We start from the raw sequence: 144,179 nt of genomic DNA, 5'->3' as shown, positions 1-144,179 counted from the left end.
CATGGTTGACACGCCTTTTCAACATTGCGTGGCGGTCGGGGACAGTGCCTCTGGACTGGCAGACAGGTGGATCACACACCTCAGCCTCCCTGGTAAGGCCTACGCCAGGGTATTGGAAAGGAGAGTCTGGCCGATAGTCGAACCTCGGCTTCAGGAGGAGCAGTGTGGTTTTCGTCGCGGCTGTGTAACACTGGACCAGCTCTATACCCTCTACAGGGTACTCGAGGGTTCATGGGAGTTTGCCCAACCAGTGCACATGTGTTTTGTGGACCTGGAGAAGGCATTCGACTGTGTCCCTCGTGATGCCCCGTGGGGGGTGCTCCAGGAGTATGGAATCGGGGGCCCTTTATTAGGGGCCATCTGGTCCCTGTACGAGCGGAGCAGGAGTTTGGTCCGCATTGCTGCCACTAAGTCGGACCTGTTCCCAGTGCATGTTGGACTCCGGCAGGGCTGCCCTTTGTCACCGGTCCTGTTCATAACTTTTATTGACAGTATTTCTAGACGCTACAAGGGCCAGAGGGGTCTGGTTTGGGGACCAGTGGATTTCGTCTCTTCTTTTTGCAGATGACGTGGTCCTGCTGGCCCCCTCTAGCCAAGATCTACAGCATGCGCTGGGGCGGTCCGCAGCCAAGTTTGAAGCAGCTGGGATGAGGATCAGCTCCTCCAAGTCTGAGGCCATGGTTCTCGACCAGAAAAGGGCGGCTTGTCCTCTTCAGGTTGGAGGGGAGTTCCTGCCTCAAGTGGAGGAGTTTAAGTATCTCGGGACCTTGTTCACGAATGAGGCAAGAATGGAGCGGGAGATTGACAGACGGATCGGTGCGGCTGCCGCAGTAATGCAGGTGCTGTGCCGGCTCGTTGTGGTGAAGAGAGAGCTGAACCAAAAAGCGAAGCTCTCGATTTACCAGTCAGTCTACGATCCTACCTTCACCTATGGCCATGAACTTTGGGTCATGACCAAAAGAACGAGATCCCAGATACAAGCGGCTGAAATGAGCTTCCTCCGTAGGGTGCCCGGGCACTCCCTTAGAGATAGGGTGAGGAGCTCGGACATCCGGGAGGGGCTCGGGGTAGAGCCACTGCTCCTCCACATTGAGAGGAGCCAGTTGAGGTGGCTTGGGCATCTATACTAGATGCCTCCTGGACGCATTCCTTGGAAGGTGTTCCAGGCACGTCCTTCCGGGAGGAGGCCCAGGTGACGACCCAGGACACGCTGGATGGACTATGTGTCTCGGCTTGCCTGGGAGTGCCTTGGGGTCCCCCCGGAGAAGCTGGAGGAGGTGTCTGGGGAGAGGGATGTCTGGGTGTCTCTGCTGAGCCTGCTGCCCCGCGACCTGGTCCCTGATAAGCGGAAGACGACGAGTACGAGTATGAGTAGAATGAGTGTTCTGCTGAGGCTTGTTTTGTCAGATCAGGATAATCTTTTTTTGGAAACAAACTACTTTTAATCATCCATAAAGCATAGCTACCTAAGTTTGTATTTAGTTACTCTCTCTAATCTGTCAATGGGCTAGGTTACTGAAATACATGAACTGTTCAACAATATTCTGATTTATTGAATGGCTCTGCATATGGTAATGGATACAAGAGAAGGAGAGGGTGATAGAGGAGAAACAGTTCACAAGCAATGGATAAAACAGCAATCCCTAAAACCCTCTTTGTTAGACATCACACAGAAAATGTCACATACCTCGTGAAAAAAAACAGATTTAAGGCACAAGAATTGTATTTGAGAAGCAGTTCACAATCAAGGGTGAGAGAGGAATACATAAAACCTTTGCGCTACAAAACACACCAAAGACGCAACTCTGTTGTCTCCGTTTCTTTGGACCCTGGAGCTCAAAATATGTGTCTCAGACAAAGTCTGGAGTTTTCGTATTCCATAGGATGCATGCAGAAATAGACAAAGAAGTGTACCCCGCAGGAAAACTCAAAGTCCATCAACTCACATATTCCCAAGTCAATCTTGTGCGGGAATCTGTACCTCAACATATCCGCTCGCAAGCTGTTGCCGTGCTAGAAAGCAACGCTTTAAAAAAAAAAAAAACATACATAATGTGAATAAAATAAATGAAAAAAAAAAACATGTAACACGGTCTCTTCTCACACTTTCAATACTCCATAACCCGACAGAGCCTGCAGCTTTTGAAAATTCTGTTAAAAAGAGGATTGATCAGGCTAGATGTCATCTCTATGTGATTGTGAGCAAATATTCCCATCCTGCTGATCCTAGGGGCTAGCCTGTCCACGAGGGCTTCGGCTCTGCCGTCTTCCACTCGCAATAGTCTCTTGTCAGACGTGAATCCTATTCCGTACATGCCGCAAAAAACCACCCCTAGCGTGGAACGCATCACGTCCATGATGGGCTTATCCCTGTTTACCCCATCCACAGTATCCTTGAACATGTCCTGAATGGGGCCAAGTTCGCCCCTCTCGAATTCGACAATGTGCAGAAGAGCCTGTGATTGCTCTCCTCCTCGCCTCTCTTGCGCTTCACGGTTCTGCTTCCGTGTCTCCAAGCGAAACTAAATGGGTACAGCAGTGTGGACAGGCAAGTGTAGGCGTCGCGACGAATGAGCGGATTGCGAGACATGACCCTGTTGAATCTCTCCAGGCGTCTGTGGGGGAAGATGTACAGCCTGCGGAAGCCGCATGCGCTGCGGAAGCTGCATGTTGAAGTGTATGCGTCAACAAAGTGCTGTAATGTATGCCCATCAACACCTTGGCCACATGGTCCCAGACCTCCGTCAGTTTAGACACTCTGATTGCCCACATGTAAGTGACGATGGACCTGTCATCGAACCCGGTCTGGAGGCATCTGCCTTGCGCGAATGAAGTGGGTCCAAACAGCTCGCTGACGCCCGTCCATCCGCTTGTAGCGCTTTTCGCACATGCACATGTCCCGTTCAGGAGAGCGACTGTGAGACAGGTGGCGTTGTCTTGCTGCAGCTCTCGTGTCTGGTCGTATTCCCCGTCATCTTATCGGACGACGTGCACACTAATGGCTTCTCCGTCGAGCCTGGTCTCCTTGTGATAAATTCTGGTGCCTAGGATCGGAAGTACGAACCAATACATGAGATTGCAGTAGTCCACCTCATCCGGGGTGAAAGCCGTTGGAAATTCCTACGACATGGTCGGCTCGACTTCTTCTCTGTTGCCCTGGCTCCGGAAGAAAAATGTCTGCATCAAGGTCAGCACAGAGTTTCGTCTCTCTCCGACGATTCGAACAAAGACTTCCGACAAGGTGCGTATCATCTTTTCAGGCTCCAACAGCACCACATGCTCCTTTTTGTGTATCCTCGCCCTGTTCTCCTTGTCCGCGATCAGTCTGTGTGTTTGTACCTTGCAGATAGGGTCGGTCAAACAGTGCCAGTAGGCTCTTTGTTCTACCCATGTGTGGTCAGTGCTTCTTTGTTCTCTTTGGGTCTCTGCTCTGTTCTCTCTAACCCCCAGCCGGTCATGGCAGATGGCCACTCACACTGAGCCTGGTTCTGTTGGAAGTTTCTTCCTATTAAAAGGGAGTTTTTCCTCTCCGCTGTCACTACATGCATGCTCAGTATGAGGGATTGTTGCAAAGTCAACGCCAGTGACTGTCCACTGTCTCTACATGCTCATCTGGGAGGTGTGAATGCTGCAAGTCACTGACTGGATGCAATCAGCTGGGTTTCCTTAGACAGAATTTCTTTTTTATCTAATTTGAATAAATAACTATCTCTGACTTCACTATTCAATGGTTACGATTAGTTGGAATGTATGTACCTGACTGTTGTGGAGTGCCTTGAGACGACATGTGTTGTGAATTGGCGCTATATAAATAAAACTGAATTGAATTGAAGTGTAGCAGTCAAACGCTTCGACTTGGCGAGTGTTCAGGACGCTCGTTCTATTGGCCACCATTGTCTCGAGGCCTTTTCCGCACACTTGCCGTCTTCGACTTGCGTGAGTAGCTCACTGCCGATCTGAGCTATCTCATTCTCTATGCTGTTCATAAAAGAGGAGTTGAAAAGGGGCCCCCACTGGCTTCACCACCCATCGTGTCAGAGTGTCGTACGCCACGTCCCCTGCTGGATTTGTGACGGGGAAAACCATTTCCCGAGCATCGAAATCCAACACGCATGCGGGGTTTTTGATCTTCCTGTACCAGTCTCTGGTGTTGGCGAGCGAATTACACGTGTTCTACTGAGATCGCACCTGGCTCGCCTCTGAGCAGTGTTATCACATCCATCTGCAGCTATCCCCTGCGAGCCGAGCAGAACAGGTCCTCAGCGTTAACCATGGGTTGCAGTTCGCGGAGAGTCACCGGCACCACCGAGCCATCATACTGGTTGAGGTAGGACACACGGGGTGATCAGCGGACGAGCTGCTTGTACGTGATCTCGTAGTCTGAGCGGGACAGCACGTGAGAAGGATCCCCTTGCCCAGTGCCTTGCAGCCCACGGTCACGTATTCCCACTTGAACCGCGAAAGCCTTGAGCTCCGTGGAAGTGTCTTGGTCCGAGCCGTGCTCCATTTGAACCACGTCCATGTGTAGTATAGGGATCTAGTCCAGGGGTCCTCCGCCTAGGTTGAGGTAGTGTACATTCATGTCCACCGTCTCATCGACGAAGCGCGAGTCATCGATGAAGCGCAAGTCATTGACGAAGCACAGCTTCTCTGAGCTTATGGACTCACGCAAGAGCAGTTGCATGGTGAATTCCTAGGCGCCTGCACCCTTACCGTTCTCGTTGACCATTGTGTACACGGAGAACTCCGGCACCAGTCTGGCATATTTGCTCAATATCTGCGATGAGACGCCGTTCCCGCCACCCTTCTGCGACAACACTCGGAAAAGCGTGTCACCCATCACCAAGACGTTGGGTCTTTCGCTGCCCAGCACTCGCCTCACATTCCCAAGGATGCACCACACAGAATTGGATTGCAGGTTTACCATTTTGCACATGAGTTCGGCTATGACCAGGACCCTCGAGAACATCTTACACCTGTGTACCACGCTGTCTTTGAGGGTGGGTTGAGCTGTGCAGTATTTGAGAATATCGATTGTCCTGGTCAGCTCCTGCGAGGTGTACACCCTCTCTTATGCAGGTGTGCAGTTCTCTTGTGATCAGGTCTTTGGCGATGGAGGGTACTGTGATGCTGAGCAGACACCCAAACGGCATGGTGACAACCTTGGCCGTGTGCTGAAACAGCTGGCTATACTTTCTGGTCTGGACTCCGTTTCCCACAGTGTTGTACGTGCCTTCCCAAGCCTCTCGTTGGTCTGTGATCCAGAAGTGTTTGCAAAATCATGTTTCCTTAGGCACCATGACATGCGGGACCAGTGTCTTGTAGACGAATCCAGCCAGCAGGTGACTGGTGTCTCTCTGCTGTTTGTACAGGCCCACGTCCATGTGAGCCAGTGGTCGATTCAGACACAACAGAACTGTTGGTGGCAGACGCTTTTACTATGCCGAAGTACAGGAACTTTACGAATTTGATATGCGGATCTGTAAGAAACCCGGGCGCTCTCACCAACCGGGTGATCGTCTCCAGAGGTTTCAGTTCCACGAACATGTTCGACTTCACCTTTAATACGCTCATGATGCCGGTGGCTGGTGGTGATGAGAGGTCTGTTGCTGGACAAAGACGTGGTGAGCAAGCCACAGACCTGACACGAGAGCTCGCAACCGAAGTGGGGTCCGATGTCAGATGTGTAGCTACCCCTCGTCGGTGAGCATCGCTCACCTAGAAGAAACCCTGAGCATGTGGACAGACCATTGAAGAAGCGAGCTCTCCGGCTTCAGTCAGTTCAACAGGCTGCACAACGCCATTCGATATAACAGCCAGGACACCGTGAGGGACTTGGTGTCCGGTTCGCCCGTGCACATCTTTCACTGCATGCTGATGTCCCTCTTGAACACCTCGGGTGTGCTGTTCACGTACAACCTCTTGGGGCGAAGACCCGATGCATCCCTTGCGGTCAGCGGGATAATGCTGACACAAGACTCTCTGTGACCGAGAGCCTACGGTGTGTTATAGGCCAACAAGCTCAGTCTCTGGCCTTCCGACATTAAGGCACAAGATGACACCAAACATGAGTATGAGGCCGCCGGTGGTGCATCCTTGGCTATGACACCCGGCACTTTAGGGAGGTCCGAGCTTGGCTCTCGTGACGCAGCGGCTCCTGTCCCTCAGGTCAAAGGGTTTGCCGAGATTGAGGGAGAACGCCGGCAAGGATCTCCATGCTCACAGGCGAAGGATGCCCGTCGTCAGACGCCTTGCCCGTCGACGTAGAAGGGTCTAGACTCTCCAACTCCTGCTGTGGCACACAGGTCGACGCCGTCGAGGAGAATGACCTCTTACCAGGGACAGGGTTCGGGTGTCCAACTTCGCCGCCTGTGGTCGGCACACTCAGGGTGCATCGCCTCGTCTGTCTCTTGAAGCGGAGCCCGCTCTGCCGACAACTGTAGCGAGCGAGACTTTTAGCCACGGGCAACCTTTTAGCCGTTGAGCAACCTCTTCTTTTCTACACACATACGAGAGCCCTTTGTCTCAAAATGTCTCTTTCCTTAGGAGAACCCGAGGCTCTTGCGGCTGCATGCCACTCATCGTGAACCACCATCTCCTTGGCACTCGCAGTCATGACCGCATATATCTCTTGATCTTTTCATTACTAGTTAAATGGAACAGTGTAACTCATAAAGAGATATTCTTTCTATCTCAAATTGGGGCATATCATTGGATTCTGTAGACTATGACCTTTCCAAATAGCTAAGATGCTCCCTGATTGGACAAACGTTTGCCGAGATACGTCCGTGCATACACACATAGACATTAATATGTAGACGCCTCTTGACTGGATTGGCCCACTGCTGAGACGTAACCGTGTGTCCGCCATATTGCTGGAGTGAAGGCTGCAATGTGAACTAATACAAATAAAGGGACTTTTTTTCATAATGCACATTTTAACAGATTTACGTTAATGCCTCACCTTATTTATTCACACACACACTTATGTCCATAGGTATGACGGAGAATTATGGCCAGGCTAGGAGAATTTTTTTTTTTTTTTTATTATTACAAGAATAAAGTCAGAATTTTATGAGAACTCTTACAAAAAAAGCACAGCTTGCCATGATTTGGTTTGGACACCTAAATGGTTTGAACAATTCCATGCTGCAAACGTAAGAGGCATTTGGGCTCTCCGACTTGACAAGGAACACATTTTATTTAGTTTGCAATTGATTCTGAAGAGACTTCCACAGAAACATTTAACCCTTGCATGCCCCTCTATTGTGCCAACACAATCCCAAAGTAATGCAGAAGGTGCTTTGAGGCAGGGAACAAGCGTGTAAAAATGTCAGGATAATGCAGGAAGTGTCCAGTTCCTCTTTGTCTGACCCCCAAAAAGAACTGTTTTGTAGTGTGGCATGATTCATAGTGAACTGTTTTTCATTTTCCATATTCACCCTTTTTAATTACAGTTTGTTTGTATATATAGTTTGAAATTAGAGTATGAAAATAAAGAGTGTTGAAAAAAAATGCATGCAAGGGTAAGAGGTTTTGTATGTAAACGTGTTATTTTTAGGCATTTTAGGGCATTTAAACCTCATTTACTGAGGCCCAGAATAGTTTACTCTCAAATGTTCACATGCACATCATCCTCCAGGACCTTTCTGTTAGCTAATACCAAGATTAGCAGTTTAGGCGCTTAAAAGTTGAGAATTGCCTTATATAGTTTGAATATGCATTTTTTGGAGAATAGACCCTCGGGCTTAAGAGGTTAACTGATTTAGTGTTAAATACTGATAAGTCAAGTCAACTTTATTATCCCCAAGGGGCAAGTTGTAGTGCAGAATGCAGTGAAAACATAAAAAAAAAAAAAAAAAACACACATACATTGAACAAAGTCCTTACAATGTGAGCCTGGAATTGACTGGGCTAATAGCAGTGGCGATAAAGGATTTTTTCAGTCTGTCTTACAATATGGCACTTTGTATCTGTATCCTGATGAGAGAGAGAATTCTGCCCACAGAGGATGGCTAGGATCAGCCAAAAATGATCATAGTGTTCATTAAGAACTTTTATTAAGAAGAATTATTCATTTTAATTAATTCAGTTTAATAGTTTTTATTTATATAACACCAATTTACAACAAGTAATTTCAAGGCACTTTACAAAGTTGATTCAATCGAATCATACAAATGCCCATTCCAGAGCAACGCCATGACAAATTATGAAGGTCGCTTAAATCATTAAGAGAAATGCTAGCAATTTTACTTCAAACCTTGACAATACTTTGCAGGTGATTCTTGTTTTTGATTGAAAGTGACCTGTACTACCTGCGTCTCAAAACTCATGTTTTCATCAATGAGTACTCCCAGGTATTTATACTGTGGCACCAGCTCCTCTATTTGGTCATTGATCACAAGTGGAGAGATCAGTGTGGGGATTTTCCCAGTCTATGTAATTTCTTTTGTTTTATTGACATTAATATTTAAAAATTATTCTTCACACTTCAATTTTATAGAAGGGAAAATTAAAGTGAACAACACAAGACACAAAACATACATAGAACCAAACAATAAATACAATATGTATATACACAGTACTGCAGTAAATCTTCCATATTAATGTGCACAAAAATCCTAAATTTCCCCTCCGGTCAGCACAATGTCTGACACACATTTAAATAGTTCATGGTCTGATTATCCAGATATTTAAGATGAAAATGTCCAAGCGCAATTTGTTCCCAATGAAGAAGAGATGAATAATGGATTGTGTGTCAGTATAGTGAGAAGGAGGGGGAAATACTACGGACCATCAGCCTTCTACCAGACCAGTATAGAGTGAATTTCAAGTTCTCCTGGCCCAGCCAGTTGTCAGAAGCTCGCCATCCTTTAACCCTAAAAAGGTTAATCTGGCCTGTATTGAAATAAACAGGACCAGTAAATTACCAGCCTGCTAGTTATTAACTAGACGTTTTTCCAATTATATACAGAAATAAATGCAATCATGTCCACAATCAAATCTTTAAGCCAAAATAAAGATATCACCATTTATCTCATTATCTTAAACACATATATTGAATTTAAGAAGTTAGATCATGTAACAATTAGCATTGGCTACCACCACCAACATGCTAAACAAACAAAACAACATTTTGTTCACTACTCACCAATTCCATATGTAGTTCAGCACATGACAGTTTCATGGCTCCAAGCTCACTGGGTCTTCAGATCTACATGATTTTTATATTGTGAGTTTAAAAGTGCATAATAAACAAGGAGATGAACTAATTGTTTGGAAGCACAAACCTGTAGCTCATTTGTCTCCAGCTCTCCCCCTCACACCTGATTGGGAAAGCTGGGGCAGGCCCAGTGTTGCCAGGTGAGAAATGTAGGATTATCGTACTAGAGACATCAAATTATTGTATTTTGAGGGAAATTATCGTACACTCGTCATAACCAAAATAACTAGTCTGAACAGCGTCTAACAGGCACTCGCAGCTTTGTGGCGTCAGTACGGAATGGATTTATCAACAGCTGCAGCCCCACAGTGCTGGGCTCTGCTTCTTCTTCTTTTCTTTTTTTCTATTCCTCAATCATGGGCGGGCACAGTGGACTGTTCAGCCAATCATGGCCGTTGTTCTGACGCCAACGCATCATGTCACAAGTAGGTCACATTTAGAAAAGCACGATTGGCTGGAATTTCCGGCATTTGTTTCCGAATCCGGACACAGATGCCTTCAAGATTCACAAAAAAACTCCTACAGACTTTGGCGATAGGCTGATGATGACTGATTACAACCACACATTCATGGAATGGTCAAATTATCGTACATTTGGCCTTTTTTAGGAATATTGATCATACATCGTACAGAGAGCAAAATTATCGTACTAATACGATAATTATCGTACACCTGACAACACTGGGCAGGCCTGAATAACCACTTCAGGTGCAGTGATTGGCTGAATGCACTGTGTGACTAACTGTCACTCCAACCAATGGAGCAGGAAAGGCAGGATTAAGGGCAGTTTTTTCTGAGTTTCTTTCTGGGTTACATTTAGCAAATGTAATAATGTAGTGTCCGCTCTGATGGCTCTGGCAAGTTAAAAAGTGTCCATAGTGATAATGCATCCTCTATACCTCTTGTTTGGCCTTTAAGCAAACTGAAGGGGGTGGGGGGGTGGGGGGGTGGGGGGGGGGGGGGGTGTAATTTGTTCTGCACCATATCCAACAACATCTCCTTTAACAATTTCTCAAATACCTTCATAACAAGAGATGTCGAAGCCACTGGTCTGAAATCATTAAGTGGTTTTGAAACCTTTTGGGGATTTTGGGATCGCTACAATTAATGAGTCTGTCCACAAACTAGGGACCTTCTGCAATTTTAAGGACATCTAGAAAATAAAGCAGAACATGTCTGCAAGTTGAAAAGCACAGCTTTTAAAAATCACGCCTCCAATACAATCAGATCCAGAATCTTTCTTTTCTTTGACCCCCCAAAAGAGCTTTAAGACTCTGTCTCTGTCAACGCTAAAATTATTTTGTATAGAATTGAGAAGAGAATCTCCAAAACCAGACACCTCCTCACTAAAATCATGAACGTTAAAACAGTTATAAAAAAAACCCCATTCAGTTCATTAGAGAGCTCCAGGTTGGTTTGGCCATTTAAGGAGATTGCACATTTTTTGTTCTGCATCCCGATCATGTTTTAAACTCCCTTCCATACAGGTCGTGAGCTACCCATTCCCAAAAAAACTCTCCACTTTATCTTTATATGGCTGCTTGGCCAATTTAATTTCCTTCTTCATATGTCTGTTGCGGTTCCCCACACTTCTGTGATTAAAACTGACTTTCCTATGTATAATGACCCCCTTATTTGGTCATCCATGGCTTAGTATTTGGATAAATAATATATTTTTTAGGAATAAGTGCTTCCTCACAAAAGGAACTAAAGGAAACACTGTTTCCATCAGTTTATCTAAATCCACACAGGGATTCCCAAAACCATCTCAATCCATGGAAAAAAAAGCTGTGTTGAAGCTAATAGACTCCTCTGACCAGATAGGAATCTATTTGCGTTCTGGCTTTCCTCTCTTTAGGACCGATTTATAAGTCAGAACGAGGTAATCAAGACTGTGGTCTGACCCAGTGGTGCTCTGTGGAGGAATAACAAGTTCGACAAGTAACATGGCTTACATTGATTAAAATCACCCATTACCAGTATCGGAGAATCCTGTGCAATTCCCTGTAGCCATTGTACCGCTTTGGCCAAGGTTTGGGTTGCCATATCAGCCATAGCTTTGGGGTTAATGTAAACAAGGGATACAAATATTTGGGGAAATTCCTTGGGGAGATAAAATGGGTGAAGAGACACTGAAAGTTCAATATTTGGTGTATAAGGTTGTTCTCTAACAACCACCTTGTTACATCTGCTTTTATATAAATTAAGGCATGTGCTTAGATGTTACACTGCAATTCAGAGTGAGTTCTCCTCAATCATTCTACTCGGAGTTTACATCCCTCCATCCTGTACTTCAGAGGGAGAAAGAGAGCTTACTGACTGACCAGATAACAAGCGTGGTGAAAAAACATCCAGACTCCAGGTGATTTTAACAGTGCAAATTTTTTTAATGAAATACCTAGATACAGACAGCATGTTAATTGCCCGATCAGAGACAAAAACACACCAGGCCACCGTAACACAGCTTTAAATATGTAACAGAAATACATACAGTGACGTCCGTCGTGCTGGCTTAAGACTCTATGACCACTTCATCTCATACCAACTTACAGGCAGAAACTAAAGACCTCTAAGCTGTAGTTCGGACTGTTAAAACATTACCTGACGAGTCAAAGCTGATGCTATATAACTACTTTACAGTGAGAAAATAAAAAACAGCTTCCCAGCTAATGACAGTGCTTCAGTGGCCAAGAGCCAGCAGTCTATAATCAACTACAGCAGCCCTACCCCCGACATTGGGACCACGCCCTGTCAAGCTGGGGATAGGAGGTGCTTCTTCTCTAGGCCATTCACACCTCACTCCCCACCAAGAATTCTGCTAACGGCTCATCTCCCCCCTGCCTGCAATAAAGATCAAAGAGGAAGACGTTCCCTCCTGCTATAAACACTCCACCATCATCTTGGTCCCCAAGAAATGCACCATCAGAGGATTAAATGACTACAGGCCTGTTGCTCTGTCTGTGGTTATGAAATCCTTTGAGTGTCTGGTGCTGAAATATCTGCAGGACATCACAGCCCTCCTGCTGGAGCCCCTTGCAGTTTGCTTACTATGCAAACAGGTCAGCAGAGAATGCAGTCTAGTTGGGTTGATATACAGGTCCTTCTCAAAAAATTAGCATATTGTGATAAAGTCCATTATTTTCCATAATGTCATGATGAAAATTTAACATTCATATATTTTAGATTCATTGCACACTAACTGAAATATTTCAGGTCTTTTATTGTCTTAATACGGATGATTTTGGCATACAGCTCAGGAAAACCCAAAATTCCTATCTCACAAAATTAACATATCATTAAAAGGGTCTCTAAACCAGCTATGAACCTAATCATCTGAATCAACGAGTTAACTCTAAACACCTGCAAAAGATTCCCGAGGCCTTTAAAACTCCCAGCCTGGTTCATCACTCAAAACCTCAATCATGGGTAAGACTGCCGAACCGACTGCTGTCCAGAAGGCCACTATTGACACCCTCAAGCAAGAGGGTAAGACACAGAAAGAAATTTCTGAACGAATAGGGTGTTCCCAGAGTGCTGTATCAAGGCACCTCAGTAGGAAGTCTGTGGGAAGGAAAAAGTGTGGCAGAAAACGCTGCACAACGAGAAGAGGTGACCGGACCCTGAGGAAGATCGTGGAGAAGGGCCGATTCCAGACCTTGGGGGACCTGCGGAAGCAGTGGACTGAGTTTGGAGTAGAAACATCCAGAGCCACCGTGCACAGGCGTGTGCAGGAAATGGGCTACAGGTGCCGCATTCCCCAGGTCAAGCTACTTTTGAACCAGAAACAGCGGCAGAAGCGCCTGACCTGGGCTACAGAGAAGCAGCACTGGACTGTTGCTCAGTGGTCCAAAGTACTTTTTTCGGATGAAAGCAAATTCTGCATGTCATTCGGAAATCAAGGTGCCAGAGTCTGGAGGAAGACTGGGGAGAAGGAAATGCCAAAATGCCAAGAAGTCCAGTGTCAAGTACCCACAGTCAGTGATGGTCTGGGGTGCCGTGTCAGCTGCTGGTGTTGGTCCACTGTGTTTTATCAAGGGCAGGGTCAATGCAGCTAGCTATCAGGAGATTTTGGAGCACTTCATGCTTCCATCTGCTGAAAAGCTTTATGGAGATGAAGATTTCATTTTTCAGCATGACCTGGCACCTGCTCACAGTGCCAAAACCACTGGTAAATGGTTTATTGACCATGGTATCACTGAGCTCAATTGGCCTGCCAACTCTCCTGACCTGAACCCCATAGAGAATCTGTGGGATATTGTGAAGAGAACGTTGAGAGACTCAAGACCCAACACTCTGGATGAGCTAAAGGCCGCTATTGAAGCATCGTGCGCCTCCTTAAGACCTCAGCAGTGCCACAGGCTGATTGCCTCCATGCCACGCTGCATTGAAGCAGTCATTTCTGCAAAAGGATTCCCAACCAAGTATTGAGTGCATAACTGTACATGGTTATTTGAAGGTTGACGTTTTTTGTATTAAAAACACTTTTCTTTTATTGGTCGGATGAAATATGCTAATTTTGTGAGATAGGAATTTTGGGTTTTCATGAGCTGTATGCCAAAATCATCCGTATTAAGACAATAAAAGACCTGAAATATTTCAGTTAGTGTGCAACGAATCTAAAATATATGAATGTTAAATTTTCATCATGACATTATGGAAAATAATGAACTTTATCACAATATGCTAATTTTTTGAGAAGGACCTGTATTATCCTGCGCCACCTCAAGGGTTGTACGCCAGGATCCTGTTTGTAGGCTTCAGCTCAGCCTTCAACACCATTAACCCGGACATCCTCCACCAGAACCTCATCCATAATCACAGTGCCAGCCTCCACCTGTCAGTGAATCACCAGCTTCCTAACTGACTGTGTCCGAGCTACCGCACCTTGTTGGTGGTCAGACGCCTCGGAGTTCCTCCGGTTCTTGAACCCCAGAAGCGATCACACACTATATCTAACACTGACTCTTAAAGGAACGACCCTCAAAGAGTTTCTAACTTTTATCTCTTTTAATCTAAATTAAGGCAGAGGAATGATTACAGAGATCAGCGCTGAGGCTCCCGTCTCGGATCGTCGCAGTCTGTTAGAGCATGACGAAGAGCCTCGATAGAAGATCACATATAGTTTTTATATCTGTCACTCCAATGCAATGGATGTGCCCTCCCTCAGTGATTATCAGTAGACTATGTGTCACCATTGTGGTGTCTATCTGTTAGATTGTGTAGTAGGCCTCCCCTCTTAAAGAAGTTTGGGCGGCCAAATCTTTTACCATCAAATTATTCAATCAGAACCCTATGGCAGAATGACAGGTCCAATTTGGTTGTGTTCCCATCCCAAAGAGAATTTAGATCGAATTTCACCTCACGAAAATTCATGAGAAATTTAAGTTTTCACCCTCTGAAACTAAAACCCAGAAAATTGTTCCAACTTGCGAGCATCTTAACACATATAGGGAACACCGACATTAGAGAAAAACTAATGAAAAACAAAAGTTGGTGCACTCTAAAACGTTCATTAGTTGTCGGAACACAACTATGAATCAAAACCCAAAACAAAAATGAGCTCACAGAAACTAAAACATACCATTCGATTCATGAACCTTTCACTCATGTGGCCCACATCATTCATCATTCATACCTTGGGCCTTCATTCATTATGGTCACACTCATCTCAACCACACGTTTTCAACCCTCAAACACAATCTTTCGATTCCTATTGTTCCTGAACACCAGAGATCTCATGTTCTAAGTAATAATGTGTCAATGGACGCATGTGTCAGGCTGGTCCCAGCCACCTTTTCAGGCCTTCTTCACCTAGGAGAAAAATATATGTTTAGGGGTATCGCTCACATCATCGGGCAATATAGTGGGATGACTCTTCGTTAACCTTTCCAGAGCATTGTGACCAGCAATGCCTGAAAATAATCAATTTGATCATACAGTCATCCCAGTACAACAAATTAACATTAACAACAAATCACAAACTTGGGTAGTGAAATCAGCATTTTTCTTTCTTTCACCATCTTCATTCCCCGGATGCTTAGCCTGGCTCTAGGGACGTGGAATGTCACATCGCTGGGTGGCAAGGAGCCTGAGCTGGTGCGGGAGGTCGAGAGATATCGACTAGAAATAGTCGGGCTCGCCTCCACGCACAGCGTGGGCTCTGGAACCCATCTCCTCGAGAGGGGCTGGACTCTCTTCTACTCTGGAGTGGCCCACAGGGAGAGGCGGCGGGCTGGGGCGGGTTTGCTTGTCGCCCCCCAGCTCAGCCATCTCGTGTTGGGGTTTACCCCAGTGGATGAGAGGGTCGCATCCCTGCGCCTTCGGGTTGGGGAGAGGTCTCTGACTATCATATCATCCTACGGGCCGAGTGGTAGTGCGGAGTACCCGGCCTTCTTGGCGTCCCTGTCGGGGGTGCTGGATAGTGCCCCTCCTGGGGACTCCAATATTCTGCTGGGGGACTTCAACGCCCACGTGGGAAATGACAGTGACACCTGGAGAGGCGTGATCGGGAGGAATGGCCTCCCCGATCTGAATCCGAGTGGTGTTTTGTTATTGGACTTCTGTGCTAGTCACGGATTGTCCATAATGAACACCATGTTCAAACATAAGGGTGTCCATCAGTGCACTTGGCACAAGGATACCCTAGGCAGGAGGTCAATGATCGACTTTGTTGTTGTATCATCAGACCTTCGGCCGCATGTTTTGGACACTCGGGTGAAGAGAGGGGCTGAGCTGTCCACTGATCACCACCTGGTGGTGAGTTGGATCCGCTGGGGGAGGAGAAAGCCGGACAGACTTGGCAGGCTCAAGCGCATAGTGAGGGTCTGCTGGGAACATCTGGCGGCCCGGCCGGTGGCAGAGGCAAAAACTCGGACCTGGGAGGAGTTCGGTGAGGCCATGGAGAAGGACTACCGGTTGGCCTCGAAACGATTCTGGCAAACCGTCCGGCACCTCAGGAGGGGGAAACAGTGCTTCGCCAGCACTGTTTACAGTGGGGGTGGGGAGCTGCTGACCTCGACTGGGGACGTTATTGGCCGGTGGAAGGAGTACTTCGAGGATCTCCTCAATCCTGCCATCACGCATTCCCTGGTGGAAACAGAGGCTGGGGACTCGGGGTTGGACTCTTTCATCACCCAGGCTGAAGTCACCGAGGTGGTTAAAAAGCTCCGTGGTGACAGGGCTTCGGGGTTGGATGAGATCCGCCCTGAGTACCTCAAGTCTTTGGATGTTGTGGGGCTGTCATGGTTGACAGTGCCTTTGGATTGGCAGACTGGGGTGGTGGTCCCCCTACATAAGAAGGGTTACCGGAGGGTGTGTTCCAACGACAGGGGGATCACACTCCTCAGCCTCCCTGGTAAGGCCTACGCCAGGGTATTGGAGAGGAGAGTCCGGCCGATAGTCGAACCCCGGCTTCAGGAGGAGCAGTGTGGTTTTCGTCCCGGCCGTGGAACACTGGACCAGCTCTATACCCTCTACAGGGTGCTCGAGGGTTCATGGGAGTTTGCCCAACCGGTTCACATGTGTTTTGTGGACCTGGAGAAAGCATTCGACTGTGTCCCTCGTGATGCCCTGTGGGGGGTGCTCCAGGAGTATGGAATCGGGGGCCCTTTACTAGGGGCCATCCGATCTCTGCACAAGCGGAGCAGGAGTTTGGTTCGCATTGCCGGCACTAAGTCGGACCTGTTTCCGGGATGCATGTTGGACTCCGGCAGGGCTGGCCTTTGTCACCGGTCCTGTTCATAAAAGTTATGAACAGGATTTCTAGGTGCAGCCAAGGGCCGGAGGGGGTCTGGTTTGGAGACCAGAGGATTTCGTCTCTTCTTTTTGCAGATGACGTGGTCCTGCTGACCCCTCTACCCAAGATCTACAGCATGCACTGGGGCGGTTCGCAGCCGAGTGTGAAGCGGCTGGGATGAAGATCAGCTCCTCCAAGTCCGAGGCCATGGTTCTCGACCGGAAAAGGGTGGCTTGTCCTCTTCAGGTTGGAGGGGAGTTCCTGCCTCAAGTGGAGGAGTTTAAGTATCTCGGGGTCTTGTTCACGAGTGAGGGAAGAATGGAGCGGGAGATCGACAGACGGATCGGTGCGGCTACCACAGTAATGGGGGCGCTGTGCCGGTCCGTTGTGGTGAAGAGAGAGCTGAGTCGAAAAGCGAAGCTCTCGATTTACAGGTCGGTCTACGTTCCTACCCTCACCTATGGCCATGAACTTTGGGTCATGACCGAAAGAACGAGATCCCGGATACAAGCGGCGGAAATGAGCTTCCTCCGTAGGGTGGCCGGGCACTCCCTTAGAGATATTGTGAGGAGCTCGCCATCCGGGAGGGGCTCGGAGTAGAGCCGCTACTCCTCCACATTGAGAGGAGCCAGTTGAGGTGGCTCGGGCATCTATACCGGATGCCTCCTGGACACCTTCCTCGGGAGATGTTCCAGGCACGTCCCACCGGGAGGAGGCCCAGGGGACGGCCCCGGACACGCTGGAGGGACTATGTCTCTCGGCTTGCCTGGGAACGCCTTGGGCTCCCCCTGGAGGAGCTGGAGGAGTTGTCTGGGGAGAGGGACGTCTGGGCGTCTCTGCTGAGTCTGCTGCCCCCGCGACCTGGTCCCGGATAAAGCGGAAGACGACGAGTACGACGAGTACGAGTATTTCCATTATTATTTTATACAAAGAAGACAAAAATAAACGACATTGCAGTCGTGCTGTGTAACAGCTTAAGGAGTAAAAGAAGATAAAAAGCAAATAGATTAGTTATAAACAGAATCATTTCACTCAGAAAAAGGAAAGTATAGCCTACCTTTGTTGCACCTGGTGGTCTGACACAAAAACTATGGATACTTGGCCTCTTGTTACCCTTTTTGCAGCATTAAGTAGTGAAAGTTAAAAATTAATTTGTACTTCTGCCTACCACAATGAACGTATTTATGCATAAATAATGGCTGTGCCATGTAAACATTATTAGTTAAGTTTTCAGTCTAACTTTCCTTTCATTTTCTTATCCTTCATTCTATTCTTACCTCTGTTATTTGATTTTCCGTACCATTGCAATGCCCCTCCTTATGTACAGCGTCCTGAGTGCCTTGTTGCTGAAAAGCGCTATATAAATAAACTTGACTTGACATAAATCGGTATGTATAATCCGCCAGGGATTTTATTGTTTGTAATTAAATCAACTCTATCATTTAATGCAACTACCACTTTTGGTGAAAACCAAGTTTTAATATATGACATTAATTTTAATCTTGTCAGAAGGCGATGGCAGATTTATTCTTTTCAAATTATATAAAGTAAACAGCCTTTTTCCTCCTGCTGTAAGTCTTAAATGAGTCAAAGTTTTTCCAAGTTAAATCACTGCAATTAATTGTTGTAAAGTTTTCGACAAATCATCCTTTGGAGTCAGATAAAATCTGAGTCTAACTGGTCGAGGTAAAATCCTAAATTTAATATTGTTTGAAAGCCTGTTGCCTTAAAATTGTCATATTATCGTTCTAAGAATGTTTTTCCCTTCCAGCTCGTAAAAGAGTTTTTACACAACTGGTGCTGCCAATCCTAGAAGACGCTGATGTTATTTATGGCCGTGGCACACACACTAATCTTCATCCCCTCAAACGTTTACTTACTTTATTGTATAACATCTTGCTCTTGCTTTCAGTAAGAATAAAGGTTAATTTATTCTGGACTCAATCCTCACAGAGATATGCACAGGAACTCTGCATCTGTATGTGTTGTCTTATTTTGTGTCTTGATGTTAAGTGTATGTGCCATGCAGATGCTATGGTGGTGGTTGTGAGAGTGTGTGTGACTATGGGGTTGTGAGAGTGCGTGTTTGTGGGTCCTTGAGAATGTTGTGGGTATTTTTATGTGATTTTTTCACATTTGTTTGATACGTATTACTGTGGTTTTATCTTCTGTTCTGCAAGGACCCTGTCAAAAATGAGATGGTGCATTTGAAATAATCAGTTGTCAGTGCTGCCAATTATACTTTTTATGTCTTTCCATACATAATATGTGTCATGATAGGGTTAAAAAAAGTCAAAATCAGGTCAAAGGACATTTGATCTTCCCTGCAAATGTTTCTGTTTGGTCATGATAAAGCTGCTCTCTTGTAATCATCTGGTTCCATAACAATTTTTGTGGTATTCATCAGCAAGATTGTAACGACTCTGAATGTTCTATTCTAATCTAGCTTTATTTAGATCTATCTATATTTTCTAATGCAGTAAGTCCTTATTATATTTAAGAATGGGGTCACTACTTTTTATTAGTTGCTATTATTTTAATAATGCGAAGTGTTAATTTCATTAGTTCTAGTGCTTATTTTAATCTCTTTTCCATACCTCGACATACCTGTTGACATCAAAAAGGGTTAGAGTATTGTGTTCATTTAATTGTGAAAGTAAGTATTAAATTTGGACCATAGATGCCATTTTTTAAAATCTGGTTCAATTACATTTAACTGTAACTGAGTCCTGTGGAAGAACTTGTCTGTTTAGAATTCTTAATGAAATTGATGAACACAAAAATGAAGGGCGTGTTACGTCTTATAATCTTAATTTGTTTTACCCAGTTTTATGAACAAACTGTACAGTTTCAGTTAGCTATAAATTACACCTTATATTTATTTCAAGTAACTAAAGTTTGTTTCAATTAACTCAAGTTTTCTCCATTTCAGTCCAGTCCTGTAATTCTGTTAAGGTGCATTTCATCTTGTGTTAAATTTGAGTCTAATTTGAGCATTCTGAACCAGACTGGAAAAAGTCAAGCCATCTGTTAAAATTGTGTTTTGAGGGGATAGGTTGTCCCTTTCTGGCACTTTCTTTCATGTTATCATAAAGAACTGACCTAATTATTATGGTACTGCTGAGGATCAGAGCATCAGATAGTTTAAAATGTTTTTACCTTTCAAGCAGGCGCCATGGTCAGGACTGCTTCTCCGGACATAAAAACTCAAAATTCCAATTAGTTTCACATTAGAAAACAATTTAAATTAAATGTATCCTGCCACGTATACCCTAATTTATTACATAACATGAAACAGACATTCATATCACAATAACAGACAGACAAAATGGACAAACACTGGCCACATTAAAAGTCCGATTACCCTGTAAATACGGCATTTTAGAGTGGAACAACTTTGTGTCACTTAATGGTTAAAATTACTTCTTACCCTTTTCTGGGGAGTCGACAATTCTTTCCAGGACCCAAACAAGCCCCATCAAACTGTTGTTTTAACTTGTTAAAGCGTCTTTGTGGGTGAAACTTGCTAATATATTTCTCCTCCCTGTCTCCAAGCCTGCTTCTACAGAACAAGAAGGGAGCTCATTTTCTAGTGACGTCTCAGTCATTCTCTCACTTCACACACACATTCACACACTCTGGCCAACCAGGCCGTACAGCACCATTACCTGGTCCACATGAGAGCTTATTCAGTTATCTCTCAGACACCAAACCTTATTCACAGCAAAGTTTATTCAGTGAGCTAGGGTCTGTTAGCTTAGCTTGTTAGCTTAGCATGTAGCAGTCGGTCAGTGTCCATCAGTGTAATATGTCCCTCGTCACTTCCGTCTGCTCACTTCCGACTCACACACATTCATACTGGCCGTTTGATGTTACACCTACATATTTATAAGCTGTTTATTCAAAAAAGGAGCCAGCCGCTTTTAAATTTTTCTTACGGAAAAATTAAGAGAGTTATTGAAACTCAAGACACCCTCTCGGCGGCGCTTTTGTGTCGATGAGCATTCTTATCTTTTGTGTCGATGAGCATTCTTATCCTATTCTAGCAAAAGGGAAACATTAGAACTTCTACTTTATTTCACTACGGTATGAATGGGAAAAACAGCTATGAGTCATATTAATAAAGGTTATTCCTAACACTGACTGACTGGCAGCAGCAGTTGAGGCTACGGAGCATCTTTGCTCAAGATCCTTAAAGCCGGTGCCCCACAGGGTGTGTGTTTTCTCCCCACTTCATTCTCTCTGTACACAAATGACTGCACCTCAGCATACCTGTCTGTGAAACTCCTGAAGTTTGCAGATGGCACCACTGTTATTGGTCTGACAGTGATGAGGACAGTGAGGAGTCGGCATACAGACAGGAGGTGGACAGGCTGGTCTACTGGTGCGTTCAAAACTACTTAAAGCTATTTATTCCATGTAAGACACAACGGAAATGACGGTGAAGTTCCATGTAAATGATAAATCTTCAAACTCCATTATTAGTTAATTATAGAGTACTACAGGGTTCAGTGCTTGGGCCAACTCTCTTTACTATATACAGCATATGCTTCCAATAGGTAAAATTATCAGGCAGCATGGGATAAATTTCTCCGTAAATCTTGAAGAACCCAACCAGTTAAATAGACTACAAGCATGTCTTGAAGACACTTGGATGACTTTAAATTTTCGGCTTCTAAATTCAGACAAGACAGAAGTGGTCCTCTTTGGATCGGAGTCTTTAAAAAAGAAATTGCTTAGTCAATCAATTCATGTGAATGGTTTGGAAATGGCCTCTGGTGATAACAAAAAAACTGTTATTTCAGACCAGGATATATCATTTAAATACCAAATCAAACAGATTTCTAGGATTGCCTTTTTCCACTTCTAGAATATTTTCAAAATTAGAAATATCCTATCCAGGAGTGACGCTGAAAAACTAGTTCATGCTTTCGTTACTTAAAGGCTGGCATATTGTAATTCTTTACAATCAGGATGTCCACAAAAACCTTCAGCTGATCCAAAACACTGCAGCAAGAGTTCTGATGAAAATTAAAAAGATAGATCACATTTCTTCTATTTTAGCTTCCGTTCACTGGCTCCCTGTTAAATCCAGAATAAAGTTTAAAATTGTCCTTCTCACATACAAAGCCCTTATTAATCAAGCCCCATACATCACTGATTGGATTGTTCCACATGTTCCTAACAGGGAACTTTGTTCTCAGAATGCAAGTTTACTGGTTGTTCCTAGAGTTTCTAAACGTTGAAAGGGATGTAGATCTTTTAGCTATCAGGCTCCTCTCCTGTGGAACTAGCTCCCAGTTTTAGTCTGTGAGGCAGACACCCTGTCTACTTTTAAAACTAGGCTTAAAACTTTCCTTTTTGATAAAGCTTATATGTAAAAGTGGCTTAGGTTATTCTGAGCTATCTCTGTAGTTATGCTGCTTTAGGTTTAGGCTATTGGAGGCTATAACCAATTTCCCTCACACGGTTTCTCTCTTTGAAATAGCTACTGACTGTGCATATACTATGTGCTCTCTTTTATACTCTAAACTTGAAAAACAGGTTCAGAGCTTATCTGCTTAGCCAATGCCTACTGTCGCTACATGCTCATCCAGGAGTCAACGCTACAAGTCCCTGACTTGATGCAAGCTGGTAGAATTCGTTAAATATAAAACTAGGATCAACTGGAATGTATGCAGATGACTTGAAATTGTATTTTATTGAATTGACTTTGTAAATGCCTTCAGACGTGTTGTGAACTGACGCTACAAAATAATTTAACTGAACGACCAGCCAGTCTGACTATATATCCGGAACAATCTGGATATATTGGAACTGAATCTGGAGTGGATTGTATTTATTAATAGTTAAGCTGATTTTTAGCCTGTTTGCTTTGCAAAGGACCTTCCAATAAAACTAATTATTTGTATCCCCCACCTCTCAAAACAGACAGACACACAATAACTCGTAAGAATAGTACCAAAAACGTTTGATAAAAACTTTGGTTCAACTTTTCAAGCAAATTGATATTTTGGTTGAGATTAGACACTTTACACTGACAACTTTGAAAATTAGACCACCACTATCAGAAAACTAAAGACAGCTTGACAAAAGCAGAAAGTAAAAACTTGTAGGGAAGTGCACAGTCTGATGATTTTATTGTCTCAGTCTAAAACATACATGATGTTAAATCTCTAAAACAGCTGGAAAGAGCAAGTACACTTTGTTTTTGTGGATTGGGTGGACAAAACAAGACAACCAAAATCCTTTTAACAAAAGAGCAATATGTTTGTCTTTTGAATGCCACAATCCTGCATCAGAGTCACTTTACTTCATGTCTTTTTAGTCTCTCATACAATAGGATTAGAAAATAAACACAGAAAGAGCACAAAGAAAACAACTTGCACATTTGAAAAGTGTCCCAATATGTACACCTAAACAAGCTGCAATCTTCTAACATGTAAGGTAGGTGGCTCTGTTGCCATGGAAGTAGTGAGCCTCAAGTAGGGTGAAGTTCTCTTACTGGAACTCCTCAGTTGGACTGGCAGGTTTGGGCCCAGGAAGCAGTGGCACAGGGGATGTGGCCTCGATCAAAGCGGGGTTTAAGATGATTGGGAGAGGCATGGGCGGGACGCCCACCTGCAGTGGAGAAGCTAATGGCTGCAGGATAAGGGGGGGCTGACTTGGAGGTGATGGAGAGTGAGCGGGAGACATGCTTGTTGATGCAGATGTTGGAGATTTTGAGGCAGGAGCTGTAGATGAGCGATCTGGTCCTACAAGACAAAACAGATAGTTTGGAGTCTAAATGCTTTTGTTTTTTGACAGTAGTTGTCTTAAAGCTTTTGTACACTAGGGACCCTTTGTAAAGGAATGTGTTTACCATTGGCACTAGCTGCCTGAGGCTCTTGAGTTGATTCCTGACTGCTGGACGATGGAGTCTCTGTTGGGGTTACAGGCATCAGGACCGAGGATGGGGGCTGGACAAGGGTTGGGGACACCTTAGGGGATGAAGGTCGTTCAGCTGTGGATATTGACTGCACTGGCTCACCTTGAGGACTGGGAGCTTGATCTAAAACAACATAAGTGATAAACAGCTCATCCCAGCATGATATCATTTATTTAACCAGGAATGTCCTGATAATGATAAAGTTCCTAGAACTAAGTACCTGGTATGACTGTCTGTTTGAAGAGTTCTTCCCTCAGGTTGGGAAGAAAGCACACAATACGTTCCCATGTTATTTCCCACAGGTCCGAGTATCCAGTCCTAGAGTCAGAGCTGCGGAAAATCCCCGCAGTGTCCATCACCAGCAACATGTTCTTTAGAGACTCTGGAATTGCCTCCAGCTACACAAATACAAAAACAGTGCAAAAAAGTAATGGTACTGTTGTACTTTACTATTTAGTACTAGATCATCAGAAATATAGTTCTTTTCAGGTGAGACTAAATGGTAAATGGCCTTCACTTGTAAAGCACTTTATCAAGTTCCCAGAGACCCCAAAGCACTTTACACTACAAATACTCTTTCACCCATTCATACACACATTCACACACTGACAGTGGACATTGTAGCCACAGCTGCCTTGGGGCAGACTGACAGAGGTGAGGCTGCCAAACACAGGCACCACCCAGCCCGCTGACCACCATCAGCAGGCAAGGAGAGTGAAGTGTCTTGCCCAAGGACAGAACTACTGAGAGAGACAGAGCAATGGTTCAATCCGGCACCCACCGGTTACAGGACGAACCTCTGTCTAATTGACTTAAAATTGAATTAAATGTAAAAAAGGAAAACTGTGTTTTTGTGTTGTTACTATCCTCACCAGTAAGTCACTGGATCCTGCATGCATATACTTGTCCATGAAATCCAGAATTGTAAGCCAGAGGGCAGCAAAGGTGGGCAGGGAGAGTAGAGGAGAGAGGTGCTGCAGGAACACCTTAAAAAACACAAACACAATGGAACTTAAAATACATAGGAAACAGGATCTCAAATCTTACATCACGTTGATATCTTACATCATTCCTGTATTTAAAGGTATGATGTTCCTTTAAATACAGAAAACTTCTATGGTCTTCTATTTTTGTCTTAGATTTTTTGTCATCACATTAGAAAACAGTGCTAACCCGCTAAAATCTGTCAAGTGTCCTTTGTAAAATATAGAACCAAGCCATAATGTCACACGAGATTAAACTCAGAAGTATGTCAAGGGCTTAAGAAAATAATCACTGTAGCATTAAATGTACAAAAATTATAAAAAAGAGCCATTTAATTTTAGATCTATAAAATGTGGTATAAATTTTAATATTTATTTTAACTCCTAACTTGCAGCTGATCTTAATGTTAACATGTGTAAATAGTTAACCTTTGATTGTCAGTGATGTTTTTTTTAACTTATTTCTTCTTTTTTTCCTTTTACTCATGTAGTTTTTCTATATTATTTCCTTTCTCCTTTCCACATTATTTTTACTACAATTAAGCTTTTACCTGACAGTCACTCTACAACAACCATCAGAATTGATTTACTGTACTTTTATTATTTAAATGTTAATGTTTTTAACACTGGTAGTAATAACACCCTGTTATGGCAATTAGAGCTCATTAAATTAACATTGCTTTGGTTTGTAAGTTTGCCAAAACAATGTTAGATCCCAAAAAAATCTCTGCTCCCCATCCTGATTTCACCAGTGAAGACATGTTTATCCACAGGTTTTTTGTTTTTTTTTGGGACACCCTAGTCTGGGACGGCATCCATCCCTCGCTTTGGAGAGAAAACCTCTTCCTTTTAGTAATCTGACTAAATGTATTAGTCCTCCAAAACAGTGACAACCCATAGTCCAGACTAGAAAGCAGTGTTATAGTTTAACATACTTCTCTGCAGCTTCTGTACTGTACTGGACTGAAACAAATAATCGGATTAATCGATTATTGAAATAATCTACCAACTAGTTTAGTAATCGAATTGTCATTAACGGGAGTATACAGACTCTAAAGCATGCTATTTGCTGAAAGAACAATCCACTCACAGCAGTAATTAGGCAAAAACTGTATAAAAAATGTATATACATTTTGCATTTAAAATAAATAACCGTCTGTATGCTCTATCCAGAACTCCACAAGTGGCATAGCTTTAGCTTCTCCTGATTCATATTCTGTAAAATAGTCTCCTATTAAGCACCATCTGCTATCTGATTATTAATCGGAAAAATAGTTGACAGATTAATTGATTAGCAAAATAATCGTTGGTTGCCGTCCTAACTGCGACCCAACCATTACCCCATTAAGACACGGTTTTGCTCATGGCTCAAATTAATTGATTAAAAACCAACCTAAAAAAAGACGGCAATCAAAAAAATAAATACAATTTTTTTTAACACAAAAAATAAAAAAATATATAAATATGTTTTTTGTGATAATCATATTGATTTATTTTGTGCAACAGAAAACTGGCTACAAGAGTACAAGGAGCTGCTGCTGGAAGCTTTAAACTGTTCTACCATGGTGAATACATCTAGAAAAACAAACTAACAAAAACAACAACATATGCGCCTTTCTTTAGTCAACAAGGCAAACACAAAATCCTTGTTCGGAGATACTTAACCTATTAGGCTATCGGACAGGAAAAAACGAAATGCCTAAGGATGCCACCTGCTAGGCACGCTAATGCTACAAGCTAACAACATGACACAGATGTTTCAGAGAAACTTAAAAGGTTAGTAAAGCTCCTGTATCTACAACAGTGAAGTAGAAAACCTCCCGGACAGAAAAAGCTAAGGCTATCTCTTTAAATATTAGCTTCACGGACACAGTTGATGGTGTTCTGTTAGTCTGAGCTCCTGCATTGCAGTTCAGCACTACGCAATGCTCCGTTCTACTGTAGTACGAATTTACAAATGAAAATGTTAATAAACTGATGGCTCAGTCTGCTACAAAATAGCAAAGCAACAAAACAAACCAGTGCACCCCACTCCATTACTCTGTTTAGTTGTAAAGACATTGGAGGCTAATGTGGCAAAAAGTAACAGGCCAGGGTGGACCCAGACTGAAGCTGGGCCAGATTCTGGATTAAACTGTGAAAAATCTGTTTTATAAGCACCAGATCTGTTTGTTTTGAAACACAATTTTTTTTAGTATAGAATGATCCTTTATTTCTCCATTAGGAAAATGTATTTGTATCAACATCAAATTGACAGGCAAATGGAAGCACACAGTGGCAGACTGTAGAAAAGCAATTATAATAAAATAAAATAATTGTAAAACTGGATCAAAAGGTACATCCTTCCATAAATATTTATACTGTTGTCTAGTCTGTTGTTTTGCAAAACAGATAACAGTTTTACATTATATATTTTTCATAATTAGGGCTGAATTTTCATCTACTTGGTTTTGCCCTAATTTCTACACACATTTGCAAAACAATGGGTCGCTCCTAGGAGCTCAGTGAATTCCAGTGTGGAACTGTGATAGGATGCCACCAATGCAACAAGTCCAGTCGTGAAATTTCCTCACTACTAAATATTCCACAGTCAACTGTCAGTGGGATTATAACAAAGTGGAAGTAATTGGGAACGACAGCAACTCAGCCACGAAGTGGTAGGCTACAGAAAACTGATTGACCGGGGGCAGTGGATGCTGACGTACACAATGCCTAGAGGTTGCCAACTTCCTGCATAGTCAGTTGCTACAGTCCTCTAATTTTAAGGTGGTCTTCAGGTCAGCTCAAGGACAGTGTGTAGAAAGTTTGATGGAATGGGTTTCCATAGCTGAGCAGCTGCATCCAAGCTATACATCACCAGGTGCAATGCAAAGTGTTGGATGCAGCGGTGTAAAGAATGCAGACACTGGACTCTTGAGCAGCGGAAGTGCCTTCTCTGAAGTGACGAATCGTGCTTCACCACTTGGCTATCTGATAAACGAGTCTGGGTTTCTGACCTCAACCCAATATAACACCTTCGGAATGAAGTAGAGTGGAGACTAAGAGCTATGCCTTCTCGTCCAACATCAATGTATAAATGTGCTTCTGGAGGAATGGTCAAAAAGTTCCGTGAACACACTCCTAAACCTTGTGGACAGCATTCGCAAGAGAGTTGTTATAGTTGCCAAAGGTGGACCAATATCATATTAAAGCCTATGGATTTAGAATGGGATGTTACTTAAGTTTATATGTGAGCTGAGACGGGTGAGTAAATACTTCTGACAATATAGTGCAAGTTAAACACTGCTGATTTTTTCCTAATGACTAATGGCTTATAACGAATCCACCAACATAATACACTAAGTTTGGACTTAGTGTATTGGACTTAGAATTGAGGCACTGGGGTAGGACTTAATAAATGTATATTTCTTCCTACTCCATTTCAAGCAAACATGAAAATACGGTACTGCAAATAGTATGAAATCTCTCTTTTTTTATATTTAATTTTAATTTTCACTTCTTTCATTTTCCAGTCAGGCTGGAATTAAAGTAATAAAGAATCACATACACCATCCACGATATAGGCAAACTTGATGGTTAAAACATGGTGGTTGCTAAAAATCTCACTTTTTACTTTTGTTCAGTCCATTCAGTAATGGTGCAAGAATAACAGTGATCAAAGTGAGAAAATGTTATTCATACATTATTTATAATCTTTGACATTTAGCAGAAATGCATTGGTTTTGTTTTCTCAAGCTTCTGGTATTTTCTTATTAAATTTGGCAAACAAAAATCTATAAACCATGTTACAACTTTGTTTATGCTGCACAGGCAGCATAAATATCCCAATTAAACAATTCAGAAAATGGAGAACCAAAGCAGAGTCGGGTCTAGAAATGGGGGGAAATAATCCAACAGCATTCTTGAGTCTTTTGATTAGGATGTGTTTCTCTAGAATACTCTTTTAATTCCCAATGTAGCTGAGACTGCAGACTTGTTGCAGAAAGTGCAACAACTTTCTGTCTTTTTTAGCACTACTTGCATGCCTCATTATATTCCATGAAAGACTGACAAATGTGTTAAACAAAGACAGAAAGTCAGGTGAAGCAGACCAGACAAGTTCCCTGGATTCAATTCAATTCAATTCAAAAATACTTTATTAATCCCAAAGGGAAATTAAATGTTGTTGTAACTCATATTATGAAGGTTTCCTCAAAGAGTCGTTGTAGATGCTGATGGCTGTGGGCAGGAAGGATCTCCTGTAGCGCTCCGTCTTACAGCAGATCTGAAGAAGCCTCTGACTGAAGACACTGTTGTTGTAGGACAGTCTCATGAAGAGGATGCTCAGGGTTCTCCATAATGTTCTTCATTTTATGAAGAATCCTTCTTTGCACAATGATCTCAAGATGTTCCAGAGGAGTCCCCAGAACAGAACCAGCCTTTTTTATCAGCTTGTTGAGCTTTTTTAACTCTGATGTTGCTTCCCCAGCAGATGACGGTAGAAAAGATCACACTCTCCACAATAGACTTATAGAAGATATGCAGCATCTTGCTGCAAACACCAAAGGACCTAAGCTTCCTCAAGAAGTACAATCTGCTCTGTTCCTTCTTGTAGATGGCTTCACAGTTGCATCTCCACTCTAGTCTGTTGTCCAGGTGAACACCGAGGTATTTATACTCCTCCACCACCTCCACTTCTTCTCCCATGATATAAATAGTTTTTGACTTATTCCTGTTTCTCTTAAAATCTACAATCATCTCCTTTGTTTTAGTCACGTTCAAAATGAGATGATTGTTTCCACACCATGAGATGATTGTTTCCACACCATGCCACAACAACATTTAATTTCCCTTTGGGATTAATAAAGTATTAATGCCACCACCTTCCTGTACTCAGCTTCTTCTCTGATCCACCCCAAGACTGCAGAATCATCCGAGTATTTCTGCAGATGACAGGAGTCTGTCTTGTACTGGAAGTCTGAAGTGTACAGAGTGAAAAGGAATGGTGAGAGTACAGTCCCCTGTGGTGCTCCTGTGCTGCTGACTACCTGGTTAGACTCACAACCCTTCAGTCTCACAAACTGTGGTCTGTTTGTCAGGTAGTCTTTGATCCAGGAGATTATTGAGGCCTCCACCTGAGTCTTCTGGAGTTTCTGACAAAGCAAATCAGGTTGGATTGTATTAAATGCACTGGAGAAATCAAAGAACATGATCCTCACAGTGCTGCTGGCTTTGTCCAGATGACAGTGGGTTTGTTGAAGCAGGTGTATGATGGCATCTTCAACTCCAACTCCACAGCGATAAGCAAACTGAAGGGGCTCCTGATGGTTTACTGTTTGCTTACTCAGGTGGGCCAACAGGAGTCTCTCTAGGACCTTCATGATGTGAGATGTCAGGGCAACAGGTCTATAGTCATTGAGGACTGATGGGTGAGTTTTCTTTGGTACTGGAACAAGACAGGAGGTCTTCCACAACACCGGAACCTTCTTCTGGGCCAGGCTAAGGTTGAAGAGTAATGAAGAATCCCACAGAGCTGCTCTGCACAGGCCTTCAGGACTCTAGGGCTGACATGATCTGGACCTGCAGCCTTATTCCTATTCAGTCTCTCCAGTTGTCTCTTCACCTGACTTCTTGAGACACACAGGTGGAAGGGGGAAGCAAAGGAAGTATCAGCATCTTCTGATATGGTTGAAGGAAAACATGTAGAAGCAGAAGGGTCTAGGGCTGAGGTGGAAGATAAAAAATGTGAGGTGTTACTGGACAGCTGTGGGTCCTGTGGGTCAAAGGAAGGTGGAATGTCTGTTTGGATGTGAGCAGGAGAGGAGGATGCGAAGCTTGTTTCTGAACTGAACCTATTGAAGAATGTGTTCAGTTCATTGGCTCTGTCCAGACCTCCATCGGTCTGATCATCCTTCTGCTTGAAGCCTGTGATCTTCATCCCTGTCCACACATCTCTGATATTGTTTTGCTGGAGCTTGCTCTCCAGCTTCTTCTTGTACACCTCCTTGCTGTCTCTTATTTTGACTTTAAGTTGCTTCTGTATACTCCTCAATAATTCTCCGTCTCCCTCTCTGAGAGGTTCTTTTTTTCTTGTTAAGCAGGTCCTTCAGGTCACTGGTGATCCAAGGTTTGTTATTGGGGAAGCATCTCACGGTTCTGGTGGGGATGATGTTATCCACACAGAAGTTTATATAGTCGGTTACACACTCAGTCATGGCATTGATGTCCTCTGTCCAGACCTCCATCGGTCTGATCATCCTTCTGCTTGAAGCCTGTGATCTTCATCCCTGTCCACACATCTCTGATATTGTTTTGCTGGAGCTTGCTCTCCAGCTTCTTCTTGTACACCTCCTTGCTGTCTCTTATTTTGACTTTAAGTTGCTTCTGTATACTCCTCAATAATTCTCCGTCTCCCTCTCTGAGAGGTTCTTTTTTTCTTGTTAAGCAGGTCCTTCAGGTCACTGGTGATCCAAGGTTTGTTATTGGGGAAGCATCTCACGGTTCTGGTGGGGATGATGTTATCCACACAGAAGTTTATATAGTCGGTTACACACTCAGTCATGGCATTGATGTCCTCTCCATGTGGCTGGCACAGTGCGTCCCAGTCTGTAGCCTCAAAGCAACCTTGCAGAGCTTCTTCAGCTTCCTGTGACCATTTTCTCACAGTCCTCTTTATTACAGGTTGCCTCTGAACAAGGGGCTTATATTTCGAGCAGAGAAAAACAAGATTGTGATCTGATTTGCCTAGAGGAGGTCTTGCTGTAGAGATGTATGAGTCCTTGACATTTGCATAAAACAAATCCAATGTTTTGTTTTCTCTGGTAGAGCAGCTGACAAACTGTTGAAACGTTGGAAGTGTAGCAGAGAGTGAAGCATGGTTAAAATCACCAGAAATTGCCACAAAAGCATTGGGGTTTTGTGTCTGTAGCTTAGCAACAACTGAGCTGATGGCATCACATGCAGTGTCGGCAACAGCGGAAGGTGGAACGTAAACTGTTGCCAAAATAACACTGGTGAACTCTCTGGGTAAATAATATGGACGAAAACTTACTGCCAACAGTTCAATATCTGGACTGCAGAGATGACACTTCACAGTAACATGTCCTGGATTACACCATCTGTTGTTCACAAGTACTGCCAGTCCACCTCCTTTACATTTGCCGCTCCTCCTTAAATCTCTGTCTGCTCGTATGGTTAAAAAGCCCGGCAGAGAAACACTGGAGTCAGGGATATGATCCTGCAGCCATGTCTCAGTAAAACACATGATACTGCATGCCCGGTACTCTGGCTGGGTCCTTTGTAGGGCTTGGAGTTCATCCAACTTGTTTCCCAACGATCTCACATTGCCCATCAAAATCGACGGAAGAGATGGTTTGAACTTCCTCCTTCTCTCTCTTCTCTTAGCTCCTGCTCTGCATCCACGGCGTCTCCTTTTCAACTCATCAGGGATTTGGGGTTGTAGCTGAGGTATTATTTGAGCTTTTGAGATATTAATCAGCTGCTCCCGGTTGTAAGAAACAACCCCGTTGCCATGGCAATGCATCATAACAAATGTCCAAAAATAGAAAGTATTAAGAAAAATCCTCCAAGCTGCACAGCATCCGACACTGGAGTGGACAGTCATCCAAAAAAAATCAACTGTATCCACCACAAGAGGAATAGTTCCCAAAAAAGAATAAATCAGAATCAAAAGTAACAGAGCTACTCCAACCTGCTGCCACCTTGAGCGGTGCAATTCTAGAAAAATTCAAGTAAAATTATTAAATAAGTATTTTCATGATGATGATTTTTTTAAGACTGACTTCAAATTTGAAATGAACTCATGACCTGTCATTAACCGGTAAGATGTGTTGTGAAGGCTGGTAATAGAGAGTGCTGCAGGATGTGTGGCTTCAAACCTTTGACAGAAGTGTGCAGGCTCTCATTCTGGTCTCCTCCATACCACCCACATCTGCTGGACTAATGTTGTCCAGTAGTTTAGTTAGCAGTGGAAAAAGCACCTGCAAACACACATCGATTCAGCTCTTAAACATTAGTCTCAACTGTGTAAGAAAAGGTTGCATGGTTTATACCATCTCACCCTATGATGCAACATTGCTGCCTGTTATGAGAAATTCTTGATTTTCACCTTGTTGAAGCAGGACTCCCACTCAGCTGCATCAAGTGTCTGCAGATCATGGACAAGCAGTGCTCTTTGGAGATAAGTGAGGGCCTGCATGCGGACCTGACGCCTGGCATCGCAGCATAGCCAAGCAATGCCTGGAGAGCGCAACCAATGATAGATATAAGGGTTGTCTGTTATCATCCAAAAAAGGTCAAAATATATAATTAAGATTCCCTTTCCTTTCTTAAATCACAAGGAGCCATTTGTAATGCTGGTTACAATAAGCTGTTCAATGAATTTCTTTGACATTGTTATACACCAAAGTTTCATCTCTGAAATTAAAGAAAACCAACATATTTTGGTCTTGTTAGTTTGAACAGAGTCAAATATTGGGAGTGACCCTAAATCTGGAGACACTCTTCACAATTTCTGTTACCCAATTTTACCCCGATTTTTCAGTCGGGAAAAGTCGGCATTTGTGTGCAGTAGTTGGGGACGGTCAGCAGGGCATGTCGGCCCAAAAATCTGTAAGTTTAAGAGAGGGTGAAGACAGAGTCTGCAAGTGCGTGAAGGGAACCGAGATGACCAAAGTCCAGTCAAACAATGTTCAAATTATTTGAATTCGTCTGCCAGACGTTTGCTTTAAACTGTATTTGGAACTATACATTACTACAGTTGTACATATAAAAAATAATCTAAAGATGAGCATTTCTGATTAAAATATTTTACAATTCCATAGTTTTGTCATTGTTATTAATTGTTGTTTGTTAGCATATGTAGAGAAGCTTTTCAACTACCTTGAGTCTAGAACTTTCTAATAAACAACTCTATTGCAGGGTTTTTAAACCGCTCCTGTGAATCAATATCATTATCATTGATGTCTGTTTAAAAAATAGCAAAATTAAATAAAACTTATTTTTGTCCAACATAGGATAATGTAATGGTGGCCCACCCTGCAGCAGGGGGCACCAGCAGCTGGTCCACAGAGTCTGGGAATCTGCTTCAATCTTCTTGCCAGACGCCTCTAGATGGCGCTGCTCCTCTGCCCAGGAGCTGTAGATGCTTGCTGCCCTGGTGTGTAGGGTGTGCATCAGGTCCAAAAGCTGCTTGGACACAGACAGTAGAATTACCAATACATCACAAATGCTTCCAGGCATCATGAACTTTATGTATATGCAAATCTGTCTAAATCTGTGATAGTGAGCACTTCTTTGCATCGATAATCCAGGTTTGGCATATAAAGATGCTGAATAGACAACATATTCAGCCACTGATTTAAACCAACTTAATGAAGTGATGGCATCATACATCATTTTCTTTGAGGACATGTGTGTGCAGACTAAGACCTTCTGCACATACAATAACAACAAACCTTGGTTCACTTCTCATCTGAGGCAGCTGCACAGAAATAAGGAAGAGGCCTACAGCAGTGGGGACCAGGCCCTGTATAAGCAGGCCAGGAACAAACTGACCGAGGAGATCAAAGCTGCGAAGAGAAGCTACAGTGAGAGACTAAAGAAAAGCTTCTCACATGGAGATTCTGCTGTTTTGAACGGTTTGAAAAACCTGACTGCCTACAGGAGACCTTCCCCCAACCCTGAGCAGAATCCTCGCCTGGCAAATCAGTTGAATGGCTTCTACTGCAGGTATGAAAAGCAGCAGTTCACACCTCAACCCAACTACTCCACATCCCATTCAGACACAAATTTGTGCCATACACTAACCGCCCCCCTACCTTCAGACCCCCAGCCTACACTAAGGATCTCAGAGGAAGATGTAAATTGGATCTTTCAGTGCCTGAAAACAAAGAAGGCCTCAGGACCTGATAATGTCGCAGCATCATGCCTGAGAGCTTGCGCCGACCAACTGGCTCCCATCTTCACTGAGATTCAAATGCTCCACCATCATCCCAGTACCCAAGACACCCACCATCACAGGATTAAATGACATCAGGCCTGTCGCCCTGACATCTGTGGTCATGGAATCCTTTGAGCGACTGATGTTGAAGTACCTGAAGGACAACACAGGCCCCCTGCTGAACCCCCCACAGTTTGTCTACCAGGCAAACAGGTCAGCAGATGATGCTGTCAACTTGGGACTACACTTCATTCTGCAACACCTCGACCACCCAGGGATGTACGCCAGGATCCTGTTATGGGTGTATGATTCTGTGGCCTTTTCTAATCATCTCTTTGTTGCCTTAATTAAATATGTCTGCCCTTGTTGCTTAGTGCCGCACCGCTCACTGCTACAGCTTACAAAACAGGAGAGACAGCTGAAGGCTGTGTAAACAGGATGTTGAAATAATTTCTTGTCAAAATAGAATAGCTTTGGATATGATCCTAGCAAAAGAGGAAGGTTGTGTGGTGTTTTTGGAGAGGCTTGTTGTTCTTTTATTGCCAACGATTACAGCACCTGATGGAACTTTAACGAAGGCCTTAAAAGGATTGCAATCATTGTCCATCGAATTAAAATCACACTCAGGAATCAATGAACAATTCACAAAAAATTTTTGAGATGTGGTTTAGAGAATGGAGAAACCTACTGGTGAGTATATTCATGTCATTGACTGTTGTGGTGATCGCAGGTTGTGTTTGCTGTTGTGCAACGTGTATTCCAGCTCTCATCCTCAGGTGTATTGATCGTGCGATTGGTTCTAGTGATACCGGAGGTTTGAGATTACCAGAATATCAAATGGATGTGGTGCCACAGCACACACTGATGTTGTCCACTTAATAATTGAGCACAAGTGATGATGTGGATCCCATGGAACCAAACCAAAGTGTTGGAGAAATTATGATACTGTGCTATGAGGAGGAGGTCAAAACCCATTGTTCAGAGCCAGCCTGAAAATGGGAGCAAAATCAAATCACAGCCATAAACCGAGGATGCAACACCAGGCCTTGCCCAAGGCCAACCAGGAATGGGGAGACAAGGATGCCACACCAGGAGGATGACCAACCCTTTCCTGCAGCCTGGAGGGGGACCGGACCAGACGACTGCAATAGATAATTGAACAGGGTCTATGATTCAGGGTCTACAATATACTGACACACATTGTGCTGCTCATTTTCACTGTGTTTCTAGGTTTTTATCATTTTTGTTGTTTTTAATTTTTCAACAGGGCATTATTATCTATTTGCGATGTTTTAATCATTTAAATTTCAGACACACATCAGCACAGGTCTGTTCTATGGGAAACAGAGGGGTGCAGACACTGAGGGCTGCAGGCAGTTACCAGAGAGATGGTACTCCGTTTGGGGGGGCGGAGTTACACGACAGCCAGAAGGAACTGCCTCCCATATTCTAGCTTAGGTCCATATGCACTAGACACATTGATTGATGTGAGGTGGGTTCTTCCCACCTCAACAGGGGGATTGTTATGGATGTATGATTCTGTGGCCTTTTCTAATTATCTCTTTGTTGCCTTAATTAAATATATCTGCCCTTGTTGCTTATCTTCTGCACCGCTCACTGCTACAGCTTACACAACATAACTGTTGATATCACATAAGATGCAACACATAGTCAAGGATAAACTGATACAAGAGGATGACCTTTAGGAGGGTTATGAACCGGCAAAGATAAAGCAGGACTCGCGTTCCATTCTTTGCTCCTCTTGGTTCATCCCTAAGATGGGCTCGGGGGGGGCCCGGTACCGAAGGTGAATGTCACTCTGTATCTGTTCAACTGTATACTCTGTTCACTGATCATTTTGGCATTAAATCTTGATTTTATATTTAACCATTTCTCATTATTTCACAAGGTAAATACTTTGCTGGTTTTACTGGTTGGGTCTTGGAACTGGAGAGAAACGGACCCGGTGGTGCACAGGGAGGAGAGAGAGTAAAAACTCCCATTTTACAACAATCCTGTTTGTGGACTTCAGCTTGGCCTGCAACACACCAGAAGCTCATCCAGCTCCAAGTCCCGGCTTATACATGCACCAATAACATGTTTCACGGGGGATGCCTTTCTTTGCTACACCGTGATGGAGAAAGAAAATACAGCAAAATAAGTTTTTGCAGATGTATCAGTTAAAGGTGATAGCGAAAAAGAACTTGTGCCATGAAGAGGGGCGGTTTCATTTGTGTTGAAGTATTTTGGCTATAAAAGCTCAGTCAAACAAGAGGCATATGCAAGCTCTGTCGAAGTAAAGCTGTCGCCCCTGGAGGTAACACCAGCAATTGAAACACTAGCTCAGCTGCAAACACATCTTAGAATACGAAGACATTATACAATTAAAAGCAGGATCCTCTACATCCTATCCAGGAAGAACCTCAGGAGAACACTCAAGTCAAACATCCCTTGCAGACGCTTCTGGCCAACGTACTCCCTGCAGCAAAGCAAGCAAGCGGTGGGTGAAAATAAACGCCATCACTTTTTACGTGGTTAAAGACTTGGTTCCTTTAAGCACTGTGGAAAAAGAAGGCTTTAGAGCTATGTATCTAGCTAAATAGTGCAGAGGAAAGCTACAATCTAATTCTAATTTGACTAAGGTATAATGTATGTTCTGTCTAAGACGTATTCAGTACACTAGAAAAAGCACCTCAGAAAACTTTTGGCTTACATATTTTATGCATTCTCATTCTCTTTGTTTTTAAGATACGTTTCAAATATCACTGCAATAAAAGTTTTTGAAAAACAAGATCAATAAAAGGTTCGATATTTACAATACAACAGTCATGCCATGTGATTTCTTAATTAGCGACAATGCCCTTAAAACTGCATTACTTCTAGAAACCCTGTAATAACTTTATTATGTACGTGACAGTGTACTAGCCACTTTACTGCCATTAGGCCTTTAAGTACATGCACACATCATTTAATGCTAATTTTCCTCTCAGTCTGTATAAAATGTGATTAACACACACGGGTATCCATGAAAAAAAAAAAAATATCGTTAAATACCATGATAATTGTTGAAAATAAACATCATATAAAATTTTGGTCATACGGTCCAGCTCTAACATTCACTGCCTGGCCAAAAAAACAAGTTGCCAGCTGGATTTAACTAAGCAAACAGGTACAAGCCTCCCATTGGGTAATTACTGCTTGGGCAAATATGTTTCAGCTGGCAACAAGTTATTTAGCCCCAACTGGTGCAATGAGTTGCTCATTTTAAACAACCGTGTCGAAAGACACATCCCGTGGTTGTGGAAAAGCAGAGAAAACATCTAAGCAGATTGCAGAAACTACCAACAGTGGGTTAAGAACTGTCCAAAGCATTATTCAAAATTGTAAGGATAGTGGGGACCCATCATCTTCAAGGAAGAACTGTGGCCTGAATAAAATCCTGAAGGATCACGATCGGAGATCACTTAAACGTTTGGTGAAATCAAATCGAAGAAAAACCACAGTAGAACTCTGGGCTATGTTTGATAGTGAAAGTAAGAGCAATTCAACACGCACAATGCAAAGGGAACTCAAGGGACTGGGACTGAAAGCTGTGTAGCCTTAAGGAAACCACTAATCAGTGAGGCTAACTGGAAAAAAAAAGTTTCAGTTTGCTAGGGAGCATAAAGATTGGATTCTGGAGCAATGGAAGAAGGTCATATGGTCTGATGAGTCCAGATTCACCCTGTTCCAGAGTGATCAGGGTAAGAGAGCCAGGTGAAGTGATGCACCCATCATGCCTAGTGCCTACTGTACAAGCCTGTGGGGGCAGTGCTATGATCTGGGGTTGCTGCAGGTGGACAGGTCTGGGTTCAGCAACAGTATGTGTTCAAAGAACGAGGTCAGCTGACTATCTGAATATACTGAATGACCAGGTTTATCCATCAATGGATTTTTTCTTCTCTGATGGCACGGCATATTCCAAGATGACAATGCCAGGATTCATCAGGCTCGAATTGTGAAAGAGTGGTTCAGGGAGCATGAGACATCATTCTCACACATGGATTGGCCACCAGAGTCCAGACATTAACCCCATTTAAAATCTTTGGGATATGCAGGAGAAGGCTTTGCGCACACATATACAGGGGTTGGACAATGAAACTGAAACACCTGTCATTTTAGTGTGGGAGGTTTCATGGCTAAATTGGACCAGCCTGGTAGCCAGTCTTCATTGATTGCACATTGCACCAGTAAGAGCAGAGTGGGAAGGTTCAATTAGCAGGGTAAGAGCACAGTTTTGCTCAAAATATTGAAATGCACACAACATTATGGGTGACATACCAGAGTTCAAAAGAGGACAAATTGTTGGTGCACGTCTTGCTGGCGCATCTGTGACCAAGACAGCAAGTCTTTGTGATGTATCAAGAGCCACGGTATCCAGGGTAATGTCAGTATACCACCAAGAAGGACGAACCACATCCAACAGGATTAACAGTGGACGCAAGAGGAAGCTCTCTGAAAGGGATGTTCGGGTGCTAACCCGGATTGTATCCAAAAAACAAAACCACGGCTGACCAAATCACGGCAGAATTAAATGTGCATCTCAACTCTCCTGTTTCCACCAAAACTGTCCATCAGGAGCTCCACAGGGTCAATATACACGGCCGGGCTGCTATAGCCAAACCTTTGGTCACTCATGCCAATGCCAAACGTCGGTTTCAATGGTGCAAGGAGTGCAAATCTTGGGCTGTGGACAATATGAAACATGTATTGTTCTCTGATGAGTCCACCTTTACTGTTTTCCCCACATCCGGGAGAGTTACGGTGTGGAGAAGCCCCAAAGAAGCGTACCACCCAGACTGTTGCATGACCAGAGTGAAACATGGGGGTGGATCAGTGATGGTTTGGGCTGATATATCACGGCATTCCCTTGGCCCAATACTTGTGCTAGATGGGCGCGTCACTGCCAAGGACTACCGAACCATTCTTGTGGACCATGTGCATCCAATCGTTCAAACATTGTATCCTGAAGGCGGTGCCGTGTATCAGGATGACAATGCACCAATACACACAGCAAGACTGGTGAAAGATTGGTTTGATGAACATGAAAGTGAAGTTGAACATCTCCCATGGCCTGCACAGTCACCAGATCTAAATATTATTGAGCCACTTTGGGGTGTTTTGGAGGAACGAGTCAGGAAACGTTTTCCTCCACCAGTATCACGTAGTGACCTGGCCACTATCCTGCAAGAAGAATGGCTTAAAATCCCTCTGACCACTGTGCAGGACTTGTATATGTCATTCCCAAGACGAATTGATGCTGTATTGGCCGCAAAAGGAGGCCCTACACCATACTAATAAATTATTGTGGTCTAAAACCAGGTGTTTCAGTTTCATTGTCCAACCCCTGTATATATATATATATATATATATATATATACATATATATACACACGCACACAACTAACACACTGGCACACTTGAAGAGTGTTTTTTCTTTTTGAAATGTTGACCATGTCATTGAACATAATACAACTGTTTTGGATAAATAAATTGAAAAAAAGATTTTAAAAGTTAAATCTTCAAGCATTACAGGAGAACAGAAAAAAACATCTTTTTTGTTTTAAAAAAGATATATAGGCATTGAGATAAATTATAAAGTTACAAATATGAAATATGGATTTTATCATAAGGCATTTTTCCTTAGCTTAGCACTTGCTCTCACTTGGGACTGTGTTTCTACATTTTTACAAAATATAGAAACGTTTGTAAAGACGTAGGTTGTTTTTTAAGATACAAGGGGAACAATTTAGACACCAAACTATACAATATTATAACATTTTCTGAGTAAACTAAAATAATACTCTTATCTCTGGAATAATAGGACTACTCCATAATGGCTAGATATAAAGCAATGCACAAACATCAGAATAAAGTGCAAATAAAGCCCCTTTAGTTAAGAGAGAGAAACTGCAAGGTTTACAGAGAACAGGTGTGTCAAACAAGAAGGCTGTGAGAATTTAAAGAAATATACACAATACAAATATAAACAAAGAGGGCTAGAGTACTTACATCTTGACTAACCTGTAATGACACTGTGTGATAGCTGGCTGGGACACCCTCATCCTCCTCATCATCGCTGTGAGAATGTAATGGACGCTGGCTTGCTACTCGACTTCCAACCCGTCTTGTGCTGCCTCCCATGTCTCTCTCCCTACCCACTGGCTTCTTCCTCGTCCGGAACTTGGAGTCATATTTGTGGTTTTTCTTCTTGTCATGGTTCCGATAACCTGGAGAACAGATTTACCAAGGAATTTCAAACAACCTTTTGGATGAAAAACTAGACTGAGAACTAACTGTGATTAAAATTTTGGCTGATTTGTAAACTGCCAAGAAAGTTAAAATATAAATACAGTACTATAAGAATTAGTCTGAGCAGATTTAAAATACTGGTTGGATAATGAGTGTACAAGTGGGAGGGTGGAGGGGCTGCTCACTCTATTTTTGGACCAAAAGAAAAGCTGCTCTCCGCATCCCAGTTCAAAGTCTGTGCACACAACTGGCAAAGCAGTATTGGAAATGTATCCTTGGAAGTTCAAACTAATAGCCAGCTCAATCAGGCATAACTATGCTAGGCAAATGCCTTTTTCTTTTTTTTTTTTTACACTTTTGTTTTGAGGATTACAGATAAACTGACTCACATTGACAAAAAGAGAAACACCCTGAAATCTGTAGTTTGGTCAGTTGGTGAACACCAGCTTTTCTTTATAATTCCAATTTTTTGCCATCTTTCCCCTTACAAATTTGTGCCACAATCTGCTTGAAAAAGTTTATCCCAACATATGCTATTAATGAAGAAATGTTTAAATGCAACTGTTAATTCCTATTATGAACAAACTATACATAAACATTTGTTAAATATGGCCTAACATCCAGTTGCAAATTGGTGTATAAAGAAAGTGGCGCAGACATTCCAGATTTTATGTGCTCTCTTACAGCTTACATATTATTTCAATAACAAAGCAGTATCTGCTCACTGCTCCCGTAAATAGGGATCATGTACTCCAACAAATACTGTCAATTTAAAATGTATCTCCTGTGGAGATATATTATGTGTGTGCATCATTATTATTACTATGTTCATAACCAGTGTGGGAAATAAAATGTGTAACATGTGTTAGTATAAGACATTGTGTATTGTGTGGTGTGCAAAAGTATTTCTCTCAGGAGAGGTGAAGGGGAAAATTTCTGAAGAACTGCAGGAGTGTGTGAAAAATAGAGATAGTACAACTGACTGACTTACTCTCTTCTCATATCAGTAGAAAACATGGTGCAGGTGCAGGACAATGACTGTCTAAATATGGTAAGCCAGAAAAGTGTGTACGTGACTACATGTGAGAAAAAAACTGTAAACAGGGCGCTGCCCATTTTCATGTGTGTTTTAATAAAAGCAATGAGCCCAGTGAGAAGCTCAGAAGAAATCTCGGTGTGTCCTGATCACATGAGCTATCTTCTCCCTGGGCCCAGGTAATTAACTTAAATACAACGGTGTCTGAGTGTGTTATTCTAATGTGTTGTGAATTCCTCCAGGTTACGTGAATAAACGAACGCGCAGAAGGCCCCGGCAAAGGGGTACTTCAACACTCCTTATTTCCATAAACATATTCCCAACTTGAAAAAGTGGCTTTCGGTGTCACAACGTTTGCTTGTTACTAAGTTTGATAGGTTTGTTAAGGTGCATGTGCGAAACATACTGGGCTCAGTGTATAAAAAAACTGGTTAATATTTGGGAAGAGATCAGAGTAGGTTCACATTTAATTTACGAAACTAGCCAATCCAAGCATACAAACTGTTGGATGTTACAAAATCTGGCAGCCATAAATATTCATTTAACTCAATTAAAAAGCTGCTGGACCGGATTCTGTCTCACCAGCCAGCCTGAAGCACTGCGCTGATCAGCTGTCTCCAGTCTTCACAGACATTTTTAACACCTCACTGGAGACATGTCATGTGCCAGCCTGCTTCAAGTCCTCCAACATCGTGCCTGTTCCCAAGAAGCCAAGGACCACAGGGCTTAATGACTTCAGACCCGTCGCCCTGACCTCTGTGGTGATGAAGTCCTTTGAGCGCCTTGTGCTCTCACACCTAAAAGACATCACCGACCCCCTCCTGGACCCCCTGCTGTTTGCCTACAGAGCCAACAGGTCTGTAGATGATGCAGTCAACTTAGCCCTTCACTTCATCCTCCGGCACCTGGACTCCACAGGAACCTACGCCAGGATCCTGTTTGTGGATTTCAGCTCTGCCTTCAACACCATCGTCCCAGATCTGCTACAGGAGAAGCTCTCCCAGCTGAGTGTGCCCGACTCCACCTGCAGGTGGATCACTGACTTCCTGTCTGACAGGAAGCAGCGCGTGAGGCTGGGGAAGCACGTCTCTGACTCCCTGACCATCAGCACCGGTTCCCCCCAAGGCTGTGTTCTCTCTCCTCTGCTCTCCTCCCTGTACACCAACAGCTGCACCTCCAGTCACCAGTCTGTCAATCTTCCGAAGTTTGCGGACGACACCACTCTGATCGGACTCATCTCTGATGGTGACGAGTCCGCGTACAGATGGGAGGTGGACCATCTGTTGGACTGGTGCAGCCAGAACAACCTTGAGCTCAACGCTCTAAAGACAGTGGAGATGGTTGTGGACTTCAGGTAGAACCCAGCCCCACCTGCCCCCATCACCCTCTGTGAGTCCACAATTGACACTGTGGAATCTTTCCGCTTCCTGGGAACCATCATCTCCCAGGATCTCAAGTGGGAGCCAAACATCAGCTCCCTCATCAAGAAAGCCCAGCAGAGGATGTTCTTCCTGCGGCAGCTGAAGAAATTCAACCTGCCAAAGACTATGATGGTGCACTTCTACACAGCCATCATTGAGTCCATCCTCACCTCCTCCATCACCATCTGGTACGCCGCTGCTTCAGCCAAGGATAAGGGCAGGCTGCAGCGTGTCATTCGGTCTGCTGAGAAGGTGATTGGCTGCAGTCTACTGTCGCTCCAGGAACTGTACACCTCCAGGACCCTGAAGCGGGCAGGGAAGATTCTGGCTGATCCTTCCCACCCTGGTCACAGACTCTTTGAGACTCTTCCTTCTGGCAGGAGGCTGCGGTTCATCTGGACCAAAACCTCACGCCACAAGAACAGTTTTTTCCCATCTGCCACCAGCCTTGTTAACAAAGCCCGGAAACCACCTTGACATTCTCCCTTTCCCCCTCACCCCCCCTTTTTTGCTGACAGGACACCTGTAACTTGTAACTCTATGCGTTACATTAACGTTCAGCATAGACTCCTGCTTTACTTGCACTGCCATACTTGCACAATGATCACCTGCACTGTTGTATTGCTCTGACATCCAATAATGCTCTATATTTACTCTCACTCACTTAAAACTGTGCACATATATTTATATTATATTGTAGATATGTTTATACTGTTTAATTTGTATTGTATTGCACTGACTACGCCAAAACAAATTCCTTGTATGTCCAAAAACGTACTTGGCAATAAAGCTTTTCTGATTCTGATTTAGTTTTTATATATGTGTATACACTGCTAAAAAAATAAAGGGAACACTTAAACAACACAATATAACTCCAAGTAAATCAAACGTCTGTGAAATCAAACTGTCCACTTAGGAAGCACAATCTTAGGATGTGACAATCAATTTCACATCCTGTTGTGCAAATGGAATAGACAACAGGGGGAAATCTTTGGCAATTAGCAAGACACACTCAATAAAGGAGTGGTTCTGCAGGTGGGGACCACAGACCTTTTCAGTACCTTTGCTTTCTGGCTGATGTTTTGGTCACTATTGAATGTTGGTGGTGCTTTCACATTTGTGGTAGCATGAGACGGACTCTACAACCCACACAAGTGGCTCAGGTAGTGCAGCTCATCCAGGATGGCACATCAATGCGAGCTGTGGCAAGAAGGTTTGCTGTGTCTGTCAGCATAGAGTCCAGAGCCTGGAGGTGCAACCAGGAGACAGGCCAGTACACCAGGAGACGTGGATGAGGCCGTAGGAGGGCAACAACCCAGCAGCAGGACCACTACCTCCGCCTTTGTGCAAGGAGGAATAGGAGGAGCACTGCCAGAGATCTGCAAAATGACCTCCAGCAGGCCACAAATGTGCATGTGTCTGCACAAAGGGTTAGAAACCAACTCCATGAGGATGGTATGAGGGCCTGACGTCCACAAATGGGGGTTGTGCTCACAGCCCAACACCGTGCAGGATGCTTGGCATTTGCCAGAAAACACCAGGATTGGCAAATTCGCCACTGGCGCCCTGTGCTCTTCACAGATGAAAGCAGGTTCACACTGAGCACATGTGACAGACGTGACAGAGTCTGGAGACACCGTGGAGAGCGATCTGCTGCCTGCAACATCCTTCAGCATGACCGGTTTGGCAGTGGGTCAGTAATGATGTGGGGTGGCATTTCTTTCCATGTGCTCGCCAGAGATAGCCTGACTGCCATTTGGTACCGAGATAAGATCCTCAGACCCCTTGTGAGACCATATGCTGGTGCGGTTGGCCCTGGGTGCAAGACAATGCTAGACCTCATGTGGCTGGAGTGTGTCAGCAGTTCCTGCAAGATGAAGATATTGAAACTATGGACTGGCCCGCCCGTTCCCCAGACCTGAATCCGATTGAGCACATCTGGGACATCATGTCTCGCTCCATCCACCAACATCACGTTGCACCACAGACTGTTCAGGAGTTGGCGGATGCTTTAGTCCAGGTCTGGGAGGAGATCCCTCAGGAGACCATCCGCCGTCTCATCAGGAGCATGCCCAGGCGTGGTAGGGAAGTCATACAGGCACGTGGAGGCCACACACAATACTGAACCTCATTTTGACTTGCTTTAAGGACATTACATCAAAGTTGGATCAGCCTGTGGTGTGTTTTTCCACTTAAATTTTGTTTGTTACTCCAAATCCAGGACCCCCTTCAGTTTGCTTATCGCTGTGGAGTTGGAGTTGAAGATGCCATCATACATCTGCTTCAACAAACCCACTGTCATCTGGGCAAAGCCAGCAGCACTGTGATGATCACATTTTTTGATTTCTCCAGTGCATTTAACACAATTCAATCTGATTTGCTTTGTCAGAAACTCCAGAAGACCCAGGTGGAGGCCTCAACAACCTCCTGGATCAAAGACTACCTGACAAACAGACCACAGTTTGTGAGACTGAAGGGTTGTGAGTCTAACCAGGTAGTCAGCAGCACAGGAGCACCACAGGGGACTGTACTCTCACCATTCCTTTTCACTCTGTACACCTCTGACTTCTAGTACAAGACAGAATCCTGTCTTAGCCCCGGAATGATGTCAGGGGCAGTGGCAGGTGAAGCAGAGAGAAGCAGAAAGGAGAGACGTTGCTGTCTGGACTGGTAAAGTTCTAAAGTTTACCTTAAGGAGTTACAATTTTGGGCTTTCTGAGGAGGTTTTTGTTTCAGCCAAGGCAATAACGCGGACAAGGACTTTAGAGGATAAAACAGCAGACTTCTGACCGCGGTGAAGTTAGTTTTAGGTTGAATACTAGATATTCGTGCTTTATGGATTCAGTGGGTCTTCCTCCTGGTTGATCCGACATTGGTGGTCTGATTATGGGCAGCTGCTCTCTGCCTGCTTCCTCCTCCTGCAGACACTGGTTTGCTTAAGGACCAAACACGCTGTTTTATTGGGGTATTGTTTTGTATGTTTTAGGGGAAATGTTTGTGCATCTAAACAGCCAACTTCATGTGTGATCAGCAAGATTTAGTATCTAATTAAATACAGTGCCCCCTACCTGCGTGTAAATCAGAACGCTGACGTGTCCTCTTTCCTTTCTTTCAGCCTTCAGGCATGATTTATGATTTATAAATAGTAAAATTATATTTCAGTTTGACCCACTTCAGCCATTGGGTATTGTTAACCTTTTTCTGTACTACCTCATTCTAATTTCTCCTGGTTGTACATCAGGAGCAGGGTACAGAAAATACAGTAATGGAAATGCTCACGAAGCAAGCCAATTCAAGTTGAGAAGGGCCAAATCAAACCAGTGGAAAAGGGGCATTAGTCCTGGCAACGCAAACCAAACTCCTGCTCAGCTTGTACAGAGGCCGCAAGGCCCCTAATAAAGGGCCCCGCTTCCATATTCCTGGAGAGTCCCCCACAGGACACCATGAGGGACACGGTCAAATACCTTCTCCAGGTCCACAAAACACATGATAACCAGTTGGATAAACTCCCATGAACCTCCATGGACCCTGTAAAGCAGTGATCCCCAACCTTTATATTACCGCGGACCCGTCAACGTTTGGCAATTTTACTGCGACCCGGGGTGTGGGGGGTTAAACCATCATGTTGGTGTGCCCGCTGAGACTCATAAACTGGGGGGGCTAAGTTTAATTATTTCTTGTGCGCCCGGTACCAATTGATCCACGGACCGGTACCGGTCCACGGCCTGGGGAATGGAGACCACTGCTGTAGAGGGCATAGAGCTGGTCCAGTGTTCCACGGCCGTGTTACACTGCTCCTCCTGATTCTACTATTACCCGGACTCCTCTCCACCACCTTGGCAAAGGCCTTACCAGGGAGGCTGCGGAATGTGATTCCCTTGTAGTTGCAACACACCACCAACCTGGTCTGCCAGTCCAGAGGCACTGTCCTGCCACATAATGTTGAAGATGTGTGTCAGTCATGACAGCCACACATCAGAGACTTGAGGTATTCAGGGCAGATCTCATCCACCGAAGACTTGCAATCGTGGAGCTTTTTGACCCCTTGGTGACTTCAGGCTGGGTGATGAATCAGTCCAACTCCGAGCCCCCAGTCTCTGCTTCCACCAGGGAAGGCTTGACAGCACAATTGAGGAGATCCTCGAAGTACTTCTTTCACCACCCGATAATGTCCCCTGTCGAGGTCAGCAGCACCCACCCCCACTGTAAACAGTGTTGGCAAAGAACTGCTTCCCTCTCCTGATGCATTGTACAGTTTGCCAGAATCGCTTTGAGGCCAACCGGCAGTCCTTCTCCATGGTCCCACCAAACTCCTCCCAGGCCTAAGTTTCTCCTCTGCTACTGCCCAGGCCACGGCACGCTTAGCCTCACTGTACCGCTCAGCTGCCACAGGAGTACCACAAGCCAACCAGAGACAATAGGACTCCTTCTTCAGCTTGACAGCATTCCTTACTGCCGGTGTCCACCACCAGGTTTGGGTAATGCCGCCGTGACAGGCACCACAGACCTTATGGCCACAACTAAGGGCAGCAGCATTGACAATAGAGGTGGAGAACAGAGTCCACTCTCCCAGAGGTGGGAGTTAGATACATCCCTGGCTGAGGGCTCTGCCAGACATTCCCAGCAGACCCTCACTATACGCTTGGGCGTGCCAAGTCTGCCCAGTTTTCTCCTCTTCCAGCAAATCCAACTCACCACCAGGTGGTGATCAGTGGACCACTCAGGCCCTCTCTTCACCCGGTTGTCCAAGGCATGTGGGTAAAGGTCCGAAGACACAACAACAAAGTTGATCATTGAACTCCTGCCTAGAGTGTTGTGGTGCCAAGTGCACTGATACACACCCTAATGTTTGAACATGGTGTTCATTATGGACAATCCATGACTGGCACAAAAGTCCAATAACAAAACCACTCCGGTTCAGATCGGGGAAACCATTCCGCCCAATCCCCCAGCAGAATGATGGAATCCCCAAGAGGGGCACTGTCCAGCACCCCCGACAGGGACGCCAAGAAGGCTGGGTACTCCGCACCGCTGCTCTGCCTGTAGGCTGAAACCAAAAGGATCTCTCCTAACATAAAGTCACACCAAAGCAGTAATGCAAATAACCCTAAAATTACAGCAAACCTTTTTAAAACATGAGTTTATTACATGTTGATATGATGTCCTGGCCATTGATTTGATAGCAGTAGCATTGTGCCTCCTGCTTATGTTAGTGCTGTGTGTTCCTTTTTAGCTCCTTGAAGACATAAGCATACTGCGTGTTTAGAACAGTATTATTGCATAAACAGTTTTGCATTGTTTTTGCCGCTTTTGTCCTGTTTCGGCCATCAAACTACAAATATACTTGAATGTTTTGATGGTATGCACAGGGGAAACTACAGGAGCACAACTTGCATAGCCCTTAATGGTGATTTACAAAACATTTAGCTGGATGGTCTTGCTTTTCTGTTTAAATGGTCACCAACGCATCAGATTTATTTGAATGCCATCATGTAACAAAATGTCTGATTACACTCAGCAAAACAGCCAAGACAATATGATGAATTGTTCCTCTGTTTATAGTGTCAATATGGTAAACCTTCACATCCAGCTTTAAAGCAGTCTGAACTTCAAGTTAATTATAACACAACTGGGTGCGATGCGTGTTCAGGCTGGAGACAGTAATTTTTCTCTGACATTGAATTTAATTTTATGCAGAAGTCATTCTTAGTGTGTCGGTGTGATGAAATGCTGAAAAATAATATTGCTACTACTCCTACCAATAGGAATGGTAACATTAAAGCTGAAGGCAAGGTGATGGATTTTCACACAAATACCCTTGACGAATATTAAATATGTTTAAGGTGGCAAGTGTTTTATTTTGAGGTTAAAATTGAAATTAAAATTGAGTTAGAGTCCAGTTCTTGTTCTCCTTAGCACGGGTAACACACACTTGTCCGCGTAAAGGATTTGTTTTTGCGTAGTAGCTCTTGATGCACTCACTTGCCTCAGTTCACTTCTTGTGAACTCCCCTAAGTACTTCAATGTATTTTGCTTGACAATCCTCTCAGGACTACGGTTATCCCTGTTGCCCCTTTTTCTACCACACTTTTTCCTTCCACTCAGCACTCTGAATGGCCAGGTTCTTTGCCAATGACCTTTTGTGGCTTACCCTCATTGTTGAGGGTGTCAATAACTTCTGGACATCTATTCAGTCAGCCGTTGTCCCCATGATTGTGTAGCCTCCTGACCCAGACTGAGAGACCATTTAGGGGTTCAGAAAACATTGGCAGGGTGTGACACCATAAGATTCAAATATTTTACTTTTCACAATATTCCAATTTTCTGAAACTGAATTTTGTGTCATTTGTAAGCCATAATCATTCAAATTACACTAAATAAAGGCTTGAAATATTTCGCTCCATGTGTAATAAATCTATATATGAGTTTCATATTCTGAAATGAGAGACAGAAATACTTTTTGAGACTATAACTGTATTAAAGTCTTGGGGTCCTATATCTCATTTTGCACTAGCATGGACTATTAATTATCAGACAATACACTCACAACCACATTAAAACATTGCAAAATGACCATGCACCCATTTTTCTGCAGAACACATTGTAAGCTATGTCCAAAAGAGGTAGAAAGTAATTAACGACTCTTGAAGAAACATGCAGACTGCTAAATGACGCCGCAAGCATTTTGGAGATAAGCGTTTTTTCAGACAACCTTTGACAAAACATTGCCCAAATGTGAGTTTGTACACAATACAATATAAAAACACTATCCAACTGCACATACCAAAGCTTGGGTCTGTATGCATTAAAATCATTCAGAAGATTATTTTAGTATTTGAATATAGAAACATTAATCTGACTTCAAATTTATGTAAAGGGTGGTATGCATTCCTGGCTTGAGAATCAATTTTTCAAGGTAAACAGGATTTTTAATCTGATATTTGGAGTTATATTGTCGAATCAGTTTTTGCTATTGTGATCACACATCCCGGGGATAGAGTCCCAGACATCTCACCTGCTAAGCAAGGAGAGGACCTCTCTTCAAAGAGGACATCTACTCAAAGACATAAGATCTACCAGATCCACCGTCTTGTAGCTCATTCCTCTGTTGTAATCTCAGTACCCACGTAGTTACAAGACCAGACTGCTCACATGGTAACAACAACCATTTGGAAAATGCTAGGATGTTTTCTTGTTCTTGTTTCACCCCTAGACACAGACATTAACTCACACACTAACATGCTTACATTAATGATCAGTTGCAACAGAATATTAAGTAAATAGAATGGTAATTAGTAGTCAACAGTGTTTAAGTTTAGTACCATAGAACTTCAATCCTGTTACCTAACTGGAATAAATTCTATTGTACCTGTAAAAGTGGTGTGTCAAAATTTCTGTTTGCATTTTAGCGGCTGGCTGTGAAGCCTCTGAATTTATGGCTTCAAGTGTCTGGGCTGACAACAAGCTGACATGATTTTTCCTTTTATATTATTTGTGAAACCAGACTAATAAAACCAATAAAATAGGTTGGTAGAAACCAGAGCATTTTAGGGAACGAACCCCAGACTGTTACACAACAATGTTAGTGAGCATTTCTGACAACCCCTCTAGAGTATTCCATGGTTTTACCTCCATTGAGGCTGGCCTCCACAAACACACGTATGGTTCGAACACAAAGCTCAAAGTTGTCAGGGGTGACATGGGCAGCATCGCGGACAATGAAAGAGAGTGTTTCCACACACTTGATGAGAGACTTGGTGTCATGCTGGCCGAGGTCCTGACCCAATGTCAGACTGTATTGGTTCACCAATGGGTGATTCAGCTGAGCTTTGGAGCTTGCTTGGGTGGGCTTACTTGTCTCCAAATCATCTTTTCCAACCTAGTGAGTGAAAAAGAAAGATATTACAACATTTACAGTTTTGTTCATACTTTAGTAAGAAATTATGTTCTTTTCATCTGCATTATATTCTTCAAAAGGATTGGATAAATTGATATTTAAGAAGGGCCTTAAATGTACCTTCAAACTGAAAACATATCCTCTTGGATTTTTAGTTTTGCTTTTAACCTAAATTCCTTACTGAAGATAAAGTACTAAGAAAAGAAAAAGAGACCTCAAGCCATTGAGGTGTGATGTTAAATCATCCAACAAGATATATCTGTATGACCTCCTTCTGCAGGAAATCTTAATTTTAGCTGCTTTTAGGTTAAAAATCATATTTATGATTTGAGTGTAATAGCAGACAACCAAATGCACTATGTCTTTATTAAGTTTATATCAGTTGAGTTTAATGAAAAAATTCCAAAACTCTTTTTGTGAAATTGACAGAAATATTTTTGGCTTTCCAGAAATTGAGCTATAGATTGTTTCATCTCCGTAGCCAAACACTGTAGATGTTGAACACATTGGAAACTAGAGTGTTATTAGTGAAACTATGCGAGAGCAATTCAATGGTTCACATATTTGTTTTTACCAGATGTAACAGATATTCATTTACTACCTTGAAAACAGTGCATCAGTGTAAACTACTTAGTTAGATATATATTAGTTGTTAATTTCCAAGTGTGTGAACTTACCATGAGCCATCCACTGCTTGATTCATCCACATCAGTAGTGGAGCGTGGTATCCTGGTCTTACTGTGCTCTGTATAAACCTCTGAGTCAGATGTGTAGCCACGGTCTAATGTCACTTCACTGGAATGATGGGATGACAGCTCGCTGTCTGACTGTGCACCTGCAGGCATGAGGAAAATAAATGGACTCTTCTACAACAGGCTGTTTGTAAAAAGTTTTAACAACACAATTTGAACAATGCAAGCATCAGAGCATCATCTGAGCTTCTTATAAGATGGAGGGAACAGCAAACAAAATGGAGTATCTTCATTTATTAACTTTTTCCAATGTTTGGGTTCAGTGCATATTTATAGAGAAAGGCCTCCTGTCATGACAGTTATTCACATTAAGAACAGAGCTGACTTTACACTTGTAAAAGCACATTTAATTCAGCCAATTTGTCCAGCTTTTCTGTTAAGATCTGCAACATTGAGACCTACGTAATACAGCTGCACTGTTTATGTTCTATATATGCTTTAAAAGAATGATATGGACTTAAACAAATTAACTGTCAGGAAATACTAAACCTGTTTCATTGTCAGCAGTAGAGGAGGTGAGTTGGAAGGAAGCATGAGGTCTAACTCCCGCTCCAATGCACTCCAGCAGGGAGAAGAGTGTGTACCAGTCATCTGTACAGTGGATGTTAGCTGCATTTGTCTTCAGCAGCTCATGAAGGCCATAAGCAATTTCCCTACTGATGCGGGACAATACATGTGGCTTCATTATGAGTAGCAGGCGTAGAGAGAGAAGGACCTGTGGATGAACAGGAAGAGTGATAATGCTATGATTCATGTGGAATCTTTAAATGTTAAAAGTGTTCCTTCTGCAATTATGACAAGCAGAAAAATAAAATGCTTACACATAAATAGGCAGCATCAGCAGAGCATGTCTTAATTATTATGGCAACTTGCTTCATACCACATTTAGCACCATTACCTAACAAATACATCTCTACAAGAGGGACAGTAGCTACGAGCTTAACTGTTTAATGAATAGCTATCAATGCTGCAGCACAACAAACATTGTCAAAATAATCTCAAATCTCGAAGTTTCTTATAATTTCATTCTCATTTTAACAAGCAAGACTAAAGCCTGTGTTCAAAATATACAACATAGCTGATGGCTAATCTTCTGTTTTGATGTCCAATAAAATGTTGACATATACATATTTCTATACCACCTTTTATTCTGCCCACTGGTCCAAGTACACTTCAAGCTGTGTTTTTTGTGTTTTACCTTTGCCAATGATATTTGTTGTTTACTTGTTAGAAATGATTTCATTCATTCAAAACCTGCAGCAATAGCCTCTGCTCACTTTCTTATAAAATGAATCTCTGCTCTGTATCAATTGTAAGTTATGAACAACACATTTAGAGAAAATAGGAATCTTGACAGAAGATGGGCTTTTGTATGTTGGTGACACCTTTACCGTAAGTCGGTAAAATAGTCTGACATGGTTACTTCAGACATGTTTATTATTTGTTGTTTGCTTCTGTACCTGAGAGCTGATCTCTTCTCTGCGTAGCAGGCGAATTGCAAGACGAAGAAGACCCACCACAGCTCTCTCCACCAGGAAGCAGCTCTCAGTGGCATGAACACATAGGTGATAGAGATGGTCCCGGACTGTTTGCCAAACACACGACACACGATCCCTTTAAATGCAAAAACAAATTCAATTAAAACTGCTAAAAACATTTAATAAAAGTACTACTGCATTTCAGATCAGTTTGCTCACACCTATTCTCCAGAACAATGCGCAGCAGCATCTCCAAACAGAAGGCAGCATCCTCTTCATCATAGGTCTCTTCATCAGGGCTCACAGATATCAGTGCCTTGTGAGGACAAATGGACAGGAGGGATTTTTTTTAAATGACACATTTATCAAAACTGGCCAACAAGGAGCTCCTGTTAAAGAATTGTGCAGAAAAAAGGCTTGACTGGAAATACAAGACACCCAGGTAGAAAGATGAAAAACCTTCATAAGATCCTGCAGAGACTCCAGCTGGAGGAATTTACTCTCAGTTATCAACTTCTCTGGGTCACATTGCTAAAAGAAAATAAAAGATAATGGGTGATAAGCAACCACATTTTCTGGTTATCAGCCATAACAGCAATAATTATATCAAAACGGGCCCAAATTTTCATATCGGTGCATCCCTAGATCATATCTAAAAAATACTGTAGGAAAAAAAAGTCACCAGACAGAGAGTATTATTCAACTCATATTGACTTCTAAGAAGTTGGATGGAATTAACATGTGTTGCTTTAGAATTCTTAGTGATGAAAAAATACAATGACTACTTAACCAGCAGACATTTTTACATAGATGTAAACATCATGATGTGTGATAAGTACCTTAATGCAGAGGATGGCAGCTTGTTTGGCTTCCTGATTTTCTGTGGATGGCCCTCTGAGTCCTGACTGCTCAGCTCCACTTGGTGTCAGCCAGTTGATAAAGCTCAAGACTGCTGATTCACCACTTTTATGGAATCGATGAGAGAAACTCTTGTTTTTGTCATGTTCTAGTCATGTATTATTGTTTTGTAATTAAAACGTATTAAACAAAAGTAGCAGCATAGCATCACTCTTGACAGTTAACAAATTTCAGACATACACAAGCAAACATACACATACATATTATATATATATATATATATATACATATATATATATATATACAGTTCAGACCAAAAGTTTGGATACACCTTCTCATTCAAAGAGTTTTTTTTATTTTCATGACTATGAATATTGTAGCTTCACACTGAAGGCATCAAAACTATGAATTAATACATTTGGAATTATATACTGAACAAAAAAATGTGAAACAACTGAAAATATGTCTTATATTCTAGGTTCTAAAAAGTAGCCACCTTTTGCTTTGATTACTGCTACGCATACTCTTGGCATTCTGTTGATGAACTTCAAGAGGTAGTCACCTGAAATGGTTTTCCAACAGTCTTGAATGAGTTCCCAGAGATGCTTAGCACTTGTTGGCCCTTTTGCCTTCACTCTGCGGTCCAGCTCACCCCAAACCATCTCGATTGGGTTCAGGTCTGGTGACTGTGGAGGCCAGGTCATCTGGCGCAGCACCCCATCACTTTCCTTCTTGGTCAAATAGCCCTTACACAGCCTGGAGGTGTGTTTGTGGTCATTGTCCTGTTGGAAAATAAATGATGGTCCAACTAAACGCAAAGCGGATGGAGCAGCATACCGCTGAAAGATGCTGTGGTAGCCATGCTGGTTCAGTATGCCTTCAATTTTGAATAAATCCCCAACACTGTCACCAGCAAAGCACCCCCACACCATCACACCTCCTCCTCCATGCTTCACGGTGGGAACCAGGCATGTAGAGTCCATCCGTTCACCTCTTCTGCGCCGCACAAAGACACGGTTGTTGGAACCAAAGATCTCAAACTTGGACTCATCAGACCAAAGCACAGATTTCCACTGGTCTAATGTCCATTCCTTGTGTTCTTTATCCCAAAAAAGTCTCTTCTGCTTGTTGCCTGTCCTCAACAGTGGTTCCTAGCAGCTATTTTACCATGAAGGCCTGATTCACACAGTCTCCTCTTAATAGTGGTTCTAGAGATGTGTCTGCTGCTAGAACTCTGTGTGGCATTGACCTGTTCTCTAATCTGAGCAGCTGTTAACCTGCGATTTCTGAGGCTGGTGACTCGGATGAACTTATCATCCGCAGCAGATGTGACTCTTGGTCTTCCTTTCCTGGGGCGGTCCTCATGCGAGCCAGTTTCTTTGTAGCGCTTGATGGTTTTTGCGACTGCACTTGGGGACACTTTCAAAGTTTTCCCAATTGTTCGGACTGACTGACCTTCATTTATTAAAGTAATGATGGGCACTCGTTTTTCTTTACTTAGCTGCTTTTTTCTTGCCATAATACAAATTCTAACAGTCTATTCAGTAGGACTATCAGCTGTGTACTGTATCCACCTCCTGCACAACACAACTGATGGTCCCAACCCCATTTATAAGGCTTGAAATCCCACTTATTAAACCTGACAGGGCACACCTGTGAAGTGAAAACCATTTCAGGTGACTACCTCTTGAAGTTCATCAACAGAATGCCAAGAGTGTGCGGAGCAGTAATCAAAACAAAACGTGGCTACTTTGAAGAACCTAGAATATAAGACATATTTTCAGTTGTTTCACACTTTTTTGTTCAGTATATAATTTCACATGTGTTAATTCATAGTTTTGATGCCTTTAGTGTGAAGCTACAATATTCATAGTCATGAAAATAGAGAAAACTCTTTGAATGAGAAGGTGTGTCCAAACTTTTGGTCTGTACTGTACATATATATATACACATACATATATATATATATATATATATATATATATATATATATATATATATACATATATACACACACAGAGCTATCCTGGATGAGTTTACCGATTTGAAGGCATCTCCTCTCTCTGAAGAGAAATTTTTCCATTAGGCTCCACAAAGTCCTCCATCTGAGGAAACATTACTGAGTTTCAGCACTGAACAGTAGGTGGCAGCAGAGTATGTAAAACAACATTTCATTTTTTTTATTCTTTATCAGATTTAAACTATAAATGAGACAGAGATGGGATGGTACAAGTTTTAGAGTTTACAGATGAAGTCCTAACCTCAACCATGACCTTTGGTAGAAGCTGGGCTCTGAAGAGCTGCAGCATGGATTCCATGATGTTCTTCCAGCCCTCCCTTAGAATGTTACCATGGCAATGAGCCAAATCAAACACAGTTTTGGCAGCGGTCTGTGCCTTAGTGTTGCTACCGAACACTGTAGGAAGGTTTTCCACGGACTGCCAGGGGAGAACACACTCAGATAGAGTAACTGTATTTACAATTAATCCTCTAAGGAATTCTGGCTGTTTAGAGGCATTTATTGTATAAACTTAGAAAGTTTATACAATAAATGAATAAAATACAATTATTGTCTCTGTTTAATGTCTCTTAGTCAGGTTTTCTGCAACTGGATGGTTGTTTTAGCCAAGAAGTTCTGAATTAATTCTAGTGGAACATGGACATAATGAGGTGCTGAGCATAATGCATCCAAACACAAATCAGAAATGGTTTCGGAAAGGATAAAGCAAGATAATAACAACATTCCGGAAAGCTTCCTTCACTTTAGATAATAAAAATGTGAACCATTACTACAGTAAACTGAAACATCATAGTCGTATTTAACTTGCAGTCCTTTTATCATTTACTCATTTGTCTTTTCTTTCTTTACCTACTGACCTTAAGCAGGGGAAGCTAAAGGGTCACATTTTATGGGGTTGAAAATACTGTGATCAGCCATAGTGGATGGTGACCACTGGCATCAATGTCAACAGTAAGAAGAAAATTAGATTTCAGCAACAGCAGGATACTGTGGTTTCCTCTAACAGTAACTCACCTCACTGGTCAATGTTGTAAACTTGCAGAGGGAGATAATTAAGTTGTCAAAAACATCACTGCAGCCATAGTGAGCGGCTATCATTGCACATTTTCTGCAAAGACAGAAATCTAAATTATTGTACATGCTAAATCAGCCAACAGATCCAAAACTACACTGTCTGTCCAAAAAAAAAGTCGCCACCTGGATTTAACTAAGCAAACAGGTACAAGCCTCCCATTGGATAATTACTGGATGGGTGATAATGTTTCAGCTGGCAACAAGTTATATAACCCCAACTGGTGCAATGAGTGGCTTCTCATTTCTCAAACAACCATGTCGAAAGACACATCCCGTGGTCGTGGAAAAGATGTCAGTCTGTTTCAGAAGGGTCAAATCATTGGAATGCATGAAGCAGAGAAAACATCGAAGGAGATTGCAGAAACTACCAAAATTGGGTTTGGAACTGTCAATTCAATTCAATAATACTTTATTAATCCCAAAGGGAAATCAAATGTTGTTGTAGCTCATATTATGAAGGTTTCTTCAAAGAGCCGTTGTAGATGCTGATGGCTGTGGGCAGGAAGGATCTCCTGTAGCGCTCCGTCTTACAGCAGATCTGAAGAAGCCTCTGACTGAAGAAACTCTGTTGTTGTACAACAGTCTCATGAAGAGGATGCTCAGGGTTCTCCATAATGTTCTTCATTTTATGAAGAATCCTTCTTTGCACAATGATCTCCAGAGGTTCCAGAGGAATCCCCAGAACTGATGCTGCTTCCCCAGCAGATGATGGCAGAAGAGATCACACTCTCCACCACAGACTTATAGAAGATATGCAGCATCTTGCTGCAAACACCAACGCTTCATTAAAAACTGGAAGGATAGTGGGGACCCATCGTCTTTTAGGAAGAAATGTGTCCGGAATAAAATCCTGAATGATCACGATCGGAGATCACTTGAACGTTTGGTGAAATCAAATCGAAGAAAAACCACAGTAGAACTCTGGGCTATGTTTGATAGTGAAAGTAAGAGCAATTCAACACGCAAAATGCAAAGGGAACTCAAGGGACTGGGACTGAAAGCTGTGTAGCCTTAAGGAAACCACTAATCAGTGAGGCTAACTGGAAAAAAAGGCTTCAATTTGCTAGGGAGCATAAAGATTGGATTCCGGAGCAATGGAAGAAGGTCATATGGTCTGATGAGTCCAGATTCACCCTGTTCCAGAGTGATGGGTGCATCAGGGTAAGAGAGCCAGGTGAAGTGATGCACCCATCATGCCTAGTGCCTACTGTACAAGCCTGTGGGGGCAGTGCTATGATCTGAGGTTGCTGCAGGTGGTCAGGTCTGGGTTCAGCAACAGTATGTGTTCAAAGAATGAGCTGACTACCTGAATATACTGAATGACCAGGTTTATCCATCAATGGATTTTTTCTTCTCTGATGGCACGGCATATTCCAAGATGACTATGCCAGGATTCATCGGGCTCGAACTGTGAAAGAGTGGTTCAGGGAGCATGAGACATCATTCTCACACATGGATTGGCCACCACAGAGTCCAGACCTTAACCCCATTGAAAATCTTTGGGATGTGTGGGAGAAGGCTTTGCACACCGGTCACACTCTACCACCATCAATGCAAGATCTTGGTGAAAAATGAATGCAAAACTGGGTGGAAATAAATCTTGTGGCATTGCAGAAGGTTATCGAAACAATGCCACAGTGAATGCGTGCTGTAATCAAAGCTAAAGGCGGTCCAACGAAATATTAGAATGTGTGGCCCTTTTGTTTTGGTGGCGACTTTTTTTTGGCCAGGCAGGATATATTATTCTTGACACTATTATTTTTTCACACTATTAATTTGGATAAAACATAAATTTTGTTCCCCACTGAGCTCACTGTAAATATAAAATGAGATTTATCAGAAACACAAAAAACATTACCAACAAGTGAAGATTTTCTTCCAGAGAATAAATACTAGGCTAACAACCGACTGTTGAGATGGGGATTTTTGGATCGTCATTAGTAAGTCCCTGTTTCATCACCTTACTATCTGACAGTTCTAAACTCATGTACCTGAACCCAGTGATGGCCTTCTGGATGATGTTTTCATCAAGGCTCTTGTCAAAGACATAAGACAAAGCAGCGATGGTAGGACCCCAAGTCATGGTGAACAAGTCGTAGTCATAGCTGCCTGGTGGTAGGTGGAGAAAAATCCCCTCAGGAGTTGCACCACGGTGTAGCAACACGCTCCATACATAGTTCTCCTTTACTAAACCAGTTTGCTCATCTGGCATCACAATCTCTTCGCTCCTAAGCATTAAAATATCAGTGAAAGAGGGTCAGAAATTGACTAAGGAAACACAAAATAAAAACTAATGCAACCTAAAACGTCTACTGAAAAGAAGCTAATTTAAATTAATAAAAGTCTAGATAAGGAAAAATACAAATAATTATTATTTGCACAACATAATGGAGCAACACAAGTTAAACAGTTAGCACTTGAATGAAATTATCATACGATTAATGTATTTGTACAAAAAACATGCTGCTCATCCATGAGGGGGTATTGAGGAGTGGAATATTCATCTTCAAATACTTTGCATTAATGTGTAAAGTGGGAGCTTGCTATATGTAAATTAGTAGAAGAATGTAACAAATGGATCCCAACAGAGATAACAGCAGAGATGTATTTTGCTGCCATATTGCGGTCAGAGTTATGCCCTTTTATGACCAATTTAGCTATGTTTCATTATAAATACGTCATTTATATTTATATATTCAAATTAACAACTCAACGTAATATAGAATCGGTTTAACAGCAAAACCACATATTAAGGTGTTAACTTACAATCAATGTCCTGATAGATGCATGCTTTAAAACTAACCATCATTGAAATTATATTGATAGAGCTTAACCACCACTAGGTGTTTTAAAAATGTATCAATGTCATTTATGGCCGTTGTTCTATACATCTCATATGTGCAGTGCAGGGTCCAGTAAATTTGTAATGAAGGCACCAGAAACACTGCAGTCCATTGACTAGACCCTGGTGTATTTTTGCCCTTTACTAGTGATGTTGATGGTAGGCTGTTAGATTGATAAAAACATTGCAAGAAGTACAAGTCCTTCTCAAAATATTAGCATGTTGTGATAAAGTTCATTATTTTCCATAATGTCATGAGGGAAATTTAACATTCATATATTTTAGATTCATTGCACACTAACTGAAATATTTCAGGTCTTTTATTGTCTTAATACGGATGATTTTGGCATACAGCTCATGAAAACCCAAAATTCCTATCTCACAAAATTAGCATATCATTAAAAGGGTCTCTAAACGAGCTATGAACCTAATCATCTGAAAAGTCTGTGGGAAGGAAAAAGTGTGGCAAAAAACGCTGCACAACAAGAAGAGGTGACCGGACCCTGAGGAAGATTGTGGAGAAGGGCCGATTCCAGACCTTGGGGGACCTGCGGAAGCAGTGGACTGAGTGTGGAGTAGAAACATCCAGAGCCACCGTGCACAGGCGTGTGCAGGAAATGGGCTACAGGTGCCACATTCCCCAGGTCAAGCCACTTTTGAACCAGAAACAGCGGCGGAAGCGCCTGACCTGGGCTACAGAGAAGCAGCACTGGACTGTTGCTCAGTGGTACAAAGTACTTTTTTCGGATGAAAGCAAATTCTGCATGTCATTCAGAAATCAAGGTGCCAGAGTCTGGAGGAAGACTGGGGAGAAGGAAATGCCAAAATGCCAGAAGTCCAGTGTCAAGTACCCACAGTCAGTGATGGTCTGGGGTGCCGTGTCAGCTGCTGGTGTTGGTCCACTGTGTTTTATCAAGGGCAGGGTCAATGCAGCTAGCTATCAGGAGATTTTGGAGCACTTCATGCACTTCATCTGCTGAAAAGCTTTATGGAGATGAAGATTTCATTTTTCAGCACGACCTGGCACCTGCTCACAGTGCCAAAACCACTGGTAAATGATTTACTGACCATGGTATCACTGTGCTCAATTGGCCTGCCAACTCTCCTGACCTGAACCCCATAGAGAATCTGTGGGATATTGTGAAGAGAACGTTGAGAGACTCAAGACCCAACACTCTGGATGAGCTAAAGGCCGCTATCGAAGCATCCTGGGCCTCCATAAGACCTCAGCAGTGCCACAGGCTGATTGCCTCCATGCCACGCCGCATTGAAGCAGTCATTTCTGCAAAAGGATTCCCGACCAAGTATTGAGTGCATAACTGTACATGATTATTTGAAGGTTGACGTTTTTTGTATTAAAAACACTTTTTTTTATTGGTCGGATGAAATATGCTAATTTTGTGAGATAGGAATTTTGGGTTTTCATGAGCTGTATGCCACAATCATCCGTATTAAGACAATAAAATACCTGAAATATTTCAGTTAGTGTGCAATGAATCTAAAATATATGAATGTTAAATTTTCATCATGACATTGTGGAAAATAATTAACTTCATCACAATATGCTAATATTTTGAGAAGGACCTGTATGCTTAGTGATAAATAAGGATATGCTGATTCCAAGACCCAAGACTGAAGCCATCATTCAAACTTGCATATCAACATAAACACGGTCAACAGTCCTGTGTTCCAACTGCAGTTTGTTCACACCTAGCACTGTTGAGGCCTACATGTACTCAGCAAGAACAAAGAGACATGTTCTCTTTCCCAGGGCCACAAGAACAAAATGACTTCATTCTGGTCTTGCAGCTTGTTCTTGGTACTTGATCTGGGCAGAACTTTTTCTTGTGTTGTGTCTGACAACTATCAGTGCTGCGGTGAGAGGGGCCTTTGAGGATTTTCTAGGAGTTTACTTTGTTCTTATGTTAAAGTTAGCACTTTAGTTCCTGTGAAGTTATGAAATGTTCTGTCCAGAAAGAACTTTGTTCTTGTTGGTGCCACCTGGAGTAAAAGATCAAATTTCTCTGTTCCTGTGGAGGTTGTAATGGGCTTTAGTCCAGTGTGAACAGTGAGCCCTTCGTGTTCGGACAGCGCTAAATAATGGTGTAAACGTACTTAAGAAACATTGAGGATAGTTTCCCCTGAGACCTCCTTCAGAGGTGGCTATCTGAATACATTCCATCCTGGACACAGACTCCTGCTTCAAGTAGCGGTTTTAAAAAAATGAGTGAATTATCATTGTTAACATTATTGTTAGGCTGGTCTACTTACAATCAGATCAGCCATGCTAATATCAGGTGAATATTAGGTCTGTAGAGGGCCTTACTGTCTTGGAAAACATTATTTTTTGTAAATCTATGCAAGTGATAACATCAGCAAGGCAACAGGTTTGTATTTAGAGTACTATTATCCTTAGCTGACATGTCATAGACTAAGCAGACAGTAACATTAGGCTAAGGTAAGAAGGCTGAAAGCTGAAGATAACAACGATTTGTTAAGCCTTATTCAAGACTAATTAGAGTAGGAGAGCTCTGTTTTGTCCTAGTTTCTTACTTGATGGCATTGTAGATGTCCTCCAGCATGTCCTGGTCAAAGTCCTTGCTTCCATTCACACCCTTGAGATTTTTCTTGAATTGCTGTTGGGAAAAACAAGATCAAGAAAACAAGAAAAGCTAAGTAATGCGGCAGAATACTTAGGCTTTATTTCCTGAGACAAGCCTAACTTTAACTTTATGTGTTTCTACAGACAAGCATATCTCAGACAAAGAAGCATTCTGGCCCTTTGCTAAATCAAACCAACATTTGAAGAGCCAAAGGTGGAAACACTTCTCTGTCACTTAACATGCTTAAGTTCCATGGTTAGGAAAACAAGGCTTAAACCAAATAGGTTTCTGTAAATAAACATAACCACCTAGTGATGACTGATAGCCTCAAGCCTCAGTTCCACATTCATTCATTTGGAATGGTATGTGATAGCTGGGGGCCTGAAGAGAGAAAATAACAGCTACTCTGCAGAGTCACAGAGAAATAAACAAGGGACAGAGAGCACTAAAGGATGCTGGGTATCAAACCTTTTAAGTTAAATGTTCCTTTGAGGAACACACCACCTTAAAACACGCATCCTCGCTCATCAATTCCAGATCTAGGATCACCTGCTAGCATCAATGTATCGAACCACAAACATCAGAAAACAGACCTCACCTTTACCTTATTTAACACAGCTCAAAGACAAAATCTGATGCATTTATTAATAATAATGCCACTGGCCGCAGATGCTGTGGTGCATGTTATGCACAGCAAACAGACAGTGAGACAATGTGCCCTGCAAAGGGGCCATTTCACTACACAACACATGCACACATAAGAGGCCGAGAAAGCCAAAAAGGGAAATCTGCCTGCTGTTGTTTGTCAGTGAAAGCAGCCCACCCAAAAACTGTTCACCAGAGACTATGTTTAGTCTTCAGCAGATGTCAATCAAAGACAGAAAAAACAAGAACAGCAGAAAAACAGACATCAAGCCCACCCCATTCTCTGCTCTGTTTAAGAACAGTTCCCCTCCAAAAGGACCACCACTTGCTGTAACTGTTGGCAGGGAGGTTCTGACCTGCCAAACTGAATTTGGGCAAATGCTAGCATAGACAGAGGAATGTCACACCATGAAACCGTGGCCATAAAGACGTAGGTATGAACCAGAGCGTGGGTTTTGCAAGCATTTCAAACAGAGTTAGTTTCACAGTGACTGGAGAGTAACTTACCTCCACAGTCATGGGGATGTTCTGCTTTCGGACATTGTTGTTATGCTGATCCGTGTTTAGCATTATCACAGCATAGGCCAAAGCAAAGCCTGCATCATTATTCATGAAAGGAGAGCCATTGACCTTCTGCAAATATACATACAAACAAAGCATTAAAACACTTTACACAAACCTGCATATTTCTTAGGAAAAATGTACAGGTGTCTTTGGCCTTCTCTGGTGTTGAGCATGTTCAACTCCACCTAGAATGATTGTTATTCAGAGTAATGTAGTCCTCAAAAATAAGTGTAAAATCGTTACCATTAATTTATTTAATTTCAAACTATTTCATTATGGCCAATCAGACGTTAGACATGACATGCACAATGGATAAAACTACATTTCTTCTTACATTAGTTTCACCAACATCATCAAGACAGTGATAAAGGTTCAGAAAAGGTCTGTTCTAAACAACACTTAACTTATAGTTAAAATGAGTTCAGTCTCCAGAGAACTTTAAAAAAAAACTACACAGAGACCCCAAATCGCTTTACACTACAATCAGTCATCCATCCATTCATTCACACACTGACGGTGGTGAGCTAGAGCCTCAGCTGCCCGGGGTAGACTGACAGAAGTTAGGCTGCCATACATTCGGCGCCACCTGGCCCACTGACCACCATCAAGTGGCAAGGTGATTGAAGTGTCTTGCTCAAGGACACAACGACTGAGACAGACAGAGCGTGGTTTGGAACCTGCAACCCACCGGTTACGGGACGAACCCCTACTACGGGCTTTCCACTTCTGTCCTTTTGTTTTATTTTAACCCTTGTTAAACTTATACCTCTTTGTAGCTTAATGCTACTAAACAAGTTGGAGTTGTCTAAATTGACAGACAGGGCCAGGTATCCAGGTTGTAAAACAATTTTATATCAAGGGGTCAGACCGGCTTTTCCCAGTAATGATGTCATCTTAGGAATGATTAGCCTTTTCTCAACTTGAAAAACAAAAAAAACGTAAAATAGCACATTTGTGTTTAAAAGTTTTTTTTTTCTTTTGACTTCATTTGCATGCATATGGGTTAGGGTTAGAGTTAGGGTTAGGGTTTGACTCTGTAAATGTCTGTCATGCTGTTATGTGATCACAACTGAACTGAATGAAGATCAAATGTGAGGGCTCATGTTTTTCAGCCCTTTAAAAAGGCTTCATCTCACCACTTTAAATCTTTTGTTAATTTTTTTACAATTCTGACATTTAGGGCACTGGTTAAAAATAAAAAATTAAATAAAAAACAGGGTCCCCAGGCACGTTCCTGGTATGTATCTCTAGTTTAAACCCGAAGAAGCCGATCTGAGGATCTATCAGGACATCAGCACAACACAAATCAAGAGCTGTGTTCAAAATGCATAACAGAGCATTTTGTATGCTAGTATCCCAAAGAATTTACAACTTTATAGGATTTAATAAAGATGGCATTTTCCCTCCCTTCTTTTGGAAAATCTAAAGCTCAGGGGAGAGATCATCTCATACTCTGCTAAAACATAAAAGATAAATAGAACTAAACAAGAGGAACTTCTGAAATTGGAGAATAATCTGTATTCATTTAAAGCATTTTGAATTGTCTTGTTATGCCACTTTTCCACTGGATTAATATGGCCCTACTCGACTCCACTCTGCCCCTTCTGCAACCGTTTCCATTAACGTTTTTCCATTTCGGTACCTAGTTTTGTGGTCCCTGCGCCTGAGCAGGTATGATCAGGTAATGCAGGGAATAGTTAATAAAGATCAAAACGACTACAATAGTATTTGAGACCACAATGGCCGGAGATGGTCAAAGCGAAATATAATTTTACTATTAACAAATCATAAACCACGAAGGCTGAAAGAATAAAAGGACACATTCTGAATTATATGGAGGTAAGGGGCTCCGTATTTAATTACATCCTAAACCAGCTGATCACACATAAAATCAGCTGTTCAGATGCACAAACATTTCCTTCAAAACACACAAAACAATACCACCATGAAACAGCGTGTTTGATTCAGAGATTTTATTGACAGTCCTTAAGAAAACCAGCATCTGCAGGAGGAGGGAGCAGGCAGAGAGCAGCTGCCTGTAATCAGACTGCCTGCATTGGGTCAACCAAGAGGAAGACCCGCTGTATCCGCAAAGCACAAATATCCAATATCCAACCTAAAACTAACTTCACCACAGTCAAAAGTCTGTGGTTTGCGTTTTAATGTCCTTGTCCTCATTATTGCCATGGCTGAGAAATACATTTCCTCATAAATCCCAAAACTTCTTCAGGCAAAATTTTGGCGCTTCACCAGTCCAGGCAGCAGCGTCTCTCCTGTCTGCTTCGCCTAACCCGAACTCGTCGTCTACTGCTTCATCCGTGACCGGGCCACGGGCCAGCAGACTCAGTAGAGACACCCAGACGTCCCTCTCCGTAAACACCTCCTCCAGCTCCTCTGGGGGTAGACCAAGGCGTTCCCAGGCGAGCCAAGAGACATAGTCCCTCCAGCGTGTCCTGGACTTTCCCCCCTCCCAGTGGGACATGCCTGGAACACCTCCCGAAGAAGGCGTTCAGGAGGCTTCCGGTATAGATGCCCGAGCCATGTGGAGGAGCAGAGGCTCTACTCCAAGCTCCTCCTGGATGGCCAAGCTCCTCTCCCTATCTCTAAGGGAGTGCCCAGCCACCCTAAGGAGGAAGCTCATTTCAGCCGCTTGTAACCGGGATCTTGTTCTTTCGGTCATGACCCAAAGTTCATGGCCATAGGTGAGGGTAGGAACGTAGACCGACCGGTAAATCGAGAGGTTCGCTTTTTGATTCACCTCTCTCTTCACGAGAAACGGACCGGCATAGTGTCCCCATTACTGCGGCAGCCGCACAGATCCGTCTGTCGGTCTCCCGCTCGATACTGCCCTCACTCGTGAACAAGACCCCAAGATATTTCAACTCCTCCACTTGAGGCAGGAACTACCCTCCAACCTGAAGAGGACAAGCCACCCTTTTCTGGTCGAGAACCATATATCTCACAGTAATGTTAATAGCAGCACAACGCACTGTACTGAAGGTGGGGCTTCAAGCCATAGCTCAGTGGGTCAGTGGAAACACATCTGGTAACGTACCGAGTAGACCAAAACTGAGTGGAGGGGACCCGCGCCGCCTAAAACTAGCCAGTGGAAAAAGGGTAATACTGAAATGTGCTATACAAATTAAACTTGTCCTGCATATTCTTCTTCTTTTCCACCCCTGAGCAATATAAAAAGAAACTAGACCTTCAAATGCAGTACAATTTGTTATCAACCAAGAAGACACAACAACTACTTTTAAAATCGTGAGGATACATCTATGAACATGGCGGTGTTGTGGACTGTCTCTTAGCACAGCAGCTTAAGGACCGCTCAGTTGCTCAATAACTCCCACAAATAAAAATTAGTACTGGAGAACTGTCAGAAATTAATGAAATGTTTGCCTTGTTCTGGTCAAATTTACATGAGTGAATTTTATCCAGAAAATAAAAACAAGTTACACTTACATGCCAATTGTCAGTAAACATTTCCAGTAGCCTATGAATTACAGGAGCCTCTCCAGGGAGTCTAAAGGCCTCTAAGTAGAGCCGCAAGGCCTCATCAATACGAAGTCCCTGGAAGGTAAATGTGCTACAAAAAAGGTTTATGTTAGACTGAACATTTAACGATACATAAAATGACAACAGATTGACATTTTATAGTACTTCACAAAGCTGTCCAGAAGTTCCATGTTCTTGCGATCACTGATGTACTCCCCAATCATCTTTTTGTCCAGACGGGGGTTTTCTCTGAGCCACTGTGCCACCTGTTTTGTGTCCAAGGGGTCACTAAGCAGGCCCTTCTCTTGAAGGAACTGGATTCCCTTTTTAGGCTTCTGGTTAAACTGCTCTGTGCCTGTGTTAAGAAGCTGAACACAAGGGGGTCTCATACAGTTGTATACAAAGTCTCGTTGTAATGTAAAAATTAAACTAATTCAAATCCCTTACTTTTTTCTTGGTTCGAATTTCCATCAGCTCTAGTGACTCAGGTAAACATGCAGAGAAACGATGGGGCTTTTTTGGTCCTTTGTTCGCTGCTGCAGAAAACAAAACTGTGATCAACCACCCATTGAAACTTCCACAAAATGTTTTAAAGGTAGTTTTTGGTTGTCAAGAAGTCTCACCAATATCATTGTCTCCTTGATCCTCCCTACCCAGTCTCATCTTTTCAGCCATTAAGAATCCACTGGTAGGTGGATACCCTGAAGCAGTCACAGCTTGCAGGGAATTATTGGAACTACCCAAGCAGTGAAGGTCTAAAAAAGAAAATGTTTTGCATCTTATGTTACATGAATGTTTATTTATACAAAAAAGTATTTTTATCATTAAGAATAAATAAAACAATGGAATATAATAAAAGCAAATTGTGGACTGATACCAGTTATTAAGTCTGTTCCATTTGAGGCGTATTCTTCACCATCTGCTGGCAGTGTGTCAGACTGGTCCTGCTGAGTTGTGTTGTTTACCACCTTGGACTGGCAGTGGGCCTCAATGCTGTCAATGACTGTGAGCAGGGCCTCCAGAGACAGCAGGTGAGTGGTGTAGAGTTGTCCTGACACAGGAAACGCATTCTAAAAAGGTGACAACAACAAAAGGAAGAGTGTGAAAGAGGACAAGCACTCAGACAAATATAGGAGGTAAATAGGTGAGAGAGAGAGAGAGAGAGCGCATCGTATGAGATAAGACAATCCATCTAAGAGGATAAGTTGTTAATTGTAATATATTTGACTCCCAGAAGAAGGCTAGAACAGCTTCGACCTTCAAATTCAGCCTTTCCAATCAAAAGAGCACCTTGTTTTTTGTTTAAATCAAAACAGAATCCTGGAAACACTTAAACAAATGATCTTCAGCCCTAGAAATACTTGGACTTAAAATAGTTAAGAACTCATACCTAAACAATTCAAATTTGCTCTTGCGGAACAAAATTAATGAAAAGGCCATTTGCTCCCACAGAAACACAAATAACGTAAAGATGTTTCCTTTTCTTGTAGAAGTCAAAGGTGTAGTACCTTGCAGACGTCTCTGTGTTTGGTCAATCTTAAATTATCCATAATCTGAGAATAAGATGATTTCTACAGTTTTTAGTCATGAAGCCATTTACAAACAAAGTCAAATGCAAAATAGTGAATGAATGAAAAAAAGGCAGGATTAATTTATTAGTAAAATTACCCATTCAAATAAATGAGCCACAATTGATGTTACCTTGGAGAGTAGCTTAGTGAGGTCTTCAAACAGATTTGAGCAGTAGAAGTCACAGTCATAGTTAATGTACAGCTCAGTGACAAAGCTGGGGATCCTCCAGAGCTGGACCAAAGCCTCCAGACCCATTTCCTTCATCTCATAGGGCATCTTAGTGCTCTCTGATGTGATAATGTCCATCACTTTCTTCAAGTACATCTGCCATGTCAGAACACAGTGTTAGTTTCTTGAGCAAAGGTCAACAAAAGAATGCCAATGGTACGTACATGATGTTGAACTAACAGCATACAGTAAAACAAATTGCAGTGAATACTGTTACCTCCAGCTGAAACTTTAAATGTTCTCTCATGCTTTCAAAAAGCAAGAAGCAAACTCGCATGGAGGACGCGTAGAGGTTCATGCGCTCCACACTCAGCAGCTACAACACAGATCACATGTATCATTACACTCTTGTATTAATTCCAATTCACTAATCTCAAAATAAAATAGCTATACTTAACAATTATTAACACTAATAAATGTATTAAAAAGATAGCAAAAAGTGAAAGTAGTAAAGTTTCAAACTATTAGCAAAGTTTTAGTTTAACAGACATTATTACTTTCTGTACAGAATAAAATATGCCAACAACAGGAACAGGAAAAAAAACACCCTCAATATTCTTTTTTACCTGAAACAGATGCCTGCATAGCTCATCTTTAACAAGGACTAGTAAAGACTGATAATTCACAATGTATGAAGACTCCAGGGCTACAGTCAGAAGCTGCAGGCCCATATGTATCATAGCATCAGTATTGTGGCGGTCATGAGGATTGGTCAGTGAAATCAAAAAACGGAAAAGTTCTCTTAGACATGGCAGGCCATAAGGAATGAGGGCGACTCCTAAACGAAACAGGGAATAAGAAAATAAGCCATTAAAAGAACTGAAAAAGAGATTAAAATTAACAAATGTTATTGGTGACTAAACAAGAAAATACTAACAGTACAGCTGAACACTTGGAGTGATTACAGACACATTTAAGGTCCAACATTTACAAAAAGCTACTGTTTTAAGCATAATGGCACGGCCGAGTCACTCATCTCCCTACCGTCTCTCTGTGTGGACTGTGTGAATCGGACTCCACGGGGGTTAACATAGTCCATGTCATGAACAGAGGGGGTCTCTGACTGCTCAGTAACAGAGTCTTTGTCATCCAGAACTTCAGGGATGGACTCTACAGATGCGGCCGGAGCTGCTTCAATCTGCCGACTCTCAAACTGCACAACACATGAAGATTAAAAAAGTCACATGCCAGTCCCACAAAAAAAACAACACAACATGTTTTATGGTTTAGAATATATCGCCAATAGAGGTAAATAATCTACCTGTGTGTGTGAAGAGCCAGACTCAGTACCAGTTAGTGAGGTAGCAGTGCAAGGGGTGTTTGCAGATGTGATAGATTGTTCCAGGTCAGAAAGGTCTTCCCTGGAGGTGGCTTTGGAACATGCATCCAGGCCACTGTCTGTGGCTGTGGGGCTGGATATGGAAGAGCCAGCACTGTCTGAGGTGACGAGGCTAGAGTTAGAAAAGCCTTGTTCAATAAATGGAACACCACCTGGAAAAACAGAGATAAAGTCATGCAAGAAATCAGTTCACCACCGCAAACACGAAAATCAGAAGTAAAATGTCCACAATCCATCTTTCGCAAATTCATTTACCTTTTCTAATTTCAGTAAGAGTGCATTGGTAATCTTGCATACTGACCTGATCTATGTTAACTCCGCTGGCATTTTTTACAAGAAGATGACAGACAGCTATAGCATTTGACATGATTTCATTTTGTAAATACGCCTAAAAGCACTGACGACTGGGACTTTGTTTACCTGAGAGGTTGTTGCTGAGGGTGCTGGGATTGCTTGGATCTGAAGGACTTTGGACCATGTGGCGAAGGGGCCTTGGAGAGCGTTTCTGCTTCTTCCATTTGGATGACTCGCCTATTCCTCCAGCACGCATCTTCAACTAAACAAAATGGAATCGAAATGAGTGAAGCCTTTTCAAGCATGGCAGTGGGTTGATTACTAGAAATTTCAGATACTTCGTCTCTCTTAAATGTATCCAGAAACCAACAGAAACAAGTCTGAGTAATAAAGGAATGAGCTCCAAACCTAACCGGATGTGAAACAGCTTAAATGAAACCTTATTAGCAGTTTAAGCTGAAGCTATGAGGAAATTCATTTAAAAGGATCAAATTCAAGTTTGGTAAAGTAGTACAGACTATTAGTGCCAGAAAATTAATATTAATATCTGGTCAAATTAAAATATTGTCTTACATGTTTAAAGTCTGACCATAATCATAGGAGAAACTGCATCACATTTATTGAGTCAGAACAAAATGCAATATTAGTACAAGATTCATTTGTGAGTAGGTAGATTAATATAATTGTTAGGGAGCCACAGCATTCAGCAGATATTCTCTAATCATTTGCACTGCATTTCTACAGCATTATGTTTGGTTACACTGCTCTTTCTAGTTTTAGGATACAGAGGTGGGAAGATAAAGTTATAGTAAAAAGGAAGTAAACCCTCTTTCAGTTTTAGGGTTTTAAATTTCAGGACATATAAAAAATTACCATCTATTTTGCAGGTTCTAAAATGACCTTAAATAATTCAAATAATCAAACCTTAAGTGTACAAAAATAAACAGAATCCACATCCACATGTCACTTTTATCAAACAAAGAAAGCCAAAATGGAAAAGCTATGTGGAAAATACGAAATGGACTGTTGCTGCTTCCATAAGTTTTAGGAGGAAAAATAGCAGAAATTATTACCACCCAAATATATAAAAATTTATTTTTTTTTTCTGTTTAAGGAGGATGAAAAAATATATCATCCATCCATCCATTTTCTATACCTGCTTCTTCCGTACAGGCGAGAAGCAGGGTACACCCTGGACAGGTTGCCAGGGCAACACAGCGACACACAGGACAAACAACCATGCACACACCCTTTCACACCTAATGACGATTTAGAGAGACCAATTAATCAAACAGGCATGTTTTTGGACTGTGGGAGGAAGCTGGAGTACTCGGAGAGAACCTACGCATGCACAGGGAGAACATGCAAACTCCATGCAGAAAGAGTCAAACCGAGGAACTTCTGTCTGTAAGGCAACAGTGCTACCAAATGCGCCACGGTACTCCTTAAATGCACTTATCAGCATAGGAGACATTTTCAAAAAAAACATTACTTTTGGGAGTTTCTTGAGTGTGCTGGTGTGTGTTAACACAATTCCAAGAAAGAAAGACATAAGCAGTAACTTAAGATAAGAAGTTGTTTATTTCTATCTATCTGTGAAGGGTTATAAGTCTACTTCCAAAATATTCTAAGTCCATCATTCTACAGTAAGAACAATTATTCGAAAAAAAAATAAAATAAAAAATTTAAACATTTAACCCTTTGTAGGAGTTACGCTCCTATACATCCAAGGTTGCGTATTTATACCACTACCGCCTTTTGATGCATACTTCACACATGCCAAGACTTTTATTGGAAGCAGTGAGAGTTATGCCCAAATGTGCCTAATTTCATAAGTCTATATACTAAATACCTAAAATTATATCTATTGTATATGCTATATTCAAATTAACAATCTGTATGCAATTTAGAATCTGCTTGACAGCAAAAAACACAGCCTGTTTTTATATAATTGTAAATAAACTTCAGTAAGTGGTGAAGAAGGAAGAAATTTATCTTGAGGTCTGACTGGCATCAGTTAGCCTGTTAAATATTACAATAATCTCTGCGGTAGGTCTTCAATTATTTATCTTTGCTGTAGTTTGTTAGACTAATTGGTAACCTGGTGTGTATTTTTTTATTATACATAATAAATCATTTGAATAATTTGAGTAATTTGAGGTTTAGCATGTAATTTGTTTTTGAAATGTAATTTATTTGTTCCAGAAGGGGGCGCCTAGGGCTCATTTAAGAACTATGAAAGTAGGTAGGCAGGGAAAATGTTGATGCTTTTAAAATAAATTGATGCTGAAGATTGTGGCTGTATTGCAAATTGAAACTTTGATATATGTGGGTACAATCTACATTTTTCTTCTCACAGAAAGCTCTGAGAGCTCAATGCTTGTGTTTATTTCTTTGTTTCTTTCCTATTTGAAGCCATTGACAGAGCTTTTGCTGCCATTAAATAATTTTAGAACATAGTCAACTAGAAAAATTTTATTTTGTCTTGATACATAATTGAAAGAGGGTTAGATTTCCTTTCACCGTAACTGCATATGTGAAAGGATCTTACCAAAGATAACAAGATATTCAATAATGCATACATACAGATATGGGTGAGGCATGGTTAAATGAATTCACCCTGAGATCTTTGAAAGAGCAGAGCAAAGGTTACAAAGAAAAATATTTGCCAGCCTACAGAGAACTTTAATCTATCTTCCTTACCTGGACACGTTTGTTTTTCCACAAGATATTGTAAGCCTCGGAAAAGAAGGGAGGAGGCAGGTGCCAATGGTTAGTGATATAACACTTCATAGGCCAACGTATGACATGCTTAAGCAGGAACATCCGTGCATGAAGGGACAGGTTCTGATTCCAAACTGGGCAGAGGGTTTCGAGTAATGCACACAACTAATACAGGATCTAAACACTGCAGAATATTCAACCAGGATGGAGCAAGGAATGCAGCAGATATGCAAAAAGCAATGAAGAACTAAACACACCACTGAATACCTTATTTATCTGAGCATCTTTCATTGTGACCATTTTTCACAGAATAGAACCATTATGACATCTACACTACAAGATAGCAACAGTTTATGGTAATAAGAGAAAAACAGAGCGGAAGAGTTTTGCAATTCTTCCAACCACCTGCGGAGCGTTATTGATAGTGGAGCTGTTGTTGGTTGCTCAATTTGTAAAAAGATCTTTGAAGCCAAATATGGCTATTGAAATGTACATAACTCCATATTTGTTACTGTATAGAAAATGATTTTCCAATGTTGAAAACTTGAAAAAGTGCATGAAAAAAGTGTGTCTCAATTTCAACTGGTTCAAAGTAAAAGAGCCAAATCTTCCTTTGTTGCTTAGCTCTACAGTGGACAGTTTTGCAATACTCAAATACACTCAAATACACTGCTGTTTCCAAGGTAACACATCAACCTTTATTATTTCCTCCTTCAAATATAACTATTTTAAAAGAAATAATATAAATAAATTTGGTTATATGATATCATAACTTTTCTATGTTAGTGCACACTGCTAGGGCTGCACTATATACCACAAATGTATTGATATATACTATAGCTATCTATAAAAAAATCAGCTTTTATTTTTCCAAATAACAAATGTTAGGATGCTCTAGGATTATTCTTTATCAGCCTTGGACATGTTACAGTGTTGCATATTGGGCTTCTGTGTAGTGGCCAGTTAAACATGGGCTACCCTCTTCAGACATTAAAACCAATAAGCTGCTATAAAAATAATACAATAAAAAATGTTCAGCTTTCTTGTATTAGACATTTTTATTAACTTAAGTCCTGATTGAAACTAAAATATTAAATAACTACCAGGATTTTAACCCTAATGCCATTGTTGTCACATGATATTAATATTAGTTCCAAACAACATACAAAAAGCAAGTAATATTTACCAGTCAGAAGATTGGGAATGTTATAATATGTACAGTATTTACCTTTCCCAGCTCATTAAATAATAGTTCATAACCAGACTTCACAGCCACAAACAGCCAAGAAAACAGAAAACAATGATAAAACCCATCACAAAAAACTGAAGTAAAATATAGGCAAGCAAATCACATATACAGTCAGCATCTAAGCCACTTTACCTTCTTCATGTTGGTTCCCACATAACTCTTTGCCTCCTCTTTGAACTGGGGTAGCCTACAAAAACACAAAGTTAGTTTAATTAGCACAAAATGATTGAAGGTAAAAGTGGTTGCTAAACAACGTTTAGAAAAACGATGGTGTGTCCCAACCTTTGAGTGTTAACGAAACTGAGGCATTACACAGCCAGCAGAAGCCCTGACAAAGCTTACATAGTGCCAACATCTATTCATTTTACCTTTTCTTTTTGTTTCATTTATAGTGGATGTATTGCAATTTTTAACATCTTTTGACAAAAATCTTAATGCCTCATTAGACTGTAAGTAGACTATGCACAGCAGAGAAGGCCATCATAACATTACAGTATTTTACAGTCAAACTTTCTGCTAGATGTGTGCTGGTACTGAACTTCTAGTTTCACAGAGTTTTAATAAAAAGCTAAAGTGTATTACATGATCCAACAGCTTTCATCTGAAACAGAATGAAGACTGATTCTACTGCTCCTAAAACAATGTCATATTATTTTTTACATTTATAATAATGTATCTATTAGATCCTTTTACTGCCTCCATAGTTGAGGACCACTGAACAGTACTGCTGTCTTCAAGCTATGGATGCCCCCCTCCTGGTTCATGGAATCTAAAGGCTCTGTATAATCTTGCTAAAAATCCATGGATTTATTTCATTTGACCTTATTTCTTTCATTGCCAACACTTGATTATGCTTTTCAATTCATGTAAATACATTTTTTTGTTTGTTTCACTGTTTTTGTATAATTTCTTAGTTTTCATTCTAAGTTTAGTTATTTTTAGGCATTGTGTTTTAGTTGACTGCCTTTTCTTTCAATCTGGTATTCTTTAGTCACTGGGAGGAGACCCTGGGGCAGAGCCAGTTTACGCTGAAGGGACGATAAATCCTCTGGCCTGGGCACACCTTGGGATCCCGCAGAATGAGCTGGAAAGAGGAATGTATGGGTTTGCCTTATAGACCTTTTAACTCTGCAACCTGATCCATCCAATCCATCCAATTCATCCTCTGCTTATCTACGATCATCCCTCTCCCTGGGGGCACCCTCCAGCTTATTCTAAGGGATCCTAAGGTGTCCCATGCCAGAGGTCCTGGGACTGTTCTATGTGTTGCATATTTCTATTTTCAAAATTCACATTATGCACTGGTATATGCCAATTTTTTTTAAAGATTCGTAAATAACTATTTACTTCACACTCCTGAATAATTTCTGGGTGTGCATAAGTCTTTCAGGGGAATAGACTTTTACACCAAAGCTTAGGAAACTGATTGAATTATTGATGAATTTGTATTAATCATTATAAAAGGAGTTCGCTGAGTGTTTAACAATGGTGGTTGCCTAATTCAATCCTGTTAGTGTCACAATGAAAAAAAGCTTAGGACTTGTGACCTATCTTCACGTAAACCTCACTGTGACTAATAAGTTATTAACCATGAAACAGATCTCAAAGATCAACAGTTAAGGCCTGTATTGCTGTTGGCTTGATGTGATCTTGAAAGCCAGCCTGTTTGAGTAAATTATCCTTTCTTATTTAATCTATACTATTTCCACACAGTGGTACAGATATCCATTACAGGTACCTGGCATCGCTTTCACCCCAAAAATAGGGATTGTTTTTTGTCTAACATTCACTATATCTTGTCTGGGATAGATAATTATTCAACTACCATCACAAATATTTTAATGTTTAATATCACAAGCCACATATAATTTCGTGATATGAATGAGAAAAAAAAATAGGATTAGCAATATGCATACAACAGAAAGCAATGAACTCTAGCATTACATTCTCTGCACATATTACATTTCTTTTAGCAAACTCTGAGCTAATTGAACAAGAGGTTTAAAGGCAAGAGTCTAGGTATGACGTTGAATCAAATATCATCAAAACAAGCTTCCAAACTAACTGTAGGTACCCTGACTTTTTAACTTTATTCATTAGCATGGAATGAGTAAAGGGTAATATGATGTTAAACACATGAATGGCTGTTGGTCTAAAAATGTATGCTAATTGTATGAGTTTAAAGAGGTGGTGGGGGGATTAGATTAAACAATTCAGAGGGATATTTGAATATTATTTTTGCCTGATATGGCTGAAAGGACAATTTGATATTAAAACCTTTCAAACTCCTATTTTAGTTAAAATGAGACTAATGACCTTTAAATGCTCTCCTATGTTGCTGGAAAGGTGGGAAGCTCAAAATTTACATAACAGCCAATAAAACCTCTGCTTAGTACTGACTAAGAAACGCTTAATTGTATTCTGAAGTCACACTAAAACAAGTGCATGTGGGGCCCTAGGGTTCTGTAGACACTAAAGCTTAGCTGAAATTGAGATGTCACACCCAAGTGTGCACGCACACAGAGAGAGAGAGAGAGAGAGAGAGAGAGAGAGACATGAACTACATGGTAGTGTTGTCTTGTGATCATTATTATACAATAATCTGTGGGCCAACAGATTAACAGGCCTAATCTTTCAGCAGGCAATTGAAGTCTCCTCCTAAAAAACTGTGGAGATCTGCTGCTCATTATCCATTTTATTGGGGTGAGAGTGCAGCCCATGCACAATCACATTTCTATTATGCAGCATCACAGGGCAAGTGGGGGTCTGGGGGTAGAAAAGTGAGCAAGATGTCAAGAGCAAGAGATCAAAGTAAAAATAATGGAGCTAACAGTCCACTACACTGACATATTCTTGCACAAGAAGGCGTTGGTTTTTGAGTATGGCTGTTGTCTTTTCAAATCCCACAGTCTTGCAAAAAGACATGTAACAAGGTGCAGTAAGAGTTCCTCACACAATGCCAAGAGGAGTGTCTGAATATTTAGAAGCTTGATGAAAAAAAAAATTGGGATGGAGTGGACCCCCCACTTTGTGTTAATTCCTACGTCAAAGAGCAAAGTTGAAAAGAAGCTGAATTCAAAGGCAACTGGAGGAGGGGAGGGTCATGTAATGGAACTGGAGAATCAATAAGCCACTGCCCAAGCATACAGGGGAAAAGCTTTATTAATGCTGTTTAAACAAGTCCTAAGAGACATCTATGTAGATATCCTTCAACCTTTTATTCAAAAGTGAAAAGGGGTTGTGATTAGACAACCTAAATGATGGAGTTTTAAACTACACTTTGTATAAACTGTTTCTATTGATTGTAGATCAAAAAAAGTTATCAAGTTTATAGTTAAACTTGTACTAATTGAAATATTTAATTATAAAATGGTGGCTGTAAAGCAAACAACTACTGGCACAATACACATCTACTCCCTTATAGACTATTATATGATACATCTGTTTACCTGGAGAACAGCAGCTGCACCATGTCAACCAGTGTGTGTTCCGCAGACTTTCTCAGGAGCTCTGCAAGCAGACCGGAAAAAGACATAAGAACCAAACAGACAGAAGTTATATCCTACCACAACACTCAAACAAATCCAAACCTAATGGAGATTATTCAATAGATTAGGGGGCTACAAAACAATAAAGCTATCTTGGGAAAAAAGGTAATCAGTCATAAGAGGCTGGCTCTGTTGTTTAATTCAGAGCTGTGTACCTTGGAAAGTGGCACACTACACATTTACAACAATCCTACATAATCTGGGTTAAAACTTTGGGATGAAAAACTTTGCCAGTCTAAAACAACATGTTTTCCATCATTTTTGGGGAGAACAAAAATAATTATAGGTTACTTTTTTAGTACATGGGTGTTATTTACACCTTCAGCTCTCCGCAATAAGTTTATTAACGTTTTTATAAATAAGATTAATTCAATCAAAAGTTCTTTATTAAGAGAGGGAGCATTTGAAATATTTATAGAACCTGACCTGTATTTGAATAGTTTTGATCAAGTTCAGCTTTCTAAATTATTGAACGTATTAGCATCATCTAATCCTTCAATTTAAATGTTAGACCCAATCTCAAAAAATCTAACTCACACTCATCTGATTCCAGTTTGTTCATATTAAAAGTAAATCTTGTTCACACACTAGGGGTTACTTGTGGAGTCACACAGGGTACAAGTGCTTGGCTGGGACTTAGTCACATTAATTTTGATTAATTAATCACAGGAAAAAATGTATGCCTTTAATGCCTATATTTTATGAAGTCTCTCTACAAAGGATACTGTTGGCCTTATTTTTTAGTGTTTAACCCTGTCTCTCTCCTAGACAAAGCACCTGGAGGAGATATTTCTACCACTAACTGTATGCTTAATAGTTCACTTCTCAAAATTTGTCAGCAAAGTTGAATGTCAAAGTTACATATCAAAGGTTGCCACATCATGTAAACATTAGCATATCAGTTGCATATACCCCAATAAATCATATGAGTGTTTGACGAGTTTCTGACAAACTCACCACTTAAGCGCATCTCGAAGCAGATTCTGAAACAGGACTGCATTATTTCACACACAGACTCATTGGTCAGATGGGCTCCAACTGGCGTCAGCAGTAAACTCCTAAGGACCTGAAGCAGCACAAAAGAAAAAGACCACAATCCAGTTATTAGAACTAGTTTTTAGTGGTGGTGGTAACTGGTGGAAAATCTATGTCTCTGTCCCATTATTAAGGGTTGTGTGAATATAAAAAGGCACCTGAAAGATGTGTTATGCACAAAAACAGGTGATGGAAAGTGTACAAGCACAGTCACTGGCATGCAGTTTGGTCACTTGCTACCAGGTGCAGATGAAAATAAAAGACAGTTTATAATTAAGTATAGTCACATATAGGTACACTTTTATTACCATGTAAATATTTCAAAATTAATTCCCATTCCTAAGCTTTATGTGCTTCTATGTTATTCATATTCTGGTGAAATTATGCCGCCAGATGTACATGCACCAAAATATGTCTGATATGATATAATATTCAAGCTTTCAACTTAATGGGTTTGGTTATCTGCCTTCCTATAGCACAGAATCACAGTGGTACATGCAGCTCCACGTTGTTGGTACTAGTCAGAACAAAAGTCTTTACAGCATTAACTCTCGACACAAGAGAAAAAAAATCTTTACTAGCTCAAAGGTTTCACAAGAAGATTGTTGCCACAAGTAAAAAACTTGTTCTACCTGAAGAATTTTCATCAGGACCACTTCATCACTTGCAGGATCTGTTCCCACAAATCTTGCATGTGTGACTGCGTCTGCCATGTTCTCGATAGCCTCTGCAGCAGCCTCATGGTTAGAATCTGGAAACAGACAAGAAACGCACTGTTTTATTTCAATGTGGCACAATCTTTAACACAAATACACTTCCTAAGGGAAGAGCAGAGACTCTCAGAACTAAATCAATTTTTTAGTGGATCACAAAAATATTCACCCTCCTTGACTTTTTACATATTTTATTACATACCAACCTGTTGTTTAAATGTCTTTTAATCTTATTTTATGTGATGGATCTGTACTAAATAGTCTAGGTTGGTGAAGTGAAATTAATAAAACAAAGTGGGTCTCCAAAGTCCCTCCGGTATATTGTCATTATATTTATTTAGTTCAACAGGTGTAACATAAAGTCGCATTCGCCATTTAAACTGTAAGATTCTGAACCAGCTACTTATAGACATAGTATGTGCTTTGGCACTGGCCCTTTCCCAGTCTTGCTCCTTTATGGATAATGAATGGTCCCCATGCCATGAGACAAATCTATCAATTGAGTTCTCTGATGTATTAGAGAGCAGCAGTATATAAAATTCCAATATAATACCCTTTACCCTTTTCTTTTTTTCTGCTCTCGGTGGAGGAGGATGCTTTTTCTCTGTCTTCCGCAGCCCTCCCATATTTGCCCTGCTTCAGCTCTGTGTCTTGTCTTTTTTGGAGCCTCTTTTTGCATATCTTCCAAATTCTTCCTAAATATGGATTTGGTCAGCTGGTCTCTCAATGCAATTGATCAAATTTTCTCGACGAGAAGACATGGGTCGGGAGAGCGCAGTTGCCCGGATTGGACATTTTTCTCCGGATACACGATGGACTCCTGGCAGAAGTGGAGGATTGTGTGTCTGTCGATAATGTCAGTCGAGGATGTGGAAGATGTGTATATAATTGGATGTTTGATATCAGGATTTCTGCTTTTTGGAGTCAGTGGTTACCTGGCATATCGAGAAATTCGGAGAATGTCAGCTGTTCTGGCCATTGTAAGGCTGCCTGGCATGTGTGATGGGATCTTCAGGGCGATCAGCACTCAGACTGAGATGTTACATGAGCTGAATCGCAGACTGGATGTGATCCTTACACAGGATCGCAGGCAGGTTGCGGTTCCTGGACTCAGGGGTGAAATGGGAGAAATCTTGGAGAAAGTTGTTCGCTCGGATCTGGCGAAAGACCAGGAATTTGGCTGTTTGGATTCGCCTGTGAGAAGCACCAGCGAGACTCTCAAGGCTGACGGAAAATTAAGAGTCAGCCTAACCCAAATAATTATTGTTTTTCTGAATCTGGCCCCCTGCATGGCCTTGATGGCAGGCTATCTTCAACCTCTCCTGGAAGTTATGTAAACATGACGCTCTGCTCCCTCTGCCCCCTCCCTTCCCTGAAGACATCTGTGGACCTGCTCAGAACTTTGTGGCCGGTTGATGAACATTCCAACGTACCATCAAGGACAATGGCCTCTGGGACAGTGCTTCATGGACTTACTTGCACACAATCACTTGCAACCACACATGCTCAAGATAAACATATGCACCCCCTCACACCACCTTCACCGTTCCCGGCATGATGTTGTTTTGTCAACTTGTGCTGAGGTTTTTTGCAATCTCAAACTGTATCCTGCTAAGGATAAAGTGTGAAATATGATTTTCTTTCCCTCTACTTACCTAATGTGGCCTCTTTTCTCATCTAGCAAGGGCAGCGCCTGTGAGTGGGCAGCAAAGCCTCGGTGACCCGTCCCCCCCTTGTCTTGTGTCATGATGTATGTTTGGATGGGTTGTACTGGAATTCTAATTTCCCCTCGGGGATCAATAAAGTATCTTTGAATTGATTTGAATGAATTTTCAACTTATTAATGATTATTTTTTCTAATGATGCAAGCGGAGGCTTGTTAAGATTACTACCATTCACTTTCACAAAACTTCTCAGCTGTAGGTACTGTGATAGCAAAATTTTAAATGCTTTTGTCCTTCTGAGGTGATGATGTGTCTGACAATGGCTTCTACCTTCCTTCCTGCTACCTCGTGCTGGTCCACAAAAGACCAAAAAAATCGAGGCACGTGATGTCGCCCGGTATGGCGGAGCTGGGGTCCCACCCTGGAGCCAGGCTTGGGGTTGGGACTCGTCAGAGAGCGCCTGGTGGCTAGGTTGCTCCTCGCGGGACCCGGCCGGGCCAAGCCCAAACAAGAGACGCATGGCCATCCCCTCGTGGCCCGATCTCCAGATGCTTAGGCTGGCTCTAGGGACATGGAATGTCACCTCGCTGGGTAGGAAGGAACCTGAGCTTGTGTGGGAGGTCAAGAGATATCGACTAGAAATAGTCGGGCTCACCTCCATGCACAGCGTGGGTTCTGGAACCCATCTCCTCAAGACGGGCTGGACTCTCTTCTACTGTGGAGTGGCTCACGGGTGAGCTGGAGTGGGTTTACTTGTTGCCTCTCAGCTCAGCCGTCTCGTGTTGGGGTTTACCCCAGTGGATGAGAGGGTCGCATCCCTGCGCCTTCGGGTTGGGGACAGATCTCTGACTGTCGTTTCGGCTTACGGGCCAAGCGGTAGTGCAGAGTACCCGGCCTTCTTGGCGTCCCTGTTGGGGGTGCTGGATAGTGCCCCTTCCAGGGACTCCATTATTCTGCTGGGAGACTTAAACGCCCACGTGGGAAATGACAGTGACACCTGGAGAGGCGTGATGGGGAGGAATTGCCTCCCCGATCTGAATCCGAGGGGTGTTTCATTATTGGACTTCTGTGCTAGTCACGGATTGTCCATAATGAACACTATGATCAAGCATAAGGGTGTTCATCGGTGCACTTGGCACCAGGACACCCTAGGGAGGAGGTCAATGATCGACTTTGTTGATGTGTCGTGAGATCTTCGGCCGCATGTTTTGGACACTTGGATGAAGAGAGGGGCTAAGCTATCCACTGATCACCACCTGGTGGTGAGTTGGATCCGCTGGAAGAGGAGAAAGCCAGACAGACTTTGCAGGCCCCAAGCGTATAGTGAGGGTCTGCTGGGAACGTCTGGCAGAGCCCTAGGCCAGGGATGTATTCAACTCCCACCTCCGGGAGAGCTTTGACCAGATTCCGGGGGATGTTGGAGACATAGAGTCCGAGTGGACCATGTTCTCTGCATCTATTGTCGACGCTGTTGCTCGTGGTTGCGGCCCTAAGGTCTGCGGTGCCTGTTGCAGCGGCAATCCCCGAACCCGGTGGTGGCAGTAAGGGACGGTGTCAAGCTGAAGAAGGTGTCCTATCGGCTGTGGTTGGCTTGTGGGACTCCTGAGGCAGCTGACGGTTAGTGTGAGGCCAAGCTTGCTGCGGCCCGGGCTGTGGCAGAGGCACAAACTCGTGCCTGGGACGAGTTCAGTGAGGTCCTGTTCATAACTTTCATGGAAAGGATTTCTAGGCGCAGCCATGGGCCGGAGGGGGTCTGGTTTGGGGACCAGTGGATTTCGTCTCTTCTTTTTGCAGATGACGTGGTCGGTCTACTTTGAGTCATGACCGAAAGAATGAAATACCGGATACAAGCGGCTGAAATGAGCTTCCTCCGTAGGGTGGCTGGGCACTCCCTTAGAGATAGGGAGAGGAGCTCGGCCATCCGGGAGGGGCTCGGAGTAGAGCCGCTGCTCCTCCACATTGAGAAGAGCCAGTTGAGGTGGCTCGGGTATCTATACCGGATGCCTCCTGGATGCCTTCCTTGGGCGGTGTTCCAGCCACGTCCTACCGGAAGGAAGGCCTAGCGGACGGCCCAGGACACGCTGGAGGGACTATGTTTCTCGGCTGGCCTGGGAACGCCTTGGGCTCCCCCCGGAGAAGCTGGTATGGACTGTTTTAAGGGCAATTTCAAGCCAGCTGTATTCCAGGTTGAACCCCAGCTCACATTCCCAAGTTGTTTTGATAAAAATGAAGAATTGGATGAGAGAAGTGATCTAGAAAATTTAGAAATTAAGAATTTCAGTAGAATCTTTGGATTAGGATATGCCTCCCAAAGATGGGGTGGAAGAATGAAAACTTAAAAAATAAGATTTTATATAGTGTTTGATGTGAAAGTAACAGAATAGGAGGAGAGCCTTGAGCATGGAAGAAACTGCAAAGAAAGCTGTCAATCATTACCATGGAAACTTGGTAGCTTGTCTTTACAACTGCTCTCGGGATCATAATTCTTCATAAATTTGTTTAATGTTTCTTTTCTTTATCTTTACTTGTCTTAGTAATGGTTTTAGCATAAGGCTAAGGCATCATAGCTGAAATACATGCAGACAAATTCTGACCTTTTACTTATTATTTTGCACTGTACTGCATGAAATGTTGCTGTTGAGTACAAGATCTAAGGCCATATCCAACAGGAAGCTCAACAAGGGTACTTTTTGGTCCGAGAAATACCTTATTTAACTAAGCAACCAACAACAAATGCCCAGCAGCTGAACTCTCACATGGTCGATCCACACTGCATTTCCAAACCTGAGATCTGATGACCAGATGTGGCCTTCTGTTGGAAACAGTCTGGGACGAATTGGCTGCCAGAGCAACAGGAGTCAGTGTTTATGAAACTTGAGAGGCTACCGAGCCATTTTCCTGGAGACAGCTTGTTTTCCTTTCTCATCTCTCCTAAGAGCAGCAACTCATTAACTAATAAGTAGTGGGGGAAGGAGGAGCAGATGTATAGACAGAATGACAACATGATTAAAAGGGACACCCAAACCCTTTACAGAAAGACACGAATTTTACCTAATTTAGTAAAATACTTTAATGTTTGGAACATTTTAATTATTGGTAGCTAGTGCATGGAGCTTAAGTGAAGCTAGTATTTTAGGCTAAAGAAAACATTTAGATATATTCTTTAAGAGATGAGAGCATGGAGATTGTGCTGAAAACGTCAAAATATCAGAGGAGATATGAAACACAAACCCATCTTTGCTATGAGCATCCAAAGAAAATGTAGGAGTGAGCCCAGGTGGAAAAGGGTAGTGAGGTTGAAAGGTAGGCAGGTATTATACATTATTATTAATGAAATTCTTTAATTCTAACATATATTAAATGAACTGGGTAAATTTGACACCAACACTTAAATCTGTAATTTTCAGCAATAAAATCATAACTGATGATTCTTTCACAGTCTTCAATCTATAGCTTATGTGACAAGCAAAGATAGCATGTTTTTCTAGGAATGTCAAAGACAAAGCTTTCATTAGCATTTGTTGCAGATGAGAGACTAACAATCGGAGGAATCAGGATCACAACAGTGTTCTAAAGCCTCAAACCTTTTGCTCTGATACTTTCACACCAGCTACACTGTGAAACAGAATTAAAATCTCTCTAAAACTGTTACAGGAAATGTTTAATGTTAACTGATGCTTAATAAATGAAGCTGGTGTGATGTGTCCCAGAGGAGGACTGCAGCCATAAACACAGACGCAAGCAGCAGCTGCCTCATGTCTTTTAAACTTAATACCTGTTAACGATTCACATTTCTGGGGGTTGTGGTTGGTTTTTAATCATGTCTTTAAGAGATAAATGTTGTTAAACATTCTCAATATTACTTTCAATAGAGGATTTTCTCCCTCTCTTTCTATAGACAGCTGAATGCACAATTCTATAATTTAAAATGTATCACATTATTAACTCTGGAATAGTTACCACTGGGATGGTTGTAATAAAATCTTTGGTTGTAAGTAAATCTAAAATTCTTAGCACTCTCTTGACAAGACCATAACCCGCTGGTTTAGAGTAATCCAAAACGTCAGGGGGTTGAGTTCTAACTGGGCAATAAGTTTTTACTCAGATAGGTGAAAACTAAAACTGGTTCCTGGAAACAGATTCTGAAGAAAACCATCGTTTGCATAAGTGCCTGAGGGGTATGTAGGCAGAGTCAACAGGGGGCTGAACCAGCCGCCACACAATGCAGTTGAAATTGGTATTAAGTATGTGGGATGAGTCAGAGGGAACACAATAGTCTGAGCAGCTCATTTTAAAAGTTCTCAAGCTGCATGTTACACAGGAGGATACAATGTGCAAAAACCAAACACTACTCATTAACTGAGTTGCCCATTAGCAGCCTCTCAAAAACGGGCAACTATGCTCACAAATCGCATACACAACGTTCTCGAAAAATATTTCTTTCTTTTTGAAAGATTTTTTTGTTTTTCAACAGTTTTTCAAGCCTTGAAAAACAATTATGATCTGAACTGCATTTGTTCAGTGTAAAAAGCTAAATGTTTTTTTAAATTGAAAATATATCAAGACTACCAAATTAAAGAATGTTTACAAAAATTATGCAAAATATTTGATAATGAAACTAAATTTTGCTGTTTCAATTCACTTCAACAAAAAGTCAACAAGCATAGGAAAGGCTATTAAAAGTTCAAACATTAAAGCTCCAGATTAAGATCGCTTCCTGAAGGAGAGGGCCATGCTCACTGGCCTAAGATAAAGGCAAAGATTTAGTCGTGAGCAACACAGACTTTGCTGACTGTGAATGAAGACCAAAGAACAAACAATGGAGACCCAGTAAGAGAAATAGACAATTAAAAAAGGAAAGGCTGTTAAAAATGGCAAAAACAAAATTGTTTAATTGCTCCTCCTTTAAAGCTTGATAAAAGTGTTGAAAAAAAGTCTGAGTTAATAAAAGAAAAAGCCTTTATCCACAAGGACAATTCTAGGAAATGTCCGGGTCTTATGAGCCAGCAGATGGTAGTATTTGACAAGACCATAGCTTTATGAATCCTCTGTTTTTCTATTTAGTCATATAAGCTCAGTTAACAGTTGTAGCGTAAACAATATAGAAAATTTCAACTGTGTGGTAAGGTTTAGAGTGTGGAAAGTGTGAAAGCAAGTTCGGATTTTTCCTTTATAAAGAAAATACCTGCTCAAATCAGCTAATAAAAATCGGAAAATGCACAGAAAATCAAGGAAGATGCCAAAGAACATGAAATAGGAAAGCTGCAAAAAGAAAGAACAGAAAATGGAGCCAGTTGTTGTAAGTGGACTCCAGGCAACAGCAGAAGGACCTCACAATGTCATTATTATTCAGGGGCAAGGGACGATGGTGCGATTATACATTATTATTACAAAGTCATTTGCCCTTTTAGTGAGTGTTCAGCTTGTATTCGTTCCTGGCTTTTTTTATGTGTTTAACATGAATTGTGTGGGTGCCACAATTAAAACTGACAGAGTTCTGCATGTAGAGTTCCTCATAAATAGGTGGCAAATGAATATTTAGACAATGGCGTTTCAGAGTCATTAATATCTGCATCTTAATGTATCAAAACATAGATTTCATCCCCAACCCAATGGCTTCTTCATGGAGAAGAGTGGAACATCAGCAGCAACAGCTAACCTCAAGATAAATTTATGCTGTTGATTTTATTCTAAATAAAACAGCTCAATGAGCGAAGTTTCGAGATGAGAAAATCCCAGTGTAAAACAAGGTGGTAAGTGCTGTGCAAAACAGGCCTTGTTTCTCAACCAGAACAAGGCCAATTTAATGTAGGAACCTAAATCAGATGCCTGTCTGATGCTTCTTCAAAGGAATCTCAGTCTGTTACAATTTTATGACATCTGATTTTTAACTAGTATCGTGGGCTGTACAGTGGCACAGTCGGTAGCACTGTTGCCTTGCAGCAAGAAGGTGCTGGATTCGACTCCTGGCCGGGGGTCTTTCTGCATGGAGTTTGCAGGTTCTCCCCGTACATGCATGGGTTCTAGGGTTGGTGCTTACAGCTAGAGATTTTCTCTGAGTACCTAACAAATAAAGCATGCTTTATGCTGCAGTGTAAAAATAGTACATAGTACTGTTTCACTGCATCAACACGCATTATTAACTAACTGGATTATAACTACTGGGATCATTCAGGAACATTTCTAAAACTTGTAGCACAGTAAGTAGAAGATCTTGCTCATGCTCCCAGCAAAAAGACGACCCGCATAGTTCAGCACGACCCATCTACAACCTGTCTCATTCATTTCCAAAGTGCAAAAGACCGCGAAACAGGAAATAAAGTTAGAAGGAAAGCATTGCAATTCCTCTTTTCAAAATAAAAGAGTGCCAGTGCACTGACATAAAGGGAAAAAAACGGTTCCGTTTTTATTTACTGGGTTACACACTCCCCTGCTAAATGTCATGCACGTATCGTTGCATGGGTAACCGATAATGTCCATCTTTGCTATCAAGGGACTCTGAGAAAGCTGTACTCAAACCCTGAAATAACGACTTTACAACAGCTACGAGAGGATTTCCTAAATTGGGATACTGAAGTCTTTTAGGAGGTTGTTTGATTCTTTCTGATCGTCTAACGGATTGAGTTGTAATGGGGTCATTACTGCACATTTCATCACGCAAGTCAATTTATTGGTTTCCTGATTCAACTGGATTTCCAAGAGGTCCCTTTGGCATGGTGACCGTTTCATCTTCCACAAGGTTGTCAAGTTCAGCATTGTCTCTATTTAGTATGTGTCCTGCAGGATCAGTAACTAATTGGTAGGCTCATCTACATTTACATCTTTCTCCACATTTGGTCCTACATTAGCAGTGGTTTCAAATAAGTTACTATCAGGTGGGTTTGTCATGTCCAGTTTTGGAGAAGGATTTGGATATTTATGTACAATAGTAAAACTAGCTAGCTCTTCACATGGGGAATCCTCAACCCCTTGAACCAAAAGTTTATTGTCAAGTTCGATTAACTCCCCAATGTCATTATTTTCTGAGGCAACAGTTTTATGTGACTTAGGACGGTGAATTGGCTCTGGCTCAGATGTGTCTGCTGTGGCAACAGGGAGGGAACTGCAGGGAAGCAAAAGGTCTCGGTGTAAAGTTTGGAAGAGACCTTGCTTGACTTGGGTCTTACAGTATAAACAGGTAAGTCACCTGCACATTTGACCACTACATGTACAGGGGTTGGACAATGAAATGGAAACACCTGGTTTTAGATCACAATAATTTAAATCCTGAAAGAACAGTTAGGCAGTGAAAAGGAATCAATCCCAGTTCCAATACAGAATGTATTGTATACGAAATGTGACACAAACCACCTTCCAAGTGTCAATGGGATTATGTTTTGCACATCATATGCATGCAGTATGTAGTAACTGTGTTTTACACAAATCTTGTATCGGATTAAAATATGTCCCATATACTCATGCATACACAAAAACATATGTAAATATACAGGGATTGGACAATGAAACTGAAACACCTGGTTTTAGACCACAATAATTTATTAGTATGGTGTAGAGCCTCCTTTTGCGGCCAATAGAGCGTCAATTTGTCTTGGGAATGACATATACAAGTCCTGCACAGTGGTCAGAGGGATTTTAAGCCATTCTTCTTGCAGGATAGTGGCCAGGTCACTACGTGATACTGGTGGAGGAAAACGTTTCCTGACTCGCTCCTCCAAAACACCCCAAAGTGGCTCAATAATATTTAGATCTGGTGACTGTGCAGGCCATGGGAGATGTTCAACTTCACTTTCATGTTCATCAGACCAATCTTTCACCAGTCTTGCTGTGTGTATTGGTGCATTGTCATCCTGATACATGGCACTGCCTTCAGGATACAATGTTTGAACCATTGGATGCACATGGTCCTCAAGAATGGTTCGGTAGTCCTTGGCAGGGACGCGCCCATCTAGCACAAGTATTGGGCCAAGGGAATGCCATGATATGGCAGCCAAAACCATCACTGATCCACCCCCATGCTTCACTCTGGGCATGCAACAGTCTGGGTGGTACGCTTCTTTGGGGCTTCTCCACACCGTAACTCTCCCGGATGTGGGGAAAACAGTAAAGGTGGATTCATCAGAGAACAATACATGTTTCACATTGTCCACAGCCCAAGATTTGCACTCCTTGCACCATTGAAACCGACGTTTGGCATTGGCATGAGTGACTAAAGGTATGGCTATAGCAGCCCGGCCGTGTATATTGACCCTGTGGAGCTTCTGACGGACAGTTCTGGTAGAAAGAGAAAGTTTTTCTCTCCACCAACGCTACATGCATGCTCAATATGAGGGATTGCTGCAAAGTCAACGCCAGCGACTGTCGCTACATGCTCATCCAGGAGGAGTGAATGGTGCAAGTCACTGACTGGATGCAATCTGCTGGGTTTCCTTAGATAGAAAAACTTTTAACCAGTTTGAATAAATTAAAAAACTGAAGATGACATTGTGATCTGTGGTTAGAGCAGGGAACAGACATGGGGGTTTGCCCTGGAAAGGAGAGCAATGAAGGCTAGCTGGAGCAAGACACAATACATGTGTGTGAATAAGAGCAGCCCAAGTGGAGCCGTGAGGTTACATGAAACAGAGAAAGTAGGGGGAAGATTTGAGGTACTTCAGGTCAACAGTCTAGAGCAACGCTGACTGTGGAAAAGAAGTGAAAAAACATGTCCGAGCAGGTGGGAATGGGGGAAGAAAAGTTAAGGTCTTTTGTACGACAAAAGAATATCAGCGAGAATTTAAAGGAAAGGTGTACAAGACAGTGATGAAACCAGAGATGTTGTATGATTTAGAAACAGTGGCACTGAGAAAAAGATGGGGCAGAGCGGGAGGTAGCAGAGATGAAGATGTGAAAGTTCTCTTTGGGAGAGACGAAGATGGATAGGATCAAGGAATGAGTACACCAAAGGGACAACCCATGTTAGATGTGTTGGAGACAAAGCCAGATATGCCAGGAGATTTATGGATGGAGTGAAAGAGGATATGAAGTAGTGGATGTAAGAGAAGAAGATGCAGAAGTGGGGGTTAGATGAAGACAGATGACCCACTGTTGCAACCCCTGAAAGTGAAAGCCAAAAAATATATATATATATTTTTTTTTTCTCATTTTAAATACATGTATAGAATATTTTAGCCGTTTTGTTCACTAATTTTTGTGTTGTATATATTGGTATAATTTATTAGGTAACCAAGTTGTGATATTTTAATGCTTATTTTATTGTCAGTTGCAGGGCACTACATTGCTTATTTTAGTTGTGTTTTAAGTTTTTGATTTTTCCATAATCTAGCTACCTTACTCTGAAATAACATATCTTACGTTTATATATTATGTGTGTATTTGTACTTGTAGAGAAAGCAATGAGTGCGATTCATCCTTTACCCCTAAGACAAGAACACATTTGCATCGCAAACAAATCTTGGAAGGGTTTGATTTATACCCAGAAATAACACCACGACAATAAATGTATTGATTAGTTAAAAACAACTGCACATACAAGCTGCATTCGATGCAAGCTTCTTAGACCAGTGTGTAATTTTGACTGCAGCTGTTTGGACAGTCTTGGAACACTGACTCAACACAATTTAACCAACATCTGTTTATACATGCTTGTTTCACACTTAACAAAGCAACTGGCAGACACTGGGCAATATTTCCATGATGAGGCTAAAGCAAATGTAAAGCTGTGCAATAAGAAGTAGAATAATAACCTTGAGCTGACTTGACAATATAGCAATACCTGCCTAAGGTTTGTTCCCTGATGAGTCCACTGCAGGAATCTTTAGTGACTTCAACACAAGTAGTTTTCTTGTAGTAGAATTTCTCTCACTAACATTTTCACTATAGGAAGCAGGACCAAATCAGATAAAAGCTGTTAGAAATATACAACCCCAATTCCAATGAAGTTGGAACATTGTGTGAAATGTAAATAAAAACGGAATACAATGATCTGCAAATCCTCTTCAACCTATATGCAATTGAATACACTACAAAGACAAGACATTTAATGTTCAAACTGATAAACTTAGTTTAGTTTTTGTTTTTTTGCAAATATTCACATATTTTGAATTTGATGCTTGCAAATTTTACAAAAAAAGCTGGGACAGATGCAACAAAAGACTGGGAAATTTGAGGAATGCTCAAAAAACATCTGTCTGGGACAGTCCCCAGGTGAACAGATTAATTGGAAACAGGTGAGTGTCATGACTGGGTATAAAAATGGGCATCCCCAAAAGGCTCAGTTGTTCACAAGCAAGGATGTTCACCACTTTGTGAACAACTGTGACAGCAAATAGTCCAACAGTAAGTAAGTAAAATGTATTTATTAAATGCCTTTCACAGACACAAGTTACAAATGCTCTACAAGTGTACCAAATTTCTACAATAAAGTAAGGTCAATGTGGAGACTTTTTCGTAAATTTGAGGGGGGCGCTGTTGAGCCATTTTTATTGTGACTTTCGCGAAACCCTTAAAATACGTAAATTTCACAAACGACTGATGGCTCCGCAAAATTTGTTGAGTTTTTGAATATGTTAAAGCCGCCATTGGGAGGAATGGCCTTCCCGATCTGAATCCGAGTGGTGAAAACCATGTTCATGCATAAGGGTGTTCATCAGTGCACTTGGCACCAGGGACTCCCTATGCAGGAGGTTGATGTTCAACTTTGTAGTCGTGTCTTCAGACCTTGTCTTAGACACTCGGGTGGAGAGAGGGGCTAAGCTGTCCACTGACCACCACCTGGTGGTGAGCTGGATCCGCTGGAAGAGGAGAAACCAGGACAGACTTGGCAGGTCCAAGCATATAGTGAGGGTCTGCTGGCAACATCCGGCAGAGCCCTCGACACGGGATGTATTCAACTCCCACCTCCGAGAGAGCTTTGATCAGATTCCGGGGAAGGTTGGAGACATAGAGTCCGAGTGGACCATATTCCCCGCATCTATTGATGATGCTGTGGCCATAAGGTCTGCGGTGGCTATCCCTGAACCCTGTGGTGGACACCGACAATGAGTGATGCTGTCAAGCTGAAGAAGGAATCTGCTGTGGTTGGCTTGTGGGACTCTTGAGGCGGCTGACCGGTATCACAAGACCAAGCGTGCCTCTATACGGGCTGTAGCAGAGGCAAAAACTGGGGCCCAGGAGAAGTTTGTTGAGGCCATGGAGAAGGGCTACCGGTTGGCCTCAAAGCAATTCTGGTAAACCATCCGGCACCTCAGAAGGGGGTAGCAGTGCTGCTGACTTCGACTGGGAACATTATCGGGCGGTGGAAGGAGTACTTCAAGGATCTCCTCAATCCTGCCGTCACGCAATTCCTGGTGGAAGCAGAGGCTGGGGACTTGGGGTTGGACTCTTTCATCACATAGGCTGATGTCACTGAGGTGGTTAAAAAGACCATGGTGGCAGGGATTCGGGGGTGGATGAGATCTGCCCTGAGTACCTCAAGTCTCTGGATGTGGTGGGGCAGTCATGATTGACACGCCTCTTCAACGTGGCAGTCGGGACAGTACCTCTGGACTGGCAGACCGGGGTGGTGGTCGCCCTTCATAAGAAGGGTGACTTTAGGGTGTGTTCCAACTATTGGGAGATCACACTCCTCAGCCTCCCTGGTAAGGCCTTTGCTATGGTATTGGAGAAGAGTCTCTGGCCGATAGTCGTACCTTAGCGTCAGGAGGAGCAGTGTGGTTTTTCGTCCCGGTTGTGGAACACTGGACCAGCTCTTCGCCCTCTGCAGAGTACTTCAGGGTTCATGGGAGTTTGCCCAACCAGTCCACGTGTGTTTTGTGGACCTGGAGAAGGCATTAGACAGTGTCCCTCATGGTGCACTGTGGGGGGTGCTCCAGGAGTATTGGGGTGTTGTTCACAAGTGAGAGGAGAATGGAGTGGGAGACTGACAGACGGATCTGTGCGGCTGCTGCAGTAATGGTGACGCTGTGTCGGTCCGTAGTGGTAAAGAGATAGCTGAGCCAAAAAGCGAAGCTCTCGATTTAACGGTCTGTCTACGTTCCTACCCTCACCTATGGCCATGAACTTTGGGTCATGACCAAAGGAACGAGATCCCGGATACAAGCAGCTGAAATGAGCTTCCTCCGTAGGGTGGCCGGGCACTCCCTTAGAGATAGAGTGAGGAGCTCGGCCATCCGGGAGGAGCTCAGAGTAAAGCCGCTGCTCTTCCACATTGAGAGGAGCCAGTTGTGGTTTCTTGGGCATCTATACTGGATTCCTCCTGGACACCTCCCATGGGAGGTGTTTCAGGCACGTCCCACCGGGAGGAGGCCCAGGAGACGGCCCAGGACACGTTGGAGGGACTATGTCTCTCGGCTGACCTGGGAACGCCTTGGGCTCCCCCCGGAGGAGTTGGAGGATGTGTCTGGGGAGAAGGAAGTCTAGGTGTCTCTACTGAGTATGCTGCACCCCGCGAGCCGGTCCCGGATGAAGTGGAAGACGACGAGTAGTTTTGTTTTATGCCACCCATAGAATCAAACATGTATACACACTTACACAAATTTGACTTTGCTGAAAAGTTTAAGTATACATCACTAGCAAAGTTTTTTTGTTTTGCTATTATTTATTGCATTAGATTAAGGAAAGTCTCCCAAAAGTTTTCCAATGGATTTTTGTTCCTACTTTCAATTTTAGATAAAGAAATCATAAGATTAGATTTATTAAACACTGTGAAAAGATGCAACAAAGTTTATATTTCTTACCTATAAGGCCATGTGAAAGAAACTTGTTTACGGAGGTAAGAGCAAGGCCGGTGATTGGCCCTGTGGTGTCCTCAGAGCGCACAACTTCAAGGAAAGGCCTCAGAAAAAGGTTGGGTTCCACATCTGAAAGTTCTACAGAAGACAGTATACAAAGTTAATCCTACCTATAATTCCTATCATCGTGAAAATCAAAAAACTTTGCAGTTTCATGCTTTTTCAATGCAAATATTACCACATGAATACATAAAAAATATCTATTTATATATCTCTCTCTCTCTCTCTCTCTCTCTCTATATATATATATATATATATATATATATATATATATATATATATATATATATATATATATATATATATATATATATATATACAGTACAGACCAGCGGTTTAGACAAACCTTCTCATTCAAAGAGTTTTCTTTATTTTCATGACTATGAATATTGTAGCTTCACACTGAAGGCATCAAAACTATGAATTAATACGTGGAAACATATACTGAACAAAAAAGTGTGAAACAACTAAAAATATGTCTTATATTCTAGGTTCTTCAAAGTAGCCACCTTTTGCTTTGATTATTGCTCCGCACACTCTTGGCATTCTGTTGATGAGCTTCAAGAGGTAGTCACCTGAAATGGTTTTCCAACCTTCTTGAAGGAGTTCCCAGAGATGCTTAGCAATTGTTGGCCATTTTGTATTCGACAACCTGCGATTTCTGAGGCTGGTGACTCGGATAAACTTATCGTCCGCATCAGAGGTGACTCTTGGTCTTCCTTTCCTGGGGTGGTCCTCATGTGAGCCAGTTTCTTTGTAGCGCTCGAAGGTTTTTGCGACTGCACTTGGGGACACTTTCAAAGTTTTCCCAATTGTTCGGACTGACTGACCTTCATTTCTTAAAGTAATGATGGCCACTCGTTTTTCTTTACTTAGCTGCTTTTTTCTTGCCATAATACAAATTCTAAAAGTCTATTCAGTAGGACTATCAGCTGTGTACTGTATCCAGCTCCTGCACAACACAACTGATGGTCCCAACCCCATTTATAGGGCTCTAAATCCCACTTACTAATAAACCTGACAGGTCACACCTGTGAAGTGAAAACCATTTCAGGTGACTACCTCTTGAACCTCACACTTGGCTGCGAACCGCCACAGTGCATGCTGTAGGTCTTGGCTAGAGGGGGCCAGCAGGACCACGTCATCTGCAAAAAGAAGAGACGAAATCCACTGGTCCCCTAACCAGACCCCCTCCGGCCCTTGGCTGTGTCTAGAAATCCTGTCCATCAAAGTTATTAACAGGACCGGTGGTAAAGGGCAGCCCTGCCGGAGTCCAACATGCACCGGGAACAGGTCCGACTTAGTGCCGGCAATGCGGACCAAACTCCTGCGCCACTCGTACAGTGACTGGATGGCCCCTAATAAAGGGCCCCCGATTCCATACTCCTGTAGCACCCCCCACAGGGCATCACGAGGGACACAGTCAAATGCCTTCTCCAGGTTCACAAAACACATGTGAACCGGTTGGGCAAACTCCCATGAACCCTCGAGCACCCTGTAGAGGGTATAGAGCTGGTCCAGTGTTCCACGGCCGGAACGAAAACCACACTGCTCCTCTTGAAGCCGAGGTTCAACTATCGCCAGACTCTCCTCTCCAATACCCTGGCGTACGCCTTATCAGGGAGGCCAAGGAGTGTGAGCTGAGAAGGCACACTCAGAGATAGGTAGGGCTGGATGGTAGGTATATTTTTCCAGCTCAGTTGCAACGAAAGAATACTTGCTTCTCATAGTGCCCAAAAAAGAAGCTTACTTAATTTCAGTGTGCGGTCACATGATGGCCCAACCAGCTGACTCACTTCGTTGTTTGGCAACATAATGATGTACATGTAAAAATACCTATGTGGCTGCGCCTCCATCCATTCATCTTTCAGATAATTTGTATCTTATATATTCCAACGTTTGCCATGCACAATTAGTATAAAGAAACAAACTTCATATAACAGTATAGAAATAAAAATAGCCAAACATCCCTTCTATGTTCACTTGACTAAAATGGCAACTTGCATTGCACATGTGACATGATATTGTACCCACACGTACCTAACAGATAAAGCGTTTAGACCTGAACACATGCAGAATGTTTATGTGCAGAACTAAGTGTGCAATGAAACGTCCGATAGCTATACTTTAAAAAGCGACATAAAATCAAAACGAAGAGGAATTCCAACAATCGTCTAAACCGTCCTATTTGGGAACATCTGGGTTTTTCATGCAGCTACAGTGAAGAAAAAAGGGAGGACTGATTGACATAATTAATTCAGATGAAGTCCTGTGATCGTCTGAAATTAAAAGTACTTAATACAAAACAAACTAAACTTTTAATGGCACAACCCAGCACAAATGAAACACTAAAACGTAGACCATTCTAGTTCATTTCGGAGCAGACTGGGTGGATGGTGACTGTTAAATGACCTAAAAAAATAATCTTTAATATCTCAGAAATCATAGCAGCACAAATTATCATTTTAATGGCACACGTCAGCACAAACAAACCACTAACCGTTCAGCCTATGTGCCTGGATTTTTCATGTAAGTGGGGTGTCAGCTTCACTAAGCTGCCATCTGGTAATTTCTTATATGAGGAGTTAAGCCACACTTTATCACTGCCGCACACCGTCTATGGTTGCACACACCTTTTGCGGTTTCTTATTTGTTGGTGTTTGGCGGCTTATTTTTCCGGTCAGTTGACAGGGTATCGAAACTAGGAATCGAAACTGAAAAATTTGAATAATTCCAGGAGAATTGTAATGTTGAATGGAGTTTGCCAAAAGGCACCTGAAGGACTCTCAGATCATGAGAAACAAAACTCTCTAGACTGATGAGACAAAGATTGAAATCTTTGGTGTGAATACCAGGCATCATGTTTGAAGGAAACCAGGCACCGCTCATCACCAGTCCAATACCATTCCTATAGTGAAGCATGGGGGTGGCAGCATCTATGGGGATGTTTTTCACCGGCAGGGACTGGCACACTCGCCAGGATGAAGGGAAAGATGAATGCAGCAATGTACAGACACATCCTGGATGAAAACCTGATCCAGAGCGTCTTTGACCTAGGACTGGATCGACAGTTCATTTTTCAGCAGGACGACAACCCAAAGCACACAGCCAGGATATCAAAGGATTGACTTCAGAACCACTCTGTGAATGTCCTAGAGTGACTATGCCAAAATCCGGACTTAAATCCTATTAAACATCTCTTGAGAGATCTGAAAATGGCTGTGCACAGAAGTCTTCCATCCAACCTGATGCCAACTGAGATGTACTGCAAAGAAGAATGGGCGAAAGTGCCCAAAGGTAGGTGTGCTAAGCTTGTGGCATCATATTCAAAAAGACTTTTGAGGCTTTAAGTGCTGCTTCAAGGCCTGTTATTGAGAAGTTTATAAATAATGGGTGAGATAAATATTAGAGAGCAGTAAAATTAATCTTCGGAGACTATAGGACTTTTCAGAGCAAACAGTTGCTTTTTTACTTGGGTAGTTAGTAGTCAATTCCAGGAAACTAAATTATTTCAAGGAATTTTTACTAGCTGCATTTATACAACTGAATGATGGTGACTAACTAGCAGAGGGAAAAGGAGGGAGATTAGATAAATAGACCACAACTCTGAACAACTGCAGCAGAGCCCATCCAAAGAGGTCTCCAAAACATTCAATCAGTAGTAGCCATTGGCAGTGTTTTAGTCATTATAACATCCTGTATAACATCCTGTAGTAACACAAAGGTCACTGTATTTTCATAACTCTACAGATTATTTTATTACAAAGGCCAGAAAACAACTGAACATTCTTGTAAAACACACAAAAAACATTAGCTCTCAAATGCTCTACTGGACTGGTCAGAATTCTGGTCAAAACTCAGGAAATTATTTTCATGAGGCCCCGAGTGGCATCGGAAAACAATTGATATGACAAACAAAACCAAAATAAGTTAGCTGTATTGAAAGGAAAAAAGTACAGAAGCTAAACCTAAGACAAAACTGTGGTGAAAGGGTGTGTGTGTGTGTGTGTGTTTCATCTTCCCTATTTGTTTCATCTGCTGCACTCCTTCAGTTCTTCACTAATGGCACTCCCCAGGGGTGGAAGGGATTTCAGAAACCATGCACTGTACAGATCAACTTGACTTTGTTCACACCAGACAATAGACCACTGACACAGAGGCTCACACTGCAATTGTGGTGTGGAGAAAAAAAAACTGATTGAATGGGCAAAGATGTTTTCACAAGAAAGATTATACACCAAGAGTGTTATTTTTTTACCAAGAGTTGTTGGAAAGAAATACCATCAATAAAGTGATTATCAATAGCTGTGTTTTTAATATTTTAATAACTTTATAGCAAGAATGTTGATAGACCTGGAACTCAATGTTTTGTCAATAGCCCCAGAACAAAATGAAACTCTTCAGACGCAAACAGAATTTCCCCCGGGTGATTATTTAAAAAAATATGCATCCCAAGTGTACATATTATCTATCAATGTTTCTTTTGTTATTTTAATGCAGCCTCAAAGGGGGACAATGTCCTGTGTAGTGTTTTTGCAAAGGGTCGCATCAGGAAGGGCATCCGGTGTAAAACTTGTGCCAAACATACCACTCAAGTAAAAAACATGATCTCCATACTGGGTTGTTTGAGGACTGGGTTAACAACAACCACCACTGGTACTGGTGACCAACAGGGTAACTGTGGAAATTCTGCTACTGTTGGTCAGCAAAGAAGAGGAAGACATGTCTGTAGGCAGAGAAGAGGACAGGCAAGAGCCTAGGAATGAAAGTAGGGACTTTGAATGTTGGGACTGTGACAGGAAAAGCTAGAGAGTTGGCTGATATGATGCAGAGGAGAAAGGTGAATACACTGTGTTCAGGAGACCAGGTGGAAATGTAGCAAGGCTAGAAACGTAGGAGCAGGGTTCAAGCTGTTCTACTATGGTGTGAACAAAAAGAGTGTAGGAGTTATCTTGAAGGAGTTTGTCAGGAATGTTCTGGAGGTGAAAAGAGTGTCACAAAGGGTGATGAGTCTGAAGTTAGAAACTTAAGGTGTGACTTTCAATGTTGTTAGTGGTTATGTCCCACAGGTAGGGTTTGAGTTAGAGGAGAAAAGAGAAATTCTGGATTGAGTTAGATGGTCCCTGCTCCTGAGCAGGTCGGGACTACATGTGACGTGAACAGACTGCTGTTCACTGATTGGCCATGGGACCAGGTGAAATGAGAAGATTTTCACTGAGATAGTGCAGGGAAAAGTTAATTAAACGCAAGAATGACTACAATAACATTAAGGACCACAGCAGTCACAGCAGGTCAAATTGACATATAATTTTACTATTCACAAATTATAAACCATGCCTGCAAGGCTGAAAGAAAACAAAAAGGACACATCATCTTTCTGAATTACACGCAGCCAGGGCACCGTATTTAATAACATCCTAAATCAGCTGATCACAGATAAAATCAGCTGTTCAGACGCACACTAAACAATACCACCACGAAACAGCGTGTTTGGTTCAGAAATGTATTGACGGTCCCTTAAGCGAACCACCGTCTGCAGGAGGAGGGAGCAGGCAGAGAGCAGCTGCTCATAATCAGACTGTCAATGTCAGATCAAACGGGAGGAAGACATTGGTGAATCCAGGGAGCACAAATATCCAACCTGACACTAACTTCACCGCAGTCAGATGTCTGCAGTTTTGCTCTTTAAAGTCATAAAGTCCAAAATTGTAGCTTCTTCAGACAAACTTTGGAGCTTCACCAGCCCTGACACCAGTGCCTCTCCTCTCCTTCCCTCTGCTCTTCCCAACCCCCCTCACATCAGAACCCCTAAGCCTTATTTTATAAGTTCTGGCTGGGCTGTGTTCTAGATAATTATCCCAGTGGATAATTTTATACATGAAATAAAACATAAGATATTCTGGCATATACAATAATACAAACATTATTTGTATTTTATTTATTTATGTTTTTATTTTCTATTTATTCATTTTTATCATTCCACGTAGATAACTTTAATGCGACAATGTCACAGAGTAACGTTAATAGCAGAACAGCGCACTACGCTGACAGTTGAAGGCGGAGCTTCAGCTGCCATAGCTCCGGCTGTCAGTGCGTCAATGGAAACACAACTGGTACCATACCGAGCAGAGGGAAACCAAGTAGAGCGGAGCCACGTGGAAAAGGAGCATAATTGACAGGACAACTACAGCTAATGGTTTCAGGGAGACAGGTTGGAGAGTACTTGGTAAGTCTTCTAGAAGGAAGGTAGATGAGGAGACTTGGTGGTGGATAAGGGAGAAAGAGATCTGCTAAGAAGGAGTCACATATTTTTAAATAAACTCAAAGATTGGCGAAAAGCAAAATCACAGAAGTCAGAATGAAGGTCATTTATCATGGCTCTGCAAATTACTAGCAACCAAATTACTCACTCTTTAAGGCACCAAAAATCAAGTTACTCATCCTTTTGTCAGATCATCATCCAAATTATAGCTTTGATAAAACAAGCAGTTTATAAAAATAAGCTAAGTTCTCTAGTCCAGGATAGGGGCAGAGGACAACATTTTTTTGATGTATAGAGATGTGGGCTCAGATGATTCTGAATCAATTAAACTTCAAAAATGAATTATATCAATCCTAATTTATGATTTGATTATAAAGAACCCTAAAGGTGTAACTTGAGGTGCAGCACCTGGACAGTTTATGGTGAACCTATAACATGGTCACAATGGGTTTAAGGATGTTTGGTTTAAAACACTCCCTGGCTAATAAATGGCAAAACATATTTCTATAACCAAGGCATTAACTGTTTGTCTGCTGTTTTGTTTACATTTAATGTTTCCAGCTGTACAGATGAAAAGATAAGGAGAGATAGATTGCAATACGCTGCTGTGGTTACACAAATACCAAGCAAGGATCTAAAAGCACATAATAGATGTTAAAGCGGCTTTTAGTCATTTGCAGTGTAAGAGATGTATTTACTGGCTGTGTTACTGAACATTTACTTTGAACATGTTTTAAGAACATACCCCTAATATGGCCAGGTTTGACTTAGATTCAGACTTTAAAACATTGAAAAAAGATTATTTCTCTTTTCCTGTTTTACACAACCCCCTAAATGCTTTATAAAGGCCTACAGAGAGTTCAGAGACGATAAAATCTTAAAAGATACCTTACATAAAAACTCGAAAAATATACATTTGTTGATAGTATTGGATACAAACTCACCATAACAACAAATTGTGACTTTAGTACAACAGAAGCTTACAGCGAGGCATTACTAGTTACCGTTGCCACACAGACTCCCTGGTAGGGATACATGCCTATCAAATTTATCTCCACAGAGGCACTGAACTGTTCTGTTCAGAGTGGTGGGAGATGGCCTGGGGTTGGCTTTACAAACCAAGGCGACAACTGTCATAAATTACTCCCCTGTGGGTTGGCATGTCAGCCATGCTACTAACATGGGGGAACGACAATGGCTTTGAGAGAACATAGGGCCAAGAGGGAGGTCAGACAAACAGGCAAGCAGTTTAAGGATGTTTTTACATTCGACTGAAATCGGAATTAAACAGCATTTTGGTCATTATGATCTTGTGAAATTATTATATTTTCCTGTTTAGTTCCTGTTTAGTGAAAAATAATTAAAACCTCAATAATTAAAGTATTTCCTGGTAATTGACTTTTAAAACTTATAAACTCTTAAGTCCTCCATTCTACCTCCATCAAGTTTCTTGTTTTTTTTTTGTGTTCACTTAAGGGGGCTATATGAAGCTAGAGAAACCAGAGCCCCTTCATTACTTCACTACACATATCACTTCATTTCCACTAATGCATAAAGTGCACCTCCCTAGGGATCCTCTTTGTCATGAAAAATCTTTTCACGCTTAACCAAACTAGAGAGGCAGAAAAAGAAATAAAAACGCAAATAATTGTATACTAAAGTTGCTGTTTGCCACAAGTAAGGTAATTCAACACCAACTAGCAGTAGTGCCTTCTCAGAATGTTGTGTAGTTTCTAAGAGTGGAACAAACAGAATACCTAAAAAGCAAATAATTTTACAATGAAAGTGACAAGTGTCTGCTTTTTGCAAAGAGTCCCGGGGAGCTAAATGCAAGGAGTACACATTTACACAGCCTCTGTTACTCAAAGCTAACAAAAGAACAGACATTACAGGAGTACCATGATGCTAAATCAATGCCTTTAGCATGGTAGCTACAAACACCTGGACAAGTCTGCCTTTAAAAGGTAGCTGCCGGGGGTGGACTTGGTGGTGGGGGGGTGGGGGGGATGGGGTTGTAGTGGTCATTAGGTTACACCCTGGGTAAAATATTTTCAAAACAAATTATATTAAAACAAGAAGCAACTTGTTTTCAGTTATTTTGCTCCAAAAGCAAACATCCAAAATAAATGGTTAGAGAGATTTTTCTGTGATTAGAGATTCTCCTCTGCCTATAACTTTTCAAAACTGAAAAATAACTCTCTAAAAACATGGAATACAGACATGCAGCAGGCTGAGAACAATATTAAAAACAAAGTCAACCTAGTATTCTATTTCACTTCATGGATTGGGGAGATAGAGCATGCATTCAGTTAATGCATGAGGGACTACATGACTATCCTCAAGTAGTCTTATTACAGACAGATACCAGAGACAAACAAGCTAGCATCAAAACACTACAGCTGGGAATCTGTCTAAAATAAATGGGCTAAAAGCATGTATGGAGTAGATACAGCTCGGAATACAATGAAGAAGCAAGGGTATGAATGACAGAAGGTGAAGCTGTGATATCCACATTGAAAATTAAGTTAAAGACTGCAGCAAGACAGTGGGCTAGGCATGTGCCAGTGTGAGTTTCTCATGGTTTGATACCTGTTGGGCGCAGCCATGGGATTGGACAACCACTAATCTACACACAGTGAACAACAGTGGTAAAAACTCTGAATCCCAGAATGCACAGCATTAACCCATTTTCAAGCAAAGCTCATAGGAAAGAGGAATCACAGCTGGAAACCAGGTGACATCATAGGTCGACAAAACTCTGGTGTGCAGCCCTGTTCGCTCTTTTTCCCGCTGCTCTTCACTAGAGCAGCATCAAGGGTCCAGTGAGCGTGGATGTCTGACTTTACTGGCCGTGTTAGACTACTTCTAAGAGTGCTCTGTTGTCTGTGCATCTGACAACTGTAAACTAGCTGGAATTAAGCCGGATTAGCTAACTAAAATCTTTCCTTCTAAGAAAAAGAATCTGAGTCAGATATTCTCCAAGAAGTTGACAAAGCATTTTTTCTCTGAGAGAAGACGGCATAGTAACTACGTCTCTAGTCCAATAAAAGGCTCGCTTCTAGGCGGCTGAACCAAGAGCCACCGCTCGCCACGTAACTCCTAGTCCTTTGCACCTCCTGTCCTCCTGTTTACTAGAATGGTTCACTTAAGAGGGAGTGTCTGGCCAGAGAAAATTAGTTTAGGATAATACAATCTAAATATTGTTTATTTCATTGTGTTTTGCTTTGTTTGTGGTACGACAAAGCCAAAAGCTAAACTATGTGAGTGCTATCAGGCTAGCCTTGATGCTATAAATTTGTTTTGGGTTGTGCTCTAAAGTTAAGACAAACTTTATTTCAATGATGTGTTTTCCCTTTATTCCCTCTCACTAATCTGCCCTAAAACATGCAAAACTGTCTATGTTAGCTGACAATGCTAAAAGCTCCGCTATTGTTAAACGATAGTCAACATTAACCCCGCTGTGTTCACAACACAGCTCGTTTTGTTCGTTCACGATTGTTATAATGATAGTAATAATGGTAGTTAAAAGGTACATGTGGAACTTAGAAGGATGCCAAATATCTATTTATTCTTTGTTTAGTTTAACCGCTAGTCCTGGAAGTAACGTCATCTTGCCTGATGTCGGGGTGGTCAAATTTATTTCTGTCCCTTCGCCATCTTGTAAAAGGCCATAGCTGTTCCTTGTTGCCATTCTAGGAGTTCATACATTTATTCAAAAACATTCACTATTTAGAATCAATTGTCAAAGAGGTTATTCATTTCTAGTTTGGCAAATTATTCGTGAAATACTATTTTATTGAAATAATGCCTTTTCTACATTTCTAATTTACAATGTGACTAGTTGTGTATACTCATACAATTTGTTGTTCTTAATTAAGTTTAAAAACAAATTTGACCTCATTCCAAAATTCCTAAAAACAAACCCTGGTTCTTAAACAAACATTCACACTAAACTGTGATATCGCTGGATTTTTGCAAGAAAACCTACAGCAGAACCTGGCTAAGTGTGAACGGCCATCTGCCATGACCGACTGGGGGTTTAAGAAAACAAATCAATTGATGATACAACATTTACACCTGCCCCGCCTCCATACATACAATATTTCACTCGATCTGTAAGTAAAGCTAAATCCTTCCTAGCGATCTGAGTTTCTCTGCTAAAGACATGACTCTCATATAGTGCTCTCATTTGAGGTACAAACATTTTACCCAAGTTTAAATCCGTCCCTTTGTTCTGACCTCGTGTATTGAAAGGTTTGGCTGCATAGGAAAAATGAATAAACCTCAATAGAAAAATAGAAAATAATTCTAGCATTGTATTTTCCAAATCTTCCAAAGAATCTTGGAATAAGTACTTTTCTACAATATTAATGACTATTAGGCCCTATTAAAACTGCACAACGATGCTTGAAAACTATGAAAACTGACATTGCTCGTCACTTCTATTGCTGCTCTGGTAACAGATAATTGAACCACAGGTTGGCGTGGGTGGAATGAATGTCACCCAGTTCACAATGCAGTTTATTAATAATGGCATTTTTTATAGTTTGTTTCTTCAGTTTTAAGTCTGTGCTTTCCAAGTTTATTATTGGGGAAAAAAACAAAACAGAAAAAGGTTTTTAGTCACAGAAGAAGAGTTGCTCAGCTCAACATTTTAACTTATCTTTTTATGTTGACTTTTCTGGTCCATAAAGTTGCTTTCTGCAGCGTGTCAACCTCACTCCAGTCCTGTTCGGCACATGCAAGAGTGCGCCTATCCAATTGGACTGGCATCACGGCTGTGGAATGCTGAAGTCCACATTTTTCCCATTCAGCAAGGAAAAACGGTCTTTCAGAACCAATCAGCTAGAAATTTTGCTTTGTTTTTATTTTCAACTGAACTTCCTGGAACCTATTATAGAGCTGTCCGGGATGTATATTTAGCTATGGCAACACAGGGCCTCCTCGCCCATTTGCGCCACTGGTCATGTCACCTCTGATAAACAGAAAAACAACTGGCTATCCCTTTCGTCACCTTAAAGAAAACGAGGCGCTGTGTTTATCGGTGTAAATAACATGCTTGCAAACACAAAAACATTTCTGTAGGCATCAGTGAATACTTTAGGGGCAAAATATTCCAGCTGTAGTTTTCAGTCTCTGAAAAAAGAAATGAGATGCAGAAAACTATTAGCTACAACAAAAAAAAAAAAAACATTATTTCCATTCAATTATCCAGTGGTATTATAAATGTATTCGAATAGCAATGCAATAACTTAACATCTATTTAGCATTATACTATGGACAGTGGAGTTCCTATCAGAACTCCTGGAATTATGTGTAACATTAAGACAAAGGTAAAGCCAAGACCAACACGTCTACAACTGCAGGTGACAAATTATATAATTGAAAACACAGATCAAACTGTAAGATCAGGAATAAGGTTTATTCATCATTAGCAAACTTTATCCTACAAAAGCTTTTTTGTGATAGAGCGGAGTTGTGGAAGTGAAAAATATAGAGCCATCTCTAATTTCTATACTCATTTACTTTCGTATATGTTTTGATACAAAACTCTGATTGGATATCGAGTAACTGCTGATGCATTTTTTGACATGAGCTAGTTAGTTTTATTTGGTAAAAAAGGTCTAATACAATAATTTAATTTCAAAATAAAAGATGTTTACATGTCATACACTCAGCAGGTTTCGGTTTGAAGTATCTTTTTAATTTTACCTACAAGTTTCTTCTCATTGCAATATTAACATTTTTGAGCAGCTCAGCAACAGTCCTCACTTGAATCTGTGGAGGGAGTTAAAATGAGTCTGACAGCAGGCCTTGGCCTCTTTGCACTCGAAATACAGCAGAAAGTATGTTAAAGCTGGTTGGCCATTATAAAAACAGTTTGATCACTGAAATCCCGATTATACTCCTTCTATATAGTTTAATTCAATTTTAAGAGATGCCGGTCTCATTTCCTATTAGAAACAAACTACTTGTTTAAATGAAAATAACTTTAACTTTAAACCTGCCAGTAGCATAAATAATTTTGGGCTTAACTGTACTTGAAAGAAATTCTAAAAACATGGATAGTTTTATTAAATACATTTATTTATTTCCTAAAGGATTTAACATTACACTGCATTTTCACTGATTGCAGTTCTCATCCCCATTTAGGCAAGTGGTTCATTCTACCTTAAAACCTTTAAATTAACTGAGCTTCTGACAATTTTATGGGAGACACAGACTCTTTGGTTATAAAAACGAGTAGGGTACAAAGTAGGGCTGCGCAATATGGGAAAAATGCAGATAATATTTTTCATATCATTCTATATCGATGAATATCATGATATAAAACAAATCATTATAATTGTCAGTCTTTTACGTTCCATGGTACTATTAAGTGACATTTGAAGATCAGAAGGTAATTTTTATTTAAATATTTTATTTTCAGAAGTTGAACATTGTTCAACTTTTGTGGATGAATAAAATCAGACTAAGAATCCATTTTGCTGGCAAGTTTGTGCATACCAACAAGGAATTCACCTGTGGTACACTTTGCTCTCAGTTAATCTTTTTTATTTTTTGCCAATATAAACGGAAATGAAAAATATATTTGGTACCACTTAACAATAAGGCTCCCCTTGTAGATTGCTAATAGTTTGCAGATCATTAATAAGTGTTTATAATGCAGTGATTATGTAGAATATATTATATGCTACAAAATATGTTTGCAAATTGTGTTTACAAGGTAATAATATGTGTATGTGTATACAGTACAGACTAAAAGTTTGGACACACCTTCTCATTCAAAGAGTTGTCTTTATTAATATGAATATTGTAGCTTCACACTGAAGGCATCAAAACTATGAATTAACACATGTGGAATTATATACTGAACAACAAAGTGTGAAACAACTGAAAATATGTCTTATATTCTAGGTTCTTCAAAGTAGCCACCTTTTGCTTTGATTACTGCACACTCTTGGCATTCTGTTGATGAAGTTCAAGAGGTAGTCACCTGAAATGGTTTTCCAACAGTCTTGAAGGAGTTCCCAGAGATGCTTAGCACTTGTTGGCCCTTTTGCCTTCACTCTGCGGTCCAGCTCACCCCAAACCATCTCGATTGGGTTCAGGTCTGGTGACTGTGGAGGCCAGGTCATCTGGCGCAGCACCCCATCACTCTCCTTCTTGGTCAAATAGCCCTTACACAACCTGGAGGTGTGTTTGGGGTCATTGTCCTGTTGAAAAATAAATGATGGTCCAACTAAATGCAAACCGGATGGAATAGCATGCCGCTGCAAGATGCTGTGGTAGCCATGCTGGTTTAGTATGCCTTCAATTTTGAATAAATCCCCAACAGTGTCACCAGCAAAGCACCTCCACACCATCACACCTCCTCCTCCATGCTTCACGGTGGGAACCAGGCATGTAGAGTCCATCCGTTCACCTCTTCTGCGCCACACAAAGACACGGTGGTTGGAACCAAAGATCTCAAACTTGGACTCATCAGACCAAAGCACAGATTTCCACTGGTCTAATGTCCATTCTTTGTGTTCTTTAGCCCAAACACGTCTCTTATGCTTGTTGCCTGTCCTCAGCAGTGGTTTCCTAGCAGCTATTTTACCATGAAGGCCTGATTCACACAGTTTCCTCTTAACAGTTGTTCTAGAGATGTGTCTGCTGCTAGAACTCTGTGTGGCACTGACCTATTCTCTAATCTGAGCTGCTGTTAACCTGCAATTTCTGAGGCTGGTGACTCGGATGAAGTTATCGTCCGCAGCAGAGGTGACTCTTGGTCTTCCTTTCCTGGGGCGGTCTTCATGTGTGCCAGTTTCTTTGTAGCGCTTGATTGTTTTTGCGACTGCACTTGGGGACTCTTTCAAAGTTTTCCCAATTGTTCGGACTGACTGACCTTCATTTCTTAAAGTAATGATGGCCACTCTTTTTTCTTTACTTAGCTGCTTTTTACTTGCCATAATACAAATTCTAACAGTCTATTCAGTAGAACAATCAGCTGTGTACTACCATTTCAGGTGATTACCTCTTGAAGCTCATCAACTGAATGCCAAGCGTGTGCGGAGCAGTAATCAAAGCAAAAGGTGGCTACTTTGAAGAACCTAGAATATAAGACATATTTTCAGTTGTTTCACACTTTTTTGTTCAGTATATAGTTCCACATGTATTAATTCATAGTTTTGATGCCTTCAGTGTGAAGCTACAATATTCATAGTCATGAAAATAAAGAAAACTCTTTGAATGAGAAGGTGTGTCCAAACTTTTGGTCTGTACTGTATATACACACACATACAGGGGTTGGACAATAAAACTGAAACACCTGGTTTTAGACCACAATAATTTATTAGTATGGTGTAGGGCCTCCTTGTGTGGCCAATACAGCGTCAATTTGTCTTGGGAATGACATATACAAGTCCTGCACAGTGGTCAGAGGGATTTTAAGCCATTCTTCTTGCAGGATAGTGGCCAGGTCACTACGTGATACTGGTGGAGGAAAACGTTTCCTGACTCGCTCCTCCAAAACACCCCAAAGTGGCTCAATAATATTTAGATCTGGTGACTGTGCAAGCCATAGGAGATGTTCAATTTCACTTTCATGTTCATCAAACCAATCTTTCACCAGTCTTGCTGTGTGTATTGGTGCATTGTCATCCTGATACATGGCACTGCCTTCAGGATACAATGTTTGAACCATTGGATGCACATAGTCCTCAAGAATGGTTCGGTGGTCCTTGGCAGAGACGCGCCCATCTAGCACAAGTATTGGGCCTAGGGAATGCCATGATATGGCAGCCCAAACCATCACTGATCACACCCATGCTTCACTCTGGGCATGCAACAGTCTGGGTGGTACGCTTCTTTGGGGCTTCTCCACACCGTAACTCTCCCGGATGTTGGGAAAACAGTAAAGGTGGACTGATCAGAGAACAATACATGTTTCACATTGTTCACAGCCCAAGATTTGCACTCCTTGCACCATTGAAACCGACGTTTGGCATTGGCATGAGTGACCAAAGGATTGGCTATAGCAGCCCGGCCGTGTATATTGACCCTGTGGAGCTCCCGACGGACAGTTCTGGTGGAAACAGGAGAGTTGAGATGCACATTTAATTCTGCCGTGATTTGGGCAGCCGTGGTTTTATGTTTTTTGGAGACAATCCGGGTTAGCACCCACACATCCCTTTCAGACAGCTTCCTCTTGCATCCACAGTTAATCCTGTTGGATGTGGTTCGTCCTTCTTGGTGGTATGCTGACATTATCCTGGATACTGTGGCTCTTGATACATCACAAAGACTTGCTGTCTTGGTCACAGATGCGCCAACAAGATGTGCATCAAGAATGTGTCCTCTTTTGAACTCTGGTATGTCACCCATAATAATGTGTGCATTTCAATATTTTGAGCAAAACTGTGCTCTTACCCTGCTAATTGAACCTTCACACTCTGCTCTTACTGGTGCAATGTGCAATCAATGAAGACTGGCTACCAGGCTGGTCCAATTTAGCCACGAAACCTCCCACACTAAAATGACAGGTGTTTCAGTTTCATTGTCCAACCCCTGCCACAAAGACAGTTTCTTCCCCCAGGCTGTTTCTCTGATGAACATTCAATGTTGCAAATGCACCTTTTCTATTAGGTATGTGTATATTGTACATTGTAAATTGTAAATTTGTATATTCTGTAATGCAGAATATTGCATTGTACATTGTATATTGTACATTGTAAATTGTAAATTTGTATATTCTGTAATGCAAAAACAGAACAAAAGAGCAAAGTGTACTGGAGTCAAATTCCTTGTTTGTATGCACGAACTTGGCAGTAAAGCTGATTCTGATTCTGTATATATCCATATATATACACACACATATAGACGTGCACACACATAAATACATATATGCACACACTGTGACTGTAAAGATTTTTATTCTGCATGCTCTAGTGTGTGGCACTGGTTCAGGTGGTAAACCAGATTGGTGGTAATGCCCCGACTTTTCGGAACGTGCTCTCAACATAATTTGTAGTGCCCGCTACTTTGTTGTTGTTTTTTTTGTCCGACTTTAAATTGCCAAAATACATCGACAAAACTAAACTCCTCAAACCCTCACTGTCAGTGATGTCGTTCGCTGTGTGTTGCATCTTATCTTGTTTCAGGGCACTCAGTTTTCTCTTATTTTTCCAATGATGTCCTACCTGTTACCTGAAGTAAGAGGCTACAGCTGCACAAACATTAGCCGTTAGCAAGTCTGACTGCTACTGTGCCGTCTTTGTGTGGCTCTATTCCAGCCACATGACTAGTCCAGCGCGGAGCAACTCTTATTATCATTGGCTATTTATCTCATCTGTATATTGAATGTCTATATTGAGTCTTTCTCATATGTCTATTGGGGAAAAATTATATCCAGACATTCAATCATTTTATCGCCCAGGTCTAGTACAAAGTGAAAAAGAAAGTTACAAAAAGATAAAACTGCTGAATTCTGGAATGGCATAGAGGTAAATTGACCAGAACATGCTGCCGACATTCAGAACTAAACAATGACTGATCACACTTGATTACTTGCTACTTAGTTCTGTTTCAGTTCTTGTTAATAACTTTAGGTTTATCCCCTCAAACTTATTTTCACAGCCGCTTTATGCAAGGAATTAAACATCACTGTTCTGTTCCATATATAATGGCAACTGTACCCACCTAACAGAAGCTTGTGCACACTGCTAACCCTTGACAGGTAAGTTGTTGAATTGTGTGTTGTTCTTATTGTTTGTAAACTCAATTCACCCACATTTTATAAATTTTGTCACATTTGGCAATTGACTGGTGCCAACTTCCACCCCTGCATCACAGCAGTAAGGTTCATGGCACCTCTACCATAAAATTACTGATCCATTTAACAATCCAACATATCAGACAGTATATGTGGGAAATTTCACTCACTGCTGCAATTTATTGTTATAGGTGGAAGATATTTTCTTCCTAGCTCAACAAAAGAAAAAAAAAAAAAGACCCATGTCACTCTCCTTTTAAATCCCCAGGTTTTTTAGACTTGGGCGTTGTTTCGATTTATCATATGACTAACATAAGATGTGCAGTCCACGTTTAGTATCTCTGAGGATCTAAGCTACAGATCAGCTGCGGTGCAATGCTTTACTAATTGGATATGCGTATTACAATGTCTGTGGTCACAGTACCCTTATGGGGCATGAAATAACAAGCAGCTGTGTGTGTCAGGAGACTGTGTCTGTCTGTGTGTGTGTGTGTGTGTGTGTGTGTGTGTGTGTGTGTGTGTTGGGGATAATAGGTGCTGGGAGGTTTATTAACCCAGTCTATCAGGGCTGAGTGGGATTCACACTGAGACACTGAAGGCTTAAGGATGGGAGTGCTACAAAAGCAAGACAATTCCTCTCCGAAATACTAATATGGGGCCTTATTTTCAACCACAACACCACTAAACCTCTTCCCTAAAACCACAGCAGGGACCTTCGAACCAGGACTGTCTGCTGATGAGCAGATGCTTTCATTTGACCAGCTTTGCTGTTCAGCTGAGGACATTTTAAAACAGCAGCCTCCATTGCTTAGTGTTGACTTTCTATATACCCACAGAAGTGTGATGTCACAAGCTGCTGCTGTAGTCCCGATTCGTCTCTTGTTAGCAAAACTAACTGATTGCTGTTTTAAAGTAGAGGGTGGAACCTAAAGAATCTAAGAGCTAAATGAGCTTGACACCACCTTTAGTTTTTCTCAGATTAAACTATGTGGGGTATTTAGTTTTTCATGTCTGCAGGCTGCAACAATGCTTAAAAGTTCACATTTTCATGAAATGCATCACAAATACAAACTGTAATAAGTCTACAGTCTAACTTACCCAGCTTTAAGGTCCAACAAATCTATTGTTCTTATCAAGTTACACCAATGGTTTATAAGGCTTGACAGAGACTATTAGATGGGGTCACCATCCCTTTCACAATGAAAAAAGTCCTTTGATCCCTCAAAATATTGGAACTCCAACAACATGCCACAAGTAAAAAGAAAATTACACCAACAACCTTAAATTAGAGCCCTGTCAAACTTCCCATGCATTTTACAAACATGAGCATGAAATCAAACCATATAATAGCAAATTTTTGACATATTTAGCAAACAACCAATAGAAAACTTGTGTTTTATATAAGAGTAAAGAATTAAACAGTATTTTTGAAGATCCAGAACTGTCACAACATTAACCTAACAGCAAAGCAGCTCCATATGAGAAAAAAAGGTCATGAGTTAATGCTGAGTAGGTTTCCCATGCCATGAATGATTTTTTAAGGTAAAACACCAAAAATATACACAGACATATATTCTTGATGATGTCAATGAAACTCAAATGGCCTACTCCTCCCAGTGTGTTACTTTTAGAGGCACCCTAATTTACACAGTGAAAATCTACACCTGTCACCTTTAGAAATTGTCAATACCAACTGGATGGTCAATCTTGAAAATGCTTTTTAGCCAGTCAGTATGTCATCACATGCCAACCATGAGCCTGTTTTAGAGCTGACCACAATGGAAGAGTTGCTACAGCATCCAAGGGTGCTGAAACATTCCAAGCTCATCTAAAAGCCTACTGTTTTATTTATCTCCACAGGGAGTAATTAAAGCAACACTACACTGAGAGACATAAAGCATGTATGTAGTTTATTTATACAACACTTTTCTCAAAAAGAAAAAAGACTGCAGATGTATTTAGATGCAACCTTTCCAATAAAACATGTTGTTAAAACTGAATCAATGAGTATTTTTTTCCAGTAGCTGGATAAACTACTCTTTCTGGGGTCTATGTTTGCAATAAAGTAGAACCACATTAACAGTGATTAGTTACCTCTGCCATTTAGTCTGTCTGTTTGCAAAATATCTAAAAATTTATTAACGGATTTTGATGAAATTTTCGGTAAACTTGTCATGTAGGACAAGGAACAGATAATAAGATTTGGTGGGGATCCGGAGCACCATCTCGATCAAGGAATTTTTTTGAAGGATTATTTATCTTTGCCAGACCATGGTGGGACAACCTGTAACTCCTACCTAGTTCCTCACCTTGTTAGCAGCTGACATGGAGTGGCCTTGGCGGAGGTCTGCGATTTGTGATTAAGTAATTGCAATTAATCTCACTTATATTAAATACAAGTAATGTACAATGAGGATGCATGATATATCTATATAACATCGGTATCAGCCATGTGGTATTTGTTTGGGCATGTGAAAGTGACAGTGATGCAGTGCAGGACTGTGGGGCGTTTAATTGAAGCAGAGAAGCAATGTCAGCTAGGTGAACTTTTGTTTTAATGGTGTGTTTAATGGGCAGGTAAATACATATAATATTGGTTAGCAGCTTTAACAGCATCCCAATTGTACATAATACACAATGTATTTTAGTTTCAATTTTGGTTTATTGATTGAATCAATCAAAAATTTATTATTATGATTTACAGCAATTTCTATCTCGATTTAGTAAAAACTGGAATGTTGTGGCTTTACCTTCATTAGGTAAAGCATAGCAATGCTTAAATGTTAGGCATCTGTGGTAAGAATCATCTGTAAAGTTTACTCTACAGGAAGTGTGCCACGTACATTTTCCCCTCTTATTCAGTCATGTTTAACCACATAATCCAGCCATTAAATGGCAGGCTGCAGCTCTTGGCTCTCGTCGCTTGTTCCCATCTTCCCACCTACCGGCAAAACACATGTCGAAGGGAGAGGGGCTCGCAGATTATTTGTTGCATTCACTTGAATTCCAAGATCAGATTTTTACAAATTTAATACTAGTTAGGATAACATATGGGTTTACATTCCACAGCACAATTAAATGTGTTAATTTTAAGTTGTGTAACGCGTTATATTTCAACAACTACTTTATTCATCACTTGTCATGTCGTTCACCAACATTGTCGCATATTGCATGTTTTCCTAATATGGTCAGCATATGGTTTAATTGCATATTTTGTGATCACTGAATGCTCGTGCCATCTACAGGTCCTTCTCAAAATATTAGCATATTGTGATAAAGTTCATTATTTTCCATAATGTTATGATGAAAATTTAACATTCATATATTTTAGATTCATTGCACACTAACTGAAATATTTCAGGTCTTTTATTGTCTTAATACGTATGATTTTGGCATACAGCTCATGAAAACCCAAAATTCCTATCTCACAAAATTAGCATATCATTAAAAGGGTCTCTAAACGAGCTATGAACCTAATCATCTGAATCAACGAGTTAACTCTAAACACCTGCAAAAGATTCCTGAGGCCTTTAAAACTCCCAGCCTGGTTCATCACTCAAAACACCAATCATGGGTAAGACTGCCGACCTGACTGCTGTCCAGAAGGCCACTGTTGACACCCTCAAGCAAGAGGGTAAGACACAGAAAGAAATTTCTGAACGAATAGGCTGTTCCCAGAGTGCTGTATCAAGGCACCTCAGTGGGAAGTCTGTGGGAAGGAAAACGTGTGGCAGAAAACGCTGCACAACGAGAAGAGGTGACCGGACCCTGAGGAAGATTGTGGCCGATTTCAGACCTTGGGGGACCTGTGGAAGCAGTGGACTGAGTCTGGAGTAGAAACATCCAGAGCCACCGTGCACAGGCGTGTGCAGGAAATGGGCTACAGGTGCCGCATTCCCCAGGTCAAGCCACTTTTGAACCAGAAACAGCGGCAGAAGCGCCTGACCTGGGCTACAGAGAAGCAGCACTGGACTGTTGCTCAGTGGTCCAAAGTACTTTTTTCGGATGAAAGCAAATTCTGCATGTCATTCGGAAATCAAGGTGCCAGAGTCTGGAGGAAGACTGGGGAGAAGGAAATGCCAAAATGCCAGAAGTCCAGTGTCAAGTACCCACAGTCAGTGATGGTCTGGGGTGCCGTGTCAGCTGGTGGTGTTGGTCCACTGTGTTTTATCAAGGGCAGGGTCAATGCAGCTAGCTATCAGGAGATTTTGGAGCACTTCATGCACTTCATCTGCTGAAAAGCTTTATGGAGATGAAGATTTCATTTTTCAGCACGACCTGGCACCTGCTCACAGTGCCAAAACCACTGGTAAATGGTTTACTGACCATGGTATCACTGTGCTCAATTGGCCTGCCAACTCTCCTGACCTGAACCCCATAGAGAATCTGTGGGATATTGTGAAGAAAACGTTGAGAGACTCAAGACCCAACACTCTGGATGAGCTAAAGGCCGCTATCGAAGCATCCTGGGCCTCCATAAGACCTCAGCAGTGCCACAGGCTGATTGCCTCCATGCCACGCCGCATTGAAGCAGTCATTTCTGCAAAAGGATTCCCGACCAAGTATTGAGTGCATAACTGTACATGATTATTTGAAGGTTGACGTTTTTTGTATTAAAAACACTTGTCTTTTATTGGTCGGATGAAATATGCTAATTTTGTGAGATAGGAATTTTGGGTTTTCATGAGCTGTATGCCAAAATCATCCGTAATAAGACAATAAAAGACCTGAAATATTTCAGTTAGTGTGCAATGAATCTAAAATATATGAATGTTAAATTTTCATCATGACATTATGGAAAATAATGAACTTTATCACAATATGCTAATATTTTGAGAAGGACCTGTATTTATTGATTTTACTTAAAGATGTATGTTTCACCCAACAATATATTGTATTAGCTGTAAATTTCTGTGAATGAATCTAGTTCTGAGAAATTCAAAGCTGTGACAAAACTCAATGTGTTGGTGTAAAAGCAGAACATTTGTTCCATGTACAATGACTACCCCAGGGTAGCCTCCACCTATTCTCCTTGTGGTTTTTGGCTCAGAGGGTCAGTGTGTTGTGTTCATGTTTGTCCATGCTTCTTGTCAGCACATCCAAATCCCCTGTGGTACCTTCAAACCTCTCTTGCATCAAACCTCTAAGCTCTCTCAGCACTTGAAACCAACCCCGTCCCGCCCAGCCCCCAACTGAATACACACCCCAACCAGGATGATTAATAGCCCTCTGCTTCGGACTCTCCATCCACTCAGCACATTGTGAGAGCATCTGAAACAGGACAACACTTGCATCCCCTCTTCACACTGGACTTAAGCCCTGCCTGTCAGTCCCCGGTTAGAAACCTGTTAACTGACGAGATTTATAGCTACTGACTAGCACTAGGTGGCACTCAGTGTGAAGTGAGGAACAACTGCTTGGCCAAATGCTGTAAAATACCTGCCTCATACATGCATCACCAATCATTACTCACCACTACACACTGATGCAGCTCGGCTTTTCTGAAACTGTGGCTTTAATTGAAAAGCTATATAGATGTGAGGATTGATGAGAGATAAAAATCTCTGCATCGTTTGTAAAATAAAATTTTGCCTCTTGTGTAACTCACACAGTACAGGGTTTGATTGGAAACTGAAGTCCCGGCCCATCAAAAGCAAGAACACACTGAGATCTATTGCTTTCTTAATTATAAAAGCCATTCTTACAAGATGGCTCATTTTAGTGAGATGCCCTAATTAACACTTGCAAAATAAAGTAGGTGCATTGGTAAAACTTCAAAAAAGATTTTTGTGACTCCCTTATTAAATGTGGTATAATGGGAAACATTACTGGAAAACACGTTCATCGTGGAATGAAAAACACTGTCATATAAAAATAAAATAAAATAAATTATTAAATGCCAGTTTCTTTAAGAAAATAAACTTTAGTTTCTCTTGGTCCTACTGATTTGTTTGCTGTTCAGTCTCACTATCTTCTATATTTTCAAATTATAATTTGATAAGATTTCAAAAGTTATTTTGCTACAGTCCAACTGCACCCAAGACCAATAAAACTGTTCCCCAAGCACAGCTAAAAAAAGAAACTTTATATGCATACACTGTAAATAAGCTACATTCTGCAACTGAGATAATGAAAAACTTTAATCATAAAATTACAAAACAAAACTACACTGTATTTTTTTACTCATACAATGAAAGTATTCCTTTGGTCAAATATGCCCACTAAAGTATTTCTTAATAGACATTCATGAGAAAACTGCCAGCTTGGTTTGATTGTCATTTATGTCCTTTAAATAACATTGACATCAGGAATGAGAATCTAACACGTGATCTCCTGCTCAAAGCTGGGAGAGAGAGCTCTCAAAGCAGACATGCCAAGCGTTACGATGAGACCGATTCTCCCTTCTCAGAATGGCATCAAGAGTAAACAATTTGAATAAGTGGCTAAGCAACATGAATTATGGTTCTTTCTCCACAGCATTGGCCAGCTGCCTCGTCCTACTCCAATTGGTAGTGATATACGTGCAAAGATCAGGTGGCATGGAGGAGGACGCAAGGGAATGACAGGGTAAAGGAATGGGTGGACAGCTACAACCAGATGCCAAGTGCTTGGCCGAAACCCCCTGGGGTCTGCCAGTCCCAGTCTGACCACAGCTGTGGATTGACACAATACAAAAATACATACACTTGACCTTGACATGAAACAAATAAAAACAGCATGTGCGCAATATCTCTTCAGGACTGACAGTCATGGTAAAATCTATGAAAATGAATGGTCTCCCATCTTCGAATTAGATATTATCAAACAAGAAAAAATTTTAACAGCACTGAAAGAAAATAAATGGGTGCTGAAACACCGACCTAAATTATTAAACGTGTATTATTTTTTGCAATAATTAAGTTCTATGACCAAACAGATGTTCACTGAGATCTGCTTGGGATAGTAGAAAAATAGATAGAGAGTAGAAAAAAATATAATAAGTCAGCTGCAGGTAATAAAATCATAGTCCTCAATGTTTGCAGAACAGCTCTACTTCCAGACCCTCTGTTATCTGCCTCTGGTGAAGCACTAGTGACTCAAGTCAATTAGAGGTGTACTTGTAAATTTTGCTGCTTTCAGGTAAAAAAAAACAAAGGAAGCTGTCAGTCAAAACGCCACTCTGACTATGTGTCTAGGGGGCTGCAAAGTCCTCTAAATCTGTATCTTTATGAATAAAAATGAAGGGATTTAGGTGGAGACCATTTTTTCTGCAGATGTGTCAAAATCTGACCTTTGTGGTAGCAGAGGGGGTTGACTAGAAAGAAGAATGAAAGACAAGATCTGAAAATTTGAACCGATAAGGCTCAGTGGCTTCTGTATAAAGACATGAAACTGGGGGGAAAAGGAAAGAAAGGAGATGAATTACTGCAAAGCAGGTCAACACACCATTCTCTGAACTATAGTACAAAAGAAAAAATAAAGAGGCGGCTCGTGGCATACCATACACAGAGGGCCATTAGTCGCTGATCCAGCCAAACTTGGTACCTTTGCTACATCTTTCTCCCTCTTGCCAGTTTTGTGTACTATCTGATTACTGTGAATAAAGGCCACAAAATCCTAAACAAATATTTTTTAAAGTTTAAAAAAAAGACCCAAACACTCTTCAGGTCAAAAACAATATTTCACATGTTAAAACAAAATGTATTTAGCAGACCCACGGGCACGTTATCAGCTTTGGAAATGGTTTATTGAGTCATATTCCACAGACAAAAGGCATGGTAGTTATAACAGAGGTCATACAAAGTTATTATCTTTCTAACACTTTTGGCATTAGAAGCTCAAACAGATCACAAAATAAAATGAAGAATTTACACCATATATTTCATGCTTTTTTCTACATGTGGACAAACGTTTAAAAAAAATCTTTTAACTCAACTATGACCTGTACACATGGACTACTTGAGTAGGGCAGTAAAAACTAAGTTTTGTAGAATACTTGACCCTCAGAGCTAGCCCTGACTTTGTCCAGTCATAAACTTATCTCAACATGAAACCAATCAAATTAATTACATTATAAACCAAATTTTTCATAGTCTGGCAACAGTCCTTGATGCTGAGTAGGAAACAGCCACTGCAGAGGATTCCAAAACTCTGACCATTAGCATCTTACAACACTGTGTCAGGTGTGGACATTTATTGCAGTGAGACTTTATCCAACAAGCTGAATATTTTAACGTGAAATGTGAATTCAGGAATCATTCATGATTTGCCAGGTATTTCAATTCAAATTCAAAAATACTTTATTAGGGAAATGAAATGCTGCAGCTCATATCATAAAGGTTTTTTCAAAAGGCCGTTGTAGATGCTGATGGCTGTGGGCAGGAAGGATCTCCTGTAGCGGTCTGTCTTACAGCAGATCTGAAGAAGCCTCTGACTGAAGACACTCTGTTGTTGTACGATAGTCTCATGAAGTCTCATGCAAGGTTTTGAACAAACTCTTATGTTGCCCTCCCAGTAATGTGCATTAGCAGGTATCCACAAATCCTGAACATCTCAGGTCAGTGTGTTCCTGTTTGTGCGGCTGAGTCAGGACCATTTCTCGTATTTCGCTATCAAAGTGAGGACCATTTGTTGTAAAGTGGGGACATTTTCATGGTCCTCACTTGCTGTTTTGCTAGGGGTGAGGTTTAGGACTAAGCCGTGAATTGACTTAAGGTAAGGCTTAGTGTGTGTGTGGAAGCAGAACTCAGCCGCGAGTAATAAAGGGAGCAGAAAATCATAGTCCATGTAGAGGCAGAATTGACAGTGTTATAAAAATAAATAACTAAATGTGAATAATTATTAACTTGACCTTCTAGAGGTTGAGGGGGGCAATAAAGGGGTGGGTCGTTCCCCTCCATATCAGGGGAAACACAACTGTATACCTACATGTTGCTAAAAAAAATTTTTTCGGAACTGTAATTTTTGTCACAAATATACCCGTGTGGTGAATTACAGATAGACTAGGCTTACAACAGAGAGCTTTTAAATCCCTGTTTAGGGTGCCAGTCCAATACATCTCAAAGCTACTGCCCTTAGACAGTTTTTCTTCAACTTTCTTGTCCTTATTGCAAAAATCACCATACTAAATTTTTCATTCAAGCTGGACACTTAGCTATCACTCCTTTTCAACTTGGGTGGATATTGTGGTATGCACTGTTGGTCAAATTTGGAGTTCCATGCAAAATATCCTAACTCATCCTTCATCTGTGATCTCTGCTGCCTTACCCACAGTTTGTTTTTGGTTATGTTTTTGTTTTGTACATATTTCTCTACTTTCGACATGGAAATAAATATATCTAATGATGTGCAAACCTAAACATATTCAAAAGCAAAACTATCAAAAATACATTTCATATATTGTAGAAAGGGTGAACTTCATGAAATTGATTGTCCGGCTGATGGAGTAAGAAGGAGCTGAGGCTTTATAACACATGGTATATGACTGCCCCTTTTTCAACTGTGCTGCCATTGTTCGAGAGATGAGAAAACCCCTTATATTTTCCAGGAGGTTGAGGCAAACTTTTTTCCTGCTTTGAGAAAAAAGGGACAATATTTCTTTTCCCAGAACAATTTATCTCCCTTCTTGACAAGACTCCCTGCTATATTTACCCAACTAAAATTGCAGATGATATACTTCCAGCTGCAACACCCTCTGCCTCCATAGCACATGGTCCTGTCAATCAGAGATTTCAACAGAGCAGAAGTGCCAGTAAACTGCTCACAGAGATGGGGTAAGTTATAGAGAAAATGTAAAAAATAAAAATAACAGCAGAAAAAAAGACACCTTGCAAGGACTGCTTCATATTTCTTTTGCTGGCAGTCTTTTTGTCGTTGGAGATCTATTATATAATGAATGGAATTCAAAGCTTTCATCATGCGGGCAGCTGGGCCATTCCCGTGCCTAACAGCAACAGCAACACACAGCCAATGAACAGTTCCTAGCAAAACATAACTGCATGTCTGCATGAAAAAACACTTCCAGAGACCTATTATACTGTCACAAGACTGATCAACTAAACAAACAGCTCAGCTCTGATTAGTACAGATATCAGCTTTACTGCAGTTATCCAATCTCTATTTGTCTCCAAATACGACTTGTGAAACCTTTTAAAGGAATGAAAGTTCTGTGAAGGCACGAGATTGAGCAAGGAATAAGACCCTCGAGGCATCCATGACAGACTTTTTCAAATTAAGTGAAAGAAAATAGCTTCCATTCTGGTGAAATAAGACAGTGGTATTTAGAGCAAGGAGAGTTTTTTGGGCTTTGACAAAAAGAAAAAGGTTTGGATAGAGAGAAGGACAAAAAGGAGGACAGGGAATGAAGAGGGTTAACTTTGTGTGGTGAATTCCTTCTCAGCCAGCAGTGCCTGTCCATCTTAGAGAGCAAGAGGCATTCCCAAGAGGAAGCCTAAAGCTGCAGGACCCTACTTTTTATGAAACTCCATGTGTTACAGTGCTTTGGGAGCTGCCAGAACTTTCATTGCCAAGGCATGCAGGACTGCCCTAAGGTCCAGCTTGGGCAGAGGAAACATTTTCAAACAACAATACTAGACACATAGGAATGCATTACTGCACCAAGATTCTGGGATTAGACTGGAGACAACAAGATTTAGTTCCTTCTTATATTTCTAAATCTTAACTAGTTTATATTGTCTGATTATTAGGTATGTTCTTTCAGCGCATGTGGATATTTTACAATCATTAACAAAAGTTCCTAATGTGCAGTATGTCTAACCACGCAGAAAGCCATATTTATAAATATTTACCAGATGAGAGTTGGCCAAGGTAAGGGGTATCCAACTCCTGTCTTCAGAGGCTACAGTCCTGCAACTTCTAGCTGTATTCCTGCTCCAACAAAACTGAATCAAAGGGCTGAATTACCTCCTTAACATGTCAAGAAGCTCTACAGAGGCCTGGAAATTAGCCATTCATTTGATCCATGTATGTTAAAACAGGGATGTATCCAAAAAATGCAGAACAGCAGTTCTCAAAGATAGGAGCTGCCAATGTAGCAAATACAAGCCAATGACTACCAAACAAATCCACTACATATTTGACGCTGCTGTGCTTTATAGTAAACAGTTAACATGGATAGTCACCAACATCTTTTTCGAGACAAAGACACCGGTGGAAGGGAACAGGCAACATTATTTGGTTAACAATTAATAATCACAGGATAATAATGATACATTTTAAATGACATTGTTTGCACTGAGAGCATTTCTGTTGTTGGTTTGTTTTTTTAAGCTGTTTGGACCATTTTTCTGCTCCTGGCTCTGTAAGAGTAGACATACATGCCGATCTGGTTTGAAAATGTGATTCAGTAGCTCTAAGCTGTGCTGGTCTTTTTAGCTTCATGGTTTCACTACTTTCACTACAAAGTAGCCTGCTTTCTTATATGCACGTTTATTTATACACCAATATTTGTGTATGTGACACTCTAGGCAGCATGCTGTGATAGATTCATAGCCAACAAAACTTTGACTAGATACATTTTTGGAATAATTCTTATAACAAATGACAATAAATGTCACAAATATGCCTATAACGCCCATTAAACCTTTGCTCTTCTCTTGCATCAATGAGCCTCAACCTCGTCTTTGTTTCATCAAGGTTCCTGCCTTGGGCAACTTTCTGACCACTGTAAAATAGAACATCAGAGCTGCAGTTTTGGAAATGCTCGGCTGCAGTCGTCTAGCCTTCAATACAGCTCTTAGTCAAAATTCAGTCATCCATCCATCCATTTTCTTCCGCTTATCCGAGGTCGGGTCGCAGGGGCAACAGCCTAAGCAGAGAAACCCAGACTTCCCTCTCCCCAGCCACTTGGGACAGCTCGTCCAGGGGAATCCCAAGGTGCTCCCAGGCCAGCCGAGAAACAATAGTAGCGTGTCCTGGGTCTTCCTCTGGGCCTCCTCCCAGTGGAACATGCCTGGAACACCTCGCCAGGGAGGTATCCAGGAGGCATCCTTACCAGATGTCCGAGCCACCTAAACTGGCTCCTCTCGACGTGGAGAAGCAGTGGCTCTACTCCGAGTCCCTCCCGGATGAGCAAGCTTCTCACCCTATCTCTAAGGGAGAGGCCAGGCGCCCTGCGGAGGAAACTCAATTCAGCTGCTTGAATCCGTGATCCCGTTCTTTCGGTCATGCCCCAAAGCTCATGACCATAGATGAGGGTAGGAACGTAGATCAATCGGTAAATCGAGAGCTTTGCTTTTTGACTCAGCTCTCTCTTGACCACGACAGACCGGTACAGCGCCCACATCACAGCTGACGCAGCACCAATCCGTCTATTGATCTCCCGCTCCATTTATCCCTCATTTGTGAACAAGACCCCAAGATACTTGAACTCCTCCACTTGAGGCAGGACCTCCCCTCCAACCCAGAGAAGGCACTCTACCCTTTTCCGGCTTAAGACCATGGCCTCGGCTTTGGAGGCACTGATTCTCATCCCGGCTGATTCACACTCGGCTGCGAACTATTACAGTGAGAGCTGTAGATCATGAGCTGATGAAGCCAATAGAACCACATCATCCGCAAAAAAACAGAGATGCAATCCTAAGGCCACCAGAACGGATGCCCTCGACACCTTGGCTGCGCCTAGAAATCGGTGACAAGGGCAACCTTGGCGGAGTCCAACCCTCACCGGAAAAGAGTCCGACATACTGCCGGCAATGCAGACCAATCTCTGACACCGGTCACACAGGGACCTAACAGCCCGTATCAAAGGGCCTGGTACCCCATATTCCCGGGGTACCCACCACAGGATTCCCCGAGGGACATGATTGAATGCCTTCTCCAAGTCCACAAAGCACATGTAGACTGGTTGGGCGAACTCCCATGCACCCTCCAGGACCCTGCTGAGGGTGTAGAGCTGGTCAAGTGTTCCACGGCCAGGACGAAAAACCACACTGCTCTTCCTAAATCTGAGGTTCGACTAGCCGACGGACCCTCCTCTCCAGGGCCCCCTGAATAGACCTTACCAGGGAAGCTTAAGAGTGTGACTCCCCTATAGTTAGAACACACTCTACGTACCCAAACAACGATTTCCTTTATGGGAGAAGCAGTGGTTTAGGATTTACCTGCAAACAGACTGGACTGGAGATGTAACAGTATTGCTGTCTACAATAGGAGTAAGCAGACTGCCCTCCTTAAGCAGGCATAGATCCTTCAATGCGCTGCATATCTTGTGTAAGTCTGTTGTGGAAAGTGCAGTCTCAATCTGCGGTCATCTGATGGAGTAGCAGCATCAGAACATGTGCCTTAAGAAAGCAACCTGATAAAAAAGGTTGGATCTGTTTTCGAGGTTGCTCTCGGGCTTTCAGAGACGTTTTCAAAAAGAAGGCAGCTTCATAAAAGTTAAAAGCATAACATAATAGTCCAGCCATCCTCTTTATGACAAAGTATCTGAACAACAGAGTATTGTTCTGGCCACAATTAAGGAACTTGAGTAATGACAGCTCCAACTACCCTATTAATCCCTTCAGGATTAATAAAGAATAATTACGTTCAACTGATTACCACATTTTAAATAGCATTTATGAAAACCTAACTGTTGGAACTTTTTTTTATTTACTAAAACCATGAGAAATGCAGTATATTTTTGATGACATCCAGGTCAGATAAAATCCTGAGTGCTAATAGGAAGGAGGAAGTCTCTCTACCAATCTAATTAAAATAATTTTCCTATTTAGGAAATGACACCAAAGTTAGGGCAAAAATTAATACTGCTTAAAATTATTTTCAATCAACCAATAAGTTAGTTTCTGATAGGAAATGCGACAGGCATTACACATAAACTAAGAGAAAAATAATGTTTTTTTATACAAAAGTAGAATATTGAAAAGGCATATCTGCTTTGTTCATTTATCAGTCAAAAAATATGTATTGACATTACAGCAGTCAAAGCATTTTCTAATTGTGGACCAGCTTTTTGCATGTTTTCACAGATAATTTGATGAATTATCATTGGTCCAACTATTTAAGGTTGGAAGGGCTTCTTACCTTCACCCTTCAGCTCCTTCCACAGATTCTATGTCAGATTCAAATAAGGACTCTGGCTATGCCATTCAAAAGTGTTACCATTACATCAGCCAGAAGAAACATGCTGGTACAGCGTTTAAACTGGCTACTCAAACGTATGTTCCACCTTAAACAGGACCATGCATGACACCTACCTTTTATGTTGTTGAGTATTTCCTTTAGATGGCCAAAGCTGTTCAGTAATGGGTCTTGTTCCTCATCCTGTCCAGAGAAACATTTAGAGTTTGTTGAAGTGGAGTTCTGTTATAGTTTTTCTTTGTGAACTGAGATTTAAAATGGCAAAATTAGTAATTACAATGTACCAGTGAGGTATGGTTACTCCATCGAGAGTTTCTCTTGATAGCGCCAACAACCGTGGTTATTTCACCTTGCACAATGTAGATGCTTTTGTCCACCATGCTGCTTCTCTAAGAAAGAAGAAGAATACAAGAGAATTCAGTTTAGGGCTTTAAAAAGAAAAACAAGGACTGTAAAACAGCTACACTGCATGCACTTGGACAGTTATACATTGTTTCCAACAGTAATGCCTAAATAATTTCTACTTTATAATATATAACACATGGTACAGACATTTGTTCTGAAAGCCAATTTGCATTTTTACAGCCTTTGGAGCAATTAATGGTTTTTTTAACACCAGTTTTTGCAAATTTTCATCTAGTCAAACATTGACACTGTCATGTTACGTGTTGTCTTCTTCATCTCTTCCTTGCTAATCTACACATGGGTCAAACTGCTACTAAATATGTATACTTATATTAAATGGTAAATCTGTATGGTACATTCCCAGCATTAAAATAATAATTTAAATCTCAAGCCAAAGCTTTTTGTTATGGGTTGTTCAAAAAGCCAGTTTTATTATGATATGAACAATGGCAAACTGACCACTAGAGGAATCATGCAAACCACATGTCTAACATAAAAAAATCATCTGCCAATCCTTAAATGATGTACAAATTGGCAGAACCAAAACTTTATGAAACATCAAACTTTGAGTTAATAACAAAGACAAATCCCAAATTCTCAGACACATTAAGTTACATAAATCTTTATTCTATATTTCCATCTTTGTTTGTGAGGTTTAGTTTGCTTTAAGACCTGTTTCTGAATAGTAAAAACCTTTAACCAGACACCTGAATACTTTCTGCACCTCAAGTTTCTCACAACTCCATCACCACCGCTTTATAAGGTCAAAGTGACATCTTTTTTCTTCATACAGACTGAAAGCAATGCAAATAAATGATACAGGCACACATTCTTTACTAGATTATGGCAAAAATAGATGTTTTGAAAACAATGTAATTAAACAGAAATATATAGTTGAAAAGTGTTTGTCAAATATTGCAAATTTCAGAAAGGAGCTAAAATGCTTTGAGGAAGTGATGCATTTTTTCTGCTGTGGTTATGAATAGAAGGGCTCTGCTAGAGCTGCACAATATTAGGGAAACATGTGATAATGTTGAGGAATGCTACAACAATGATATGATTTGTTATAAATGAACAAATAATTAAACAATGTTAATGTCTGTGCTTCTAGTTAGAATAACATAGAATAGAAATATCCTCTATTGTCCCATACTGGAAAAAAATCTGGTGTATAGGCAGCAAAGCAAAAGGCAAACAGAAGCATGAAGGACATAAAAACCAAAAAATAAGGATTGACTGTGCAGGAAGGGAAACATTTACAGCATAAGATGTTATTAAAAAAGGCCATACTCAGATTTAATGAAATATGCAACTGAGTAGGGCAATTCTGAAAATGTACAAAATGCGCATTTATGATTGTGAAATAAAAAAAGACTACAAGACACTGAAAAATTGTGCAAATATTAGCAGGGATGCAAACACTTATTTAGTTGTTGAGAGCAGTAATGGTTAAGTCCAACAGCTGCTGGGAAGATCTCAGTCTGCTTGCCAGGTAATCTGCTCTGGCCTTTCCTGCAAAGAGCATAAGTGTTGTAAAATTCATCTTTAAAAACAAAGTTTAAAGAAAAAGTGGCTTCTGGCCAAGGTCTACTGTTTTGGATTTAAAACAACTTAAGCTGTAGGGACACACTGATTTTGAAAAGATTGCTTTCAACAGGTTTTTCTTTCACGACTGAAAGACTGAAGATCTTTTACACTTAACTGCTTCTGCCAAGGGATCACAGACTACATGATTTATAAAACCATCTAAAACTAAATGAACACATCGAACTCTCAAGGAATCTTTCTTCTTGAAGAAACAAACATAACAGTAGGTGGAGGTAATAGAAGATATTCTTAGAATTCAGACTGGCTATATTTCTCTTCCACCCCCCCAAGAAACAATTCAGTTTAATTCAGTTCATAAATACTTTATTCATCCCAAAGGGAAACTAAATGTTGTTGTAGCTCATATTCTGCAGGTTTCTTCAAAGAACTGTTGTAGATGCTGATGGCTGTGGGCAGGAAGGATCTCCTGTAGCAGTCTGTCTTACAGCAGCTCTGAAGATACCTCTGACTGAAGACATTGTTGTACAACAGTCTCATGAGGAGGATGCCTAGGGTTCTCCATAATGTTCTTCATTTCATGAAGAATCCTTCTTTGCACAACTCTGATGACTGCAGAACCATCTGAGTATTTCTGCAGATGACAGGAGCCTGCCTTGTACTGGACGTCTGAGGTGTGAACTGTGGTCTGTTTGTCAGGTAGTCTTTGATCCAGGAGATTGTTGAGGCCTCCATCTGAGTCTTCTGGAGTTTCTGACAAAGCAAATCAGGTTGAACTGTGTTAAATGGACTGGAAAAATCAAAGAACATGATCATCACAGTGCTGCTGGCTTCGTCCAGATGACAGTGGGTTTGTTGAAGCAGGTGTATAATGGCATCTTCAACTCCAACACCACAGCGATAAGCAAACTGAAAGGTTGGTCAACAGGAATCTTTCTAGGACCTTCATGATATGTGATGTCAGGGCAACAGGTCTATAGTCATTGGGAACTGATGGGTGAGTTTTATTTGGTACTGGAACAAGACAGGAGGTCTTCCACAACACTGGAACCTTCTTCTGGGTCAGGCTAAGATTGAAGAGGTGCTGCTGAATCCTACAGAGCTGCTCTGCACATGCCTTAAGGACTAGTGCTGACACCATCTGGACCTGCAGCCTTGTTCTGGTTCAATCTTTCCAGTTGCATCTTCACCTGACTTCTTGAGACACACAGGTGGAAGGTGGAGGCAAAGGGAGCATCACCATCTCCTGATTTGGTTGAAGGCAAACATGTAGAAGCAGAAGGGTCCATGGCTGAGGTGGAAGATAAAACATTTGAGGTGTGACAGGAAAGCTGTGGGTCCAAGGAGGGTGGGATGTCTGTTTGGCTGTGAACAGGAGAGGAGGATGCTGAGCTTGTTTCTGAACTGAACCTGCTGAAGAATGTATTTAGTTCCTTGGCTCTGTCTAGACATCCATCGGTCCGATCTCCAGCTTCTTCCTGTTCACCTTCTTGCTGTCTCTTATCTTGACTGAGTGGGGCTGAATGAAAAATAACAGAGCTACTCCAACCTGCTGCCACCTTGAGTGGCGCAATTCTAGAAACAAGAGATTTTAGTGCCAACTCTCCTTACTGACTGACACCAACCAGTGCAGATTGATGTAGACTTTTCCTGACTGTTATTGGAGGGTAAATCAGTTAAAACAAAAAGCATGCAATGTGTCCTCAGCTTTAAAGCTTAGTTTTTCTAATGTAAAATACTGTACTCTATGTATATATCCCTGAAACTAGCTGTGAGAGAATGTGACAGTAACAATTATAGCTTCACAATATCAGGAAAATATGTGTGATGCTTTTTCTGAAAAAAATCTATTTATATACTTTGCAGCAATCACTCACTCTTGTGATGACAGTGGAAAGAAAAAATGTCTTTCAACAGGAAGAAGCAGAACCAGTATCAAAAAATTTTAGTATTGTGAAAAGGTTCAAGATTGTTTGTGTCTCATTTAAGAAAGTGCAACTCATAACATTACATAGGCTTAGTGCATAATATAAGGGGACACATTCAGCTTTTCCATCCTTCCTTTTCACCCTTAAATAGAATAGAATATACTTTATTGATCCCAAGGGTAAACTGCTTATTTGTTGACAAGTTACTCCATCTAAGGCGTTAAATATTAATAATACAAATATAACCATAAGTGATAGAAATTTATAAGCAAGTAATTTAAATATGACTGAAAAATAAATATATATAAAATAATAAGCACGTATCTGGAAATATGTTAATCTGTAAATAAATCTAGAAATGAGTCCAGAGAAAAATTTGATTAAGTCACTCAGAGTTGGGCATTGTGAAGTCTGATGATTCCTGTGGTGCTCTGTGGTGCATTTCGGTATGATGAGTCTCTGGCTGAAGGTGCTCCTGTAGCCGGCCAGCACGTCATGAAGTGGTTGAGACTTATTGTCCAAGATGGCCTTCACCTTTGACAGGATCCTTCTCTCTGACACCACTGTCAGAGTCCAGCTTTACTCCAGCGACCTCGCTGGCCTTGCAGATCAGTCTGTTCAGTCTTATGGTGTCCTCTGCCCTCAGCCTACTGCTCCAGCATACCACAGCATACAGGATAGCACCGGCAACCACAGACTCATAGAACATTCTGAACAAGGTCCGGCAGATGTTGAAGGAGCTCAACCGCCTCAGAGAGGAGAAGCGACATTGGCCCTTCCCGTAGAGAGGATCAGTTGTCTTGACCCAGTCCAGTTTCTTATCAATGTGGAGTCCCAGATATTTATATTCCTCCACAATGTCCACACTGACCCTCTGGATGGAAACAGGTGTCACTGGCATCCTAGTCCCCCTCCTCAGAACCACCACCAGTTCCTTATTCTTTGTCACATTGAGCTGCAGGTGGTTCAGCCCACACCATGTGACAAATTTGCCCACAGCAGCTTTGTAGTCAACCTCATTGTCCTCTCTGATACAACCAATCGCAGCTGAGTCATCTGAGAACTTCTGTAGATGACAGGACTCAGTGCAAAAGCTGAAGTCAGTTGTATAGAGGGTGAAGAGGAAGGGAGAGAGGACAGTCCCTTGTGGAGCCCCTGTGTTGCTGACAACACTGTCTGACACAGTATCGCAGACACACAAACTGTGGTCTGCCAGTCAGATAGTCCACAATCCAGGACACAAGGTGGGGATCCATCTGCATCGCCATCAGCTTCTCATGCAGTACAGCCGGACGGATGGTGTTGAATGCACTGGAGAAGTCAAAAAACATTTAACAGTGCTCGCTGGCTGGTCCAGGTGAGTGTATACACGGTTGATGGCACGGTTGATGAAGATGATGGCATCCTCAACTCCAAGTTTAGGATGGTAGACAAACTGCAAGGGGTCCAAAGTGTGGTTGGACCAGGGGCTGGAGCTGCTCCAGCACGAGTCTCTCCAGAGTCTTTATGATGTGGGACCTCAGCGCCACAGGCCTGTAGTCCTTGGAGCCACAGGGACTTTGTGTCTTAGGCACCGGAACAATGTAGGATGTTTTCCACATCACAGGGACCCTCTGTAGGCACAGGCTCATGTTGAAAATATGCTGGAGGTCTCCACAGAGCTGGATGGCACAGGCTTTGCGCACCCTGGGCTCACAATATTAGGGCCTGCAGCCCTGTCAAGGTGGAGTCTCACCAGCTGTCTTCTAACATCTTCAGCAGGGATGTTTACTGTAGAGGTTACCGGATGAGAGTTGGAAGTAGGGTCACTGAGTAGAAGAGGAGGGAGGGAGGTGTGAAGGTGAGACTCGCATTGGGTTGAAGGACTCTGAGGAGGGGGAGGGCAGAGTGGGTGGGCAGCAGCAGTGGTATTTACTGCCTGCTGACCTGGACATGGTGATAGTCCTCATCCTTCTCCAGACCTCTCTGGTGTTTTTCTGTTAGAGTTTCCTCTCCAGCTTCCTCCTGTAATCCTCCTTAGCTCTTCTGATCTTCACCTTCAAGGACCTCTGTATTTCTCTGACATCATCCCTGTTGCCATCTCTGAAGGCCCTCTTCTTCCCATTCAGGATGCTTTTGATCTCCTTTGTTAGCCAGAGCTTGTTATTTGGGTAACAATAAACTGTAGGGACGATGGAGTCAACACAGAAGTTGATGTAGTGTGTGATGCACTCAGTGAGCTCACCAATGTCCTCCTTATTTGGCTCACAGAGAAACTGCCAGTTGGTGGCCTCAAATCCCTGTAGTGTCTCAGCGACCTCCTTTGACCACCTCCTCACTGTCCTTGTGGTTACAGCCTGGCTCTTCACCAGAGGAACATAACAAGGGCTGAGGTGCACCAGGTTATGATCAGACCAGCCCACTGGAGGGAGGGGAGAGGAACTGTATGAATCTTTTACGTTAGCAAACAGCAAGTCCAGAGTCCTCTCCTCTATGGTGGGACGGCTCACATACTGGGTGAAGTTGGGCAGTGTTTTGTCCATGGTGGCATGATTGAAATCACCCGAGATAGCCATGAATGTAGTCGGGCATCCAGTGTGCAAGCGAGCTACAGTGGAGTGGATGACGTCACAGGCCACCGTGGGGTTAGCAGAGGGAGGAATGTAAACACCATAATAACATGGGAATATTCACGGTGCAAGTAAAACGGGCAAAGACCAACCAGCAACAGTTCAACGTCCGGTCAACAGATTCGCTTCTTGACCGTTAGATGAGCAGGATTGCACTAACAGTTGTTTACTAGAATGGCAAGCACCTCTCCTTTTTGCTTACCGCTCTAGGTGCAATTCCTGTCAGCCCAAACAGTCTGGTAGGCCTGAATGGAGACATTGGCATCAGGAATGTCTGGAAGCAGCTATTTCTCCGTAAAACACATTAAGTTACACTCCCACTGGCTCCTGGCCAGCACCGTTAATTCCTCCATCTTGTTAGCCATCAAACTTACGTTGCCCATGGTAACAGAGGGGAGAGGTGGCTTAAATCGCCTCCTCTCCATAAGCCACTGTTGTTCCTTCCTTATTGCTCTCCTCTGCTGTCTGTTTCCTCCTCTGCAATCACAATGTGTCCTTCTCCAGTTCTCTTCAAGGATTTCTGTGGGTCTGGACACCATGCCTGCCGGCTTCAGCGCAATCAGCTGATCCCTGCTGTAAACAATGCGGCCAAGTTGTTGTACCCGGCACAGTAAAAAAAGTATTTCCACAGCAAAGAAAAAGATGAAGACTCTCTTAATCAACATTGTTGAAAATGAGCTTCTTCTAAAGTGCAAAAGAAATGTATGTAGAAAAATAAGTTATAAAACATATAAAAAGTAAAAACAGGATCAGGAGTAACCACAACAGGCTGCATACACGTTGGCGCATGCGCACAGGTATGGAGTTAAATTTGTCTCAATATTATTCAATCAAACAAAAAACTGATCTCAATCAAAAAAAACCTAATCTCAATCAAAAAAATATTATTCAATCAAAAAAAACTAATGTCAATCAAAAAATATTAAGTTGTGATCAAAACTTTCAGAGTTGTAACGATTTTTTTCTTTAAATGGAATATTTTATTTTGGGGAGAAAAAAGAATTGTTTGATAAAACTTGTTTTGATTAAAATGACTCATTTTTTCTCACAAAGAGAAAAAAGTTATTTGCAAAACATAAACTTTTATTTGCGCATGTCAAAAATCTTTGGTTACGAGTCTCGTTTTTTGGTTTTGACGCTCTCTATTTTTGGCTGAACTCAACGAATTTTGAGTTCTGGAAACATGAACATCCTGGGCGGGGCCTAAAGACGAACGTTGTAAGACGTTTCCCTATTGGTTAGCGCTGACTAAAGCCGCAGACTCTGATCCCCCGTATCTCTGAACTTCTGCTCGAACTGCAGGGCTTGCAGCGTTGCTTCAGTGAGGAGACATCTACAGAAGAAAACTGCGGTCAAGTGAGCCGACAGTCAGAAATACTCGGTCACACCAGCCGACACTAGCTCTGTCTTAAAGATTAGCGTAGCGCGTCCTTTCTGCTCCATTACTGTAATGCGCCGGAGCAGAAAGGACGCCGATCCTGGCAACGGTTGAGAAAATAAGAGGAAAACAGAAAAGTAACCTAGAGAACATTTATATTAATTACATTTTTACAACTTTCACATTCATGTTTTATGTAAAATAATAAATATTTTATATTTTACTGTACAGTTTTGGAGAAATATCTTGTCAAAATACCTCAAAATGCTCAACCATTATATGCATTTGTCCCACTTTCAAGAATTTATTTCTCCAAAACCATGAGAGGTGACAACACAATCATTCAGATTTTATTAGAGGGTTATCTATATTATAACCAGAATTAGTATTTCATAATTTCACTGTAGGTTTCTGGAGAAATACACAACTACCCCAACAAAGTACCAGAAACGCTTCTTTTTGGTGAGGTCGATGAGATCCTGGGAAGTGGTCTGGACAGTTTAAAGTGCAAGAGCATCCAGATCTCCTCTGACCTCTCCTGGACCGGAAACGCCCCTCGCCTGTTGAAGAAGGTACAACAACAGCTCTTCTTCATCAGGACATGAAAACAGACTGTTCTCTCTCCTCAGCTGCTTACAGATATCTACAGGGCCACAGTGGAAAGCACTCTGTGTCTCAGCATGACAGTGTGGTGAGGGAACTGCACAGGAGAGGAAGTATCACGGGTTGTGAGGACAACACACAGGATTATGGGATGCCATCTGCCCGACATGGACTCTGTTTTATACTACACTTGGGGTAGTTGTGTATTTCTCCAAACCTTTACAGTAAAATTATGAAATACTAATTCTGGTTATAGCGTAGATGACCCTCTGATAAAATCTGAATGAATGTGTTGTCGCCTCTCATGGTTTTGGAGAAATAAATTCCTGAAGGTGGGACAAATGCATATAATGGTTGAGCATTTTGAGGTATTTTGACAATATATTTCTCCAAAACTGTACAGTAAAATATAAAATATTTATTCTTTTACATAAAACATGAATGTGAAAGTTGTAAAAATGTAATTAATATAAATGTTCTGTAGGTTACTTTTCTGTTTTCCTCTTATTTTCTCAACCGTTGCCAGGATCGGCGTCCTTTCTGCTCCATTACCGTAATGCGCCTTGTATGCCAGACGGTAATCTTTAAGAGAGAGCTAGGGTCGGCTGGTGTGACCGCGTATTTCTGACTGTTGGCTCACTTAACCGCAGTTTTCTTCTGTACAGTTGATGTCTCCTCACTGAAGCAACGCTGCAAGCCCTGCAGTTCGAGCAGAAGTTCAGAGATGCGGGGGATCAGAGTCTGCTGCTTTAGTCAGCGCTAACCAATAGGGAAATGTCTTACATCGTTCGTCTTTAGGCCCCGCCCAGGATGTTCATGTTCCCAGGACTCAAAATTCGTTGAGTTCAACCAAAAACAGAGAGCGTCAAAACCAAAAAAGCGAGACTCGTAACCAAAGATGTTTGACATGCGCAAATAAAAGTTTATGTTTTGCAAATAACTTTTTTCTCTTTGTGAGAAAAAATGAGTCATTTTAATCAAAAAAAGTTTTATCAAACAATTTTTTTTCTCCCCAAAATAAAATATTCCATTTAAAAAAAAAAAATCGTTACAGCTCTGAAAGTTTTGATCACAACTTCATATTTTTTGATTGAGATTAGTTTTTTTTTATTGAATATAATTTTTTTGATTGAGATTAGGTTTTTTTTGATTGAGATTAGTTTTTTGTTTGATTGAATAATATTGAGACAAATTTAACTCCATACACAGGAACAATCATTCAGTTGTGGTCTTTATAAAGTGGAACTGCAATGCCTTGATATTATAGCTCTACAGGCCCGTCTTTTACTCCTGTTCTGAGGTGTGTCTAAGAGCAACTTGATTTGGTGCCGCCTCTTTAAATGCTGTTAAGGCACTTCACACCCCGCCCCCATTAAAGTCAAAGAGTGCTTCACGCCACCCAGTTCAGCCATTTTTGTAGCTTGACAACAGAGATACAATTATGTAACGCTGCAGAAACTAGACAAAGATGACAAAAACATTGCCAAACTGTTTATGTAATAATACTACTCAAAACACGCAGTACGATTCTGTCCTCAAAGAGCTAAAAAGGAACACACAGCACCAACATAAGCAGAAGGCACAATGCTACTGCTATCAAAACAATGGCTAGGATGTCATATCAACACAAAATAAATTCATGTCTAAAATAAAGTTTGTTGAAATTCCAGCCTGGTTACTGATGTGGGAACATTTCCATGAAAAATAAAATTTTACCTGGCAATTCGAAGAGGTTCTGATGCTGGGGTACAGTGTAATAATTTGGGTGGGTTAATACACCCAACAACCAAACATTTAGCACTTATCCTCTTCCAGCATTGACATACTTCAACTTGGACTACAAGAAATAAAAATGTCGGATACGCGACATCGGCTAGTCAAAAATCCAAGACCTTATTTATCTGTTCTGCAGCAAATATTGTAACAGTTAGGTATAGTTCAAACAATGTAAAAGATGATAGAGGCAACTAAATGGACTGAATAATATGACCCAAACAGAATATAAAGATATCTACGCAGCACCGGGAGAAACTAAATTAAACTTTTTTGCACTCCTACAGACTCAAAGTACACAACAAAATGTATAAAAAGGGCCAAAAAAAGTGGATTTTGCATGATATGTCACGTTTAAGTAAAATATGTCAAGCATTTATTTTTTGGAATTTTGATGATTAAAACTGACAGATAATGAAAACCCAAACCTCCGTGTAGGGCTGCTCAATATGAGGAAAATCTAATGTCTAGATATGTTTTTGGCTATATCACGATATATACATCATATTTTTAAATAACCTTCAAAATCAAATGTTATTTCAACCATATAGTGCCCAAAGTTGCACTGGTGTGCAATTCAAATCAACCATTCATTTTTTTTATTTGAACACAAAAAATTTGAATGAATTTAAGTGTTTTATTTGAAACATTTTTACCCATCAGTTGCACACAGAAGTTTTTCCCATATGACAACACAGTCATAGCATGTCTTTCTCTCTGTTCAGCACAGCACTAGCGTCTTGGGAGGATTGTTGAGCAAAATCCATAAAATAATTTTGGGGAGCTTCACAAGGAGTGGACTGAGGATGAAGTCAACGCATCAAGGGCCACTATGCACAGATAGTCCTACACATGGGTTAAAAATAGCGCATTTCTAGATTCAAGCCACTTCTTTACCAGAGACAACGTCACAAGTGTTTTGGAATTCAAGGTCCCAGAGTCTGGTGGAAAAGTCGAGAGATCCAGAATTTACGTTGCTTAAAATCCAGTGTGGGGTTTCCATTGTCAGTGATGGTTTGTGGTGCCATGTCATCTGCTGGTGTTGGTCCATTGTGTTTCTGAAGTCCACAGTCAATGGTGCATGTTCATGTTTTGTCCAGCTGATCCCAAATCAGCCAGGAGTTAGAAGTTGGACTTTTAAAAGTTTTTCATTCAAAGCAACTGTGGTCTGTACCTCGTGGTTTGACCCCTCTTTGCTCCAGTTTTATTGCCGGTAATTTTCCACTGAATTCCCGCCTCAGAGTTTATGACTCTTTGTTCGAGATTTTGTGCGATCAGCTGATAGTGGCTAAGAGCACCAAGCTCACCGTTTTATCAGCTGACTGCTGGAATTGAGACATCAACACCCCAGGAGGGCTTCTCTTTCCATTTAACCCAAATTACATTTTGTCCATAAAACTACTGGTTTGATCATAGACACTAAATACGCATATATTTTTCTTTTACTATTATTGTTAGGTAGTCATTTTTATCCCCTTTGTGTAGAATAGTGCTTGTTAGTTAGGTGAAGGTTTTTGGACCAGAATAATGGTATATCAGAATTATTTGGCTTCAATAAATCTTCATATATATAACTAAGAGAAGCGTTTGAGTTTATTTCGTGCAAGAGTGATTTATCTGTCAAAACAAGGTCGAATATCCTCCACCTTCAGTGAAGTGGTTCAATGAACAGTGACAGTTTGTGGTTTTGGTTAATAATTATTAAGAGCTTTGAGCCCATAATCACAACACCAGAGGACATCTCTGATTTCTATTCGTAAGTAATGATTTTTGGTTAAAAAATTAAATTTTTTTTAGATTATGATTTTAAATTATAATTCTTGATAAATATTAATTAATCAATAATAATAATCCTTACACATTCGAGGCACCCCAGTCTCCAGCAGCTGCTCCCTAATGGTGTGACCTCAATGAGCTGGAGCACTTTTCTCCATGAAGATGAAACCAGGTCTGTGTTGTTTAATGCAGGGACACAGTGACTGAGTTAATGATGTTATTCAGGTAGTATGGGCTAGTCACTGTACCATCCATAAAATGTAGGCCAGTTCTGTGTTGACCAGACACACCTGCCCACACTGCAGCACCACCACCACCGAAGGCTGGTCTGGTGACAACAGTAACTGATGCATAGAGCTCTCCTTGATGTCTCCAACATCATTTCTGCTCAACGTGAATCAGCTTTCATCAGAGAACATCGCTGAGGCCCACTGGTCCCACATCCAGAGGAAATACTCCCTGGCCCATGCAAGACGACGATGCCTGTAGCTGGTGGTGTGGTCAGGTACCTTTGCAGGTCGTCTAGTACACAGACCACCCTGATGTAAACTGCTTCAAATGGTCTAACATTACCTTTTAACCTGTACCTGGAGTTGAGTGTCCATCATACAGTTCTGCAGAGCACCGTTCACAATGAAGCGGTCTTCAGTGGGATGTGGCCAAAGGAGTCTTCAAGACTCTCTCTGTATCTCTGTTGCAACCTGCTGATGACACTCTGTGTTCCTCTAAGCTCAGTGGCCACCTCCATCTGAGAACTTTCTGTTTGAAGCCTTGCCGTGGTGAGGTACTGTTGATCAATTGTTAAGCGTGGTCTTGGTCTCATGATGTCTGAATGTGAACAGCATGATGAGGAGGACTGTTTAAATCGCAATTCTAATAGAACCAGGAGGTTTATTGGTTGGTTTATGAATCAAACACCTGTTGTGTATTTAGCTGTTAAACTCTTTAGTAGAGAACAGCAAGTTATGCAAAAATGAAACATTGGACAGTTGGACATGTGCATTTAAATGTTTAGAGAAGGTCACATTAGGTTCACCTTTAAAGGTTATAGTGTATTTTGGGTTCATTCTGAAATTTAACCCGTAACCTGAATATTCCCAACTTTTTGTGACTAGTGTTTTTTCTTTATTGATCTAATGTAATATAAAATGTCTCGGAGACACTGAATTTTGGGTTTTCATTATCTGTAAGCCATAATCAATGTTCGATGAAATAAAGGCTTGAAACATTTCACTATGTGTAATTAATCTATTTAATATCAGTTTTACTTTCAGAAGAGAAATTTACTGTTTTTACGATATATAAATTTTTTGAGAAGTACCTGTATATTGTGCAGCTCTAGTAACAACTCATCAGTCTAACTAGCCACAGGTAATGAGACAAACCCTGCCCAACCACTGGAGGAAATTATACCATAAGCCAGAAAACAAAAGATTATTGTGTACATAAAGGCCAGGCACTAAAACACAGCCAATGTACTGCATTTACTGTAGAGAATGTTGCTAAAGGCTGGCCGTTAACAGCGTTTGTGTTGTTGGAGTAACAACATTGACACAAAAAGTGTCCAGCATCTCAAAGAAAAGACTGACTGATTTTGCTTTATCACACCGTTGTTCCCACACTTGACAGTTATTTCCTAGCCTAATGTACATGAAGGAATATGGCACAAAGATGTTCTGATCACCCACACAAACGTCTGGGGCAAACAGAATGTATGAGTCCAAATAAAGCAAAGGAGTCAGGGCAAGAGCCAACCAGAACCAGCACCAATTCCTCTTTATCTGTCAATGATTTTGGCCTTCATAATCTTCAATAGCATGGAACACAAAAAAAAAAGAAAAAAAATACAAATTAAAGGGAAGACATGTGAAAGTTTAAGTGCACCGGTGCAATCGGGGAAAAACGTATACCAACAGCTGATAGGTTTTTTGTCCTTAAGTTATATCCTATCTAGTGTTCAAACTACATGAATTTCACAGAAGCGTGTGATTTTATTTTTATTTCCATGTATGCTTATACACAGTTAAGAAATGTATGAGCACAAGCTGGCACATAAAGGTATAAAGCCTAATCGAAATCTAATCAAAAAGGTTTACATGCAGTTAGACTAGAAAACTAAAGTTGTTGGCCTAATGTTTTTCTTTCTTAAATTTACAATAAAAGGACTACAGTGCTTGTTATCCTACCTTTACTGCACTGTGCACACATGGATATTTGTATAATTCTCAAAAATGAAACACTACTGCTGTGCATATGCTGCATACTTTTCATTGGGTTTTAGGCATGTGTGTTTCATCCAAGACAGATAAGAAAATAAACTAAGACAACTTACATTACATTAATTAGAGCATTAGATTGCTTCCTGCTAACTGAACTTTAGACTGAAAGTGTAGGACTCTGAATAATTCAATAAAAGGCCTAAGGTAGATATAACATTTGGTCCCTGCCCAATAGACCTGAATTTCATCTATGGTATTATGTTTTTCTTAAAGCATGTTCACCTTACTCTTCAGACGAACTGTCAAACTACACATTATTAAAAGAACCTGTTAGTAATTAACGATTAAAATTTGGCTTCTTAGTTGTATTTGCTCTGCAACAATTATACTTATATTCTAATTACCTCACAAAGCTCCTGAGACTTATTTCTAAGCATGACACTCTTTTGTTTTTACTCTAAGGATCTTTTCCCATCACAATGGTAGAAACAGATTTCCATCTAATGTGAGCATTGGCCAGTCTGCGCTACTTTTATATAATGACTACCTGCTGGCTGTCTGAATAATTTAGTGTTAATAAACAGGCAGGCAGCAATTTTAGACTAATTTCGTCACAAAGACAAAAGAGTATCAATGGACTCGTCATCAAATTCACAAAGCGCGAGATGTTATAGCAATTTATTACGACGAAGTAAAACCCAACATTAACCAGACATTTTTGGACGCTAATAAAATAAACGCATAAACGTTTATTTCGCTGCAAAACTACGATGCTGACGTTTACAGTGAAGTTGTAAGTTAGAATATTTTTTAGGCCCATTCTGATATTACAATATGCCACACAAATATATATCAGTTTCTCCCAACAAGCCCAAGAGCGTATGTGTTAACCAGCTGACAAATAATTAACAGTTGATGTGGCAGCTAGCATGTAGCTTCATTAGCTTGTGTTATTCATGACATCCTGATTTGCTCCAAATACGTATCTGTGAATCGGGTACTTAGGTGAACAGCAATTGGACACATACATAGTTGCCCTGTTTAACAATAAGAGATTCAAGACAATTACCTTCTTGAGGCTGTTGAGTCCTGATGGAGCTAATGCTGCCTTTCTCGGCAAGCTAAAAGGGCTAGCCGGACAACAGTGAATCAATAGGACCAAAGTTCAGCTCCCTGCTAGAAACAGACAAACCACAATGCTCAGACATTCCACGGCTTCACAGCGTGGTCTCTCCCATCAGTGCATAATCAATCAATACATCGCAAACTGTCCATAAATGAACAGATTAAAGCATTTCCTATAACTGTCACCCCGGCTTTGGTAAACACACTGACGTGGAAATGCTGTGCCTCGCTAACCTAACATGACGTTAAATATTTGATTGACATCTTAAACAAATCATTACATTTAAATGTTAACTTTGTTTTGAGAAACAATAATTTGCTCTCTCTCCAATAATTAGGACACAGTAAGTCTCGTGATATTTTGTAATAAACCGAAGAGATTATTTTTTGGAAAATGATATGTTATAATATGATGAGGGCGGGACAAAGTGAGCAGGAGAAGAGCAAAGGTAGGTTGCACCTACGTTATGACGACAGCTCGGCCTGCATCTCCACTGAGGCTGCGTTCCGAACCTAATCCAGTTTTAAATATGTGGAATCTGATTAATGATTTGGTCAGATTGCATTATTCAAAGTAGATATGATCATGTCTATCATGATTTAACTCAGGCTGTTTTTTTTCTATTTTGATTAAAGATTGGGTTTGCATGTTTGTTTTTCCTTTAGTCCTGCAAGACGTCTTTCCTGAGATGCAATTCCTTATATCCTACCTTGGATAAATAAATAATCATATACGTTTTTGATCTGAATTTTGTTTTGAATAAAAAGAAAACTCAACACAATTTAAAAAGTATTTCTATATAATTCAGTTATCCCTAGTGCTTCTATCCACTCATATCCAGTTCTTTGTAACAATCACATACTGGAATAGTAACCTGTTCAATTGTACACCGGCCCCCATCCCTTCTATGTATCAAGTTTCAGTGGGTCTTTAGGTATCTGTGTTAAATGATATTTTTTGCACTGGATCAAATCCTGCTCAGGCCATTAAATTATTGCAAAAAGCCTTTGTTGCTCAAATTATTCGCTCCTTGCATAATTTGAAACTGGTTTTAATTATAGACAAGACTAAATCAATGCATTTGTCTAACTGTAGGAGGCCACATAGATCCCCTCATTGCTCACTTCTGGGGTTAATGCATGGTGGTTCACACATGTAACTATCTAGGCATTTTGATTGATGACTCACTTACTTTCAAGCCCCATGTGGTACATCTTGTGAAAAGGCTGAAGTCAAAGTTGGGTTTTTACTTTTGAAACCAATGTGATTGTTTCCAGCTTGTCCATCTTAGGAATCACAACTTGTTTGGAATTAATCTGCCTATCAGACCTAGTTTTCTTTTTCAATGAGAATTAAAGTGTCCCTTAGATGATTCACATGCATTTTATGCTGGTCAGCGCATACGCCGATGAGCAATTACATCCACAGGTGACAAAAACGGAGGAAGTTTTACAGTTTACATCCGACTGAGGTTGTTTCCATAATTTTCTGAGGTGTGTTGCATGAGGCTAAATGTGATTCAGTTTCATCACTCAGGTTTAAACCATAAAAGCTCAAACTCATGGAAAAGCATCAAATTTGATGCTCCATGAATTAAGTAAAACTGGATGGAGTCATATTTCAGTCGATTTAGGTGAGTTTTAGTTTTCTGTAGTTTATTGTTTTCGATTGAAAAAGTTCCGCACATTTTCACGGCAGGTCAAATGTGTGCGTGGATTTACACACACTTTTATGCAACGTTCATTTTAATACATGCAGAGTTGTGCGTAAAACATTGCGTTTCAAGGTTTTTGTGCGTAAGTAGCTTCGTACATGAGGCCCCAGGTCTTCGTACATTTGGCTTTTCTTCTCTCCATTTAGTTAGTCTTTTCCACTTGATTAAAGTCTGTTTGTGTCTTAATTTAGTTTGTGTGTAATTAGTCTCCATCCCTCAGTCTCTCTGCTTTCCTTCTGCCTCACCTGTTCTATATAATCCCCAGATTAATTTACCTGCTTTTTATGCCATTCTCCACACCTCCGTCAGTATTTACGCTCAATGTTTTTTGTTAAACTGCCATATTACTGCATTGCGTCATTACTCTGCTTGATCTTCTACCTGAATTCCTAACCCTGTTACTCATGTGTTTTCTCTGTAAAATCTCCTAATTTAGTATTAAAGTTTTAAGTTTTTACAGTCTCCATCTGTACTTAGCTCCTTCACAGATTAGAACAAGTATGACACAGAGGACAGTGATGTACAACAATGACGATGAAGGCCGTCAGGCTGAAGTTGGGGGCCTTTGGGCTTGGTTGTCCTTAGGGACTACTGAAGCAGCTAAGAGGTACCAGGTAGCCATAAGGACTGCAGCTTCTGTGGTTGTTGAAGCAAAAACTTAGGCAGGGGTAGAATTCAGAGAGAGTGTGGAGAGAGACTGTCAATTGGTCTCAAGGAAGTTCTGGAAAACTGTTTGATTTCAGAATAGAGAAACAGGGATCATCCCAAGTTGTGTATGCTTTGGGGGGGACAGCAAAACCAGACTGAGAATATTGTCGGACAATGAAAAATAATTTTCAGGATCCGGTCAACATTTCCTCTAACCCAGGAGAAAGTGATTCAATCACCAGAGAAGAGGTTGCCAAGGTAGTAAAAAAGCTCCCTGTCATCATGGCACTATGTGTCAGTATATGGCAGTTACTCAGGATTACTGTGGGTTTTCAACTCTGCTGTAACAGTTTAAGGGGAGGAAAAAAACTACTGTCAAGTCTTGTCTGCACTGACTTGATATGAGGATTACACTT

At 41.4% G+C, this 144,179-nt stretch overlaps 1 protein-coding gene across 1 annotated transcript; it reads right to left on the bottom strand.

The window, feature by feature from the left end:
- Nucleotides 1-23,081: 23,081 nt before the first annotated feature.
- gbf1 (golgi brefeldin A resistant guanine nucleotide exchange factor 1) lies at nt 23,082-141,623 on the bottom strand. Its single transcript, XM_047351973.1, has 40 exons — nt 141,345-141,623; nt 126,324-126,428; nt 126,156-126,222; nt 94,889-95,020; nt 80,410-80,528; nt 79,700-79,808; nt 78,644-78,704; nt 75,327-75,381; nt 71,348-71,483; nt 70,850-71,079; nt 70,573-70,741; nt 70,155-70,366; nt 69,806-69,904; nt 69,490-69,684; nt 68,666-68,858; nt 68,412-68,543; nt 68,236-68,324; nt 67,954-68,156; nt 67,756-67,879; nt 64,234-64,359; nt 63,032-63,114; nt 59,628-59,864; nt 57,577-57,670; nt 56,804-56,980; nt 56,583-56,647; nt 54,524-54,647; nt 54,144-54,215; nt 53,906-54,000; nt 53,667-53,820; nt 52,696-52,921; nt 52,132-52,289; nt 51,187-51,436; nt 40,873-41,078; nt 33,905-34,055; nt 32,977-33,107; nt 32,747-32,848; nt 24,759-24,872; nt 24,107-24,284; nt 23,821-24,009; nt 23,082-23,713 (listed from the first exon to the last, which is right to left on the bottom strand). Exons 2-40 carry the CDS (start codon nt 126,417-126,419, stop codon nt 23,460-23,462), a joined length of 5,607 nt encoding a protein of 1,868 aa, XP_047207929.1. The 5' UTR covers nt 126,420-126,428; nt 141,345-141,623; the 3' UTR covers nt 23,082-23,459.
- Nucleotides 141,624-144,179: the final 2,556 nt, after the last annotated feature.

Source organism: Girardinichthys multiradiatus, chromosome 22, assembly GCF_021462225.1.
Source record: "Girardinichthys multiradiatus isolate DD_20200921_A chromosome 22, DD_fGirMul_XY1, whole genome shotgun sequence".
In the NCBI taxonomy this organism is placed as follows: domain Eukaryota; kingdom Metazoa; phylum Chordata; class Actinopteri; order Cyprinodontiformes; family Goodeidae; genus Girardinichthys; species Girardinichthys multiradiatus.
This window is presented reverse-complemented; position numbering and strand designations above follow the sequence as displayed.

Coding starts and splice junctions, on each gene's coding strand:
- gbf1 (XM_047351973.1), bottom strand. CDS start 126,419: ATGGTGGACAAAAGCATCTACATTGTGCAAGGTGAAATAACCACGGTT. Junction 54,001..54,143: donor CTCTGCAGGATCTTATGAAG/GTTTTTCATCTT, acceptor TGTCCTCACAAG/GCACTGATATCTGTGAGCCC. Junction 52,922..53,666: donor GAGAAGAGATCAGCTCTCAG/GTACAGAAGCAA, acceptor GTTCATCCACAG/GTCCTTCTCTCTCTACGCCT.